At 33.8% G+C, this 144,179-nt stretch overlaps 1 pseudogene; it reads left to right on the plus strand.

The window, feature by feature from the left end:
* The first annotated feature begins 26,029 nt into the window (after window positions 1–26,029).
* On the plus strand, window positions 26,030–118,060 carry LOC149553173 (glucan endo-1,3-beta-D-glucosidase-like; annotated as a pseudogene).
* Window positions 118,061–144,179: the final 26,119 nt, after the last annotated feature.

A 144,179-nucleotide genomic window follows, 5' to 3' on the forward strand; every position in this document is an offset into this window, starting at 1 on the left:
AATCATACTATTTTGAGAATAACACTTACTAGATGAGAGAGAATTGACAATCATCTTCAAAATGATACATGGGCTTTTGGTGGGAGACTTCCACATTTTGGTAAGAAGCCACTACAATATTTGGGGTCAAATTGTGATGGCAATGTAATTTGTGGTGATTTTCATGTTTTTTTCTGCAATTATCCCTAACGTGGTTGCAATACTGATGTTGGCATTGTAATTGTGACACCTGCATGAGTATAAGAAAAAAATATGACATAAATCATTCCCCATTTGTTTTGATTATGGAGAGTTACACACAAAGGAGGGTGGAGAACTCTAAATTAGGGTGGAGAGCTCTAAACATTTTCGTGCTCTTGTGATTAGTGCATTTCATTATTGTGATCTCTACATTTCATTGTCGTACCCTTTCTCTATGATTTCATTGTTGGGATCTCTGCATTTTGTTGTTATGCCCTTGTTCTGCGATTTCATTGGCATGCCTTGTGATATCTACATTTCATTGTCATGCCTTGCTCTATGATTTCTTTGTCATGCCCTTGCTTTGTGATTTTGTTGATGTGCCCTTACTTTGGGATTTTCTTTCCATGTTTTTCCCTTGTGATCTCTATGTCCTTTCTCTACAATTTCATTTTCATGTCATGTCCTTGCTCTTTGATTTCATTATCATGCCTTTCCTTTGCAATTTTTTTCAAGGGTTATATAAATATTCATTTCTTTTCCTTCTAAACATGTATATCTTACATATATTTTTTAAGGTTCATATTACATCTTAGCACAATAGGAAAATTGATCCAACTACATACATATTCTAGAATCCAAATAATAAAACTCACTCAACCCATCCTAAGTGACTTGCCTCAAGATCATATACAAAAATAATGCAAATGAGGAAAAAATGATAGAGTTCACAAGAGATTTTACAAAAACATATCATAGTAGATATTTTTAGAAAGAAACTAGCCATAACCTAGTTAAACGGGTCTAGTTTCTGATTAGCTAGGTTGATTACAAATTTTCCTAGAACTATCATCAGATTAGGTACAATAAAATGAACAATCAGTTGTTCCCTGCTAGCAAGATCAAATATAGTTTTCAAAGGTGATAAAATTTTATATGCAGATCTATCACTTGTATGCTAGGCATGAAGTGCATTCCCCAATTTATAATGAATGGTTTGATATAAAGGCTCCATACACTAACCCAACAATGGAAGCCAATGATGTAACCATGCATGTATTGGCACACTCTCCCTGCGAAGATCCCAAGTATCTACTACTCCTATTATTTTGGGCATCACTATATGATCCATAATGTTATGAAGTACTAAATCTAGTAGTAATTTATCCCATGTCTCTAGAAAACATAGAATAGGTTCAGGGTCCTTAGCTCCTAGGAATTTGTAGCAATTATTCTCATTGTTGTAAGAATAACTTCAGTGAAGAGTGAGTGTAAGGAGTTGAAGAAACAAGTTCTGCTTCTATCTAAATGCCATAATTACAAGGTTCATTCCCTTTCAAAAGCCTCTACCACAATGGCATTACCTCTAAACCATGCAAAGGATGTTGAAGAGGTTTCCAACCTTAAAACACTCTTGTGGAAAAGTACAAAGTTGTGTCACCTTTCAGGTTGACTTGTCAAAATGACTAAATTTGAGTATTTCTATCCAAAAATCAATTTTGTTCAAACATATAAACTAGATAAATTCATTCTAACTAAGTTACATATGGTCTCACACTTTTCCAATTGAAAATGTCTATTAAATGCATGTTTTATACTAGTTTGTATCCAATTACTAAAGAAATAAAATTATTTCAGAAACTATCATTTCAATAACTCATATTATTTTTTTAGATATTTTTTAGTAACATATAAACACTATTTTATAGAGTTCAAAGTCAAGACTATTTCATATAGAGTTTATAATGTTTTAATTAGATATAGTATATTGTAATTAAAAAATTCTACAAACATGTATATTAACACTCAAAAAGATGTCGATTTTGAGAAAGAAAAAAATATTAAATCATATTAAAAAAATTAAAAATTATATGACGTTCTAGAGGAGAGAGTCCTCTTCTAGAATGTTTTTTTTTCTAGTTAGAATAGAGTTTTTTTGGAAAATGTGGTGGGAGATGAAAAATATCAATTTTAGCTAGGCTGAAATTTTAATCATTATAAAAGACAAAATATAGGTACTAAGCCAACTTTTATTTTTGATTGTTCTAGCTATATATGTTATCTATAACATACTCTAATTTTAAATGGAAATAAGTTTATTTCCATATAGTTTTGTGGTAGCAACTCAACCCTTACTTTTAGCATTTTTTAGTAACTAGAAAATCATATATAAAAATTAGGAAAATATATCAATTCTTATTTCAAATTATTATTAAAAATTATAATCCTAAACTTCATTCATTTCTACACATTTCATTAGTTTACTTCACTTTCAAATTCTAAATAATAATACCAATTTTATGTGGTTGAAGGTGAACAGTTATACTTTTGTTTGCCTTTTCCTTTACAAAAGGGTGACACTAGTTTGCACTTTTATCCTCTTATAATCATTTGATACTTGGGATCATTGTAGGGAGACTGTGCCAATACTTGAAACACTCTTATAAGCAAATGTAGATGATATGCATCAAAAGTTGAACAATTTGTAGTCCTCTCGATATTTGGACTATAAATTCTCAAAGACACTTGTAAGTGATTCCAATGTCATAGTACCTACCACAACACTTCATTGGATTCTATCTAGTGGCTCCCATAATATCCTCTATGTTATCATGTTGTTATTTATGCTATGTAGTCTCTTTCTAAAGCATCTCCTTCTCCTTCTCTTTCTTAATTCTCTCATTCTCATTCACTCTCGTGCCTTAAATCTTGATTATCAAACTTCTTAATATCTACCTTTACCATATCTAAAATCAACTTCACATTGTGTTGTAACTTTGGCATAGGTGTTTGATCATCAATAGATTTCATTGCAGCATTCAAGATTGGTCAACACCCTCACTTGTGGACTTCTCATGTCAAGCACTTTCTATACTATTTCAACACCATGTTCTTGCTTTTGAGCTAATAGTTCTTTAGGCACATTTTCTTGTAAAACATTAATTTTGTTGAACAATTGTAAACTCTTAGAGAGTGGATTGTTGTTTTCAAGTATGTATGCATGTATATATGTATGTATATATACATACATAAACACATATCTTTGTGTCTATGTATATATGTATATATAGAGAGAGATCTTGTGGATTGTGGATTATGGAATATAAACCCCCAAAAAAAAAAATGACATTAATCATTTCCCATTTATTTTGATTGATTGTGGAGAGTTGCACATGAAAGAGGTTGCAGAGCTCTGAATGTTGGTGGAGATCAGCGGAGATCAAGGATTTTGTTGTCATTCCCTTGTGATCATTGCATTTTGTTGTCATTTGTGCCCTTGTGATCTTCATGTCATTGCTCTATGATTTTATTCAAGGGGAGAAGAGGTACCTATGTCAATGTTATTTTTTTCCTTCTGAACATGTATCTCTTATTCATATATAATAGCTTTGGTCAGATTAAAGGATAACTAATTATGATGATTGTATGCATATGTGCATGTCTGTATGTATATTAGTTCACTATGTGAACTAATTTACATTCATACATACATGCTTGCATAATACTTGTGCTAAATTACATTTATCATTCATGTCTTGAATTCACACAAGCAATTATCCTTGCATTCAATTAAAACTATTCATACCAATTTAAGTATGCAAAAATCTATACTTATAGATTATATTCTCTTGGTGATTGAGTACAAAATCTATGCATAATATCATACAAGTAATGATAAGATCCATTCTCATTAAGTCATAATAAGATTGGGCAAATGATCCATTTATGTTTTTGATTAGGAAAATAGGTTTTACAAGGTTCCTAAAACCCAAAGTTTTACAGCATAAAACAACTTAAAGCAAAAAAGATAGAAAAAACAAAAGCTGCCTCAAAAGGCCAGAAACAAAAAGGCTCGAAGCCTGAGAAACAAAGGCCAGGAACAAAGCCTAGCGAGTAGACTAGTGCCCCTTCTTTTCCATTGCCTGCAGACTAGTAATGATCCATTTATGTTACTTCATACTTTTTTTATTGAACATTTTTGTTTAACATAATCAATAATACTATAATTATATAGCTACAACAAGTACTCTTGTTTATTTCATTTAATCATATACATTTAAGACTATTATTTTTCTTACAACTAGATTGTATATTTGTAATAGACCATATGGAGGACTACGTAAAATAATAGAGCATATGTAGGTCGGCAAATAATGCCTATATAATTCATGTCTAGATTTGACCACATGCACATTAGAGAACAAGGGCCACATGTAGCTCTAGTCCTTGCCTATGGTGGGATAGAAGGAAGTTGTGTATGGATAGATTTGGGAAATTAAAGATGACAATAATGTCTAGAGGAAGGAAATGATAGAGGGTAATATCTAGAAACAAATGTAGGAAAATCTAATCAATCACTGTTCATATCTTTGAAAAAAAATGCAAATAACTATAGACCTAAATTTTACTAACATAGAATGTGCTCCATGCCCCAAAAAAGTAAAGGACTTTTATAGATTGTATACAATTTCTCACTCAAGGGTGAATAATTTCTCCAGTGGTAGAAGAAACTTCTATAACTAGGGGTTTTTTCATGAAAAGTGTTTGATACACATGAATACCTTTGGCCTCTAATCATTAGATATGAATCCATAAAAGTTGTTTGCAAAAAAAATCACAATAATTTTATTCAAATCATATCTCTGGATTTTATCTTCTAAGTAAGTAGGGATTTTGAGTAAATAGGGATATTATAATTTTGATAGTGAAGATATTAGTTGGTCTTCAAGAATGACACATAAGCTAGAAGTATATCTCTATGGATCCATTATAGTGTCATCTCACTGGTAAAGTATTAGTAATTCCAAATAGTCCACAAGTTTGAATATCTATCATGGTATGAGCTTTCTATATGAGTGTAATTTATTATTAGACAAATCTCTTGAACTGTTATGCAGTTTGATAAAATGTTAATGATGGATTGAGTGTGGTAATTGAAAGGTTAGATTTGGATTACTCAATTGCTCAATTTCTTGAGTTCATCTCTAACATTTTTTTTTCTATTAAGATATTTTATCAAAAATTGCATGTATAATGTAGAGTCTAAGAATAACAATAACTATTTAGACCCCCATTTCATATACAATTACAATTGGCGGGGTGATAGCTCCACTACATCAAAAATAATATAAACTAAGACACACAGTTATACAACCATTTACATCATATAAAAAAGGAAGAGGATTATATGTTTCTTCATTGTTTCCAATATCTATGTTCATTCTAAATATGTACTCTTCTTGTTTTTAGCACATTCTTTGACAACAATTTACCTTTTGACCATTGTTAGGGCCCAAGCTTTAGAATCAATGTAAGTTAATTTTCATGGTAGTAGAATTTCTTGAATTTATCAACATAGTGCTAAGTCAAATTTGAAAAAAAAACACATTTCATTTCTCTGTTGGAGACATAATTCTATTGTATTCCTTAATTTTGGATGTAGTAGTGAGGGTTTTAGCTCAGGCCATGGGAGAGCATTTGAGTTGTGAACATAACATTGGGAACATTTGAGCTAGAAACAACATCTAATCTTCTGTAGGTTTCTCTCCTCTAAAGACCAAATACATGGAGTCATTATTATCATGAGTAGAATCACTGTCCTTAGACAAATTCAATCAAATCTATTCATACCAACCTAAGAATGTACAAATCTATACTTACAGATTATATTATCTCTTGGTGAATGAGTGAAGATCAAATATAGTTTTCCAAAGTGATAAAACTGCATATGTAGATGTATGTATGTATGTATGTATGTATGTATGTATGTATGTGTATATGTATGTATGTATGTATATCTGTACGTATGCATATATATGTATGTATGTATGTGTATATTTATGTATGTATGCATATATGTATTCATGTATATATTTATACATTTATATGTATGTATCAGTGGAGATCTAGGATTTTGTTGTCATGCCTTTGCAATCACTGCATTTCATTGTCATTCCCTTGTGATCTCTACATCTCTTTTTTCTGCCCTTTTGATCTCTATATATGTATCTATGTATGTATTTATATACATATACATACACATATGTAGGTGAATATATACATACATACACATACATATGTGTGTGTCTATGTATGTATGTATGTATAGAAACAGAGATCTCTATATACATACATTCTTACTCACTTACATAGACACAAACATGTGTGTGTATGTATGTATATACACATATACCTAAAGAGAAGCTTCTCTATATATACATACATACACACACATATGTGTGTATGTATGTATATATACACATACATATACATAAAGAGAATATTCTCTAGTCACCTATTGGGGGAAGTATAAAGAGATACATTTTTAGAAGGAAAAGAAAAGAACATTTACATAGGTACCTCTTCTCCCCTTGAAGAAAATTGCAGAGCAAGGGCACAGAGATCACAAGGGCACAATAAAAAAATGCAGAGATCACAAGCGCACAACAATTAAATGTAGTGATCACAAGGGCATGACAACAAAATCCTAGATCTCTACTGATCTCCACCAAGGGCATGACAATGAAATGCAAAGATCATAAGGGAAGAAATGCAGAAATCACAAGGGCATGACAATGAATTGTAGTGATCTCAAGGGCATGGCAATTAAATCTCCACCAACATTTAGATCTCAAAGCTCTCCACCCTCTTTTGTTCACAACTCTCCACTAATTAAAAAAAATTAGGAATTATTTATGTCATGTTTTCCCTTTTCTTGTTTATATGTAAAATCAACTTCACATTTGTTGTAACTCTAGCATAGGTGTCTGATCCTTGATAGCTTTATTTCAACATTTCAACATTAAAGTTTTCAAGTTTCCTCTTCATTATATGTTTGGTTTATCAATGATTTCCTCTAGTTCAATTACACTGCATCTCAACTAGCTGCTCCAATGATGCAATCACCCATCTATCTCCAAATTATGCAAGAACTTGTTTTATAGAATCAAGATAGGTACTAAGACAATCATGTGTGTGTCCTACTTTAGGGAAAAATTGGATGTCATGTTCTTGTGCAAAAATTTCACTCACTTCCTTCAAACTCAAATGTGGTGCACCCATGGAATTATTCATGTGAATCCCACTACCCATGGAATCAGAGGCTTGTTGTTGAGCATATGCTACTACTTCTTGTTGCTACTGAAATGTCTTGAATTGGCACTGATCCATCACCCTAAGATAGCTTACATTCTCTCTAGCCTTGGTTTTTTCCATAGTCATACCATCTACAACTTGATTTATAATTTCAAGGGCTACATTTAGTTGGCTTCTTGATTTCAGGAAATGCAAAAGGACACCATAGCTCAATATGCAATCTCAATTCATATGTGGAACCATACCATGGCTAATAAATCCTTACAAGAAGGCATTGCCTTCACCTCAATAACCTACTTTGGAGACCAAAGGTGGTATGATGGGTATCTATTTGCAATGTCACTCCCCATGTCCCTCAAGTGATCGTGTATTTTTATTTGACCATCTTTATCATCCTCAAAAAGACATCTATTAAAAAGAGTTCCCCAACTAACTATTTCATAAAACTCAATGTCCGATGGGATCCAATTCATAGTACTATAACTTGGGAAATGGGTGGATTTCACAATTACAATGGTCTATCATCACAATTTGGGCCCAAATTTAGTAATGAGCTAACCAATGATGTGAAGCAAGAAATTACACAGTTTTGGTACTCTAGCTCAAGAGTCTCACCCAATACTAAAGATGTGTTGAAGTTGAGAATTGGCATTAAAGACTTCATGCCACATCCTAAACATTATTTTGAGGTAAGTAAAACTATGTTTTTCAAAGAATTTAGAGAGAGTCATCCAAGATTGCATGTATCACAAAGGAATTTTGAATCCTTGATGTAATTTTATTGTGTGCCACTTAAGATTAAAAATACATGTTGTTAAAAATATTATGTGGATTTTTCTATGCACCATTAACTATTATGCTCCATCCATTCTACTTTAAATAGTAATGAAATGTTGGAGAATTGTTGTGCTAGTGGGATTCCAAAATCATAAAGAGACTTGCTCGAACAATTTTTATTTCCTAGAGTTGATTGTTGTTTCTTTTATAGAAATGTTCTCTTAAATAAGAAGTGTTTAGAATGTGGTGTCTTTATATCCAAGTTTGACACATTTTTAAGGAGAATTTTCCCATTGGCATTATTATATCAATTATTGACTTTGTAGATAACTACACATTGCAACCCCAAAATGAGACACAATCTTAGTATTATAACTCCATTTAGATTGTTATTTTTCTCCACATAATATATAGACATACCCCTAATAGTGTAGAAGATAATTGAAAGATTATTAGAGAGTAACATTTTTACACGAGTGATGATAGATCACACTCTCATGAGTTTGTACAACATTGTCTCGAGAATTATTTTGATTTCTTACAAGAGCATGACATTGTTATGGATAGACATATCATTTGGTTATATAATTGCATAGGTTAATTCAAGAATGTTTTCATATTTTATTGGTTGTTTAGGATGCATGTAGAGAGGGGGGTGCCTCAAATTTAAAGTTTTTTTTAGTCTATCAATGAGAAATGGGAACATGATGGAGCAGGGGCATGTGTGAAGAGAGCTCAAGTTAAGGAGAAATTGAAGATTTCCAGAGTGGAGCTTCTTGATGCTTGTAGCATTGTTGATTGGTGTATTTCAACATTATCATGGGTGGGACTCTTGATTTAGTAGTACGCAGGCTCTTTTGCTTGGTTGAGAAAGGGTCCATAGGTGATAGATCGGATTGTGCTACTATTAGAGATTCATAAAAAATGCATTCATTCAAGAGCTTTGATTTTAGTACATGGACCATTTGGACACAACAACTAGCTTTCTTTTGTCCTAGTTGTTTTGATTATGATTGGGATCACTGTGAGTCAAGCGAGTGGGTGGACACATGGGCTTCACATTATCTTACTCAATTTTCTATCATACCCTCTATTTGAAATGATGGCATAGAAAGTTTAGTTGAGCATAATCGTCTATTGTAACTTCTTCAGCCAGGACATGTCTTTGCATTGGTTGCACTACAAGAGAATAATGAGAAATCATGTTATTGGTTAGCACTTTGTGTAAGAGGTAAAAAAAATATTGAACAACCAATTATAGATGATGATGGATTCACATATCCTACTAGTTCAGTTATTGTTGTTGGAACATGGCTATATACATACATATTTAGAAGGAATGATATTCCCACATTCAAAGACTATCACAAGCACAAAAAAATTCTCATATATTCACATCTTATTATAGAAACAAATTTGAAGTAGTTGAAGCATCAGGGAAGACCAAAAGTAAGAGAACTTTTTACTATTACTAATGTTGATCATGAAGCCTTGTTGGAGATCTAAAAGCAAAGAGAGGACCCTACTAGAAAACTTGACTAGGTATATCTACTTCCTATGTTCTTTTTCTCATAATGATTTGGTGAACTAATTATTATCTTGTTTACTACAATTATTACTATTATTTTGATGATAGTGGAATGTATGTACATGATGAAGAGTAGTCATGCATGAAGATAAAAACTAAATAAGGAGCAAAATGAAGAAAAATGTATTCTATTTTAGATACTACTATTTTTGACACTATGATTTTTTACATTACAATTTTTGGTAGTTGTGTATTGATGTAATAATGATGAAACACTTGAGATATTGTAAATATAAACTTGTTGGTTTAATGTAAGAAAAAAGGATGTTTTTACTTAATACTAACACCAAACTTGCATTATGCCCAATGCCAAAAAATTGAGGGAGATAAAAATAATGTTTTTACTTAATACTAACCCTAGTGACACCCTTTTTCCAACTGCAAAGAGACTCCTACATTCATGGTGACCTCATACAGAAGAGTCTCCAAGACTCTCTAAGTGAGTTTGGAGATCAATCTTCTAAGGGTTATAACATAGAGCTTATGGGGGCTGTTGGTGAAAAGTTGAATGTACAAGACGGTGATGTTGAGGTCTACAATAATCTATTTCATTTCAAAGAGATCACATTCTATTTGGATTTGGCACAATGATCTCGCTCGATGCCAAAACTTGTAGTGTGCCTCAATTCATTGGTGCATCATTGCATAACTTTGAAACTACTAATCTTGGCATTGAATCATTAGTGCCATTAGCTTCAGATTGGTAGGTGAACCCTAGTGACACCCTTGTTCTAGCTATGGAGAGCCTCCAACATTCTTAGCCACCCCATACTAAATAGTCTCCAAGATGCTCAAAGTACATTTAGAGATCAATATTTTGAGTGTCATAAGTCAGAGCTCATGGATACTATTGGTGAAGTGTTGAATTCTATAGGATAGTGATGTCAAGATCTACAATAAACTATCTCACTTTGGAGATATCAATTTCCATTTGGATTTGCCATAATGATCTCGGTCAATGCCAAAACTTGTAGTGTGCCTCAATTCATCAATGCATCACTGTGTAACTTTGAAATTTCTAATCTTGGTATTGAATTTCCAGCACAATTAGCTTTAGATGGGAAAGTATACCCTACTAACACCCTTTTTTCATCGATAAAGAGCCTACAATTTATGTGGCTATCCCATATTGAAGAGTCTTCAAGATGCTCTAAGTGCATTTGGAGATCAATCCTCTAAGGGTCATAATTTAGAGCTCATGGGGGCTATCAGTGAAATGTCTAATGATATAGGATGACAATGTTGAGATCTAAAATAACCTATCTCATTTAAATATATTATAATGCATTTGGATTCGGCACAATCATCTCACTTATGCCAAAACTTGTAGTGTTCCTTAGTTCATAAGTGCATCATTGCATAAATTTGAAACCACTAATCTAGACATCAAATCATTAGCACCATTAGCTCTGGATGGGGGCTTGAACCCTAGAGACATGCTTTTTTTGGTTGTGAAGAGCCTACAATATTTGTAGCCACCCCATAGTGAAGAGTGATTTGGAGATCAATTTTTTGAGGGTTGTAACTCGGAGCTCATTGGGGCTATCTATGAAATGTAAAATACTATAGGATGGTAATTTTGAGGTCTAAAATCACTTATCTCATTTTAGAGATATCACATTTTGTTTGGATTTGGCATGACAATCTTGCTCGATGCCAAAACTTGTAGTGTGCCTCAGTTATTTGGTGCATCAGTACATAACTTTGATGCTACTAAACTTGGCATTGAATTGTTAGTGCCATTAGCTCTAGATGGGTGGGTGAATCCTAGTGACACCCTTATTCCACTTGTGAAGAGCCTACAATGTTTGTGGCCACCCATACCAAAGAGTCTCCAAGATGCACTAAGTGCATTTGGAGAATGATATTCCAAGGGTCATAGCTCAGAGCTTGTGGGGGCTATCAATGAAACATTGAATGCTACAAGACAATGATGTCAAATTCTAAAATAACCTATCTCATTTCAAAGAGATCACATTCCATTTGGATTTAGGAAAATGATCTCACTAGATGCCAAAACTTGCAGTCTGCCTCAATTCATTAGTACATCACTGCATAACTTTGAAATCGCTAATCTTGGCATCGAATTAGTAGTGCCATTAGTTTTGGATGGGTAGTTAAATCCTATTGACACCCTTTTCCCAACTAGGGAGAGCCTCCAACATTTGAAACCACCTTGTACTAAAGAGTCTCCTAGATGTGCTAAGTACATTTGGATATTGATCTTCCAAGGGTTGTAGCTCAGAGCTCATGGGGGTTATTAGTGAAACTTAAAATTCTATAGGGTGGTGATGTTGAGGTCTACAATAACCTATCTCATTTCAGAGAGATCACATTTTTTTTGGATTTGGCATAGTGATCTTTCTCAATGCTAAAACTTGCAATGTTCCTTAGGTCATTGGTGCATCACTACATAACTTTGAAACTATTGATCTTGGTATTGAATTGTCAACACCATTAGCTCTAAATGGGTGGGAAAATAATAGTGACACCCTTGTTCTATCCATAGAGATCCTACAACATTCATAGGCACCCCATACAGAAGAGTCTCCAAGAAGCTCTAAGTGCATTTGGAGATTGATCTTTTGAGGGTCTTAACTTGGAGCTTGTGGGGGATATCGATGAAATTTCAAATACTACCAGATGGTGATGTTGAGGTCTAAAATAATCTACCACATTTCAAGGATATCATATTCTATTTGGATTTTTCATAATGATCTCGCTCAATGCCAAAACTTGCAGTGTGTCTCAATTTTTTGGTGCATCACAATGTAAATTTGAAACTATTGATCTTGGCATCAAATCATCAGTGTCATTAGCTCTAGATGTGTGAGTTAATCCTAGTGAAACCCTTATTCTAGCCATAGAGATCTTACAACATTCATGGCCACCTCATACTGAAGAGTCTCCAAGATGCTATAAGTGTGTTTAGAGATCGATCTTTTGAGGGTCATATCTTGGAGCTTGTGGGAAGTATTATTGAAATGTTAAATGCTAAATGATGCTGATGTTGAGGTATAAAATAACCAATCTCATGTTGGAGAGATCACATTCTATTTGAATTCAATACCACAATCTCGCTTGATGCTAAAACTTGAAGTGTTTCTTAGTTTATTGGTGCATCACTGTGTAACTTTGAAACCATTGATATTGGAATTGAATCATCAATTCCATACCTCTAGATGGGTGGGTGAACCTTAGTGACACCCAATTTTTGTTCATGGAGAGCCTACAATGTTCACAGCCACCCTATGCTGAAGAGTCTCCAAGATGCTCTACATGTGTTTGGAGATTGATCTTTCAAGGGTCGTAACTTAGAGCTCATGGGGACTATTGGTGAAAAATTGAATGCTACAAGATGGTGATGTTGAGGTCTATAATAATCTATCTCATTTTGGAGATATCGCATTCCATTTGGATTCATCACAATAATCTCGCTCAATGCCAAAACTTGAAGTGTGCCTCGATTAATTGGTGTGTTACTGTGTAACTTTGAAACCATTGATATTGGCATTGATTCATAAGTTCCATTAGATCTAGATAGGTAGATGAAATCTACTAATACCCTTTTTCTTTTCATAGAGAGGCTACAATGTTCGTGACCACCTAGTCTTGAAGAATCTCCAAGATGCTCTAACTATGTTTGGATATCGATCTTCTGAGGGTCATAACTCAGAGCTCATGGGGGCTATTGGTGTAACATCAAATGATAAAATATGGTGATTTTAAGTTGTAAAATAACCTATCTCATTTTAGAGAGATCACATTTCATTTGGATTTAGCACATCAATCTCACTCGATGCCAAAACTTGTAGTGTGCCTTAGTTCATTGGTGCATCATTGCATAACTTTGAAACCATTGATCTTGGCATCAAATCATTAGCACCATTATATCTATATGGGAATGTGAACCCTAGTAACATCATTTTTCTAACTATGGAGAACCTACAATGTTTGTGGCCACCCCATACCAAAGAGTCTCCTAGGTGCTCTAAGTGCGCTTGGAGATTGATAGTCTAGGGGTCATAACTGAGAGCTTGTAGGGGCTATTGGTGAAATGTTGAATTCTACAAGATAGTGATTTCAAGGTAAATAATAACCTATCTCACTTTGGAGAGATCACATCCATTTAGATTTGGCACAATGATCTTTCTCGATGCCAAAACTTGCAATGTGCCTTAGTTTTGGTGCATGACTGCGTAACTTTGAAACAACTGATTTGGAATCAAATTTTCACCCCCATTAGCTCTATATGGGTGGGTTAAATGTAGTTACAACCTTTTTCTATCCATAAAGAGCCTAAAATTTTCATAACCACCCCATACTAAAGAGTCTCCATGAGGCTCTGAGTGTGTTTGGAGATCAATATTTTGAGTATCGTAACTTGGAGCTCATGGGGGCTCTTGGTGAAACATTGAACATTACACAATGGTGATGTTGAGGTATATGATAAACTATATAATTTTGGAGAGATAAAATTCCATTTGGATTCAACACAAACATCTCACTTCCATGCCAAAACTTGCAGTATGCCTCAATGCATTGGTGCATCATTACATAGCTTTGAAATTGTTGATCTTGGCATTGAAGTGTCAGTGGCATTAGATTTTGGTGGATAGTTGAACCCTAGTGAGCCCCTTGTTTTGGCCATAGAGATCCTAAAACATTTGTGGCCACCCCACATTGATGAGTCTCCAAGATGCTCTACGTGTGTTTGGAGATCGATATTCTAAGGGTTGTAACTTAGAGCTCATGGGTTCTATCAATGAAATGTGAAATGCTACAGGATTCTCATGTTGATGTCTACAATAACCTTGTGACACCTAGTGATACCCCTATTTTGACCACAAATCCCCTATAACATTTACAACTAGTACAAATTAAAATGTCTCGTAAGACCAAAGATGAGCTCCTAAGACCAAATTGACCATGGATTTTGCTAATTGTAGACATCTTAAGGGATTGAAAATATCATTTCAAATTAAGCATATATGATATAAATTCAAATTAAACATTAAATCAAAATTTGATAATAAAGGTTGTTAAAATGTTCTTCACAAATTATTGCACTTGAATCGAATATAAAAAACATGATCAAAATGAATGATATTCCATAAACATGAAAAATACTCTTGATCCATGATAAATTGAACAATACTATACTAAATTAATGTGTATGTCAATGTCCACATAAATGAAACAAATATATATCAAAATACATGTATCCATAGAAAAATTATGCAAATATATATATATATAAGTTCATGTATCCATAGACAAATTACTCAAATATATATCAAAATACATAGATCCATATAAAAAATGTGGTTGATCATGCCAGCAAAATGTGTATAATGTGAATGTTTCTATATAAAATTTGGCATATGCCATCTCAAAATGTCTCATAATGCATCCTATGACAACTATACCATGTTGTGTTGCTCATGAGTCATCAAAATGAAGCCTCTTCACTAAACTATGTGGATCAGATGCCTCCTACATAAATAAAAAAGAAAAACCAAAAGTTAGACTGCTAAATTTATATGATTATATTTATATAAAATTGAATTGGTAAAATTCATAATGATCCCTTTTTAATGAAGATTTATAGTTTTAAAAATTCATTTGAAATACCTCTCTCATCAACCTCCTGTAGTAGTTAGGAGTCCTCTCATATGTCAAGATTTTTGGAACCTTGTTTGTTGTGGCATGTATATGTTCAAGTATGTTTGTCAGATGGATCTATAACTTAAATTATAAAATTATAATTCATATCATACTAAATTTATACCATAAAATGGATAATTCAAACTAAAATTTACCTCTGTTGACTCCTCCTCTAGATATAATGGTTGTGTGAGAAAAGATACAAAACTTTGACATTGAGCCTCTTGTGCAATCGGTGTTTCCTATGAGATACAAAAGCCTTGTTGTTAATATCATGGAAATTATTTTTGAATTTTTTTATGAAAATAAGGAAAATAAAAAATAAATGATACTTATACATATGAATGATGGGGCTCTCACTTCAAATGGAAATTCTAGAGGGTTTGTGATGCCAAATCTACCTAGACTCATCACCAGTAGCCATGCCCTATACAATAAAGAGTGTAATTAAATTTTATTAGCACAAACATTTTACAATAATGCATTGATATTTAATCACTTCAAAAGAACCTAATTACATTTCCCTTGTCAATGGATTGTGCCTCACCGCCCACACTCTACCCCCACTGACAAATGATACTTGCAAGAGAAAAGAAAGATTAGAAACCATATATGTTCCAATATCAAATAGAAAGAAAATGAGAACACAATATAATGTACCATAGATGTTGAAGGACGTGATCAATACAAATCCACAAATCCCTCAAACACCTACATGTAAAGACCTGTCACAGAAGAAAAAGACAAGAGGAGGCAAGGGTTTTGCTCTGAAAAATATGCAAATGTATTCTCAAATAAAGAAAAGATGATAGATAATTACAAAAGATCAATCCTTATAAAAGGAGATCAAAACCCAAAAGGTTAACCTAAAAGGTAAAAGCCAATTAATCATTACTAATTAATTATTAAATAGAGATGCAAAAGGTGCATAAAGGAAAATCTTAAGAAGGGAATAAAGAAAATTTAATAAATGAAATTAAGTTAACACTTTACTCTAACAGTCTGCTTAAAATGAGAAAAAATATAGCTACAAACAATGTAGAAGGAGAAAGGAAACTAAAATATAAAACTGAAAGCAAACTTGGGTCCTAGCAACAAGACTTGATGAGGTACCCAATCACAACTAAATCTCTACGAAATAGAGAAATAGAAAAAACCTAGTGGGAAAAACTCTACTCCAAAAAGAGATAGTAGAAAAAAAAGGAAGGAAGGACTCATCACTAAGACCCCCCAAGGACAACTTCCTTCACCCCAAGCATAGAACATAGCTGAAGAAATTGTGGGCATGCAAAAGGTTTAGTGAAGGTGTTTGCAACCTACTTAGTAGTAGAAATGTACTCAAAGCTCAAGGCACCATCCTAAATGAGATGCCTGATAAAGTGCATGGGAAGCTCAATGTACTTGGTCCACTGATGCTCAATGAGGTTGCATGAAATGTGTATAGCACTTTGATTGTCACACCAAAGAAAGTTGGGATTATCAAGAGAAAATCTAAACTCTATCATCAACTGTCAAAGCAATAAAACCTCTTGACTAGCCAATACAGCTGCCCTATATTCTGTGTTTACAGATGATAATGCATGAGCATGCTACTTCTTAGCAAACCATGTGATAGGACCCGAACCAAGATAGCATACAAAAATAGAAGTAGACTTGCAATCATCAATATCACCACCTCAATTTGAATTTGGAAAACCAATAATGTGAGGATCCCCTGATGTGTAGTGAATGCCATAACATGTTGTACCTCTACTATAACTCAAGATACATTTAGATTCTTTCTAATGACTCTCATGAGGATCATGGGAGAATCAAAAGATAATTCCGACCACAAAAGAACTATCAAGATGTGTGTGTCAGGTACAAAAGGCTACCCACAAGTTGTCTATATAGAGTGGAAAGCTTGTAATTAAGCATGTCAAATCTTTGAAGCATATCAAGAACATACTTCTAGTGGAGTATGGCTATCCCATCTAAAGACTAAACAACCTATAGGCCCAAAAAATAGTACAAAAGTCAAAGATATATCATCTCAAATGACTCTCTCAATGATTGCTAAATACCTTATATCATGGAGAATGAGCTTCTTGTGATGATGAGGTCATCAACATAAAGAAAAAGTATCAATAAGTCAACCCCGTGATACTAAATCTAAACTATACGATTAGAATGACACTGAGTGAACTATGAAGCAAACAAGAAGGAATCCATCTTCTCATACCAAGTCTTACGTGCCTGTTTGAGACCATATATAGACCTCTAAAGCTAACATAACAATGAAGAGTCCTACACAAAATCATAAGGTTGCTCCATATTGATATCCTCATGAAGGTCTCCATGCAAAAAAACACTCTTCAAATCCATCTAAAAAATTGTCCATCCCTATGAAGCTACTAGAGAAAGTACAAGACAAATCAGATTCATCTTGGCAATAGGGGAAAAGGTATTGGAGTAATTAGTACCCTCAACCTATGAAAAACCATTTACAAAAAAATGTGCCTTGTACCTATCAATAGAACCATATTCACCATACTTGGTATGGAACACCCAATGACACTGTACCAACTTTCTTCCTTTTGAAAGAGGACAAAGATCCCATGTGTGGTTATTCATCAAAAAAGTGTACTCCTCATCCATAGCCCTATCCCAATCTAAGTGTCCTATCACCTCTAAAAAACTCTAAGGATCATTTGAAATGGCATAACTCAAAAGGCTACTACATACAGTTTGAGCTTGAGTGTGATGAGCATCTGTAGGATCACCTTCCAAAGGTCTAGCTGCATCAATAGTAACACTAGCCCATTTGAACACTTGCAAAACATCTGGTGGAGGCGATGAAGGGGGATAAATATCAAGATCTTCCTCAAAGGATACATAATCCTGTAGAGGAGTAGAAGAAGTACTGGGTAGTGAGGAAGAAGCTAAAGATGGAGGATCCCTTGGAGGATAATGCTCATCAAACTGAACATCTTATTGAAACAAGACATTTCTAGAATCAGGTTTATATGACATGTAAACCTTCACATCCTTATAGTATCCAACAAAAATGAGTGGTCATCTTTTCTTCTCCATGGCTTTCTGTTGAGCATATGGAATAAATGCCCAAGCCTCACCACCAAAAATGTGGAAAGTAGATACATCAGGCTTCACATGAGTCTAAGCCTCCTTAGGAGTCAAGTGTCACAATCCCTTGTGAGGCATTTGACTCTTAATATAGTTGGCATAATTAATAGCCTTAGCCCAAAATGAAGAACTCATAACTCAAGACTATATCATACAATTGGCCATCTCCCATAATGTCTTATTCTTTCTCTCTGCAACCCCATTCTACAGAGGTGTTTAGGGAATAGAGAACTAATGCTATAAACCATGCTTAATTCACATATTCCCCTTGAATTTCATTGTGTATATGCCTGACAGGAAGACTAGACTACTTCACCACAAATGTCTTAAAGATTCAAAAAGAATAAAAGACATTAGACTTGTACTTCAAAATGTACACCCATGTGCGTATAGAGAAGTCATTGATGAAGGTGGGCACATATTGAGCACCTAAAAATTATGGAGTTGGAAATGACATAAGGTCATTATGTATCAACTCCAATGGTGCCTTAGCACACGTGGATCTACCTACTAGAAAAGGATCTCTGTGATGTTTTCCAAGTGCACAACCTTAACACACACCGTCAGTACAAGAGATCTAAGGTAACCCAATCACTAGCTCTTGTGTACTCATCTACTATAGATATCTATAGTTGGCATGGCCAAAACACTCATGCCAAATCTTGCTCACTATGTCTACATGAGAAATGAGAGAAACACCTACAGAATTAGAGCTCTCAAAGCAATTGAACTGATATAAGTGAGATTGAAGAACAACACTTCCTATAGCAATAACCAAGTCAGGTTCATGGAGGTCTCAAATAACCACATCATGTGGTGAGAACTCAACTATCTTTCTAGAGCTTGAATGAAAAATCTGAAAGATAGAGAAGAGGTTTGTAGAAATGGTCAAAACCAAGAGAATATCCTATAGTGAACCACCTTGTAAAGAGATAGTTCCTAAACCTATGACTAAAAGCTAAAAAGAATCACCAACTACAATCTATGTAGTAACACTAAGAAAGTGAGGTAACCATATTAAGTGGATGTGTCATATGATGGGAAGCTCCAGAATCAAGAATCCAAGAAGTTGTAGAAGACAATGCTTGTGCAGAAAGAGCATGTCCTTTCCCTATAGGTAGAGGTGGAGGCTTCAGAGAAGAAATACTAGAATGTTACATGCCCTCCTCTAATGCCTCAAGATGTTTCCAACACCTAGAAACTGGATGTCCTTCCTTGCCACAAAAAATATAAGGTTCACCTATGTACTTCTTAGTCTTGGAGGAAGACTCACTAGACTTAGAAGTATCACCCTTCTAAGAGGGCTTTTGAGCATTTGATATTTGTTATAAAATATCTTAGCCCACTTTTGTTCTCTTTCTTTATAAATATTCCAAATTAATTTTGCACCTAAGGCTTCATTTTTCCATTGAAGATTCTTAATCCCTAAACCCCCCATATCCTTGGGTTTCAATATATTCTCCCATTTGATGAGTTCCAATTTTTTATCTTCTTCACAAACTTTCCATAGAAAATTCCTAAGTATGCCACTGCCTATTGAATCTTACTTATGCTTTGGTTTCTACTTTAGCTTTCTTGTAGATGTTTGAGATAACAATACCTCCAAACTATGTAAGCTTTGACTACTTTCTAGTCAAGCAATCACAATAGACCTCAAAAGTAGGCATAGAAAATCTATTCCCCAAGCATCTTTGGTGGAATAAAATGTGGAAACAAATATCTAAAAACTCCCTCTAAACTTAAAGAGAATTAGATAGATGCACTCAACATCAGTTTCTGTATTTCTACAACCCTATAACATAGATCTATATTGATTAAACTTCATCAAGAAGTAATAAATAGTCTGAAAGGAATTTGACACAAGTGAGGTAAGCTTTGCCTCTATCTTAATTGTTGTGAACTTATTCATAGTACCAAACAAGCCATGAAGCTTGGTCCAAATTTCTAGAGGACTATTGCACCTATCCAAATGAAATTGTAGACTACCTAATACCTATAATGCAATCAATATAATTGCCTCATCCATTTTATTTGGATGCTTCATAATCTCATACGGCCTCTAAAAAATAGGTTGCATTACATCTAAACACAACCACAACCCTTTTGATTAGAGAAGTCGAGTCATCAAGGTCTTCCAAGTGTGGTAATTGTGAGGGGTCAAAAGTTCTAAAGAAGAAGTGGTCTCGACCATTATTTTACAAAGGGTTTTTCAAGTTTGCTGATATAAAAATATAATAATATAAAATAATATAAAAATGCCCCCCACAATGCAATAAACCAAACCCCAACTTACAAATAGATTGCATAAAGGAGAGAAGAGAAAACAAGCTTCAAATATGAATCACAAATACTTGGTACAAAATATTGGTGAAATGACTAAGAATATAGAAAGTGCTTAAGAAGAGCTTTTTGACACTTTTCTTGGAACACAAAATGAAGCCATAAAAAATAATTTATGCCGCTTGGAAGATGGAAGTTATGATAGAACTCAAGCACCAAAATAGATATCAATCTAGAAAAAAATCCAAAAAATTTCTACTTCATTGTCTCTGTCTCAGAACCAACTTTTTGACATTTTTTTTAGATTGAAAAACTACCCTTGTATGCTGAAGATATCTCAAAAAAATTGACAAGATCCCCCATTGAGCATAAAAAGGGATTTAAAAAAAAAAAAATTTAAAACACATACACCACCCCGAGTAGAGCGGTGGTGGTTGCTCGGTAGTGGGAGAATGGTGCTTTAGAGGAGTGGAGTGGGGAGGAGCTAGGCAGTGGTGCTACTAGTAGAGTGGGGTAGTGGAGCGAAGGCAATAGCTATGTGATGACCTGGGAGAAAAGAAACTAGTGTTAGAAAAAAATAGACAAATAGCTGGTGAGGTGCCAATGTCGGTACAACATTGAAAAAGACCTTTTTGGTGCTAGTAAGGACCTATGGGCCCAAAATATTTTTTAATTTTTTTAAATCACCTTGTCCTATGTGTAGGAGGCCATACAACCTTTTGGGAAAAAAAATTTCCTCCTAAATCAATGTTGTCCAAAATGGAAAAACTTTATATGGAAAGAAGGGTTTTGATGCTTTCTGGATCCAACAGTGACATCTATTTGGCCTCAACCTACTCTAAAAATCAGTGGCCCCCTCTTTTCACAAAAAATACTTGAAAAACTCTACATCTATTCTATCAAACCCTTTTTCTCCTTTTTCTCCATATAATGAACAAGCTACAATAGATTTGGCTTTGATACCATGAAGGATTTGATCAATACAAATCCACAAAGCCCTTAAACACCTAAATGTAAAAAACCTATCAAAAAAGAAAAAGATGGTAGAAAGAAAGGGTTTTTCTCTAAAAATTATGCAAATGTATTCTTAGAAAAATAAAAGATGATAAATAATTACAAAAGATCAATCCTTATAAAAAGGAGATCGAAACCCGAAAGGGTAACCTAAAAATTACAAAGGGTAACCTAAAAGGTAAAAGGTATTTAATAATTACTAATTAATTATTAAATAGAGATGCAAAAGGTGCATAAAGTAAAATCTTAAGAATGGAATAAAGTGAATTTAATAAATGAAATTAAATTGATTCTTTACTTTAACAGATGTCTCAAGGCCAAACGAAATAGCCAAGAGCATGACATCATCAACCTGTCTAAGCTCCTCCTCAATCATAAGCTAAACATGAATGAAGTTCATATAAATGTATATGTCAATATGGGTTAAATTTGCTCTATTATATTAAATATTAACTTTAAATCACATATGTCATAACAAAAAAAATGTAATACACATACTGACATAGAAGGATCTTATGGCTCATCATGCCCCTCCTCTCTCACATCAGGGTGTGTAGTCTCTATAGGCACATCTAGTGTACCATCATCCTCAAATAGAAATTAATACTCAGAAATATCACCTATGGGACCCATACAAATATTCTTGCATGTTGTTCAACTATGGGGCACACAAACATGTGATGATCTCATTGATGATAAACTCGTGCCAACATCATCAACATAGGGAGGCAACACTGACCTAGCCTAGGATATCAATAGGCTACTTGATATGTAGATGTCTCTAATAGTCTAAGAGCTAGCCTTTGCAATTATATAAGGATGTTGTAATGGACAAGGTGGAAGATATCAGTAGTGGGGAAGATACTTTAAGAAACCCCTCCTTTAGAAAAGGCGTAAAAATTTGGCAAAAGGTGTAAAACACCTGACAAAAAAAATTATTTTTTGTGGTGAAAAAAATAGTTTACAAAGAAAAAATAATAATCTCCATTGGAAAATCATTCATAGTCTCTCAAACAATGTGTAAAATTTGGGCGAATTGTGTTATTTTAAAACCACAAAAAATTATACATTGGCAAACAAAAAATAATAATAACAGTAAAATTTTAAGTTTTTGGGTGAATCATTTCATTGTATTCAAGGTAAAAAAAACATATGCGAAGTTGATGGCATCGAAGGTTCGCAAAGGGTTTCATTAGTTTGAAGTTAGCAGTTGCGAAACTACGAGAAAGGCTTTAACAGGTCTATCACAATGTCACTATCAAAGTGAAAGTTAATAGTTTGTATGTTGCACAACTGTGAGGAGGGCAGAGATCGCATCATCGCCAGTTGAAAAGATAAATGAGGAGTTAACTTTATGACTTTGCGAAAAGGAGATTTTGCAGCATCAGCAGTAGCAATTAAATGATGGCGATTTAGTGAAATTTTACGTTACGAAGTCATGAAAAGGGAGATCGCATCATCAGAGGTTTTATTCAGGCAATTAGTCTATTGGTTGCGAGATTATGAAATGTTAATTCGGGCAATTTTTGCATGTTTGCAGTGGTTAAAGGGAAAGGACTTTTGATAGTCACGAAAAGGGAGATCGCATCATCATAGGTTTTATGCAGCAATTAGTCTATTGGTTGCGAGACCGTGAAATGTTAATTCAGGTAGTTTTCACATGTTCACAGCGGTTAAAGGGAAAGTTCTTCTAGTAGTCACGAAATGGGAGATCGCATCATCAGAGGTTTTAGGCAGGTAGTTATTCTGTTGGTTGCAAGACCAAAAAATGTTAAGTTAGGCCATTTTTGCATGTTCAAAGTGATTAAAGGGAAAAGATATGTCATCCTGTGAAGTCGCAAAAAGTTAAGATGAAGTAGTCTTCGCCACTTCGCACCAGTTAGAAGGAAATGGGTTTTCACAACTACGACAATGTGATGTGAAATGTTTAAGTTTTGAAGCTACGATAGAAGGGGAATCTCATTAGAAGAGGATATAAGGCTTATCGCAAGGTTGCAAGGATAAAGCGAATATTTTATTTAATGGTTGTGATAGCTTGAGAAAAGAAAAAGAAGGGTTTTGTAGTTTCACGAAAAGATTTCAAGGTTAAGTTGAACCGATTGTGACAGAGCATAGAAAGAAGGGTTTCGCAATTCATAAGATTGTACAATGACAAATACAATGTATTTTTAAAGCTTGAAACTTTGAAAGTACAAAAGAATAGGTTTTCAAATCTATTATCTGATTCTGGATAGCTAATGAGTTGACATTCTAAGGAAAATAAAATAAAGGAAGTAGTTACTGGTTGATAATAGATATCCATGCACATGCAAGCTTTTAAAATTTAAAGCCATTAAAAGTTAACAATTTAATGTTGTGGCCCATCATAAAGTTACAAAAAACTAGAATTCTCAGATATCTAGAGCTAACAGAGAAAAAAGATTAAAGAATTTGCAGTAAGGTCAGAATGGCAGAAGCAAAATCATCAGTAAAGAAGGGCACTAGAGAGGGCAACAAGTTTTCATTGTCTGCCAAATTAGCAGAAGAATGGTTGAAGATTCTCCCTAAATCTTCCAATGTTCAAAGTGCTAATTTCCACACGTTTAGTGACGCTTACAACTTCTGTAAAGATGCTCAAGTACCATACACCAATGGAACTGAATTGTTTTGGTACTTTTACAAGAATAGGGCGTAGAAGGTTCCCATCTAAAATCCATGGATGACGAACCTAGGAAAGCTGATAATGCCAGAGGTGTACGTGGATGTTGACCTTATCAAGGAACTAGTAAATGCATATAATCCAACCACTCGGTCCTTTCATGGAAAGTATATGAGCATTCTCTATACATTAAGTAAGGATGCTTTTGTTGAAGCATTTGATTTGTAGGGTCCCATGTCAATTCCTATTAACCTGGAAAAATTGGAAGCAGCATTTGAGAAATAGAGAGATTTCTATACAACACATGCAATGTTGCAACATATCCCGAGTGAAAATCAAAACAAGATGAAAGGAGAATTCCCAAAAATGGTTACTGATTTTATACCCTTGTCATATTTGTGTGCATACTTTTAGAAAATAGTTTTTGGTTTGAACAAACTATTGGGAGTAGATGGATCCATGGATGCCTCCCTAGCATTGTAGACTAGTTCTTAAATCATTGAGAAGGATATCATAGTAAACTTAGAGATGGATGGTCTAGTTTTTCTTGGCTCTAAGATCACAGAGGTGGAAGTCCCAGTTAAGACACCTAGATGTTTCAAGGCCAAAGAGGATGATATATGAGCAAAGTAGGCTAGTTTCTAGAAGATTGTGAAGGATATTCCAATAAATTTAGAGATGGATGGATCTCAAGAAAGTGGCCTACTAGGGTGTGATATAGTTTTGAACAAGAAGAATTTAATAGCTTCAAGCCATGAGGATAGGATTTTGAATGATGTTCAGCTATAGGATTTCAGCAATTTTCCTCCTCATTTGTAGCGAATAGGGGAAAAAGTTTTAAATAAGGAAGTGGAGATGGTGTAGGAAAATCAAGAGATAGTGGAGTCTGGGAAGGGTATTCAAAAGTAGCAGGGAATCTTGGAGGCTTCTTCATCTCTTCGGAAGGACCAATTAGTTTCTTGTAATTTGGAAGAGAGATTTGGGACTATAGTCAATTTTTATTCGCATGGTAAAAAGGTAAGGATAGATGAATGGATAGAGGAAAATAGAGGAAGCCATTTAAAGACGAAAAAGAAAAATAGCAGGGATCCTTCCCTAGTTTCACCAACATAAAACAGGAGCCATGGTAAACTAGATGTTGGGGTTAGGCAAAAGGCACTAGGTAGGAAGAATGCAAATCAAGTCCTACAAGAGGAGGCCAGAAGGAATTTGGTGGATGGAAGCCAACAAACCATACTAGAGTGTACTACTGTCTAGAAATGAAGATAATATCTTGGAATATTAGGGTCCTAAATGGGGTCCATAAACAAGAAGTTCATAGGAATATGATAAGAGATCAAAGACCTAATATAATGCTGATTCAAGAGACAAAAATGAAGAAGGAGGCCCTAGCTAAGATCTCCTTCAAAAATAATATGACTAGTGAGGCCACAGACTCTAAGGGGGCATCGGGAGGTTTGCTTACTCTTTTTAATAAAAAATAGTTTAAAGTTACTCCCTTGTATAATGAAGGTAATACTTTATTATGTAAAGTGTTTTATATGAATACCAATGATTCTTGGTTTCTTTTGAATGTCTATGCCCCAAATACTAAAAGGGAAAGGAAGTACTATTGGACTAAGCTTGGGGATTTGGTCCAAAATAGTAATCTTAATAAAGGTATTATTATGGGGGATTTCAACACTCCTCTTACCGATGAGGAAAAATTAGGAGCTTTGGCTCCAAATTTGGAAAGTAAGTTGGATCTCTCTAATTTCATAAATAGCTTGGCTCTTTTGGATATTGATCTTGAAGGTGGAGTCTACACTTGGTCCAATAAAAGAATTGAGAGTGAGTGTATTCAAGTTAGATTGGATAGAGCTCTTATATCTCCAGAATGGTTGAATGCTTTTCTTGTAGACCATCTGTTCTCCCTAGAGTAAGGTCGGACCACTCCCCCATATCTCTTCTGATTGCCTCTCTTGAGCCCAAGAGGAATTATCCTTTTCAATTTGAAAAGATGTGGATTTCTCATCTAGATCTATTGAACAAGAGATCCAATTGGTGGAGTATGGAAGTGGAAGGAACTACTATGTTTAGAGTCATAAAGAAGTTGAGTAATGTGAAGCGGATGATTAAAATTTGGAACAAGACAAATTTTGGCCATATCTTTCAAGAGAAAGAGGAGATTTTAGATGATCTTAGTTCTATTTAGGATTTAATTCAACAGGATTGGTATAATAAATAGTATAGGAACATTGAGATGTCTATTTTATCTAATTTGCATAATATTATTAGTAAAGAAGAGAATTTCTAGTAGCAAAGATCAAGGATTTACTGGCTTAAAGAGGGTGACCAGAACACTAGGTTTTCTCACTTTTCCACTATTAAGCATAGAGCTAATAACATGATTTCATGAATTAAAAAGGGCCAAGATACTTTAACTAGGGAGAATGATATTTTTGCTAAAGCTATTTCTTTTCTCTCTCCTCTTCTTTCCTAGGATCCCATGTTATTAGTGGTGGATTAGAATGAAATTGTATCTTGTTTCCCTTAGATTATCCAACCTCATCATAATAAAATGTTGAGGGAAATTCCTAAAGCTCAGGAGGTGAAACAAGCTTTGTTTTCATTGCCAACTGATAAAGCCCCCAAGCTGGATAGCTTTCCAACCTTCTTTTTTTAGGTTTATTGGGAGGTAGTTATGGAAGATGTCATTAAGGCTATTCAAGAATTTTTTGGGGTTAGAAGCCTTCTTAATGAAATTAATTCTACTTTTCTAGTTTTCATTCCCAAAGTTCTATGGGATGATTCTATGGAGAAATTCAGGCCTATAAGTCTTTGTAATTCTTCCTATAAGATCATTTTGAAGGTGTTAACTATCAAAATTCTTAATATTCTTCCTTTAATCATTTCTCAGTAGCAAACTAGTTTTGTCCCTGGTAGGAAGATTTTGAATTCTATCATGATGGTACATGAATTTATTCATTCCCTTGAAGAAGGTAAAAGGGAAGGTTTCCTACTCAAGCTATAGACCTTTCAAAGGCCTATGACTGGGTGGACTAGACTTTCCTTGATTCTTTCCTCTAGGCTTTTGGATTTGATCAATATGTTCCCAAGCTTATATCTCAACTTATTTCTACTTCTTCACTTGCCATTATGGTCAATGGGTCTCCTTTTGATTTCTTCAAACCTTCGAGAGGTTTGAGATAGGGAGACCCTCTCTCTCCTATTCTATTTATTATCATGGTCAAGTGTATTGGTAGGTTGATTGAGAAGAAAAGATAGGAAGGGAGACCAAGAGGGATTAGGCCCTCTTTTGGGAATGTTTCTTTTTACTCATCAACAGTTCATGGATGACACTATTATGGGAGGGGAATCCTCTGTTAATGAGGCTAAAGTGATGAAAGATCTTTTGAATGTGTATAGTAGAGGTTTAGGCCAGCTATATAACTGGGAGAAGAGTTTAGTTTTCTTTATTAATACTCCTATTTATAGACAAATGAAGATAGCTAGGATTATTGGGTGTGGGATTGGTAAGCTACCTTCTAGCTATCTTGGTCTCCCAATGGGAACTAAGCCTCCTAATTCTTTCTAGAATGGGATTCTTGACATGTCTTTTGGTTAAGTCCACTCTTCAAAATCTCTCAATGTATGCCCTAAGCCTCTATAGGATACCGACCAAATTTACTAACAAAATAGAAAAGATCCAGAGAGATTTTTTGTGGTCTGGTCTTGAGGAATGTAAAAGATATCCTTTAGTGGCATGGGACAATGTTTGTCTCCCTAATAACTATGGTGGTCTTGGCATAAGGAAATTAAAACACCTCAATAAGGGTCTCCTAGCTAAACAGATATCACACATTGTCAACAGTATGGGGGAATGGAGAGATATTTTAGTTGAGAAGTATATTAGAATGCCTTCTCTAAAATTCTTGCTCAATAATGTTGACATACTGAATGGTTCAATCATTTGGAATGGTATACTTAAGGCAAGAGATCTAGCCAAAGCTAAGACTAAGTGGAAAGTGGAAAATGGTGAAGACATTATCTTCTAGCATGATAACTAGTTGATTTAGGGTCTAATTAATAATCTTGTTTATGGGAATTGGTAAAAAAAAATTATCAGGCAATTTGGACCTAAAGTTAAAGACTATAGAATAGACTAGGGATGAAGAGACCTAGCTTGTATCTTGAATGATCTCAAGCTAGTAATGTTGATACTAAACTCATTGATTCTAAATAATAAGAGGGATGAGCTAATATGGGAAGATAATCCTAATGGTTGTTACTCGATTGCTTTAGGATATAATTATCTTTGCAATTTGGAGGAGAAACTTCCTTGGGCCAAGGCCTAGGTGTCTAGCCTTGCTCCAAAGATTAATATATATTTTTGGTTGGCTTTACAAGATGAAATTCTTACTCTAAAAAACTTGAAGAAAATAGGCCACTATATCTGAAATAGATGTATTTTGTGTAAAAAATAAGAGGAGTCGGTTAATCATATGTTTATTCATTGTCCTTATTCTACGGAAGTGTTGGACTTTATTACAAAGAATTTTGGTGTCAGTTGGTGCAAGCTAGGTAATGTGCTAGATTTATTTTGTCAATGAAATAGCATGTATAAAGGCACAAACTTGCAGGACTTAAGCACCTGGTCTTTGCTTCACTTCTATTGGAGACTTTGGAAGGAAAGAAATAATAGAATTTTCAAAGATAGGGAGGAAATTTCTTATGTCTTGGTGGATAAAATTAATAGGAATATGAAGGAAAATTACCAAATTAGAAAGGGGGGTAACATTGAAGATGGGGGTAAGAAAAAGGAGAAGGAAAAGGACAGGAGATCTAAAAGACAGGAGATGAAATGGAAGCTTCCACCTGAGGGATGGCATAAAGAAAACTTTGATGGCACAAAAAAAGGGAATCCTAGACCCTCAGGATGTGGAGGTATTATAAGAAATTATTATGGTGAAGGGATTGATGATTTATCTTACCCATTGGGACATCAGAAAAACCATTATGCCAAAGCCAATGCAACTCTCCACATGGTGAAATTAGCCTTGGACAAGGGAGTTAAAAAACTTTGGCTAGAGGGGGACTCAAATAACATCATTAGATGTATTAAAGGGGCTATTCAACCATCATGGACAATAGAAAATATCATTGAAAAAATATAGTTAACACTTGATAAATTTGACAGCATCCACATTAGACATAAATATCAAGAGGCAAACTTGGTGGTTGATTGTTTTGCCAATGATGCAGTAAAGAAAGACATGGTGATGATTTGGAGGACTAGTGGGAATATTCCAATAGGTGCAAAAATCCTAATTGATTTAGAAAAAATCTAGGGAGGTATAAGGGAAATCCAAAGATAATGATAAAAATGAATGGTACAGGCAGATGATGTTATTAGTGTCAAATCGATACATTTTATGGGTTGATTTTTATATGTACCATTTTAGGGGTATTGAAAGACAAAATGGCAAAAATCAAAGTGGTTTTCATCAAAGTATTCAGAGGGTTGAGAAAGGATTTCAGAGGATAGAGTTTATGAGAATAGTTAGTGTTGAGATTACAGAGATGGTGGGGGAAAGAAGCAAGAAAGAACCAGTAGGTGAGGCAGAAAAATGGAAGCAAAGAACTAAAGTGTGGGAGAAGCTAGAAAAGGAGTAATTGCTAAATATATAACTAAGCTCTATGGATATGACCCTACGATTATTGATCTTTTGGTAAATTTGTGGAAATATTGAAGGGTTAAAGTTGATGGGGTTTCATATCAAGTGAATGTGGACATCATTGCTCATATAACTAAAATTCTAGATGAAGGACTGAAGTTTTATAGAGATAAAAAGGTGTCTGTGAATGCTATGAAAGACTTTGTAAAAAATACAAAAGAAAAGGAGTTGGTCAAGAGTGAAAGATATTACGAGATGGATTTGATAAAGAAATTATGGAGGTATGTTTTGAGGGCTATTATTGAGTATATATCTTTAGACAGGATATTTGATAGGGTTAGGACACATCATTTTGTTCTACTCAATCATTTTTCATTATGTGGTTCAAGTCTCTTTCCCTTTTTATTTATATACTTCCATGCATAAGAATATTTCTATGCATAAGAAAAATCCTACTTTGAATCTGGCCCTAAATGAGGGTTTATTTCTTTTGATTTACAAGCATTTCAAGGCTTAATCTAGAGGCAAAACCCCCACCCAAGAAGTTGCAACATTCGAGGAGATAAGGAGTTCAAACTTCTCATTTGACATAGATGATGTTTAGAGTATAAGTTTAGAGGATAAAGATGCTAACCCTTCATCTGGAAAGAAGGCTAAGGATTTTGAGAAGAAATCACCTTTGTCAACTAAAGCCCCATGTCGGAAAAGTCCCAGGGGGATTGGGTTTAAAATTTCTAGTCAAGGAGATAAGGAGTATAATGAGGAAGGGGATGATATGGATACTAATGAAGAGAATAAGGAGAAGGAGGATGTTAAGAGGGAGGAGACGGTAGCAAAAAGAAAAAGGTCTAAGGAGGAGGATGTGCCCCTAGAGGGGAAAATGGATCTTGGGCTAGAGATTACAGGCATTCTTCTTTCCCCAATTTCTTCTACTTAGGAACATGACAAGGCGAAGATAGAGGGTGAGAGTGAAGAGGTGGTTATAAAGGATAGGCACATTGCCTAGAAAAATTTCAATGTCAGGACATTGAAAATGGGAATCATGAGAGAAATCATGAATCCCCAGATTCTTGAAGGTAAAGAGAAAAAGCTCTAGATGGAGGAACTGATTGATCTGGCCCTTGTCGCTATTACTAATAATTCAAGGGAAGTTGGCATGAATTTGATAAATAATTTTAGAAATAGTATGAATGACAATTTTAGGTCAATTAAATGGCTCTACCATGAACTAGAGGAGGTCAAAGAAAGAGTGGGTCAGTTGGAAAACCAAGGGAAGAAATTAGAACATGGAAATTTGACAAATCAGGGGGATGGCCTCATATTGGTGGAAAAAAGAATTCAAAATCTGGAAAATTACAATCATAATTTGGCAAACCAAATGATTTCAATTTTGAATTCTCTTAATGAAAATATCTCTTCTCTTGCCAAAAAATTGAAAGCCAGGGCCTTCCTAGAGGATAGTGAGGAGAAGGATAGAGTTGGAGATAGAATGGATGAGGAGATATCCTCAACAACTTGGATAAAATGGGTTAGAATAAGCAGGAGCATGTGACTGAGGAGATCCAGAAAGCCTATGAAGTGGCAAAAATGATGTAGGAGTTGGACAGAAAGGTGGAAGAGTAACAAAGGTTTTTCATTTCTTTTTCATTTCATATCTTTTGGACTATCTGGTTACTGTATTTTTTGGTTTTTGGCTTTTCACCTGACTGTTGACCTAGCCTTTTGGTTGGCCGTAGTAATGTGGTTGGGCTTTTGTTGCTTATTATTAGCCTTTTGATATGTTTAGACTGTGGCTGGGCTTTTGATGCTTATTATCAACCTTTTGATATGTATTAACTTTTGATTTTTAAGATCCATGTAAAAACTATTTTTCTTATCAAAAATAGGATTGTCCAACCTATGATTTTACATGGCAAAAAGACACTAGAGTGATTATTGGTAGTGTCAAGAGCCATTCTAGATATTTTCCAAGGGAATAACTTTCTAGAAGATGGAAAAAAAAAGATCAATAAATGACATGTACATTACTTCCTTGTCAATCATTATAATTTTTAACATTATTTTCAATTAAGGAAAACATGTCCTAGGGCTTGATCCTTGACATCTTGAAGAGACTTATAACTAGGTTACCTATATGAGTGTGGATACACGTGTAGGTGCACAAATGCCTAATTTTTAACTATGGATCAACTTCTCATGTTAAAATTGAACTAGATCTAGAAGATATATCTCAATAACCAATAGAAGTAAACATTAAATAGGAATTAGATGTCCATTATGTGAAGCTAAGGGAGAAATTTTAAATCCTCTCTTCCTTCAATTCCCTTGGTAATGACTTTTCTCTTAATTAGGCCTGGTTATGGCCTTCCTTAACTCCATACTCGATATCTTGATGTCTTGGCCTCTCTTAAGGTTAGATAGTATCTTTCATAGCCTTTGGATCTCTCCAAATAAATATGGAAGGAGAGGAATTGAAGGATTTTTCAAGATAGAAAGATGTTGGTTTACCAACTTATTAACAAAAATAGAAATTTCACTTATAGAGTTAACAAATAATAGATTGCTTAATTCTAACATCAAAGTAGCTAGGATATCTTATTGGGATGAAAAAATGTGTGGACGAAGGATTGGGTTAAAAATTCCACTCTTTCTAGGAGAAGGGGTTGATGAAGGTAAATCTTCAAGGGAAGAATGTGTATGGAAAATTCTAAAGAGATGATTCAAGCTAAATTTTCATGGAGCATCAAGAGGAAATCCAAGTAAAGTTGGCATAGGATGTTGCATTCACAATGACAAAGGAGAGTAAATTGCCAATATAGAAAGGTACATTGGAAAAGCCACTAATAATTGGGTAGAGATTTCTTGTAACGCCCCACCAAGGGATCCAAAAGAATTAACCTAAAGTTTCACTAATTTTGGTAGAATTTTTATTTTTTTGAAACATGAAAGTTAAAACATTCACAACATACACAAAGAAGCGGAAGCAATAACAACATTCAACTAAAAATATACGTAAACATACATAACATGGTACATTCCTTAAGGATCCCTTAACGTTGGACCACATTTAAATTAACTAATATTGATTCCATCTAATACCACATCCATATGAAATAATAATGAAAAGCCCAATGTTCTTAAACAATATACTTTGGTTCCAAATGTCCCTCAATAAATTACATTTCAGAATGCTCAATCATCTACTATACATGCCACAGGGTATGAAAGGCTTAAAAGAATATACATGTGTGAAAATAAAATACATTATCCTATTCTAATCCATGATGCATGTGCAATAAAGTAAATGAAACCATATTACATACATGATACATCATCATATAAGATATAAACATCAAAAACACAACACATAATTATCTAAGTGCATTGTTCCTCCCAACCGTATATAGCATCATTAGACCATCGTGGGCCCTAGCCATCCCTCTGTACATAACATCCCAAGTCACTGAAGAGATCATTGGTATTATCATAGTAGGAATATCAATCCTAAAACATACTACATCATATGTAGAAAGAAATCTAACATACTACAACATATGCATAAGAAATCTAATCATGCAAATAAAGCATAGGATAAGTATACAACATCATCTATCATATGCTAATCATCAATATAAGGATATGTTTCCATCATAATAATCCAAGAACAGAATTCCATCAAAGAATGCTTCAGCCATGGTGTCTTAGATGGATCTCAAATGATAAGAGTGAAAAAGCACTACCACCCAACCGTGTGGGTCCTAAATGGCCCACTCCCATCATGTTGAGGAGATAATCTCAAGTCCCAAATAGATAATCAAATCACATAGCACAAGTACTTTCTAAGTCCAAGAATCCTAAAACTATACTAACTCAAAGGTTTCAACAAAAAATGACACCTAATCCTAGAGGCACACAAGAGACGTAGCAACCTAATATGTAAGCAAGAAAGTGTCATCACACGGATCACACTAGAGTTACCTTGGTAGTATTTCTATAGACCATGGCCCCCTAGTGATCCCTATGTGGCCACTAGTATCCTCTCATACTGATGAGGCATACTACAGAATGCAAGGTCACAACCAAGTGTTCTCTCTACTCCCATCCTAGTTTGTACTAGCACTCAAGGCATGGACAAGAACAAACAATTATCTTATTAGGTTCATTTAAGTCAATATTAAGTGTAATGTTTTTACTTATTAAATAACTTACAATGAGATACCCTGGTAGCCACTTAGGGCCCCAACCCCCATTACAAGCCAGTTCCTGACACTACAAGTAGATAACCTACCCTAGGCTCATGGAATCATAAATCACAAAATCACCACAGTCCTATACAAGCGACTGGAAAAATGCCAAAAGATAATCCATAATAAGAACATCAAATCTCCATGAGCAACTAAAAAGCATCCATTGATAATCATGACCACAATAGTTCTCTATTGGAAACTGAAGGTATCAATGATAATCAAATACCCATTGGTCCTCATCGAGCAACCGTATAGTATCTCAAAATAAATCACAATATCCATTGGTTCTCAACAAGCAACCAAAAAGACATCTCAATGCAAATAATATTGATCGAAGACTCCAAAATGGTCAACTCATACATGTCACATCATGACATCATAAAGATCAGATAAACACTTCAGTCCCATCAAGGCGACTGGAAAGTAATCCAAATACAACTGATCGATAACTCATAAATAGTAACATAAATCATAGCTTACACAAGAAGACTGGAAACATTATCAATCAGTAAACCACACACACCATAGAGCATGGCATATCATAACCATGGTTGGGTTTTAAAAAGATCAAGATCAAAAGACATCATCATGACATCACAAATCATAACCCCTGAGACTCTGGTAGACATCCTATAATTGATCAAAAACTAGTCAACCCAAAAACCCAAAACAAATAGCGTAGAGAAATCACAAAATGCAAGCACATGTTTTGTTTTGTAAAAATCACATAGTTGAATTAAGTGTGGGGTTCCTAGTTTCGTCTAAGAGTTAAATGTCAAGGGAAGAAAATTGTATGTTTTCCTAACCCATGTATTTGTTTTGATAGATAAAAGTTTTTCCCCATAACTCATTGAACCAATCTCTCTATACTACTTAGGAAAAAATTATTCTTTTAAAATCATATATTTCATTTTTAAAATAACTCAATTTACAATATTAATTAATTTATTAAAAAAAAATCCCCTTAATGCTTAATTAATCTAATTTTATATTAGTTTTTTAAAATATAACTACAACATTAATTGATCTTAATAAAATATTGTTAACAAATTAGATGATAATTAATAATTAAAAATTATTAATATTTAATAATGTTAAAAATTAATAATAACAAATTCAAAATATTGCCAAACACATATAACATTAATTAAAAAAAAAAAGAACATTCATACACTCCCACGCAGTACCCTATTGCTGCAGGGCCTACAGCTACAGTAGGTACAGAGTAACCCTATCATCGTAGTACTTGCGATGGTAGGTACCTGTGACCCTTAGGTACATGGGGCATGGGTTCATCCCTCCCACTCGATTTTAAATTATTTTTTAAAAAAAAACATTTTTTAATAACGTTTTTCGATTTGTATTATTTTATAAGAAAAATGTTTTCAGAGGTCAACATTTATAATGTATTCCATTTTAAATATCGATAGTATGATAGAATTTTAGAGCTATATATATATATATATATATATTTCAGGCATAATTCGAAAGGTTGTGCACAAAATTATTTGGATGAAGAGATACAGTATATCCTATTTTATCTGTCTATTACCTCTAAAAGGATTAACACACATCATTTAAACCTGGCCCATAAATTCCTTAGATCTACACATGTGGAGGTTTTTCTCATATAGAAAATTAAATATCCATAACAAGACTAAATACAACTGGAAAATTCACGCATAGAATCCTCAGAAAACATGAAGAAGATAGGAAGTGCAAGAAGCAAAAATAACATATGCAAAATCACAAGTGTCTACTTGGACACTGATGCTAATTCGCTTCTCCTCAGAATCTGCAGAGTAAGCTCCTTCCTTCTCCAATGCTCGCAGACCACCCAAAGATGCTCCTCGAGCTTCTAGGAGTGCAGATAAGCATTGAAAACTAAGCACGAGTCTTTTCCAACCTTCTAGATGAGTCACAAGGTTGTAGACGCCATGTGCTTAATTTGTGTGCTAACTCCTACGTTGTAGACACACGTGCATTCAAGAGTTGTGCTTACTCCTAGGTAGACTTATAACTTTTATTTTAATTCTTTTACTCAATTAATTTCCCACTTAATTAATTAAAATAAAAATATCAAAATATCATAACATTATATTATTTTTTCCCAAAATAATTAAATCATTAATTGAATCTTTTAATTTTAGACTTAATTAATAGGAAATTCACCAAAGACCTTCAAGATAAAATATGAAAACCCATCATAGAACAATCCAAAAAAAATTAATCTAAGGGGTTAAAATCACGAATTACATCATCTGACGCATTCAAAAGGTAAAACATCTCAAATACTTGTCCTACCTTTCTAGGAAAATTGGTTTAAGGGTTTAGGATTTGGACTTGAGAATTTATCTCCCCTCTCTTACCATTGAGATAGTGTGATAGGGTACGACCCGGTACCTGCAACTTGCATAAAATCCATGCATGTACATACTATATATATATATATATATATATATATGCATTAAGCTAAACAAGTAATGGCAGGAAGTGGTGCATCATGTAGATCCTGACTAGCAAGTGACTATGACTTGCTTCCTTAACCACATTAGAAATACTATACATAAGGAGAACAAACATGCATACCATACAGATGCAGTATGGGGTAAGTATCCATAAGACAACACACACATATAATAATCCATTTAGCTAAGCATCATCAATAACTGACATTAATGTAATGATCATCATGCATACATGAAATGTAGAGTCCAAACAATCACATCATATATCAACTGAATCTGTAACACAATATCTGATAGTCTCAAAAAAATGCCACTAACCATCACCATAAAAATGACTTAACAGAGTTCGGCAATGATAGCAACAATGTAACTAGAAAAATGTAAACTAGGGCAGGCACTACATTTCTACTTTAGTAGAAGAACTCTCATTATACAAATATTTTGGAATAAATAAGATAGAAATAGAAGGAGGCTTGGCCATAATTATAAATGTTCTTAGGAAAGGAACTAATTCTAACAAGAAGCTAGATGCAAAGCTTTCAACAACCTTGGAACTATGCAAATCCTTCAACAAAATAATAATTAACCACATTTATGAGGAAGGGAATAAGAGACTAGACGAGCTAGAAAATTTGGGGATTGATAAAAAAATTCAATAAATTATTCATCTTCACTTTAGTTTATCTAAAATAGATTTAATATCCTCATAAGTGTTTAAATTATTTTCCCTTTTTTAAGTAGTTGATTCCCTTTGAAAGATCTTAAATCACTTTCTTATGTTTATATTGTGTTTCTTTCTATTTTTAATTTAATATCTGTTGTTTCCTTGATGTCTATCTTTTTAGGATCTTGATTTCTTTAGCAAATTTATGTCTTACTTAGGATTCTCTAACTTCCTAACAAGTAGTATAGAGTTTTGTTGGATGTTTATCTATGTTATTTTAGGTCACACAAACAGAAGGGATAACAAAGGAATTAAGGAATCTCCAATGGTTTTGATGGAAAAGGGTAATACTAATAGACTAACACCCATCTTTGTCATCTCGGTATCCCTTGAGTGGGGTTCTATAACTATTTTTATATTTCTTCAACCTCTTTCTTATCTAAAAATAAAAAATGAAACATTCAATTGGAATTAGGTCTAATTTTTAAAATAACAAACCCTCAATTTTCATTATTTTAAAGTATACCCAATTCCATAGATCACTCATTGAATATTTGGATATAATGAATGGATATTTTGTTCAATTGGAAGTATTTATATATGAAAGCCAATCAATTGATCAATCTTGCTAGAAGTAAGATTAGTTGCACTGGCAAAGCTTACAAATATGTTGTTTCTTCAAGATAATAGACTTATGTTCAAGATGGAGATATTTCTTGGATAGGGATGTTGTGAATATATAGGATAATTAGCTTGAATTAGTAAGGGTAAATGTAACTTAGGAAAGTTGAGGGGATTGTCTAGTACTGAAGGGTGCACACTTACATTCTTTTCCTTGGATATGGATACAACCTCACCCATTGTCTCATAAATAACTAGGTAAGAAAGTTTTTTTTTTTTTTTCTTTTTAACTTTAATAATCCTATTTTTGTACCTAGAGGCTTCTAAATGTGCACTCTGATGCAAGGGGAAGTGCATCCCAAGGCTGTGGATTCCCTATGGAAGAATAAGTAAGGGTAAATGTGACTTAGGAAAGATGAGGGGATTGTCTAGTACTGAAGGTTGTAAACTTACATTCTTTTCCTAGGATATGTATATAACCTAACCCATTATCTCATAAACAATTAGGCAAGTAAGTTGTTTTTTTATCTTTTTAACATCAATAATCCCATTTTTGTACCTAGAGGCTTCTGAATGTGCACTTTGATGCACAAGGGAAGTGCATCCCAAGGCTATGGATTCCCTATGGATGCATTGGAATGCATCCATATGGTATCCTACCTTGGGATACACTTCTTGGATGCATCTAGAGTGCATCGAGCTCCCAACAAATCCACATTAAGGGAGCATATTGGTAACTTAGATATATGTAATATAGTTGATGATGTGACATCATAGTGAAAAGTGTAGATTTTGGAGTCCCTAATAGATTTTATTAAAATTTGAAAGAAAAATGTTAAGTGTTTATGAAATGCTTTGATAAAGAGCTTAACTAGCTTTGTTGTGAGCTTTCTTTCGAAATCCAAATTTTTTTTATCTCATTCCAAAGTTTATTCTATGATTTCCTTTGATTGTATGATGGAAGATCCCTTGAATATGTCTTGAATGTGTCCCTATTCTACTCTATTTTTTCCCCATTTTCTACTCTAATGCGATCCTTTTTTCTTTACATAATTGTTAGTTAAAAGACTAAGACAAGGTAACCTCTATGAATTGATTGGAGATTAACAATTGACTCAGACTTTAAGAAAACCAAATGATTGTTTGACAAAAAATTAAGTAAAATTAGGATGAAAAAAGGTTTCTAAAGGCTCCTTGTAGTCTTCCCTACCATATGGGCTAGTTGTGCACCCTCTTGGCCACTACATCATCAATCAATAAGTTTATGCTTTCCCAATCTTTCTTTAGTTCTATTAGAATTCTTTAAAAAAATTAATAATGCATATTTCATGTCTATCTTGAATTCTATTAATAACCTTTAGACATTAATCACCTGTATGATCTTAATTTATTGTTGAAAGTTTATTTGCTCGATAGATTTAAAACAAACCAAACCAAATTTGAAGGAAACAACAATGTAAAATATGAGGAATTATGAAAATCATAAAGTGTGTCACTAATTCTACTTTTTAAGATGTGTAAGATAAACATAAATACCCAATCGAAGTGTTATAATCAAAGTTCAATGCAATTAGAAAATATTTCAAAATATTTCTTTATAGAGAGAAAAATCATAACAGGTAGAGTTTTATGTTGTAATGTAAATAGAAACATTGTCAATATATTTACTAATTCTTAACCAAAGATATGCATATCATATTATTTTGTACCACATCATAGAATGACAAAAATAAAAAGTGAGCATAAATAATTTAGGATACTCTATGAATTAATCTACAAATCCCTTCTAAATCCTTCCTAATTTGATAAAAAACATTGATTACTACATATGTGTCTTGCCTAATAGAATTGTTCTATATGACTAGTATGTTGTGAGGCATGTGGCCCAATTCATTTGATGTCCAAAACTTGTATGACTAGCTAAAGACATTTGTCATCACATTTGACTCCATGGTTTCAGTTGCATACCCTTTAGGTTTACCAAACAGTGCAATCAAATTAATTATAAGTTAAATATACATCTAAATGAAATTTTTTCATTTATTTTATTGGCAAACATTCACACAATTTCATCCTTAAATTCTCAATCTAGAAATCAAATATAAAGTTGTATAATTACCAAATAAAACACATAAATCTACTATAAGCTGACAAAAGTGAATGGAAAAAATATAGAACCTAACTTGAAAGCCTACCTTTAACTTCACAATTAGATGAAATTTTAATTTTCTAACTAATTTATATGAATCTTGAAAGACAATGTTGTTCCAAAATCATCTTGATCATAAAACATGGAAAGTAAGAAGCAATTAAACCCTACAAACTACAAATGCATTCTCATTGGCCCAAACTAGAAATCTATCTTTTGAGTCTTCATACTGCTACTTCAAGCATTTAGCTCATACACTCTTATCATTTGGATAATGCAAACAATTCCCAACAAAAAACATATCAATCAAGAATGCAACCTCTATCACAAGCATCAAACCCCTAGGAGGAAAATTGAGCCAATAGACTAAACTTGATAGGTGTAGGATTCCAAAGGCATAATGATTTGACAAAAAACCTAAACAATTTAGAGTTGGATATAAACTTATGCCAAAAATTTCAACCCAGAACACACAATTAAATTTTTAATTACATTTAAAACTTAGGTATGTTGATATTACATGTGGTATTACAATTTTTTCAAAGTAATAGAAATAAAAAAAAACAAATCAATATATAAATTTCACCACCAAGTTCCCATTTTAAGAATTATTATAGTATAAATAAGGTCTATTGAGTTTTTTAACACACACACGCGCGCACGCACGCTCATATATATATATATATATATATATATATATATATATATATATATATATATATATATATATATATATATATATATATATATACCCACCGTTAAGAAGTTAGAGAGAAACAAATCCACAAATCAAATGCTAACTTTCACCATACACAAATATGTTTGAAAAAATAGGGGGCAAAATCATTTTAAACAACATTCCTATATATATATATATATATATATATATATATATATATATATATATATATATATATATATATATATATATATATATATATATATATATATATATATATATATATATATATATATATATATATACCCACCATTAAGAAGTTAGAGAGCAACAAATCCACAAATCAAATGCTAACTTTCACCATACACAAAATATGTCTCAAAAAATAGGGGGCAAAATCATTTTAAACAACATTCCTATATATATATATATATATATATATATATATATATATATATATATATATATATATATATATATATATATATATATATATATATATATATATATATATATATATATATATATCCACCATTAAGAAATTAGAGAGCAACAAATCCACAAATCAAATGCTAACTTTCACCATACACAAAATATGTCTCAAAAAATAGGGGGCAAAATCATTTTAAACAACATTCCTATATAGAAAGGTATGAATAACTAATCATTAGAACAAGGGAAGAAAATAAATCCTTGATATCTCTGTGCACTTACTGCTAAGGAATTTAAGGAAGTAGTTGTAACTTTTTTTCCATTTCATTTCTTGTCACTCAATCTAAAAATAATCAAAGATTTCTTCTGAAATCTATCGAGACTATAGTACCAATGGAAAATGGTTTCTTATCCATCAATTTTTTCTTGGACTACTACATACTATAGTGATGTTGAATACAAATACTTCTTGCAAAAGCAATCTAGAGGAAAGAATAAGGATGTAATTAGTTAGGGCCTCTTTGGAAGATATTGTACTCAACTTCTACAGTATAGTGGAATTAATTTTCCCCAAATAGATTCATTTTTTATGGAAAAAAATTAAGACTAAAATGAAAATAAATAAATGTGTGGGTTGTTATCTTCACCATGTGTTCATCACCCAACAATTAGAATAGTGGATCTGGTGGGTGGATCTCCTTTATCTGCTAAAGGATCATAGTATATAGAAGTTCTATATTTTGAGTGAGTGTTGTTACCAAGTCTTCTAGCTTGGTTGATCTAGACACATCTACAAGTTCTTTCACCTTCAAACTAAGAGCAGTAAACCCTACACTCAAATTCTCCACAGTGTTGATTTGTGAAGTCTCAAATAAAAGTTGTCCATGTGCAAAGTGAGAGTTGTGATATCTCTACTCAAATCCTCAAGTATTTTGGTATGTGTGGTTAAGGAAGTATGTAGACTGAGAGATCTAATTTCTCCACTCAAATACTAGAGTAAGTTGGCATGTGATGTTGGGTGATGCGACGCGATCCCCTACCCACAGGTGGTTAATTATGTGGTGTTCCATGTTCGCTAATAGTCATGGCTTTTGGTGCAATGGCAAATGGGACTTACAAGTGGTATCAAAGCTATAGTTTTATTATTGTAACCCTAGATTGAATCCATGGGAATGCATGAGAGGATAAAAGAAAGGGCAAGATATATGAATGATTTATTGTAGATCTGAGGGTTTTGGATTTGCTATTATGATGGGATGTTAAAATATTTGGGCATGTGAAATTGTTGGACAAAAAGATTTTTTGGATGTTTCATTTAAATGAGGGTTTTGGGGGGTAGCATGCAAAAATGACCTCCTGGGTAAAAAAAAAACCTCACCATTGGATTCGGGTTGACATTTCCATAAATTTTGATATATAATATGCCCTAGTTTGGCCATGTTTAGAGGAAATGAAAGAGTTTTTTGGTTTCAGCCCATGATGGCCGTCAAATTTAATCCTGTCGGAATTTTCGTCACTGAAAAAATAAAAAATGAAAAATCGTACTGAAAATGGTAAAAAGACTATCTTAGTAAAATGGCCTTAACTTTCTCTCAGAATATCAGATTTCAGAGTTCTTATAGGTGTTGGAAAGCTAATTCAAAGCACTACAAGATGGTGTAGGTTTGGTTTTATGATTTTGAAATTTTGTTAGGTTTTAAGATCCCTAAAGTCAGATGTTATTTATTTTGAGCACGGATTAGGGCATAACTTGGGCATACGGAGTCAGATTTTGGACTTCGAGTAGTCAACGGAAAGCTCTTGGAGAGCTCTACACATTGATTTAGATTTGGTGTAGGTTTGGCATGATTTATTTAGTGATATATTTATCTGAACAGCTTATAGATATATTTTGACTATGGTAACATTGTGAGTTTATGGCATTGGAGATTTAAGTTTTGATGTCATTGTATACTCAGTTCATATTTCATATTGGTCTCATGATGATATGGTTATCAGTGTTTAGTTTGGATATGCATGATGACTTGTTGGGTCTACAAGTTGTGCAGTATTGTAAGCGGTCTATACTTACAGGTTGCATTTATAGCTTGGTTATGGGTTGTCTTTGCCCATTGATCTTTCATTATTGATGCATATTCAGATTGGTGGCTTGGATTTGGGTTGTCTATGCCCTAAGTCACATGATTTTATGATTTTATTTTTCTTGTAGAAGGGATGAGACGTTGTTACCAGGTACAGTCATGGTGGAGGATTGTGGTTGACTATGCTGACAGGTTGGACATATTGAGAGCCAGATGTTTGGTTCATGGATGTGATCATGGTGTCATGGATTTTGGCATGACATGATTGGTTATACAGGTAAATCCTTGATGTTCATTAGCTTGGATTTCTGATTTGGTTATGGTGGTATATCTTCTTGGTTGAGGATCATGGTTATTTGGTTTCTTTTGAGGAGCTCATGATGTGCACTTTGAGTTCTTTGATGGTTTGATGCCTTGGTTGATTCTCATGGTTAGAGGATGGTTTTTCATCATTATTTCATGGATAGCTTGGATACATGGTTTAGTGGGAGCTTGTGACAGTGATGGGGTGACAGTGCAGGATTAGTTCCTGGTTTGGTTTGGATCTTCAAGTAGGAGATGGATTTTATGATGCCATAGGTGACTTGGTACCATGGTTGAGTGGGAGTTGTTAGCATTGATTTTTTTTTATGAGTGTTTGCAGATGTTGGAGGTTTGTCTTAGATCCTGTTGTTGCAGAAGCATCTTTGACATTTGCATGGTGCACTTGTTATCTTCATGGTGTATGAAGATGATTAGATCTTGAGGACTCATGGAGTTCTTGGTAATCTTCATGGTGTGTGGATATGGTTCTCCATGGTATGTGGAGATGGTTTTCTTCATGGTGTGTGGAGATGGTTGCATCTTGAGGACTCATAGGGTTCTTGGTAAAGGTGTGGTTTATGCTTTTATTTGGCATGTTATCCTTGGTATGAGGATGGTTTCATTATTATGTCATGGTATACTCTTGATACGCATTTAGAGTTGTGACATGTTATAATATGTTCATGTGGAGCATGTTATCTCTTTAGTTGAGATGGTTAGATCATGTTGTCATGTTTATGTTTCTGAGGCCATGGTTGGAACTTTGACATTGATCTTGGTTTAGTTTCTTGGTATTGAGTACACTGATAATAAGCTGGATACTTCATGATATTGCTATGTTGCATTTGGATTTGGCATGGATTGATTGGTTACAGGTGCTCATGGATACTTAGAGATGGTGGTGATGCTGATTTCTCTTGGATTAGAGAAGTATTTGTTGGGACGGTTGATGGTTTCAATAGGAAGTTCGAGGGGTAGTCACCTGATATGGACTTGAGAGGAGATTGTTCTTAGATGAGTCTTGGTTGGAGACTTGGGTATCTTGATGGGCATTCTCATTCCCCACTCTTGGTCTACTCGACAGTTTTCTACTTGAGAGGTATAGCCCATTGTTTCTCTCAGTTGCATTATATTTATGCTTGTCTTTCATGGATATGGATCTTGAGCTATGGTACATGAGTTAGTTCTGGAGGGTTCATTTGAGAGATGGTTTAGCATTGGTTATCTCCATATGCATATGTTGTTATGCTGGTTGAGTTTGGGAGATGGTTTTATATTGGGCATATTCCTTGGATTAGGAATGGTTATTCCTTGGTTTAGGAATGGTTTTATTGAGTTTGATCTTCTTGTGAGAGGCTTACATCCATGATTAGTTATATGGTATGGTTTGGGTGTTGTTGAGGCTTCTTGTTGGGGTTTTATGGAGGAGATCATACTTGCACAGTTTACATCTAGAGGTGTGTGTAGAAGGACATGATACATGTTATGATTTGCATGGTTTCTCCAGTCTTGGTTATCTTCTTGGATGTTCAGTTTTTCCTACATTGGATTTGAGATTGGTTAAAGATTGTGATCACTGGTTTGTGTTCATGTGAGAGATGACATGGTTATTTCTTTCTCTTTCCTCTGTTGGTTGTGGTGAACTTGGGAGAGCATTGGAGACTTGTTATGAGAGTTATTCTTGCAGGATATCAGTTTATGTATTGTGGATGTCCTTGATACTACATGGATTCACTTCTTTGAGATGTGTTGAGTGGATTGGTTATAGATTTGACATTATCTTTTGCAGTGGGAGCTTCTTGGTATATATGTGGCAGGTATTGCTCTTGAGGCTTGTGATTGCAAGTTGTAGATTGGATATGTCGGTGATATAAGATTCACTTGCTATACCTTTGAGGTATGGATAGTTGGATGGGTTTGGCACTTGCTGTGGGTGCTATTTCAGCTATGGATATTTTGACAACTACGGATACATGTGATTACCTTTGGATCAGGTTATTTGTGCTTGGAATTTCAGTTGGTATAGGAGGTGAGATCATTCATGTTGGAGATGCTGGATACTTTGATTTTTTGTTGCAGGTACCAGGATGGAGCACTTGGTTTATTTTGATCCATGATGGTGGATGTGCTGGGAGGGATTGTTCCCTTGTTCATTTATGTGGCTATGGATTGACCCTATGCAATGTATACAACAAGTGGGAGATTGTTGAGATAATGGGTGTTGCACACATTGCATAATATTGTTATTTTATTATTTTACTTTTATTATGTAATGTTGTACCTAGATGGACGTGCAACATGTAAAGATTCCCATGAAATATTCTTAATGAGTTGTATTGTAACATTGTGATAATATTTTATGTAATTATTTAATATTGGGAAAATAATTAAATGCCCAATATTAAATGTGAAGTCAGTGGGTTAGGTAGCACATGTTTTATGTAATACCACTTGGTGGTTTTGTGGGACCTGCTACTATATAAGCAGCCACAAGGGTAGTTGTTGTATAGAGAGTGACAAGGAGAAGACAAAAGGCAAGAGTCGAGTGGGACAAGGCTTGATAGGTTAGCCAAGGGAGCATTTGTGAAGGTTGAAAGCATGGCATGGGATGTGTGGATTCATGCTTGTTCACATAGTTTGCTCAGTTGTGGCTATGGCCATGAAGGCTTCCATGGTTGTATGGCAATGGTATTTTTGCTTAATAATACATGGTGATGGATGCTTTTGGAGGCTGGGTTTTTCCCTCAATGAGGGTTTCCTAGGGTATATCTTGTGTCACATTTTATGGGTATGTTGTCTATTCTCTTGCATGTGGATTTTAATTCCGTGTTTATTTCAGATCTATTATGGGTTATGTGGAAATGGTTATATTCTTTCTTGCCAAGTTTCCTTACATGTGAATTATGGGATAAGAGTTCCATGTGTGGACTTAAAAGAGAAAATTCAAGCTCCATTAAGTTTATAATGTCCTCCTTCACCTTTTTATTCACTGGCCTTGAGATCAAAAATGTGGTCACTGCATAATTTTTTAATGCCCTTATTTTTATCCAAAATATGTTCCCCAAATTTCATAAATCTTTTCAAAATATATGGATTAGTCACACAAAAAATTTCTACACATGGAAACATTGTCATAATAGTATCTATTAATTTCTTACAATTATTATTACTATAAGCATCAAACATATAGAGAGTCCATGCAAAATCTTTGGCAAAGCAGTTCTCTGAAGAGCTCCCCAATCAATTATGCCATTTTTAGAATATTGTTAAACACCAACTCTGTTTAAATTTTCAAAATATTGTTGAACACAAGTGCTCTTGAAACTTTTGAAAAAGATTTAATGAAGCATTCTTGAGGGATATGACTCACTCAATTTTTTATTTCATTCTCAAGTCAAAAAAGTGCAAGCTCGCATCTTTTTCATGTTGGAGCATCTATCACGTCTTTTTTATGTTGCAATTAGGGATCAATTAAATTTTTAGGTGTTTTTCATGTTGCACTACATAAGTTGTAATTAGGGATCCATTAATTACTTTTTTTAACCTCACCCATCATGGCTAAAAAATGGTCATATTTAAAGGCCAGTCAAATATTTTAAATAGGAAAATGAAATTGTCAAAGTCTCTCCATCTCTATATTAATGACATGATTCTACCACCCACAAATTATTAGTCTTGCCTATATATAGGTGAGAAAAATGTTTTAGTACTTTTTAATTAGATTTGATTTTGAAAACACTATAACCATGTTTACCTTTTAGTTTATTAATCTATTTTTTCTCTTTCTTTTACTATATTTTCATTGGTCATTCATATTTTTCCCAGTGGTTTAAAGAGAAATTTCTAGTTTTAGGCAATCAAATTTCATAGACTTCACTACATAATTTTATATTTTATAAATTTTATGTTTTTTATTATAATAATTTAGATGAACATTCTAGAATGACCTCGTTAAAGTTCTTAAATGGACTAATGGGCGATTTATTATTCCTGATCATTTTCATCATTTCTAAATGTCAACTATAAAGTCATGATCTACTAATCTATCCAAATATTTGTGGTGGCAGAGACAAATAAATGAATTTATGAAGGAATATTGTGAAGAGTAAGTTGTGTATTTGACCATGCCGAATTTCAACTCCATTATCTACTTCACCCTTTGTCCTCCTTGAAAATGAAAGTTTTATAATCAAGTAGGTATATCTAAACCCCATTTTGAATTAGATAGAAAACCTCAGGCATTAAAACTTATGTCATCAATTCATATGTGTTGTCTTTTTTCTTGTTATGACACATCGTTAAAGGGTGCAAATCTATCTTTTTCAAATGCCCTTCCCACATTCTACCTTGCCAATCTATATTATTTTTGGGATAATTGTGATTCCAATAGTAAAATGTATTTTTTTAACTTGACATACTATGTTCCTCTATGGCTCAATTTCTTTCGATTTGCATTAAAAATGAAGTTTCACCATCTCTCTCTCTAGCTATTGTTCCAAAGATATTTTGTACATTCATTCATTGTCTTTGGTCAGGTTGATTCTAGATTTTCCATGTTCAGACTGATTTTGTAACACTAAATTCATGTTTCCTACACACACACACATACACACAAAACATATATATATATATATATATATATATATATATGAAAGGAAAATAACTTGTTACATTTAGGCCACAAGTCCATACTTATAATGGAGAAATGTGTTCTCTTTGTGTATCCACTATTTCCATGCCAAACTAGAAAGACTCTTGGAAAGCATCTATTAAGTACCATTTTTCTATTTAAAACAAAAATTGTATGTAAATTGTTCTCTTTTTTATTACACATGATTGTCTTCTATAATATGAAAATATAATTAGATGTTAAACCCATAAAGGGCAATTGTAGAAGAACAAGAAGAAAATATATGTTCAAATAAGGGAAAAAGTAATTGAAACAAAATGTGAGAACAAATATAAATTGCCACATTGAAATTTTTTGTGGGTAAAACTTAGAGGAGATCTAATGACATTTTTTGATTTTGTACCACAGGTTCCAAAGGAATTACAACCTAAATCTACATTGGCACATAATGCATTAAATTTGCAATATGAAAGATGGTTAAAATTGAAGTAAAAATCAAGATAGAAGTTTACTGCAATAATTTAAGAGAAAAATGTAGCATCTACTAAGCCGTTAAATAAAAAGATACATGTAAGAACTAAAATCTCTAAATAATGCGACATCTACAAAATTTCCAAAAAATACATGGAAAAAGGTCAAAAAGTCAAGACAATGATATAATTGCAAAATTGATTTGATTCAAATAAATGTTGGAAACATACATAATGACATTAAGTTGAATAAAAAACTAGGATCATGCAAGATGATTATGTCATCATTACATATAAGCACACAAAATGTTGCTAATCAAAAGTTGATACATTATTGACCACATGTCAGAACCATAATAAATTAAAGATGTAAGAAACCACTTCAAACACATGTCAAAGTCATGTAGACCTGCATGACAAGCATAAGATAACATGAGTACATCAATAAGATGGGAAATATAAATCAACATATAAATCATCAATAAATCATGACATCAAACCTGTGAGTCCATCTGCATGTAATCATGTCTCTAAGCCATCAGAACCTTTTCCATCCTTTATCATGGGATTGAAGAGTGGTCCAAGAACTTTTATCACCCAACCATGGAGTGGCTAGCTCCCCGAGGTTCCTCCTGAAAGAAGAACTCCTCTATCCTAGCATGAGAAGGCTAGCAACTCAGGACAATTAGATTGGAAGGATCTGGTGCAGCCATGAGACTAATCTACTATGCAATCATGTTCCTAAGTAGCATCTAAACATGGATGTGGACGAGGGAGAAAAAACTATAACCATGAATCTTAACCATATGAATTCAAATTTTAAGATTGGCCAAGCAAATAACCAATGTATGTACAAGAACTGGTAGGTAGCAATGAAATAATATCATAGTAAGACTTCCAATTTTATACCCTCCCCTTTTTCCCACATTCAATACCCCTCCAAATTTATTCATAAAATAATAGCACTTAAAGATATGCTAAGAAAAAAATATGATATTAATGTCTGAAATAATAACTTCACCCTTTACCTACACTCATTAATTTATTTTGATAGACAAAAGACATATTTCATATGTTTATAAAATTTATTTCATATTATTCTAATTTACTTTCATCAAAAATTTGGAAATCATAAAAGCCCTTCTTAGCTGATAGTTAACTAATCATTAAGAAGAATGAAATAAAGGGTCGGATCATATGTAACGCCCTGCCAAAGGATCCAAAGAATTAACCTAAAGTTTCACTAAGTTTGGTAACATTTTATTTATTTTTTTTAAACATGAAAGTTAAACTATTCACAATATAGTAGCAAAAGCAATAACAACATCCCCAGGTGAAAGTAAACATAAACATACATATCAGGTTACATTCTTCATGGATCCCTTAACGTTGAATCACATCAAAATTAACTAATACTGATTCTATCTAATTCCATCTAACATCACACATAAAATAATAATGAAAAGTCCAACGTTTTGAAATTACATTCTCGATTGTTCGATCATCCACTGTACATGCCACAGGGTATGAAAGGCTTAAAATAATATACATCTATGAAAATAAAGTACATCATCATAAAAGATATAAACATCCATCGTAACAGATAACCATTTATCACAAAAATAATTAACTAAGTGCACGGTTCCTCCCAACCATAAATAGCATAATTAGACCATCGTGGGCACTAGACATCCCTCTGTGTGTAACATCCCAAGTCACCAAAGGGATCATCGGTATTAACATTGTAGGAATGTCACTCCTAAATCATACTACATCATATGCAGAAAGAAATCTAACATGCAAAGTAAAGCATAAGATAACATCAGCTAACATATGCAAATCATTAATGTAAGGATACATGTCCACCATCATAATCCATAAACAGAATGAAGATAGATGCCAAAAAAATGTATCCACCACGGTGTCTCAAACTGATCTAAAATGCTAAGAGTGAAAAAGCACTATCACTTGACCATGTGGAACCTAAATGGTCCACTCCCACCGCGCTAAGGAGATAATCTCAAGTCCAAAATAGGTTATTAAATCACATAGCACAAATACTTTCTAAGTCCAAGAATCCTAAAATTTTACTAACTCAAAGGTTCCAATCACACCAACATCTAATCCTAGAGGCACAACAAGACATGTAGGAAACCTACTATGCAAGTGAGAAAGTGTCATCGCACGGATCATGCTAGAGTTACCCTGGTAGTCTCCCAAAAGACCCCGACCCCCTAGTGATCCCTATGCGGCCACTAGTATCCTCTCATACAGACGAGGCATACTACGGAATGCAAGGTCAGAACCAAGCATTCTCTCTACTCCCATCCTAGTCTATACTAGCATTCGAGGCATGGGCGAGAACAAAACAATTATCTTTTTAGGTTCATTAAGTTAGTATTAGGTGTGAATGTTTTCACTTATTAAAAATACTTACAATGAGTTACCATGGCAACCTCTTAGGGCCCCAGCCCCCATTGTAAGCCACTTCTCGACACTACAAGTAGATAACCTACCCTAAGCTCATGGAATCATAAATCATAAAATCACCACAGTCATATACAAGCGAAGGGAAAACTACCAAAAGATAATACATAATAAGAACATCAAATCTCCATGAGCAACTAAAAAGCATCCATAGATAATCCTAACCACAACAATTCCCTATTGGCAATTGAAGGTATCACTGATAATCACAACATCCATTGGTTCTCAACAAGCAACCAAAAGTATCTCAAAGAAATAATACTACTCAAAGACTCCAAAAATGGTTGAGTCAAAACATGTAAAAACATGACATCATCAAGAAATAAATCAATTCTTCAATCCCATCATGGCGAATAGAAAGTAATCCAAGGATAACTGATCGATGACTCAAAAATGGTTAAGTCAAGTGTCTTAGATACATATAACTCAGCTTCACTCAAGAATACTGATGAGCAATAACAATCAGCAAATACAAACATCTCATAAAGCATACCATCACATAACCATGGTTGGGTTTTAAAAAGATCGAGATCAAAAGACATCAGCATGACATCAAAATCATAACCCCCAAGCCTCTGGTAGATGTCCTACAACTGGTCAACAATCTAGTCAACCCAAAAACTCAAAACAAGAAGCATAGAGAAAACACAAAATACAAGCACATGTTTGGGTTTGCTAAAGTCACATAGTTGAATTAAGTGTGGAGGTTTCCATTTTTGTTTTTTCAAATTTAGATATTGAGTGGAGAGATTTGTGCATTTTACCTTACCCAAGTATTTGTTTGATAGATAAAAGCATTCTCCCCATAACCCATTAAATCAATATTTTAAAATGTTTCTAAGAGTATATTATATATACAATATTTGAAAAAGACCCCCATCGTGTTCACATAGAAAATTCAATGCAAACAAATACAATTTATCATCCTTCATTTTAAGCATGATTGAATTCGATTTATATTAAAATATTATAAAATGATTAATTTAATTAAAGTAATATTCTATTAATAAAATTTTATTTATAAATATATATTAATTAATATTATACAACATTCAATATCATATAATAATTAATATTTAATAATATACATAACAATTATTAATTATTAATTATTAATATTTATAACATCAAACAAAATTCTTTTTAAACCGATACATAAAAATAAAAGTTTGAAATGCATTATATATTTATAGCGTTTGTTTTAAAAGGCCACCGCCTTTATAGTGGAAGTCGTATGCCCTACCTACTATCGTAGGGATTCTGATGACTTTCATAGTACCTGTGATGTAGGTACAGGTCGCAGGCTGATAGTGATGGACATGGGGTACGGTGGGGAAATGATGCAGGAGCATCCAGAGGTATAAGGGCAATCCTGTGTCACCCAAAAAAATGTACTTAGCCTTAGTTTCTGTTTCATGTCTTTACATTTTTGGATACCCATTTGGCTCAAATAAAGGTTCCAACTCTCATAGTTCACCTATCAGTGCATTTGAAAATACCAAAAAAATAGGAACATGTATTTAGGCCATCATTTCGGTAAACTAGAAGGTGTGAATTGGCCAGATGAATGTAATCATGTTTTAGAGCATTCCAGAAAAAGAATCAGGTCAATAAGCCCCACGGTTTGAAAGTTATTGCAATTTTTTAGATTTTGGAGACCTCCTAAGAATGCTTCAAAGTCAGGTTTGGGGCATTAAATGACCTCAAAAAGGGTCAAAAAATGGGGCATGAGTGCAGCTGGTCCATAGGGCTATAGAGCGCTTCGAGAGATTTCCGAAAATGTAAATGGTTTGTCAATCGGAGCTACGGTTCAAAAGTTATGCCTCCTGGAAGTTCGGTTACCGTTTCTGGATTCTTCTAGATTTGCACCGACTTCTAACGCAGCTTTCAGAACCTTCTATTTCGTCGGTGGATGCCTACTAGCACTTTCTAGAATGTAGTCCTAGTCCTTAACCCTCCGAGGTCTATTTAAGGAGATTTTTGGCATTGTAAAAGGCAGTTCAGAGTGGAGTTTGAGAGGAGGTGCTAAAAGGAGAAATATTCTCCAGATTTATGCTATTGTAAGCCCTTAGGGCATGTTCTGAAGTTTATTTTCTCTATACTATTTGTACTAGCTTATTTTTTCAGTTAATATAATTTCCCTTTTCTGTTGTGTCCATTCTTTTCTTGGGTTGTGTCCCCATCAAGTGGTATCAGATCGGGTTTTCCTGAGTGTGTAGACAGAGCACCGACTGTGAGGCAGTTTGCACCAGGATTGTGTGGTTGTGGGTTCGAGTTAGAAGATGCCTCCACGAAGAGAGCATGGTGGAAGGGCTAGAGCTATTGATCCTAAGGAGGTTAGAGCCCTCTAGAGGCAGGTACAAGCATTGCAAGAGGAGCTTTGTAGAGGAGCAAATGTTGCCGCAGGTGACAATAGTGAGGATGACAATGAAGAGGAAGTAATGGGACCAGAAGAGGAAGTTGACGGGGAAGTTCTGAATCCTGTAGAGGAAAGGCTTTTTAGGGCCATTACTAAGTTTGGGAAAAGACCTACAATTGAAGTGGGTATATTTTCAGGAAATCTAAAACCAGATGAGTTGATCGATTGGATCAATGAACTGGAAGAATACTTTGAGTATGAGGATATAAGGGACCCAGATAGGGTTAAGTTTGCAAAGGCCAAACTGAAAGGCCATGCCAAAATCTGGTGGCAAGAGGTTCAACTGGAAAGACTTAGAAGAGGAAAGGAGAAGATCACCAAATGGGATCGCATGGTGGACAAATTGAAGGAGCGGTTCATTCCTGTGGACTACGAGCTTGATCTATTTAAGAAGATGCATGGGTTAAAGCAAGCAGGAAGATCAGTCCAAGAATATACAGAGGAGTTTTACCAACTCTTGATTAGAGCGGGGCATGCAGAAGCAAATAAGGAGAAGGTTGCTCATTATATCAGTGGTTGCGACCTAGCATCCAGGAGGAATTAAGTCTGGTAAGAATGACTAGCGTTGAAGAGGCATACCAGTTTTCCCTACGAGTTGAAGAGAAGCTGAATAAAAGGTTTGAAGGAAGACAAAGAGGGTGCGGTCAAGGAGGAAGGGGAAGCGGTAGATCATCTGGAGGCCGCAATGAAACCCAAAAGAAAAATGAAGATGTGGGTACTAGTAGAAACCAGAGGAATGAGGGTTTCAACCGCTCCCATGGTCAAGAATTTGGAAATCAAAGAGGAAGACGTAGAGGATGTGGACAAGGAAGAGGAGGCTTCCGTGGTACCTGTTTCCATTGCAATGATGAAGGTCATCGTGCCTTTGAATTCCCTCAACGACAAGGAAGGATAGATAGGAGAGTTGAGGGCCAAGCTAGGGTTGCTCGTGTGGATGAGGATGCACAATCATCACATTTAGAGGATGCAGAAAGAGGAGAGACCTTGGTAAATGAAAGAGTCCTACTAAGTGGTGAGAATGAACCAGGACAACGAAGGAGTTTGTTTCGTACTAGATGCAAGTGTGAGGATAAATTTTGTGACGTGATCATTGATGGTGGTAGCACTGATAACCTGGTATCAGAAGAGATGGTCTCTAAGCTAAAGCTCAAGAGGGAGAAACATCCCCAACCCTATCGGATTTCTTGGGTAAAAGATGATCATAAGGTCCTGGTAAGTGAACAATGTTTAGTAAAATCCAAAATTGGGAGTTACCATGATGAAGTTCTCTGTGATGTTATTTCGATGGATGTTTGCCATCTATTATTGGGTAGACCATGGCAGTTTGATAGACATGCAAACACATACTCTCTGACAAAGGATGGAGTTCGCCACAAATTGAAGCCCATGAAAAAGGAAGGTGAAAAGGTATGTAGCAGTGCTAGGATTTGTCTTGTTGATAGAAGGAAGTTTTTAGATGGCATGAAACATCATCATATGTGCTATGATTTGATTCCTAGGAAAGATAAAGAAGGTAGTAGTGAAATACCATTTGAAGTTTCAGATTTACTAGGGGAATTTGGAGATATTATCTTTGATAATGTTCTAGATGGATTGCCACTAGTAAGGCAAATCAGTCATCAGATAGATCTAATTCCAGGAGCTAGTTTTCCTAACAAGGCTGCTCACAGGATGACTCCTACTGAAAAAGAGGAGCTAAATAGACAGGTTCAGGAGTTGCTGAGGAAGGGCTTGATTCGAGAGAGCCTAAGTCCATGTGCAGTACCTGCAGTACTTGCACCAAAGAAGGATGGAGAGTGGAGGATGTGTATAGATTCTTGAGCTATAAATAGGATAACCATCAAGTATCGATTTCCTTTACCAACGATGGATGATCTTATGGACTTCTTGAGTGGAGCTCAGTACTTCACAAAGATAGATATGAAGAGTGGCTATCATCAGATACGGATTCGAGAAGGAGATGAGTGGAAAACAGCCTTCAAGACCAAGGGGGGTCTTTATGAGTGGTTAGTCATGCCCTTTGGATTGACGAATGCCCCAAGCACCTTCATGTGGCTCATGAATAAGGTACTTAAGAAGTTCTTGGGAAAATTTTGTTATTGTCTATTTGGATGATATTTTAATTTTCAGCAAGACTTTGGAAGAACATTTACTGCATATTCGTAGTGTCCTTGAAAGGCTAAGGGAGGAGAAATTGTTAATTAATCTAAAGAAGTGTGTCTTTGCAAAAAGGGAGTTAGTCTATTTGGGATTTGTTATATCACCTGAAGGTCTCAAAATGGATCCAGAGAAGGTAAAAGCCATCTTGGAATGGCCTAGTCCAAGGTCTGCAAGGGAGGTAAGATCATTTCATGGTCTGGTTAGTTTTTACAGGAAGTTTATTAAGAATTTCAGTGGCATATGTGCACCCCTAACTGATACAATAAGAGGGGATAGAAAAGAGTTCAAATGGACTGCAGCAGCTACGAGAAGTTTTGAATTGCTGAAGAAGAAGGCGACTGAATAGCCTATGTTGGCACTTCTAGATTTTAGAAAAGTATTTCAGGTGGATTGTGATGCTAGTGGTAGCGCTATTGGGGCTGTATTAAGCCAAGAAGGTAAGCCTATTGCATATTTTAGTGAAAAAATGAATGGTGCAAAGAAGAAGTATTTTGTTTATGATCAAGAGTTCTATGCAATAGTTCAGGCCTTAAAGAAATGGAGGCATTATTTATTGCCAAAGGAATTTGTTTTGTATACTGATCATCAAGCATTACAGTACCTAAATAGCCAAAGTAAATTGAATCAGAGGCATATGAAGTGGGTAGAATACTTGCAGAGTTATACATTTGTGTTGAAGCAGAGAAGTGGAAAATCTAACAAGGTTGCAGATGCACTAAGTAGGAGACAGTTGTTGCTTACAACAATGCAGGTTTTAGTTGGGTTTGATGAACTCAAGAATTTGTACCCTGAGGATCCTGATTTTGCTGAAGCATGGAAAGATTGTAAAGAACCTGTTGTTGTAGATAGAACCAAGTGGTTAGACTATTTGATTCAGGATGGCATGTTGTTCAAAGGTAGTCAATTGTGCATTCCAAGGAGTTCCATGAGGGAAAATCTGATTAAGGAGAAACACAGTGGAGGGATGGCAGGACATTTTAGTTGGGATAAGACCATTGCCATTCTTAGAGAACATTATTTTTGGCCTCAAATTACACAGGATGTGAAGAATTTTGTACAAAGTTGCCAAGTTTGTCAAGTTGCCAAGGGGTTTAGTCAAAATACTGGCCTATATCAGCCATTGCCTGTTCCATCAAGGCCATGGGAGGACATAAGTATGGATTTTGTTCTTGGATTGCCAAGGACACAAAGGGGTAATGACTCAGTATTTGTGGTGGTTGATAGGTTCTCCAAAATGGCACATTTCATTCCATGCCACAAAACTCATGATGCTGTCCATATTGCAGACTTGTTTTTCAAAGAGGTGGTAAGACTACATGGTCTTCCAAGGAGTATAGTTTCTGACAGAGATACTAAATTTTTGGGGTATTTCTGGAGGACATTGTGGAAGAAGTTGAGAATAGACTTGAAATTCAGTTCCACGCATCACCCACAGACTGATGGCCAAACAGAAATGGTAAATAGAAGTTTGGGCAATTTGTTGAGATGTTTAGTTGGAGATAAGCCCAAAGGATGGGATTTGATTCTACCATAGGCAGAGTTTTCTTATAATAACTTTGTAAATAGGAGTACTGGAAAATCACCATTTCAAATTGTATATGGGAATAGCCCAAGGACTGCACCAGAATTGAGGAAGATAGAACAAGGGGAGAGGACAAGTGTTGAAGCTGAGGAATTTGCTGAACACATCAAGCGTCTACATGAGGAGGTTCAAGCACACATTATCAAGATGAATCAAGAGTATAAAGCTAGGGTTGATCAAAGGAGAAGACATAAAGAATTTCAAGTAGGGGATCTAGTCATGGTGCACTTACGAAAAGAAAGATTTCCAGTTGGCACTTACAACAAGCTGAAAATGAAGAAATTTGGCCCCTGCAAAGTTTTGAAGAAACATAACTCAAGAAATGCATATAAGGCAGAGCTGCCAAATGGTATTCACATTTCTCCCATTTTCAACATTGCAGATTTAACAGAGTATCATGATGATGGTGTAGATGAGGAGCTGGTTTTAGAGCCATGTCCAACTCTCTCTTCTAAGAAGGAGATAGAAGACATTCTAGATCATCATGTGGGTAGGAGTACCAGAAACAGGCAGTATGAAGAGTATTTGGTCAAATGGAAAGGACGGCCGATCGAGGACTCAACTTGGATTTCAACAGCTGAGGTTTCCCATTTGGGATTTCCTCTACCATCCATAAAGTGACAGGGTCACTTTTCAATCTACCCTGGGTGTCTGATGCAGGAGCATCCAGAGGTATAAGGGCAATCCTGTGTCACCCAAAAAAATGTACTTAGCCTTAGTTTCTGTTTCATGTCTTTACATTTTTGGATACCCATTTGGCTCAAATAAAGGTTCCAACTCTCATAGTTCAACTATCAGTGCATTTGAAAATCCCAAAAAACTAGGAGCATGTATTTGGGCCATCATTTCAATAAACTAGAAGGTCTGAATTGGCCAAATGAATGTAATCATGATTTAGAGCATTCTAGAAAAAGAATCAGGTCAATAGGCCCCACGGTTTGAAAGTTATTGCAGTTTTTCAGGTTTTGGAGACCTCCTAAGAATGCTTCAAAGTCAGGTTTGGGGCATTAAATGACCTCGAAAAGGGTCAAAAAATGGGGGATGAGTGAAGCTGGTCCATAGGGCTATAGAGCGCTTTGAGAGCTTTCTGAACATGTAAACGGTTCATCAATCGGAGCTACGATTCAAAAGTTATGCCTCCCGGAAGTTCGGTTACCGTTTCTGGATTCTTCTAGATTTGCACCGACTTCTAACGCAGCTTTCGGAACCTTCTATTTCATCGGTGGATGCCTACTAGCACTTTCTAGAATGTACTCCTAGTCCTTAACCCTCTGAGGTCTATTTAAGGAGATTTCTGGCATTGTAAAAGGCAGTTCAGAGTGGAGTTTGAGAGGAGGTGCTAAAAGGAGAAATATTCTCCAGATTTATGCTATTGTAAGCCCTTAGGGCATGTTCTAAAGTTTATTTTCTCTATACAATTTGTACAAGCTTATTTTCTCAGTTAATATAATTTCCCTTTTCTGTTGTGTCCATTATGTTCTTGGGTTGTGTCCCCATCAAGTGGTATCAGAGCGGGTTTTCCTGAGTGTGTAGACAGAGCGCCGACTGTGAGGCAATTTGCACCAGGACTGTGTGGTTGTGGGTTCAAGTTAGAAGATGCCTCCAGGAAGAGAGTGCGGTGGAAGGGCCAGAGCTATTGATCCTGAGGAGGTTAGAGCCCTCCAGAGGCAGGTACAAGCATTGCAAGAGGAGCTTCGTAGAGGAGCAAATGTTGCCGCAGGTGACAATAGTGAGGATGACAATGAAGAGGAAGTAATGGGACCAAAAAAGGAAGTTGACGGGGAAGTTCTGAATCCTGTAGAGGAAAGGCTTTTTAGGGCCATTACTAAGTTTGGGAAAAGACCTACAATAGAAGTGGGTATATTTTTAGGAAATCTGAAACCAGATGAGTTGATCGATTGGATCAATGAACTGGAAGAATACTTTGAGTATGAGGATATAAGGGACCCAGATAGGGTTAAGTTTGCAAAGGCCAAACTGAAAGGCCATGCCAAAATCTGGTGGCAAGAGGTTCAACTGGAAAGACTTAGAAGAGGAAAGGAGAAGATCACAAGATGGGATCGCATGGTGGACAAATTGAAGAATCAGTTCATTCCTGTGGACTACGAGCTTGATCTGTTTAAGAAGATGCATGGGTTAAAGCAAGCAGGAAGATCAGTCCAAGAATATATAGAGGAGTTTTACCAACTCTTGATTAGAGCGGGGCATGCAGAAGCAAATAAGGAGAAGGTCGCTCGTTATATCAGTGGGTTGCAACCTAGTATCCAAGAGGAATTAAGTCTGGTAAGAATGACCAGCGTTGAAGAGGCATACCAGTTTTCCCTATGAGTTGAAGAGAAGCTGAATAAAAGGTTTGAAGGAAGACAAAGAGGGTGCGATCAAGGAGGAAGGGGAAGCGATAGATCATCTGGAGACTGCAATGAAACCCAAAAGAAAAATGAAGATGTGGGTACTAGCAGAAACCAGAGGAATGAGGGTTTCAACCGCTCCCATTATCAAGACTTTGGAAATCAAAGAGGAAGAGGTAAACATTTAGGGCACTCAAGACATAACAACCTCTGCAAGGGTAAACATGGAAAATTATTTAAAAGATTTAAAGAATGCTTAGCCAAATCATTCCTAACTGAAGATATGTCTTTGGAACTAAACTTCATATTTATAAATAAGATTGGTATCATCGAAACCTCAAGAACCACTACCAATTTCAAACATGAGATACTTAATTTCCACTTATACAAATGTTGTGAAGAATTTCTTAGTCATAGTTTCACTCATCATAGAACTAGTTTTGAAAAAAATCATAAAACCCTAGACACGATGGTGCCAAATAAAAATTTTGAACCAAAAAGGACATCAATTTGAAAGAAAACTAAGTTTAAAAATTCTAACTTATTCAATGAACACATCTTTATTGCCACCATAAGAAACTCCAAAGTAAATAACATATAGAACAATCTACTCAAGTTGTTAAAATAAAATGATAGAGGAATAAGAAGTGGAACATGGATGTGCCCAAAACATTCGCAGATGCTCCAAAGAGTAATGAAGAATAAAGTTGCCCCACTTTTTCTTTTTCCTGCAATTTCCTATTTAGCTTGTATCTTTTCTTCCTTTTTTTCTCTACCATTCAGAGAAAATCATTTCTATATGGTATCTCTCCCCTTCATTAAGTCCTTGTTCTCTTAAAGAACAAATTCCCCTCATTATTATTGTTCCTTGTTTTCTACTAACCAACATTGGGGAAAGTTAAATGAAAGTCATGGAATTTAATTCATTTTCCAATGATTTTGGGATATGACTCTAGTTAATTTTTTGGAATGATTTAACACTCTTAGTTCTATTTATGCAAATTGAATTCCTCAACTCCTAAACAAAGTTTGAATTGAAGTGTGTTAAAATATCAAGGAAAAGAAGAAGAGTGAGTTTACTTTTTAAATCACAATTTTTAATAAATCAAGTAAACAATTTTGCATAACATGTTCATCACAATAACTTAAAAATTATCACTAATTCATCTAAATTGACAATCAAATAATGTAATGTATGAAAAAATGAAACATATTAAGTGTATGTGTGCTTGCCTACACCAAACAATCCAAACCAACCCTTTTGAGGAGCTAGCCTCCTCTACCTCAACCACTCTTTTTCCTTTAGTACCTACACACTCATAAACTTGATATGACCCATTGAGTCAGTATTGTCATCGTCAAGATAGAAAAATAACATCATTAAATACAACATCTCTTTCAAAATTCATAATTCATTTACATTTAATAACATGAGTTTGAACATTGAATTATTCATATAAATTGAATTTAAACTTGATTAAATATAAATCATTTACATTATCCATCAAAAGATATAAACATGTAAATACAACCAAAACATTAACCATCATGTTGCTAACTCATAAGATCAAACATAAAATGACTGACATGATAATGACTAATAAGTTAACTTCAACCATCTAATTATGTCGACAATAAAGTCTATAGTGTATTTGACCCATGTTGACCCATACCATAGTCAAACATGGTCTAAGTCAAATAGTGTCAAACACATAACAAGTCCTAAAAGATAGCAAGTCAAAATTTGAGTAGTAACATCCCTCCCCATTAGGAAGAGACATCGACCTGATGTCTTTCAAAATCTAAAGATAATATAACATGAAGTAAAATAAAACAACATATAAAGGTACTAATCTATGTAAAAAGTTGTGGAAATAACTTATTCATATCATCAACATCCTTCCATGTAGCATTGTCAATAGAGAACTGGTCCTATTGGACCTTATATTGCAAAACATCTATGTCATGCACTTGGATAATGTACTCATCCATAAGGCAAGTAGGTAGTACTTGCAATAACCTTGGATCCTAAACCTACAAAGCATGCTAGCCATGAATATGAGATACATTTGGATGATATGGCTTCAATAATGAAACATGAAAAACATAATCGATATGGACTAGAGCTGGTAGTAGAGAAAGTTGATAAGCAAGATGATATATGACCTCCAAAACATCAAAAAATCCAACATATATCATTGCAAGATTAGAAGACTTGTCAAAAGAGATTGAACTCTTATGAGGACACACATGTAGAAAAACCTTGTCCCCCACCTAAAACTATCTAAAAGTAGATTTCCTATCCGCATAACTCTTCTATCTATCAACAGCTTTCATTAGGTGAGCACAAATCATAAAAATCTATTCTTCTATCTCTCTTAGCATCCCAAGACCAATCATAATTTTATCCTCCACTCTATCCCAAGTGATCGATGTGTGACATTTATGACCATAAAGTGCCTCGAACGAAGTCATTCTAAGAGATGCATGATAAGAGTTATTATATAAAAAACTCAACCAAAGGAAGGTGTTCCTCCCATTTATAGTAATGATCCATGAAATACATACAAAATGAATCCTCTACAACTTGATTTACCCTCTCTTTTTTACCATCATTTTGTTGATGATAAGTAGTGCTAAGATTTAACTGTGTTCCCAATGACACATTGCAAATTGTCTATAATGTTGATGTCATTCTCATGTCCCTATTAGAAATGATAGTCTTAGGTACACCATGTAACTTGAACACCTATTGCACAAAATTCTTGGCCAAAGCCAATGATCTATCCTTCAAACTCCTAGGCATAAAATTTGTAACCTTGGTCAACTTATTAACCACAACTAATATAACATCATGTCTTCACCTAGTCATTGGTAAACCCTATATAAAATCCATGGAAGTAATGTTCCATTTGTATTTTGGTATATCATTAGGATACAACAATCTTGGTAGATGAATATGCTCAGCCTTAACTCACTAGCATTCTAAACATTGGGCAACAAAAGCAATCAAGGCACAATTGAACCTTGGCCAAAAGTAAAGTGGCCTCATATCCACAACCATCTTAGTCACTCCAGGGTGACCCATATAAGGAGTATTATGCATCTCTTCCATCACAATTTTCCTCAACCCTCCATGGTTGGGAATATACATATGTCTATGATATCTCAGAAGACCCTTTGTGTCAAAATTGTATCTGTCAAAAGGGTGATCAGATGGATTAGTATGCAATGTTGTTTGAACCATCTCATAATGGTCATCACCTACTAGGTTCTGTACAACATTCTTTCTCAGTCATGTTTTGGTAGTAGATATAGGAGAGATATGCCTTCTCCTACTGAGAGCATCAACTACCCTATTCTCTTTTCCCTTTATGTACTCAATACTAAAATCATACTTGCTAAGGAATTCAAGCCAACACCTCTTTATAGAATTCAAATTTAGTTCAATAAAGATATATCTCAAACCCATGTGATCCATTTTCAACTCAAAAGGTTTACCAATCAGATAATTCCTCCACATCTATAAAGCATAAACAATGGAAGCCAACTCAAGATTGTGAGGAGCATAGTTAATCTTGTGTTGCTTTAGCTTATAGGAATAATAAGCTACAACTCTACCTTCGTGCATCAAAAATCCACCTAAGCCATCACTAGAAGCATCAGTAATCATAATCAAATGCCTATTAGGCTCAGGAATATCTAGAATAGGAGTGGAGGTGAGCTTCTATTTGAATAACTAAAAATCCCTCTTATGCTCATCAATCCACACATATCTCTTTCCTTTTTTTTATAGTAAGGTAATAGGTACTGTAATTTTTGAAAACCCCTCTCTGAATTTCCAATAGTAGCCTACCAAACTCACGAGCCTTTGAATTTCACTCACATTCTATGGAACTAACCATTCAAGAATAGCCCTAATCTTGGAAGGATCTACTAAAACTTCATCAATGGTGATGATGTATCCAAGATAGTGAATCTATCTCTAATAAAAAGTGCACTTGGTTAGCTTTGCATACAACTTCCTATCATGAAAATGTTGTAGAACAATATGCAAGTTTTTCGCATACTCCTCCATAGTCTTTGAATAAATTAGAATATCATCAATGAAAATTTTAACAAACTTATCCAAAAAATCTCAAAACACATTGTTCATTAAGTTCATGAATGTTGTCGATGTATTCATAAGACCAAAGGGCAAAACCACAAATTCATAGTGCCCATAACATGTCCTAAAAGTTGTCTTAGCTATATCTGCGTCCTTGATCTAGAGTTGATGGTATCCAAACCATAGGTCAATCTTGGAGAATACCTTGGCTCCCTTCATCTAATCAAAAATCTCATCTATTCATGGAAGCGAGTATCTATTCTTTGTGGTTACTTTGTTCAGCATCCTATAATCGATACGTAGGTGCAAACTGATATTCTTCTTTACAAAAATCACAGGTTCTCCCCACGGTGACACCCTTGGATGTATAAATCCTTTGTCCAACAATTCTTGAAACTATAACTTAAGCTTGTACATCTCAATTGTGGTCATCATGTAGGGTGCCTTATATTGAGGCTTTGAACCTAGCTTGATATCTATAGAGAAATCAAACTCTCTCTTAGGAGGTAGCTCAGGTAAATCCTTAGGAAGACATCCCAAAATTCTTGCAATATTGGGTAATCATCTATGGAAGGTATAGAATCTTCAAGATCCTTCACATGTGCAACATAAAGTTGACATCCTTTCCTCTTAGCCTTCTTTAGCTACATAGCTGAAATATGCCTTAATATTATCGACCTCTTAACCTCATTCACCACTACTAGATTCCTAAGGTCATCTAAGGATTCTACTAGTTAATCCTCATAATTTACTATTGCCTTAGGCTTAGTGATCCAATTAATATCAAGAATAGCATTGTATGACCCAGGTGGAGCTACATACAAATTGACTTGCATGTGAAAAGGTGCAATTTCTAATTCACTGCATGATAGGTCACATTGCTCTACTTGTTACTCTGACTAGTTTCTATACTCAACTAACCAAGGTTTATCCATATAGCCAACTCTAACTAGAAGTTTAGATACTACACTAGGATTCACAAAAGACTCTATAGCACCTGTATCAATCATAATAGAAATTTCACAACCGTAAAGCTTACCTGTCAACTGCAAAGAAGTTGCCTAAAACTCAGCCTGCCTATGGTCCACAACTAAATGAATTTGATATTGTACTTTTGGTCAATTTCTAGATGTAGTTTTCTAAGGACATCTAGCTACATAGTGATCACCCCCACATAGAAAATAACCATCACAAGGCCCTGGTTGTGTTTTTGAGTTATTATTCCTATTCTAGTTCTTGTTATTGTTACCACTATTGTTCTTGTTGTTAGTTCCACCTCTACCCCTATTCTATCCTTGCAAATTCCTTTTATTTATTTTTCCTAATTCCTCTTGGTCATTTCCCTTCATGTTATTCATCTGTTGTTGACCACCTTACTACTTATTACCATGAAATTTTCTCTTGGAAGTTTGGTTATTGAAAGCTTTTACTGAAGCTAAATATTTTAGCCTCTATTGTTATTTCAGAGCCTTTCTAAGTGCATAGTCCATAGACCGTGGCTCATGCATTTCTACCTCATTCTAGATCTCAGGATGCAATCCCATGAAAAAATTGCGAGTCCTACAAAAGTCATCATTTTGATACTAAGGAATGTATTTAACTAGATGGAAAAACCATTCATGGTATAACATGACTGACATCACTCCCTAGATTAGCTTATTTCTAGAACTCGGATGCCTTCTTGTCATAAAATAGCTGAGCTAACCATCACTTATGGAAAAGTTGCAAAAATTCCTCCCATAATATCTCACTATTTTGTAACTTCTTCTCAGCCATAACATTTTCCTACCATGTTTTCGCTTCACCAACTAATTGAAAAGTAGCCCATACTACTCTGGATTTTCCAATGAAATTATGGACTAGTGAAATTACAAACAAGGAAATACTTTTCTATGGTAGCTACAAGCTTTTTCCTCCTCTCCTAAAGTATTACCATTAAAGGTGGGAGGCGTGACCTTCTTGAGGTCCTTCCTTGAACTAATTCAGCCATCCTACAATCATCTTCTTCCTTTTATTGCACCTCATTCCTTTGATCTTCCTCTAGTTTCCTCTAAGCCTCAAGAAATTCTCCCTCCTCTCTTTTCTTCTTTTCTTCTTCCTACTAATGCATAGCTTCCCTATGCGCATCCTCATCCTATCATCCTCTCATGGAATTTTCTATGTCATCCATGTTTTGTCCCTACTAAATGAGGAGCACCACAATTTGATCTAGCCTTTGGTTTTTAAGCTCATCCTATGGACCGTTTTTGCCTCCAGCCCTATTTCCTCTACATGGTAACAGATTACTCCTTTACCAAGAGTAGACCACACAACATTAGCATCTGTAAGACCTTAGGTCCTAGTGTTAAACATAGTTCTGATACCACATGTAAGAACCCAAATATCTAAACAATGCCACATACACAAAATTTCCAAAACATACACAAAAAAGGTTGAAAAGTCAAGACAATGATATATTTGCAAAATTGATTCCATTCAAATAAATGTTGGAAACATACATAATGACATAAAGTAGAATCAAAAACTAGGATCATACAAGACCATTATGTCATCATTACATATAAGCAAACAAAATATTGCTAATCAAAAGTTGATACATTGTCGACCACATGTTGGAACCATAATAAACCAAAGACATAAGAAAACACTCAAAATAGGTGTCAAAGTCATGATGACTTCCATGTCAAACATAAGATAACATGAGTACATCAATAGGATGGAAAATATAAATCAACATATAAACCATCAATAAATCATGTCATCAGACTTGTGAGTCCATCTGCATGTAGTCTTGTCTCCAAACCATTAAAATACTATCCATATACTATCGTGGACAAAAGAGTGGCCCAGACACTTTTACCACCACACAATGGATTGGTTATCTCCTTGAACTCCTCGACCCTATCACAAGAAGGCTAGCAACTTAGGACAATTGGATTGAAAGGATCTAGTGTAGCCATGTAACTAATCTACTATGCAACCATGTGTCTGTGTAGCATCTAAACATGGATGTGGATGAGGGAAAAAAAACCGTGCATCTCTATCATTTGCATTCAACTTTTAAGCTTTGCCAAGAAAATAACTTGTTAGAAAATAAAGCTTAGCATATTTTTGTTTTTTATCCATGGTTTTTTGGATAAAGCTTCTTTTCTTAGTGTGTAAGCTAAGTAAGGAATTCTTCTAATTTTTTTAGTTTTAATCCAATTTTTCCTCTACTTTATGCTCTAAGAAGGCCTATGTTATTGTAATTCTTTCATTGTAATTAATGAGAAGTTTCATCTTTCATCTTTTATTCTAAATTTCTTCTTTCTACATCTACATTTTTTTTTTTATCATTCTAGCTAGATTATTTGTTTGTTGAGCTAAAATTTTATATAACTAGTATATGTAAAAGAACTAGTAGGTTGCAGTGAAAGGATATCATATTAAGACTTCCAATTTTCTACCCTCCCCTTTTTCCACATTCAACACCCCTCCAAATTTATTCATAAAATAATAGAACTCAAAGATATGCTAAGAAATCAATATGTTATTAATGTCTAAAATAATAACTTCACCCTTTACCTACACTCACTAATTCATTTGGATAGAAAAAAGACATATTTCATATGTTTACAGAATTTATTTCATATTATTCTATAAAAAAAAAATTCCAAAATTCGAAATCATTAAAAGCTCTTCTTAGCTAAGAGTTGATGACTCATTACCAAAAATTAAATAAGGAGTCATGTCATAACTTATAAGATAAATGTGACTCTTGTAATAATTTTTCTAACTTGATAATCTGATATATACTAAACTTCAATCATCTCTACTCTATATTCAAGAACAACAATAGTGAAATATTAACTTAAACAAAATCCTATACGAATCCAACTTCCAAATTTAAGCTACGAGTGTCAGATATTGACCAATATTGCTTAATGGAGAGCATATTATCATTATATTTTCCTAGTCAAAACTAATCCATAAGCCATGACTAGCCAAACCACTATAGTCCATTATGGTTTCAAACTTGATTCCTATTGTTGTCTATTATTGCACCATATATACTCATTGAAATTTTGGTATTTAAAAAATAATAATAATGCAGTGAAATCTCTTGTATCCTTAGTTGCAGTGAAAAGTTTTAAAATATATAAGACACAATTATTCAATAGAGCATGACCTACATGTGCTTTTCTCAATTTATTTTGGGTACAACAACCACAAAAGTGTTCTTTCTCATAAATGCTCTTAGCCATTTCTGGAAATGGCTAAAGTCTTTTTTCACAGATATTGAAAAAAATATTGAATTATTTCCCATTTGATGATTTATTTATTTTGAGTGAGTTTGGTGTATCATAGACCTGGTCTATTGAAAGATTCATGATAATACACAAAAATAAATCTAAACAAGATCGTATATTAGTTGAGAGAAAACTACTTTTCTTTAAAACAATTTATATAAAATTTATGATTTGATAATTCCAACCTAAGTTGGAGTATAGTTGAGATGTTACTAATATGTTAAGACCAAAAATTGTGGTTTCTATTAAATCTAGAATAAAATATTATATCAAATAAGAAACACTACCAATGCAAATACAACACAGTCAAATACATAAATTTTGAACTAAAGAACCCATTGAAAAATAAAAATAGCTTTCCTATTTGCCACAGTTTGGTCTAGTTAGAGTAAAACTAATGGTTCTTTTACTTCTATCAATGATATATTTAAACTATTAGGGCACTCAAGACATAAAAACTGCTACTAAGGTAAACAAGGAGAATTGTATAAAAAATTTAAAGAATGTTGAGCCAAATCATTCCTACTTTGAGACATGTCTTTGGAACTAAAATTCGCATTTATAAATAAGACTAGTATCATCAAAACTTCAAGAACCTCTACCAATTTCAAACATGAGATACTCAATTTCCACTTGTGTAGATTTCATGAAGAATTTCTTAGTCACGGTTTCACTCATCGCAAAATTGGTTATGAAAAAATCATAAAACCCCAAACATGATAGTGTCAAATGAAAATTTTGAACCAGAAAGGACATCAATTTGAATGAAAAATAGGTTCAAAACTTCTAATTTATTCAACCAACACATCTTTATAGCCTCCATAAGAAACTCCAAAGTAAACATCATATGGAACAATCTACTCAAGTTGTTAAAATAAATTGACAAAGGAATAAGAAGGGGAACCTAGATGTGCCCAAAACATTCATAGATGCTCCTAAGAGTAATGATGAACAAAGTTTCCCCATTTTTTCTTTTTCCCCCAGCTTCCTGTTCAACTTCATATCTCTTCTTCATTTTTCCCCTCTACCATTAATAGAAAATCATCTCTATATGGTATATCTCCCCTTTTTTAAGTCCCTATTCTCTTAAAGAACAAATTCCCTTCATTATTATTGTTCCTTCTTTTATGGAAATCGACATTATTGAAAGTTGAATGAAATTCATGGACTTTAACTCATTTTCCACAGATTTTGGGATATGACTCTAGTTAAGTTTGTGGAATGATTTAATACTCTTAGTTCTATTTAATACAAATTGAATTCCCAAGTCATAATTGGAGTTCAAATTAAAGAATGTTAAAATATCAAGGAAAAGAAGAAGAGTGATTTTACTTTTTAAATCATGATTTTTAATAAATCAAGTAAACAAGATTGCATAACATGTTCATAACACTAACTTAAAAATTATCATGAATTCATCTAAATTGATGATCAAAGAATGTAATGTATAAAAAAATTAAACATATTGTGTGTGTGTGTGTGTGTGTGTGTGTGTGTGTGTGTGTGTGTGTGTGTGTGTGTGTGTGTGTGTGTGTGTGTGTGTGTGTGTGTGTGTGTGTGTGTGTGTGTGTGTGTGTGTGTGTGTGTGTGTGTGTGTGTGTGCGTCTACACAAAATAATCCAAACCAACCCTTCCAAGGACCTAGCCTCCTCTACCTCGACCACTCTTCCACCTTCAATACCTACACACTCATAAACTTGACATCACCCATTGAGTCAGTATTGTCATCATCGGGATAGAAAAATAACACAATTAAATATGATATCTCTTTCAAAATTCATGATTTCATTAACATTTAATAACATGAATTTGAACATTCATCATTCATATAAATCAAATTCAAACTTGATTAAATATAAATCATGTACATAATCCACCAAAAGATATAAACATGTAAATACAACCAAAACATTAACCATCATGTTGCTAACTTATAAGATCAAACATAAAATGACTAACATAATAATGACTAATTAGTTAACTTCACCCATTTAATTATATCAACAAAAAATTCTATAGTGTATTCAACTCAAATCAAGCCATAACATAGTCTAACATAGTCTAAGTCAAATAGTGTCAAACACATAACAAATCCTAAAAGATAGCAAGTCAAAATTTGAGTCATGACATTCTTCTCTACTAGGAATAGACATCGACTCAATGTCCATCAAAATCAAAATAGCATCATAACATGAAGTAGACTACAACAACATATAAAGGTACTAGTCTATGTAAAAAGATGTGGAAAGGACTGATGCATATCATCAATATCCTCCCATGTAGCATTGGCAATAGAGAACTAGTCCTATTGGACCATACACTGTAAAACATCTTTTTCACACACTCAGATAATGTGTTCATCCATGAGGTCGGTAGGTGGGACTTGCACCACCCCCAGATCCTAAACCTATAAAGCATGCCAATCAAGAATATGAGATGCATCATGATGATATGGCTTCAACAAAAAAACATGAAAAATATTATGGATATAGGCCAGAGCTGGTAGTAGAGCAATTTGATAAGCCACAAGATTTATGACCTCCAAAACATCAAATGGTCTAGCATATCTCGATGTAAGATTAACAGACTTTCCAAAAGAGATTGAACTCTAATGTGGATGCACACACAGAAAAACCTTGGCCTGCACTTGAAACTATCTAGAATTACATTTCCTATCTGCGTAACTCTTTTTTCTATCAAAGGCTTCCTTTAGGTGAGTACAAATCACAATAATTTGTTCTTCCATCTCTCTTAGCATATCAGGACCAATCACAATTTGATCCTCCACTCTATCCCAACTGATAGGTGTGCGACATTTATACCCATAAAGTGCCTCAAAATGAGCCATTCCAAGAGATGCATGATAAGAGTTATTATACTTGAACTCAACCAAATGAAGGTATTCCTCCCATTTATACTAATGATCCATGTAATACATACATAGTAAATCCTCTACAACTTGATTTACCCACTTTGTCTGACCATCAGTCTGTGGATGATAAGAAGTGTTGAAATTTAATTGTGTCCCCAATGAAGCATTCAAGGTTGTCCAGAACCTTGATGTCATTTTCATGTCCCTATTAGAAATGATAGTCTTACGTACACCATGTAACCTAAACACCTCTTGCACAAACTTCTTGGCCAAATCCAATGATCCATCCTTCAAACTCCCAGGCATAAAATGTGCAACCTTGGTTAACTTATCGATCACAACTAATATAACATCATATCTCTACCTAGTCATAGGTAAACCCAATATAAAATCCATGGATATAACTTGTCATTTGTATTCTAATATATCATGAGGATACAAAAATCTTGTTAGATGAATATTCTTAGCCTTAACTCATTGGTATTCTAAACATTGGGCAAAAAAAGAGATCATTTCACACTTCAGCCCTAGCCAAAAGTAAAGTGGCCTCATATCTGCTACCATCTAAGTCACTCCAGGGTGACCCAAATAAGGAGTACTATACATTTCCTCCATCACAATTTTCTTCAACCTTACACAGTTAGGAATATGTATACATCCCTGATATCTCAGAAGACCCTATGTGTTAAAAGTACATAGTCTAAGTCAAATAATGTAAAACATATAACAAATCTTAAAAGATAGCAAGTCAAAATTTGATTCATGACAATACATTATGTAGATGAATCAATAATCAAAAATCAATTAAAAATCTAAAATAAATAGTTGAATAACCCAAACCAAGCTTAAATTCAAAATTCTAGTAGTTGTAAATGGAAAATAGTTGGATGATGTTAAGCCTCTGCATTGTCACTCAAATTGGACCACATGCCCAACCATCTACAATTTTATTGTGCTCTTATATCTCAATTTTAAAGAAATCTTCTTTAGAGAAGATAAACCATCTCAAGTGACCTTTAAAAAGGCTCTTGCATTACCATTATTTTCCCCACCCATACATTATCTTTGATACTTATTCTCTCACTTCTCCTTGAATAAGTTTTATAACTCCTTCAATAGGGAATGCTCTATTATTGAATATTCTACAATTTATCTTCTTCTAGAGATATGAAATAATCATACCATCATATTTATACCAAAGTCAATCATGTATTGATTTTTAATGAAATTGAGTAGATCTTTGGAAAATATCTAGTAAATTACTTTGAAACACATCACATGACCTAAGATGTGTCAATACTTAATGACAAGTTTCCTACACAAAGAGGAAGTATTAAATGAGCCACAATTCTTTTGTATTCATATATAGAGGATACGAAAAAGGTAAAAACAATGACTATTAATTTAGACTAACCTTTATAAAGTTTTGTAGGAGCAAATATGTGACTATGTTCAACACCTTAGAACCCATACAAGACCCAAATAGATTCTACAAGAGAGAATGGGAAGACAACTTGTATAATAAGAATGTATATATTTAATATGAAATATACAATGAGATACATTTCTTATAAAGTTATTGTGTTATGTAACTTATCAACAAATACCAAGTCACATATTAAATGTGTGATGAAAATTTTAAATTCCTAGATAGCTGAAAGTAAGACATATAAATTAAATGCAAGAAGATAATGACATTGAGTTTTTGACATAAATGAGGGTTTGAAACATTATATGAAAGATAATTTTACTTAAACAAACATTGAATAAGATTCATAGGGTTTCTTAAATGTGATATCCTCTTGCTTATGAATAGATGGAATATTTTGACACGAAGATATAAATTTCTAGAAAACTAAAAGTAAGACATTCATAGGAGAAATTGATAATAATAACCAAAAAATACATCTATGATATACAAATATGTTGTATTATTGGTTATTATTTTAAAAGAATACAAGTGGCAAAACCTTCAAGTATGAAGCATAAACATCAAAATCTTCTATAATTTTTTCAAAGTTTCTCCTTTGCAAAAAGTCCCCCCATTTACATTGTGAAATCCTTATATTGATAGGTTTACCCTATAACTAACCTATAAAAAGTTGATACCTACATTTTCCTTTTCGGATTATAAACTAAAATAAATGAACTTATTTTTGTACAATTTGAATAATACTATGAACTTCACAAATTTCACACAAAAATAATCAACCTCCTAACTTTTACCAAAAGTGAAAAGGTCACTATTTACAAAAAGTAACATAAAACTCATGTATATTTGGATAAGAAAACTAAATAATTGATACAAATTCCATGAAGTGGAAACTATCCATCTCTCAATCTACTTCATTTCAACCTATGATCTCCCCATTATTTAGTTGAAGGGCTTGTGTCATTCAATTGATATAGATTGATCATCTTGATGTCTTTAATAAGAATGAAAATATTAAAGCACCTTTGTAGAAAATGTATTTTCTTAGAGAAGGTTGGTCTCCAAGTATTTATTCAATCACTTTTTACTTTATTCCTTTTCTCCCACCATCATCAATATCTGTTCACTTATCTCACCATTCTTCATTATAAACTTTGCATGATGCAATTCCAAACGTCTTCTTTTCCTTTCATTATGGGTCTTTTGCATCTCTCAAACATGTATTCAACTCATGCATAACCTTCTTTTTTATCTTGTCATTTTTCTCCCTTAATTATGTATTTCCTATATTTCATCTAAATTTATACTCAAATCAAGAACTTTCTTCTTGAGTTGAGCATTTTTCTAACTTAATTAGCCCTTCTTATTAGCTTCCAAACATGGGGACCCACTTTTGTTATAATAAATTATCTGCAATATTTTTAATAGAGTTCATTCTTGGGAACTTAGATTCCTTTTCTATGAATCCCTTTTTATAACTTTTTTCATCTTATTTATCTTGTTATGCAATATCTAGTAGGATTGGTGTAACACAAAATGGGTACATGGGTGCATCCTCTCACATTGTTACTTGGTTAACACTCAAGTGACATTACTCTTTTGATATTCTCTAGAACATAAAGGACTCAAATTTTAAGTGTAAATTGTAATGTCCTATGTGGAGATCCTTGGAACAAGGATAAATATAAGCCAAGATAAAAAATTTAAAACAAGTATGGATGCACATGACACTCAACATACTAGGATCACAAGGATCACAATGAAACACTAACCAATCATCCAAACACTAATAGATCTCCAAATGCCACTACTGAATTGAGAAACTCAACTAGAAAACAAAACATAAAGACCAACAGAACATAAAATCCCCGATCTATCAAATCATGGTTATTCAAGTAGTCCCAAAGGGTACTTAAATCACCTAAAAGCATTCTCTAGAAAATAGTGGAGATACCCCATGTTTTCCACATGAGAAAACACAAATGATAGTTTCACCTGAGGAAGCACACCAAGCTATGCAAGAAACCACCCTCTTGTGTGAAGGAATGTCTGGCCCAGCCACAAAACCCATAGAACTAGTGTAAAGGATCACGTGAGGAAGTCCAAGGAACCACATGAAGAAATGCAAAGAGCCACATGAAGAAATAGAGAAAGTCACATGGAGAAACACAGAGAACCTCATGAATAAACACAGAGAACCACACGAAGAAACAAAAAGAGCCACGTAAAACTTCACACTCTCACATGAGAAACCATAACAATAAGAAAGGAAACTAAAGATGAAAGGAAGCTAAAACTATTCCTCCACACTAAGGAGTATCAGATCCACAAATCAAGGCTTAGGCACTTAAGCACACAATAACTAAAAGACAAAAACTTAATCTAACCATCTAAACATAGAAGTAAAGGAAAATAATTGAAAGAAACATCGTAATGAGCTAAAACAATGAAACTAACTATGCAGTTCCTCCCAACAATAATAGCATCATGAGACCTCAAAGGTCCTAGCCATCCCCCATGCGTAACATCCCAAACTACCAACTAGATAATTGGAGTAGTCTTATGAGGACGTCACTACTGAAGCATAACAACATCATAAGAAAAGGAAATCTAACATGCTAATCCAATAAGCAAAAGATTCTCAAACTAAGAAAATCACATCATCTAGTCATATGCTAAACATCATAATAAGGGAATGTGTCAAATATACTAACATCATCTAAACATGATACCCAAGAATTCCAATGAAAGCATAAATCACAAGAAAGCATACTCTAGAACCTAAAGTACTAAGTGAAAACATCCAGCAATGGTCATATTAGGACAATAGACCATCTTTGTACATCGATCCCCAGCAGTGGTATAGGTAGCTACACTTCCCAACCACGTGAAACCCATAGGTCCACTCTCGTTGTGCTAATGGAGATAATGATCCAACCACAAGCACACACAAAGAAAATATCCATGGCTAACACTCATGTCAGACACTCAATGGGTTACTATATAGGGGTTGACATCATGGAGAGTCTCTTGGCATCAAATAACCCAAGCTTGGATCATGTGGACTCAACTTCCCAATGGAAGGCTCACACATTGTGTCCTCAAACTTAATTGAGTGCTTACACATTTTATTATCTTAAGTTTTATTACCACCTAGTATTTTATTTAGTTATCACTCAATTAAAGCTTTTGCACACAAACACACTAGGCATGGACACTATGTTGTGGAGATAGAAGCCCCATCCATATGCTACCCTACCCTACCTATGGTCATCCAATGATGAGTTCCCGTAGGCATTCATATTACCAACCCAACTCAACTATATTACCATTGGGAGATCAGACCTCAAAAATCACTTGACAAATACACGTATACGTGCTCATGTGTGGCACACCACCATCACGAAGATCATAACACAAGGACTAAATGAGAACACAAGAAAAATATCACTCAACTAAAAACAAGCCTAGGAGGATGGATGCACCATGCATCCCAATGAAACATAAAAGTGCAACAAGTGATCTAACTAGCATCCTAATAGATGATCTAGGTCCACAACCAACATCATGCCAAGAAAACCAGAGGAAACAAGGCAGCATACAAATTGAGGTAAAAACCCCAAAACTATAAAACTTTGAAAATAAAACCCATTTGGTCTTAGGACATAATAGTCACAAAAATCTAATAAAAATTAGGTTCAAATTCTATATGCGGTAAAAGCACAAACTTGTGTCACCCTTTTGTAAAGGAAAAGGCTAACAAAAGTATAACTGTTCACCTTCAATGACATAAAATTGGTATTATTATTTTGAATTTGGAAATGAAGTAAACCAATGAAATGTGTAGAAATGGATGAAGTTTAGGATTATAATTTTTAATAATTATTTGGAATAAGAATTGATATATTTTCCTAATTTTTATAGATAATTTTTTAGGTGCTGAAAAACACTGAAAATTAGGGGTCTAGTTCTGACCACAAAACTATATGGAAATAAACTTATTTCCTTTTGATATTAGACTATATTATAGATAACATATATATCTATAAAAATCAAAAATAAAAATTTGCTTTAGACCTATATTTTGTCTTTTATAAGGATTGAAATCTCAACTCACCTCAAATTGATAGTTTTCATCTCTCACCACATTTTTCAAAACAAATCTATTCTAACTAGGAGCAAAATTATAAATTCTAGAAGAGGACTTTCTCCTCTAGAACATTATATAATTTTTTGATTTTTTTGATATGATCTAATATTTTTTCTTTCTCAAAACAGACATCTTTTTTAATATTAAAATATGTGCTTGTAGAATTTTTTAATTACAATATACTATATCTAACTAAAACACTATAAACTCTATATGAGAATATTCTTGACTTTGTGCTCTATAAAATTTTGTTTACATATTATTTTAAAAATATCATAAAAAATAGTAAGAGTTATTGAAACACCACTTTTTTGAAATAATTTTATTTATTTAGTAATTGGATACAAACTAGTATAAAACATGCATTTAATTGACATTTCCAATTGGAAAAGTGTGAGACCATATATAACTTAGCTAGAATAAATTTATCTAGATCATATGTTTTAAATAAATAGATTTTTAGATCGAAATACTCAAATTTAATCATTCTGATAAGTCAACCTAAAAGGTGACACAAATTTGTACTTTTACCCATGCAAAAATGGCTAGCATAATGGTGCAAAATCTAAAACCTCCCTCCCAAAAATTGGGAAAATGTTCATACTCAACCAACTAGGAAGAACCAGCAACCAAAAATAGCGGGGAACACTAGTCCTTAGCCTCCTAAACAAACAACTACTAGAAATAGAAGTAGAAATTGAGTTGAAACATGAAAATAGGAGAGCCATACCTAAAAGCACAAGGGATTGAAATAGGAAACAACACAATAAAATAAATAACCTACAAAAACTGCCAAAATCATGGCATAGTAAGGTCTCCCTAAGTTGGATCCAATGATACTGACCTCGTGAAGATCCCATGCCCGCAGCTCTCACAATGAACAAAAATGTAATCCTCCAAAAGTGGATTTTGGGAAAAGCTCTCAAATTCTTAATTTCCAAAAGTTAGAAGTAAGGAAATAATTTCCTCTTTCAATACTTATTCACTTTTTGAGTGAATAATTGATTAGGGTAAATAACCAACCAACCTAGTTAGACCTTGAATTGACCCAAACAAAAATAGGCTATTCCAAGTAGTTGGAATTCATTGATGGCAACGCTACCAAAAATCAAAAATCAAATAAAGTAAAGCTCGACAACTCAAAAATCTTAGAAATTTCCTTAACATCTTCATGGCAATGTGAAACTCTAAATGCATAGACACATTTATTGGTCTCGACACATAATGCAGAGGACTCTAGATTTATAAAATCACTAGAAGGTTTAATTTATCATTAATAAGATACATCAACCATACATGGATGACAATGGTAAATATGAATAGTTGAATCACCAACTCCATGTGCCACTATCAAGGATATAAATCCTACACACTGAAACACATGATCAAGAGCAATTGCATAACATGACATAGCTGAAGCAATAAATGCATCAAATACTTAATTTAATCATTTATTCAATTATACAGAAGTAAACCATTTACATTACTCATGTTCACATAAAGCATAAAGAAGCAAGAATAAAGTAAATAACCATCGCATTAAATCCGTCACATAACATGATCAGAGATATGTCCAAATACCGGATCACTAGATATCATCATAAAACATAATGTCATCTCAAAAGAGCATCAACATGCAAATATGATCAACTGCACAACATAGTAGTATACCACCTATGATACTAAAATCAAAGTATAGCATCTAACCCTTAGGTCATCTCAAATGTAAACATAACATGAGTAACAAGTAGCTCTTGAATCAAAATATAACAAGGTATAGATTGCAAACACAAGAGGCACTACATAAATTTGAATGACTTTTGGTCACATTGAATTGGCTTTGACCTACATAGTTCAAAAATTTCTACAATAGAGTTTGTCATTTCTATGGAAAATTCCAAGCATGAAATTAATTAGGAAAATCTTTTTGCCTAGAAGATGGAACTAATAGTGTCCTTTTTGTAGTTTGTAGGTGTGTAAGGTATTCTTGAATGGTGAACTCTTGGTGAAGTTCCAAAGTTGGTGTGATGGCACTCATCTTGGACCTTTATAATAGAATGCACTGGTAGTGGTCATTGCTCAAATCTATGCTCTCACAATAACTAAAATAGGGAAATTTTCCAAACCTTAATTTTAAGGAAGAACTCTTCTATTTCTAATAACTAAAAGTAGTAAAGCCTCGATATGTTTCTCCAAATAAGTAAACTTACCCAACCCATTCTTTTTGTAAGAATTTGCCTAAGGGAAAAATTCACCCAGGAACTAAGAACTCAAACACAAGCACATAGTAGACCAAAGAGAGAGAGAGAGAGAGAGAGAGAGAGAGAGAGAGAGAGAGAGTATGATCAGAATGACAATGTATTCAATATGCCATAATTCCTATAATGTAAAAGTACACTAGGAGTGCCTGTATTTAAAGGCCTCTGAAATACATCTAGAATGCCTCGTAATCAACTACATGATATGTCATACAACCAAGCACATATCTACTAGATATGGGTTATCCTCCATTAAGCACAAAAGTAAGTGTGGTGATGAGAGGATAAGCCTACAAGGGTGTGACACGCAAATCAGTGTTGTAGACACCATGTGGTAAAATAGAGTTGTGTACTCTTGTGTTGTCAACATGACAACTCAAAAAGGTGTGCAAACTCCTAAGTGTCTCACAAATAAAAATAATAAAATAATGTATTAACCTAAGTAAACTTAAGTAAGTGTAATAAGTAAATACTTATTTACACCAACACCCCCACTTAAGTGCAACTTAGGGGAATGCCCTTAAGCTTACAAACTAGGATGAAGATGCATAATGGGTCCTAGCTACTAGGCCATGTTAGGTACCCATGTACATAATGAAAATGCAAATCTCCCATAAAGTAGGGAAAGAGGGAAAACCTCATGGGAAAAACCCTCCCCCAAAAAGAGAGATAAGTAAGGATGCATCAATGGATGGAGTAATCAAGAACTCCCCATTATGAAATACATCCAATATATACATAAGAGAATGAAAGAAGGAAGAGAGACAGAATAGTCCCCCCCCCTCCCCTGCAAAAGAAGAATCCCAAAAAGTGAAAGCCACTCCATTGAAGAAGTTGGTCCAAGAATGCAAAACGATGTTCCTCCCCTTAGGAAGAAACAATGCCAAAGGTACAGTCCTAAAAATGTGTACTAGCCCTAAAATGTGTGCTGATGGTACACATGCCAAGTTTTGTACTAATGACATGGCACTGGAATCGATTTCCACATGGAAAATGTGGTAGTACTGAGTGGTCTGCTTACTGTCCATGTGGCAAATCCTCCAAGTTGGGTCTATTGTCGTGCGTGGATGACTATAGGGTGTGCCATGTGTTTGATACTAGGTGGGAGGTGCTCACACTCAGTGGGAAAATATCCTGTGTGCTAGAACTTTGCAGATCACCTCGGATAACATAGAATGATGCCAGGAACTGCAAACATAGGTGTCGAAACGTTCAAACTTGCAGCCAAAATTCTCCAGCATGGGTAGTCAGAGACTAGAGGTTGGAAATCTCACTAAAAAACGTAGCAATGGTAGGAAGCTATAGTTGCTGCCAAAATAAAGATCGCACCCAAAAAAATGCCAGGATCTGAAGTAGCAATGATCACCAGAATATGCTCTACAATGCTTGTTGTCGGGGAACCAGGCGCCATTGCCAAAAAAATGTGGATGTGGAGGCCAGATCTGCAGGTGTGCATGTAGGAATTCTATGAAGTACATTGTCTGAAAAAAAGCCAAAAATTCCAACGCCGTCAAATTTAACTAGGACTGGCACCAAGATTCTTAAAAGATGCCACCAAATATCCCTTGCAATATGCCACAGGGGTTTAATATGATAAATCCCACATTGTTGCGAGTTGAGTATGTAGACTCTTTAAATATAGGAAGTCGTGCCTTAGAAAATGAAAAGCTCATGCAGGTGGTTGAGGTTGGCCGATTGGTGGATGGTCCCACCAAATTTGATATGTCCGCTTGTTAAGAGGGCACTCGCCAAATTTTGCAGTGCGATGCCCCGATTTTGATTTGATGAAATTGAATATTCCTGTGACCAAATAAAATAATCTTCCTAAAAAAGGCAGATCTGGGGTGTCACTGCCCAGGTCTACTAAAAAAAAATTCTCTGAATTTTTGCTAATATCTTGATGGAAAATAAAATAGCAGAGAAAAATTAAATTGCAGATCTGAACAATTAATTGAATTTGCGAAAAATGATCATACCCATACTGCAAATCGGGCCTCCAAGTTCTAATTTGCAAAAAAAAATTGCCTCACGATTGACTTTAGGCCAAGGTAGTCAAGTTTATAGTCAATTTTCACTGGTTCAGTGTTTTGGATGCAATGGTGAGGTCAGATTTGGCTCTAGATGCTCCCAATTTCTACAATACTCTAGATTCAGGCTGAGGTGATGAAGCAAGCATGGTCTCAAATGGCTATGTGATGAGAAAATCTCCAAGTATCTCTAATACCATGTAAGAATTTTTCTTAGGGTAATATTCACCTAAGAACTAAGAAATCAAACATAAGCACACAGTAGACCAAAGAGAGAGAGAGAGTATGATCAGAATGATAATGTATTCAATATGCCATAATTCCTGCAATGTAAAAGTACACTAGGAGTGCCTGTATATAAAGGCCTCTAAGATACATCTAGAATACCTCATAATCAGCTACATGATATGTCATACAACCAAGCACACGTCCACCAGATATGGTTTATCCTCCATTAAGCACAGAAGTAAGTGTGGTGATGAGAGGATAAGCCTACAAGGGTGTGACATGCAAATCAGTGTTGTAGACACCATATGGTAAAATAGAGTTGCGTACTCCTGTGTTGTCAACATGAAAACTTAAAAAGGTGCGCAAACTCCTAAGTGTCTCACAAATAAAAATAATAAAATAATGCATTAACCTAAGTAAACTTAAGTAAGTGTAATAAGTAAATACTTATTTATAGCAACACTTTTCCCTTACCCTACAAGAGAAGTTAAATGTAGAAAGAGAAATATTTCAACTGCTTGGAAAATGTTTAGATACCATTGTAGATAGTCAGAACATTGAGCATATCTTGATCACCCAATCTCTTCCTATTACTTAGGTAACTTCTAGAACCTCAATATTAGCCTCACAATATTCAAAGTACCTTCCAATATCTCTCTTGTGGGAAAAGTTTCAATTACATCCAACCTATCATAACTCAATGACATTTTTTTAGACCTTCCATGGAGTGAAAAGAACTTTAAAGTAGTAATATTTATGTTTCAAAAGATAAAGAAAGGTATTGATGGATGATGGTATTGATATATTGATTTTGCAACATAGAAATGAGGTAGGCACCCATAAAGGCAAGCTAACAACATCAATGAAAGTTGAAGAAATCACATGTTAAAATATATCCTTAACAAAAATTAGTTAGTAATAATTGCAAATGCCAGAGACTATAAGGAAGATAGATATTTGGTGGAGGAAATAAAACAGGGGACTCAAATTATATATAAGAGAGTTCCCTATAATAATTTTTTTGTGCAATGGGAAGCCATTTTTAGTTCTCTCTTTTGAAATCTATGCCTCATCAAACAAAAATATCTTCTTACAAAGAAATACACAATTTATAGGGCTCCAATTGTATAAAAACTATAGAGCTAAATAAACTTGGATGAGAATGAACAAAATTTAAAAATTAGGGATTTCCTTGATATCTATGATTAATGTGGAAAATCTTAAGATAGTATAAGGAAAATAATATCGTCCTTGCATTTAAAATAAATATATACAAAATACAAAATTAAATGATTTGATATAAGATATTTCATCAATAAAAAATATCAAATACAAATGAAAGTATTTAACTTATAATGTCGGTTATGAGAAGGTATCAATATGTTGAAAGATAAAATTTCCTACCTAGTTTTTAAAAATGTTCATCACCTTCCCACATTAGAGCTCAACTAGTTCAAGACATATCTCAACAACCAATACAAGTAGACATTAAACTAGAATCAGATATAACTTTTAAAATAAAAAACTCTCATATTTGAAAAAGCTTTTAAAGAATTTATCTATTGAATTTTTTTTAGAATAAAAAAAGTGTGAGAGTGAGTAAAATACCTTTAATATTTATTTGTACTTTTTTTTTTGTGATTATAACAGTTTTTGACCATACTTTAGGTGTAGGGAATTTGACCTCACTTTATATGTTTATGACTCACTCGTAAACTCCCTTTTGATTTTTGTCTAGAGGATGTTCTTCCTTAAACTATTCACAATTTACTTTTAAAGAAGCATTCAATTTTGCAATTAATGAAATTGAAAAACACATCATAATTTTCAAAGGTCAACGTACAATGCTGACAATAAATATATGGAAAAAAGAAGGTCTTCTGAATGGTGCTCTTGGTGAAATAATTGAGACTGTTTAAGGCTTTGCTGCTAACCACCCAATGTTCCAATATATATTACAATAAGAATTGAAAATTATAGTGGGCCACCATGAGATAAAGACAACCCCAAAGCTATGTCAGTCATTCCCATGTCATGGCTAGGCAACAAACAACAAATATTGTTAGCCATGGCACGAGCCATGACCATACATAAGTCCCAAGGGCTAACACTGTAGAAAGAAACCATTGACATTGGAAAGATAGAGAGACATGGGTTGACATTTATGACCATGTCAAGAATGAAATTACTACACTACATTTTCACACAACCAATGTTTTCTTTTGAAAGATAATCAAAGATGTAGGACAATGCATACACAATGTTCAGGAAAAGAAAAGAGCCTCGATACACAAATCAATGATTGTAAATTTAGAACACATATCTTCGCTACATACTCAATGGTGTGAAGTATGGTTGATCATACCATAGATTCAGATCCAGAGTGTAGATATTGAAATGAGCAAAGAAAAAATGAACACAAAAACTTAGAAGATAAAACACAACTAAAGCTCAAAAATCTATCGTCGTTCAAAAAATCTTACCTACGCCCACACTTTAGGAGGGAATAACTATTAATCAATAACTAATATATCACATGGGTTGCACATAGCCATTATAAAGAGATTTATGGAAATGAAGAGTCAAGCAAGAATGAACAATCATGATCATTGGCTTCATATCCCAACATAGAGGAGTTGTCCCCTACATGTGCTTGATAATATGCAATATATACTTTGAAGATAAAATTGAAAGATCTTGACTCCTACTTGTAATTATTTTCAAGTGATTTAGTAGATACCCAAAGTATAAAAGATGCCTATGAATATAATTTAGTCAATATTACTATTTCTTAATATCATTATGAATTTGAAATAATATTAATGATAATATTATAAAATAAATTTCAAAAGTAAAAATATTCAATAGAAAAACTTAGCACTGGCTAAATGGCCGAATATTTGCACCCTGTCATAGCCAATGCAGTCAGTTTTGTCACTCCAACTTCCATCTCCTTTTTAATTGTCAATAAAAGTACCTTTTTGATAGTCTAAGGTTGTGGCAGATTTTATTAGTTTTAATTAAATGAGATGGGTGTAATGTTTCTTTTTTATGAATATAAAATTTTATTATCTAAATGCCAAGATGGCCTTCTCAGTCGTTGTACAAACACTTACCATTTATATAATGTGTTCACTTAAGTTGGGATGTGTTTTAAAAATTGGAAAGTTAGAAAATTTCTCTGAATGTGTAAATACAACAAGAGACACAATGCATCAAATTTCTTGCCAATTAAGTGGGAATGGAAGATCTGAAGATATGAAGATAGAAGTAGAGAAGAAAATAAAATGTGATTAGAAGATAGAAGTATATATGATCACACTAGAATGAAGATGGGAGAAAATGGAAAAAAGAGAGAGGAAGAAGATGAAGAAGATGAAGAGGAAGTAGACATACTTTTAACTATGCCATATCCTAGGGAAAGATAGTCCCCTTACCAATAGCTAATGTTGTTACAAATAAACTTAAAAATGAATAAGAAATAGAAAACTATGATGTTAATTTTATGATAAATATCTATAAGATTAGTTTAAATTTATATGTATTTCTTGAAATAATTTTTGAAAGATTATATTTTTTTAAGAATTATTTTATATATTAATTATATACATTTACTAGTATATTAATTTGAATGGAATATGTTAAAAAAAAAAAATTATTTGTATATGAGTCAAATAATTATTTTGATATCTTTTGTAAATATAATCATCTCTTCTTATCATAATAATTATCATTAAATAATTAAAAATTAAAAATTAATATATATTGAACATTATTTATTAACGTTTATTAAATTTGTTTTGTAAAATGATTGAGGAAAAATGACTTTTTTGTATTTAATTAATATTATTTCAATTAAAGTAAATTATTTCTTATTTTTAAATCATATATATATCTTTATTTTTCAGTAAATTGGTACTTTAAAATAATAATAGTCATCAAAATAATTCTTTGAGCTATTAAAATAAAATATTATTGAATAACAAATTTGTATTTCATATATGATTAAAAGTAAATTAGTTATATAATTTTATTATTATAATGTATATTTTTAAATGACACAAAAAGAAATATTAAAATGATAAAAATACTATTAATTATCATCAATTTTATAATAAATTTAAAACAAAAATTATTGGTTCAAAATAGTGTTATGTCAAAACTCCATTATAAGATTAGAATATGTATATTTCCACTTTTTTTAGTAATGATGGAGACTTGAGCAATTAATATAAGAGTAAAAATATTGTACAAGATTTTAATTAATGCAGTCATCAATAATTTTGTACTATTTATCTAATTGAAAAATGATTTTTTCTATGAGGACTCACCCTAACCTATCATAGCATAGATGTTTTATTTGTATTTTGATACTCGAGACTTGATATTTTGACATTTATTTGAGATTTTGATGGACTATGGCTTATAATATCTACTTGATTGTGGTATTGATCTTTGAGGCTTTCACCTATGATATGTGTTAGGACATAATGTTTTGTTGGATGATTTAACAATTATAGGTTCTACATTTCATCATTTTGTTAAAAAAATTGGATTATGATGTGGTTAAGAATACCATTTTGATCATGTGATTTAAGTATTAATGTGGATATGTAGATTCTAACATTATAATATTTTTAATGCTTTATATGAAATGAGTAGGAAAGAAAAGTTAATTATGATAATTGAGGGTGTTATTGTGAATAACTTAATGTGAAATTTTCATGCACCTATATACATCTATTTTATATGATTTTTCATTGGGCTACTGATGTTCTAGTTAATTGTGCAGGAAGTTAAACCATGGGAAAATTAACTAGGGAAACAAGGTCCAACTTATGTGGACACAGTTTAGCCAAGGCAAATCTTTGGAAGATTCAAAGCTTCGTTGTGATGTGTTTATTTTGTAAATGTAAGTTTGCATGGGTGTGATAAATTTAATTTCATAAATACATTAGAGACATGTCATGGTGATGTGTAATGTGTTTTAATGTGTCACTTGATACTTGTAATTTTTTATGTGTTGATGACATGTCACCTAGGGTTTTAATCATGGTTATACTTAATCTTAAACTAATTGTCTTTCAAAGATTAAGTAAACCCATTTGAGAAAGGATAGGATGGGTCACCATTAAGGGAAATTAGATTTCAAAGTTGACAAGGATTTTAGAGGGTCAATAAGTGGTCCCAAGGTGACATTTTTGTTAAAATAAGTCATCCATGTATGTTAGCATAACATGTTAACGGCCTAAATTTGACTATTTTAGTGCTTAGCTAGCCTAGGGGGGCCTTAACCAATGCATTCTCCCACCAATTAGAAATATATGATTTCTTTTATGAGTGTATCCCCATCTTTCCACTTAGTCAAAAGTAGCAAAATTGGTAGGGACAAAGTTGTCAGAGAAAGTGGCTTGATGTTTTTGCCAAAATGAGTTAGTGGAAGAACCTTTTTAGTGGACTTGAACAAATTAGTGGGGTTTTCACCCACTTTCTATATTTAGAGACAATTAGGGTTTTGAAGGGAGAAGGCTAAGGAAAGGAGCTCTTAAACAACTATCATTTTGCTATTTTCTTGGATTCAAGGTTGGTTCCCATGCCATTGTTTGTATTGAAGTTGTGTAATGGTGTTGAATCTATGTTCATGTAGAAATGTAAGTATGCATTGTGTGTTGTGTTGTAAGTTTTGTGATGCATTATTGGTTGCATTAATGTAAGTATTCATTGTGTGTTGTGTTGTAAGTGTTGTGATGCATTATTGTTTGCATTGGGTTCCTTTATTTTTCCTTGTTTTCTTATTTTTGACATGAGTGTTGTTCATGGGTGTGAGGAATTCACTCACCCTTTGGGAAGGGAAGAGAAGTCCATGGTGAAGGGCTTAGTTGGGCTTGAAAATGTAGTTGAGAACCTTGGAGTATGGGCTCCATTATATGCCATGATCATTTGTATCTTACCTTGGGGGTGATAAGAGAAGTATGGTGGAGAGAGGAAGTTATCGAGTATGGGCTCCAAGAAAGCTATGCTTAATGGGCATATGCACCGAGTTGTGATGCCAAAAAGATGACAAGTTTTTTTTTTTTTTTTCTAATTCTCAATAATGCGTACGCGCTATTCTGATGCCAAAAAAGGTATATGATGGGCTGCAGACCTGCAGTCCATCATTTTCATCTTATTTTTTGGCTCTCCAACAGCGCGTACGTGGGTTTGACATCAAAATTTCACCACCATTTTCCAAAATGCCTCCTCACCAAAGAAATCCAAGACAACGAGCACACCCACGACGATGAGGTAAGTGATATAAACTTAACTTTGCATTGTTTAATATGTTTTCCATACTATTTTATTGGTTTTTGATTTTTTTTTAGGGTTTTTACAAATTTCATTTAGATTTGTTTATTTATTTGGATTTCAATTGATTTTTTATTAGGAAATGTCCATAATCAATCGAAAAATTCACAAAACCCTCAAGAACCTCAAAATCAAAACCCTCCTCAAGAAGAACAACAAATTCCACAAGCCAAACCAATTGCAAGACCTCCGCTAGGCACACAAGAAAATATAATAAATGAAATAGAGAGAGGCAAAATTGAATTAGAAAGACTCATTGCTTGGTTGAAAGAATTCGGACAAACCAATACAATGAGGGCTCAATTGGCATCATCCCTCGCATCCATTAACACTCAGATAGCCTTAGTTAGTGGTCAGTTAGATATTTGGTGGGCTAAGAGGGATGAACAAAAAGATTTTATGCAGATAAATTGTCATATGAAGATGTTAAAAAAAAAAGAAATACCAAAAGGTAGTATATGTGCATTATTTAGAAAACCCAGTGAGCACAATATTGTTAGAGAGGGTACTAAATGATTCCCCATCCATTGGTACATACACGATGCTATTAGAAATAATTTTTGGGATAGATGGTGGATGGTTTTTTATGCCCCTCCTTGCAACAATCACGAGGTCCCCATGTATTTTTTGAAAAAATTATATTGTGAGTTTGTCCTTGGGGAGATCCCCAATTATTTTCATATGTTAGACTCATAGGGTAGAGGTGGGGGGTCATCATTTGAGAGGCTAGGAGCATGTCGTGACCCTAATGTAGTTAGGGCACCTGTGGTCCATCCACAACACGAGCATGTGATTATTCCTTCAGTTGTGAAGGAACATGTAGAGGCCAACACTCTAGGGACCATTGATGCTTTGACGCAAACCCTCATCCATTCCACAAGCCCATTAGTTGAGGGGGAACCTTCTATGCATCGTGGTCACATGTGCACTTCATGTTGATCCCTATGCACATTTGGCACTCATGTCGGAGATGGTGCGGATGATGGCCTTGTCACCGATTAGTTCCTGAATGAGACATTTGGCATTGAAAAATGGTTAAATTACTAATTTGATCAAATTTCATATGTATAGTGAATGATTAATTAATTAGCATTTATTGACATTGTTCAAAATTTAGGGTCAAAGTGTTGTTGGGCCTAGCAGCGATCCTCCAGGCCCATTTTTTGTCCCTTCGACGAGTCCTGAGGTATGTATCAATTTAATCATTTTAATTAATACATATATTTATTATGTAATCATATTAAGGATTGACAACAAAAATTATGCATGTGCATCAGTTCTCCACAGGACCCTCAACCTTTACCACAGACACAGAGCAGAGACATCATATGAGCTTCACATAGGTACAGTTGTTTCATGTTAATTTAATTAGTTTGATTATGTTTATTCCATGTTTCATGTTAGATATAATGTGTATTGTATGATATGTAGCTCATGATGTCAGACACACCTCCTCATCTGCGACAGTCTGTTGATAGTGGAGTGGCCGCAGCTGTGGCTAGCTCACAGCCACTGATAGAGGTATGAAAGAATTTTCTTTGTTTTAGTTGTTGTTTATAATAGTTAATCTCAAAATTTCTAATTTTATTTATAAATGATTATATTTATTGAATTTTTGTAGGGTCTTGTCATGCCTGATCATCCACGAGCATTTGAGGTGGACTTATAGAGTGACTATTTATTGGCGGTAAGAAAATAATTGATTTTGTGTGTACATATATTTGATTTCAACGTATAAAAAATATTGATTCATATCTACTTGTTTTGTATTAGTTGGACCTGGAGAAGAGCCTCAACAAGAGGTCAAGTGAGCGTGTTAGGAGGGCCCCGTCATCTCCACTGTCTCCCTCCACACGACGGTAGAGGACGTCGAGAGACTTGTTTCCTTCCCCTCGTGGGAAGGAAAAGATGTAGTTGAGATATTTGATACATATATAAATAGAAACTTGTTTCCTTCCTCATGTATATATATAGGCATCAGAAAGACATATTCGATACACATTTGATGTACATATGACATTTTATATTTGATGATGACATTTATTTGATGTATGACATTATTGGTTAATATATGATATGTTTGTTCATATACAACATTATTGGTTATCATAATATATTATGTGTTTGTTAATGTATATGACATTATTGGTTATCATTTTATATTATATGTTTGTTCATGTGTGACGTTAAATTAGATATGTTCATGTATGACATTAAATTAGATATGTGCATGTATGAAATTAAATTCAATTGCTAGAGAGTTGCCATTATGTCTACCAACTAGTAGATGTTCTTTTTTGCTTTATTAGCATTTCTCAAAAATTGCAAAGAAGTTGTTTTTGGTGAATAGTTGTAAACAATTGTGATCATCGAATTCATGTACTCATGGCTTTGGCTACGAACACTCATAACTTTGGCTATAAGCATCCATGGCTTTGGCTATGTGCACTAATGCCTTTGGCTGTGATCATTTATGGCTTTGGTTGTAGGCACAATATAGCCTTGGTTGTAGGTTGTATTTCTTGTTGCATGTCGAAGTTACCTTCAATAATATCATTAGTCTAAGATCATTACAATTAAAATACTATGACATAATGCCTTGGAAATAATAGTCTTTAACCCATTACTTTATTTGTTAAAACATCATGTAGTATCTACTATAGTGCTTCTACTCAAATATGTTTTCAAAAATACTTAGTATGGCAAAGAAATGTCTATGGAAAGCTTGTCAAATAGGATATTGAAGAACTAAATGTGGACAGTCATTAGTACCCATCAATAAGAAAATGAACATCTTTCTCAAGCAAGCCATATGACATTAGCTTAATTTATAAATTTCCTTTGTAAATAACTAGAAGATGCTATGAATCTTAATACAGAGTTAATCACGAACTCATTATTCCATCCAAGAAGCATTTATCACCCTAAGCCAATTAACCGACAGGATAAAAATTAATTCAATTTCAACAAAATTTTGAGTATAACGAGCATCTTAGGGATTCTTACAAGAATTAACACGATGTTCACAAGAGCACTACAAGTTCTTGTAATGCTATTTCACATATTTTAATCATATTCAGTTTTGAATGGCCATTTGTGTTACAAGCATAAATGTTCTTTAAGGTCTTTTAATTCTAGACATGAATTTTATTCTGAAGCTTTTTTATGACAACCCACTCAATGCATATATTATTGTTCCACATTATGCTGATTTGACTTTCATTGGTTGATTTGGGTCTAGACATGACGTTATTCACTACCTTTTTATATATTATTTTTTTGTAGTGAGGTTCTAGCCTGAATGAATGTATTAATCATCGAAGTTGTGAACCTTGGTCGAGATCCTTACATATATATTTTCAAATTGGACCTCAAATAGTTTTCTCAATCACCCCCTATACACAGATACTAAAATTGTAGTTAATTACAAAATTAATACTAAATTAACACAAGTTTAATTGAGAAGTATTATGTACCTCAATAGGCTAGATTATTATTGACTGGGAAGCTTTATCTTAGAGTAGTTGGTTTCCTAAATCTTTAGCACAATGACACTCTTATGGAATGTGGAATTAGGTCTGCTAGCTAAGGAACGTTCTTTAAAAGGTAGAGGAAACTCAAGATTCACATGTTTCCAATCAATATAAATGCTTAAATCGCTTCTCTAATTTTTTCTATTTATGATCTTCTTAAAACTTAACTTTCTAAATGCATTGATGGGGAAATAAAGATATTCTAAGAACTAAAGGCTAATCATGTTTAATACTTACAATTCTTTGTTTTTATCTAATAATTTAAAAAAGATTGTACAAGTGTTTTCAAAGAGAAACACTTGTCACTAACATCATAAGAAGGAATATCCAAGGAGACTTACCACTGATCCCCCACCACCAAATTCAAGAGAAAACAAAAATCCACTACTAAAGAGATAGTAACAATGATCATCCCTAGTCTCTCCCTTATCACAAAATGATTACCATCAAAATTTGCATTTCCAATTGTGTCATGTGCATTGAAGCGATAGTAACATTTTCACTCTCTTACCTGATGTCTCCCATTTTTGAAACTCCTTGGGAAGGGCAAGGCCATCTTCTTAGTACTTCAAAATACAACGAGTTCCATTTTTTCCCATATTGATAATCGTTGACTTAAAGTATAGTCGAAGTATTGACAGCCCATAGGAACTCAACCTTTGAACATCCCATCTGTAAATGACCTCATAAAGAAAGTTCAATAAACCTGCATGAAATAGTGAAACAAAAGTTGCATACTTGTGAAGATGATCAGACTGCAGGTGATCAATATGTCTCAAATCTATATTCAGTTCTTTTACTATGCATATAAATGGTTTGTTATATAAAAGACTTATATCCACCAGATAAATAATCATTTTCTTACTATGATATCCTTATCCTTGGCTGATCTCTGGTAGACCATTTCTTAACCATCCTCCTTCGATCTATAGGTTGCTGTATTAATCTGGTTCATCTTGTCTCTACTCAAATTAATAAGAATTGGCAATCTCAAGGATTGCCAAAAGAGGAATGGGTCCAAGTGGAAGATAGGATTTAGAAGTGAGTTTAATTAAAACATAATAAATAGTGTATTACAACAAGGAGAATGGTATGTTCTTCGCAATCTACTCCCTTATAAATTATATCAATGTTCCACATTAAACCTGATAGGGAACATCACAACACATAACTAGCAACATAGAACATACCTCCTAGCCACCTCAAGAACATAAAATTTCAAAAACCAAAGTGCACAAGTTTAAATTCAAAGCCTCAAAGTTCAAGAGCACAACAAATAAAAATAAATAAATAAATATGAACAAAACCCACATTTGATGGAATCACAGAAAATCTGGTGGCTACATAGTTACAAGCTGATTCAAGCTAATCCTTCATCACCATTAAGGTTGAAAATAACATACCCAATTGAAAACCAATTTACATATACAAAGTGACTAACATTACTCACAAAGAGGGAGTAGAAGCTACACACTACCTTGTGTCCAAGGTGTGCTAAAGAACATAACCAAACTCTTGGAGATCATATAATCCTAAGTTTACATAATCTGGTAGTAACACATTTCATTAACTTATGAAACATTTACCAAGTTCCATGATTTTTCTTTCCAAAAATGACTTGCTAGATACGCTTTCCAACAATATAATTAAGATCCTTCCATCACACGCTGCAAGTTTCAGCATCACTCGAGATGGCATTCTAGAATGAAAATAGAATGTGATCTCCAAAAATTGATAGAGGTTATTGTAGGTCTCTGCAACATGGTCCTATAGGAATTGGAATCTCATCCATATCTCGCATGAGCTCTAAGATATGCCCCATCAAAGATTGCAGCCCTATGGCATTTAGTGACCCTTAGGGACATTCTGATTTAGCGTGCCTGAGAACGTTCAAGTACTGAAGGGTACAAGATGAGGTTGGGGATAGGGTTTACCCAGCCACCTGGAGCTAATGGAGCAGACAATTTGATCCCATGATGAAAGATGAGAGAGATTTGGCAGTTGGCAACTTTGTACTGGCCAACACTGCAAGTTTTAGCATCACCCGAGATGGTGTCGTAAAATGAAAATAGTGTGTGATCTCAAAAAGTGAGAGAGTTTATTGTAGGTCTCCACAACATGGTTTTGTAGGAGCTAGAATCGCATCCATACTTCACACGAGCTCCAAGATACGCCCTGTCAAAGATTGCAGCCCTATGGCATTTAGTGACCCTTAGAGACATTCTGGTTCAGCATGCCTAAGAACATTTGAGCACTGAAGGGGACAAGATGAGGTTGGGGATAGGGTTTACCCGGCCACTCGGAGCTAATGGAGTAGACAGTTTGATTCAATGACAAAAGATGAGAGAGATTTAGCAGTTGGCAACTTTGTACTGGCCAACACTGCAAGTTTCAGCATCACCCAAGATGGCATTGTAGAATGAAAATGGAATGTGATGTCCAAAAAGAGAGAGAAATTATTGTAGGTCTCTACAACATGATCTTGTAGGAATTGGAATCTCATCCATATCTCACATGAGCTCCGAGATATGCCCCGTCAAAGATTGCAGCCCTGTGGCATTTAGTGACCCTTAGGGACATTCTTGTTCAGCATGCCTGAGAACGTTTGAGCACTGAAGGGGATAAGAAGAGGTTGGGGATAGGGTTTACCCAGCCACCCAAAGCTAATGGAGCAGACAGTTTGATCCCACAATGAAAGATGAGAGAGATTTGGCAGTTGGCAACTTTGTACTGGCCAACAATGCAAGTTTTAGCATCACTCGAGATGGTTTCGTAAAATGAAAAGTGTGTGATCTCAAAAAAGGGAGAGAGGTTATTGTAGGTCTCTGCAACATGGTTCTGTAGGAGCTAGAATCACATCCATACTTCACACGAGCTCCAAGATGCGCCCTGTCAAAGATTGCAGCCCTATGGCATTTAGTGACCCTTAGGGACATTCCGGTTCAATGTGCCTAAGAATGTTCGAGCACTAAAGGGGACAAGATGAGGTTGGGGATAGGGTTTACCCAGCCACCTAGAGGTAATGGAGTAGATAGTTTGATCCCACGATGAAAGATGAGAGAGATTTGGTAGTTGGCAACTTTGTACTGGCCAACACTGCAAGTTTCAGCATCACCCGAGATGGTGTTGTAGAATGAGAATGGAATGCGATCTCCAAAAAGTGAGCGAGGTTATTGTAGGTCTTTGGAACACAGTCCTATAGGAACTAGAACCTCATCCATATCTCGCACAAGCTCTGAGATATGCACCGTCAAAGATATTTGAATTCACAGTGTTTAATGAGAATATAGTTGAGGCTTGCTTTACTTTTCTATGTTAAGTTTGGCTTTCAATTTTGGAGGAATGAATCAACCTTGATGATAGAGGTAAATGTTGAATAATATTTATTTAATCACATTGTTTGAAAAAACTTTAATGACCTTTAAATACAATTGAAAGAAATGGAATTGATCTCCCTTACTCATGTAGATGAATAAAATTGGAATTTAAAAAAGAGAGGGACATCCACCATAAAACCATGCAATCATGCACTTCTTGATGGGAGTATCATAAGTTCATTGTTAGATGGATATGCCAAATGTGGAAGAATTAAAAGGAAAATATGTTGATTGATTGAATATAAAACCAAACATGTGGAATATTTAAAAATATATCATGGGGCTGTTAATAAAATCAAACTAATAGAATCAAATTCTACAAACATGGGTATTCAAACTATGAAAAAAAAACATCATTATTGAGGTTTTAGCATGTTGGACAAGATAGGGTCTTATTGAAGCTAACAAGAAGCATCATTATATATAGTGTTTTATAGGCATAAAATTAAAGTGGCATAAAACCATTCACATGCAAAAACATCTAGAACATGTGCTAAAATCATACGTTCAAACCATTCATGTAGCCATAGTCACAAATTTCAATAAAGAATTCAACCAACATAAAGGTGCTAAACTTTGTAAGCTATGGATAACTATTGATCTTTAAATATAAAAACATTTGTATGGGTCTAAGGTAATATGCATTATGAAATTTCTTGATTTTCCAAAATATTATATCTAAAAATTCACAATCATCAAATCTTAGCATCCAATCAACTAATCCAGTAATACAAGCATCAAACCAATGTGATAACAAAAAATCAAAGTTGATTCCATAAGGTCAAACAATATCATATAATTCATTTATCAATAATTTGAAACATCATAAGCATATGTCTAATAATGTCATACATGAAATATATGTAAAAAATGACATACATAGAAAAAATTATACAAAACATATGCCCAATAATGCCATATAGGTGTAAAATGTACATCATTAGATATATACTCTTTCCAACTAGGGGAACAAAATAAATCCCTAATTGTCTTTAATTGCCAACAAATGCGAGATGGTGTATATAACGAGGTCTTCCTAAGATGCTCACTAGTCCATTAGTCTAGAATCTTCTGTAACTCGACATGTTACAATCAAAATTATATGTGAATAAATAACTATTTTATATAAAAAATATATATATTTACACATAAAACTTAATATTTTCTTAAAGATAGCTGATAATTCCTCTGTATATACACCTTAGCGATACACTGATGGTCAGGAGTAATAAGACCCTACAAAAACTATCAAAGTTATCACTCGATTGTGCCTATGAATTTTATATTGAATTTCAATACTAATGAAATTTTAATGTAAAATCTTTCATACCTTAGTCATTGGCTTAGAACTAGTGAGTGCAATAAGGACTCGTTGATCAATACAATGATGAAGATGTAAAGGAATCTCTGATGTCAATAGCTGAAAATGATAATACATGAGACTCAAATGCAGTTATGAAGAATAAACATTTTCTTTTCTCTCCATATCAAATAAAATATTTTGGTACCTCTGTGAATGTAGTATGACATCCTTCACTTTATAGTGTTGATCCCAAAGCTACAACACTTATTATTTATTACACATGTATGTAAATCTGTTAAGCATCAAATTCAACACCTTTGTGTGCAAAATAATGTACTATATGTTAGAGTAATAAATTCATTTTTTTATTAATTAAATTATATTGATATAATTACTAAGTTACTTATTATATTGATATAGTTTACTTATAATTCCTTTCGATTTACAACTAATTGAAATGATTTCCCCAATTTTCCATCTTGTCACTAGGAAATTGGATTTGTTGTCTCTTTCTCTTAAAGAACCGGATCTACTAGTTCCTTTGGTCTAGAAGCCTTCCATTGAGATTGGGGTTTTGAAAGGTTCAAGGGTTGATGAACTTTTTATAGAATATCTTGAAGAAGGAGAGGTCATGTATAATGGTTTTGAGGAAGGCTAGAGTTCCATCCAGATGGTGTTGCAAAATGGCCAAGTAGAGGAGGAGGTAGAAGAATAAATAGAATAAATGCATGAGAAGGAGGGTCATGAGGGCAATGGAAAATTTGGGGAGGGAAGCAATTAGGAGAATGGGTCAAATATGCTTCTCAACTAGAAGGAGAGTATTGCATTGGACACTGATACTAGTCAGCCTCGTAGCAAGATCACCAATGTTGGTGATGACCTTATTAAGGAGATCACTACCAATCAGAATTTTACCTATAAGCCTACAAGACTTCATCCCTTGGTAGTGGTAATGGTGGTAATTATGTTTGAATGTGTTTGAAATAGAAAAAGAAATGAAGGGTGTTTTGCATGACACTATTCACTCATCATAGGTTGTATGGATTCAGACCCACAACCAAGCTTTTATACCATTATACAAATTACAAATTATAAGACTATGCCTTTCATGATAGTCACATTTTCATATTGGCAAATGAAGAATGACTTTTGGAACAAACATAATAAATACTTCCAAATACAAATGAAGCCAATGTATTGTATTATAAGCTTGAATGGTAAAGACCAAGCCCAAACATTTATTAAGGTGTAGCATTTATAATTGTTAGGTTCATGTGAAGAAGTCATCGTTCATATTCTCATTGTTGTGTAATTTGATGATAAGAAGAATACAATGATATAGAGGTTGATAGTGACTTAAAACTTTACAAAATGTAATCAATGAGAATTTTACATTGAGGGGTGAGTAATAATCAATGTTTCATTCTCATTGTTTGAAAAACTCTTATATAAAGAGGGAGTAGACAGATGATATGGTTTAGTCTTCTTTAAGAATCTTAGTCATATTGGTTCAGAAGGATTCATGATACAACTACTATACTTAGCGTGACCAATTGATACTAAAAACCTTAGTATTGATGCTAAAAACCTTAGTATTGACATAATTTAACCTCTACAATTCCAGGCATAAGATGATTAGCATACAATGGTACTTGAACAAAGAACACTAATAACTATTGAGGATGTGAATTGATAATAACCATTTCGTAAATGATTTTGGCATCTCACCCTTTATCACTTATGCGTCAACTTTATTAGCCCTCTTCTTTGGTGACCTACAAATGAAGAATTAGCACAGTAAAAAAACTAAGATAAGATTAAAAAAAAGGGTCCTATTAAAGAATCTAATATAAATTCAAATAATGTATCTAGATTCTAAAAAAATCAAAACTAAATCTCATCACTTACACATCATAACAATACAGTCCACCTTAGTCATGTGATAGTCTTGGGGAAGAGGTTGTAACATTGTATTTGGATCCAATTGATCACTTTTTCTCTCTCTCCCAATTCAATCTAATGAGCCAACTAGATCTGCTCGACATTTTAATGTCTCGAGTATTGCCTCATGGTCTGACTCGCGAACTTTCCAAAGAATCTTATTATGTGGCTTTCCACCATATTTTATCAAGTGGACATTTGATGCGACAACAAGGTTTGAATAATGAAGAATCTTCCTCTCTGTTTGCCAATCCTCAAATAACCACAAGTTAGGATTCTTCATAGGATATCATCTAAGCCATGTGCATGTTACAACCACCACACCGACATGGTACTCTAAACCTTCACCATCTATAACCGAGTGATCCAATTTTTGTTTGGCTTCAACACAAAGACACAAATAATAATTTTTCCCTTCTTCATTGTCTTCAGGTGCAATAATAGCAAAAACATGGCCTGCAGTGATAAATGTACAAAATGCGGTCATTAATTCAAAAAATACTTGGGTAAAAGTTATAAAGTTACATATTGAAATTACAAAGATATATATATATATATATTACTAGGTTGTACTAGATCTGACAAGCAGTCAAAGTCAATAGATGAATCCATATCTACCATTTCTTGTACTTGTGGGAGATGATAGGTGTCAATTGGGTCCAAAACCCATATATCCCATTTGTCCACCCATTCATTTGACTTACAGTCATCCCCATTTTCCTCTGCACATGATGGACAATAGCATGCCATTTTTCGTGTGTGGATACTCCATGAACCTGCATCAGAGCTTCTAAAAGAGTGTAACTCACTAGATCCTATTAGTGTGCAACAATCTTGATATGGTGCAATGTTAATATTATCTATCAACCAAAAAAATCTACAAACTGTAGACTCACCTTCCTTACTTGGACCCATTGTAGCGTCACACCATTGGACAATGGATTTTGCATCTATCAATATTGCTCCATCTTTGTACTTTAGTTCTTCATGAGCCAAGGCTCTTTTAATGCATGTGCCTGCACCATCATGCTCTCCCTTGCCATGACCAGCCTCTGTGAAATTCCACATATATTGAATTCTACACAACCTGTGCATCCTGCTCAACAAATAGAACATCTGTGCATTCTTGAATTGAGATGCACAATTGTCTGACCAAATAATGTGTTTTTGATTTCAAAAATAGGTTTTACAGGGATCCTAAAACCCAAAGTTTTACAGCATTAAACAACTTAAAGCATAAAAAGTCAAAAAAAACATAAACAGCCAGAAGGCCAAAATCAAAAAGGCCCGAAGCCAGGAAAACAAAGGCTAGGAAACGAGCCTGGTGGGAAGACTAGTGTCCCTTCTTCTCCATTTCCTGTAGGATTTTTGTAGCGTCGCTTTCCTTTTGGATGACCTCCTCCTCCTGGGTCACAGGGGGGAAATGCAACTGATCCCCCTGGCTTTCCTGGATTCCAGACTCTTTCTGAGGATCCTCCTGGCTAGTTCTGTTCTCTATGCTCTGCTCCACATTCCCCAAAAGACCAGTATTGGTCAAATAGTCCCCCAAATTGACAATGTTTTCATTCAATGTGTGGAGGGTATCCACAATTTGTTTAGTCACAACCTGGTGGACAGAGTCCAGCCTTTGGACCTTCTGCTCAAGCCGGGTGATTCTATCCTCCTGATTGTCATTGGGTTCCTTGCTTCTGTCTTTTTCCTGGCTTCCCACCTAGTCTTTACTGCCTCTGGCCTCATGATCCTTGACTTCCCTCCTATTGTTGGTTTGGTTGGACCTATCCTTCAGAGTCTCAATTTCTTGAAAAAGCCACTTGATGGAAGGGAAATTGTCAATTAGGCTATTCTTCGCATTGTTAAGGAAGTTGAAACCTATTTCAAGGGCATTGTCAGAGAGAACCAAAAGAGTCGGGTCAAGGAGCTCGTCATAGTGGGTGCTACTGTCGAGATCCCCCAACACCTGGATTTTAGCAAGTTCTCTAACAATGCCCATACTAACACTATCCATATTGAAATTTCACCAAGCTCTTATCCTATTTTTCCTGATGGCCTCCCCTCCCTTTTCAACCATAATTTCTATCATCTCTTCTGGGGGCAAAATGGGGATCTCCAAGGGGGAGGTGGGCGCAGCGGGGCTGGGGGGAAAATTAGCGTTATCGCTGAGATGATCATGGGTAGAGGTTTGGTCCAATTTTCTTTTTTGGGGGTTATCCTAGGTTACCAAGGGGGTCACCTCCTTCTTGTCATTATCTTTTTCCTTATCGTCTTCCAACTCACTTTCCTTCTCTGCCACCGAATCTACTTCCTCTAACTCCTCACTAGACTCCTTAGGAAGAGGGGTAGGGGGGTTATGTTGATGATATGATATGCCCCTGTTAGCCAAATCTCCATAAAATAGTTGAAAACAACCATGTACAAACTCCGTAGAATGTGATTGATCATCGCTGATGTAAAACTGGTACTCCCTCAAAATCTTCTTGTCATCCTCTTTACTTGTAGGTGAATGCATGAATGTTATGTGAACAAATATGGAAACCTGTTGAGATGTATAATACTTTTCTTGCACCTCATTTTGTGGTTGTAGTGTGTAGTTCTCTGCAAAATCTATAACCAAAACAATGGTATCCAATGGAAACGTATCCTTGCACAACTTGAATTGCAAATCCAACCATCGAGCTCTATGGGTATGCCTTGCATACTCGTAAATAATCTTTTCACAAAAAAATCTTCATGAACTCATACACTGGAATCTTTTCAATAACTAGATCACATCTTTTACCATGTTTCCCATCTTTTAGAGCATATGTCACTATCTTGAATTTTCCATAATCTACTATTTCATTTCCAATTGCATGTGTACTATCCATATGTTGACAAGTTGATAAAGGTTGCAAAGAACCACAAAATAAGCACGTACCATCCAAGCATGATGTCTTGTAAAATTGTTGGCCGTCCCCTATTTCACATAAAATGTTGGATATGAATTCCCTTGAAGATCTTGGTGGCTCTTTTATGTCACAATCCTACAAAACAAACTGAGAATGCAAAACTACGCATATGTGCCTAAAAACATCAAAATGGTTAGAAAATTCAATATGTATCCTACAACAACAAGTTGTGCATGTGTGATTTATTTTCACATAAAAAGGTTTACCTATCTCCAAAAATATTTGACTTATTTGAATTTGAGGATACATACCAATAAATTTTGCAAAAAATTGTGTTTGAGTTGAGTCCAAAAAATGTTTCGCATGTGGCTCACGATTTCGGCTACCGATCCTCCTTCTTACAAAATATCTTTTATTAGGAGAAACACGTGTGTTATTTTTCCAAAAATCTTCGATCAATGATTTCAAGGATTCACTAATTTCTTTATCCTTTTGTGGTAGTCTACTGCTAAATGTCCATAACTCATTTTTTGTTGGATCTTCTAATCTCTCACACCTTAGCATGGCTCTCCTTAAGGTACCTCTACCAATTTTTAATGTTTTGCTTTTCTTTCTCATGAGTCAAGCTTTCTTCATTTGGCTACTTACTATTATTGATGTGAGTACTCGTCTTATGATATTACTATCTTTGGTGCGTGATTTAGAACCCACTTTGTCATAAGCACTCATTAGATTCTTTACAATATTTCTTTCATTTGAATCATCTATCATTCTTAGCCCAAGAATCTTCATGATAGGAATAAATTTTAAATTCCTCATCATTTCAACAAATAATTGGCATTGACTTGTAATATTTAATTCTTCAAAAAATAATATCCACATATGATTAACTTTTTTTTGACAAGTACACTTGCTAATCTTGTCAAGCATTGATTTCAAAATGTTAGTATCAATATCAATCAAATATTTTGGTTTTCTAAAATGAATTCTAGAAGGTGTTCTAATCTCTTCAATTCTCTCAACATTTTGAACATCAATATAAGGTTGAGTGTATTGCGTACCTTGAACCGAAGACAATGTGCCTTGGCAATAAGATGTAAAAGATGGAATATCACCTACTTGATGTGTTGATGTTGTGCTTTCAACATGATATGATGGAGTGTGTATATTGTCGGATCTATAAATTAGTGTCTCAACATGAGAGGATGATATGACTTCAACATTGGAAGCTGGTGTAGCAGATGATATGACTCCAACATTCGAAGATGATGTAGCGGATGATATGACTCCAACATTGGAGGATAGTGTAGCTTCACAATTCAATTGTCTTCTTGAGCGTAACAATCTCATTTGTTCTCTTTGTCTTTCTAATTCTTCCTCCTTGTTTCTTTGTACTGGTGGTTCTTGATCCTCTTCGAAAGTCAATTCTTCATCATAGCTTTGCATTTTTCTTTGTTCACGTAGTAATTTCATTTTATCTCTTTTAATCGTCAAATCTCTCTCCCTATTTGCATTTGTTTGAATCTTTAGTTTCTTCATTGGCATGATGATGATTTCTACATGTCAAATTATTCAAACATCCGAATTACTTAAAATGTGTAAATTACAAATTATTCAATTACATATAAAAATTATAATTATTTGAACAAATACACAATATATATCAAATGACTTGTCCAATTTTTAACCATTTCGAAATAACATTTCATTCAAACATACAATTTTCAATGAATTCACTATATATTACATAACATATCAAATTATAATCAAATTTGTATCTATATCTTGAAAAACAATATTTAAAATGGATTGCACTAACCTTTCATATTAAAGGAATATTCAGAAATTCTTCAAATCATGTATCCAATGATTGAATTTGGTGTTTGCTAGCTTCCAAAAGTGTTGAAATAGTGTTTTCTATGTTGAAACCCATGTTTTTTGCCGGAATAACAGAGAGCATAATAGACCAAAACTTAAAAATGGATGAAATGGGCCCCAAGGTTGGTTTTTTACCATTTTTTGGTGATTTGAGATAGTGCGTATGCACTATCTCAAAACACATCACTCCCCATCCTCCCTACTCTCTAGCCTCCCTACTCTCTCTCCCATCCCCTCCCTCTCTCTCTTCCTACTCTCTCTCATCCTTTACTCTCTCTCATGCTCCCTCTCCCACCACCTACTCTCTCTACCTCTCTCGCCCACTCTCCTCTCCCATCCCCAGCTCTTTAGATCTCTCACACACACTCTTATTCCCCCTATCTCTCTCCCTCTCCCTCTCCTACCACCTAATTTCTCTCCCCAATCCCCTACTCTCTCTCTTCTCTCCCATCACCTACTTTGTCTCTCTTACACACATTCCCATTCCCCCTCTCTCTCCCTCTCCCACCGCCTACTTTCTCTCCCCCATCGTCGTACTCTCTCTAGCACCACCTACTCTCTCTCACACTCACACTACTACTACCTACTATCTCTCTCTCTTAAGTTCTCTCTCTCCCATCTTGTACAAGCTCTCTCTACCTTTCCCACTCTCTCTCCCACCACCTACTTTCTCTCCCCCATCCACTACTCTCTCTCGTCTCCCATCCCCTACTCTCTCACACTCTCACACTCTCCCCCATCCCCTACTCTCTCTCTCCTCTCCCATCCCCTACTCTCTCACACTCTCACTCTCTCCCATCCCCTACTCTATCTCTCTTACACATAAACCCCCATCCCCCCTCTCTCTTTCCCTTTCCCACCGCCTACTTTCTCTCCCCCATCGTTGTACTCTCTCTCTCTCTGCCACCCCCTACTCTCACACTCTCTCCCATCACCTGCTCTGTCTCTCTTACACACACACTCCCATCCCCCCTCTCTCTTTTCCTCTCCCACTGCCTACTTTCTCTTCCCCATCGTTGTACTCTCTCTCTGCCACCCCCTACTTTCACACTTACACACTCTCTCCCATCCCCTACTCTCTCACTTTCATAGATACACACACTCTTATCCCCCCACTCTTCTTCTTCTCTCCCATCCCCTACTCTCTACATTTGTTACACACACTCCCATCCCCCCTATTTCTCTCCCTCTCCCTCTCCCTCTCCTACCTCCTACTATCTATCTCTCTCAAGTTCTCTTTCTTCCTCTCTACTCTCTCTCTCTCTCTCTCTCTCTCTCTCTCTCTCTCTCTCTCTCTCTCTCTCTCTCTCTCTCTCTCTCCCATCCCTTACTCTCACTCTCTCTCCCATCCCCTACTACTTTCTCTCAAACTCTCACACTCTCTCCCATCCTTTACTCTATCTCTCTTATAAATAAATACACATTCCCATTCCCCCCCTCTCACTCTCTCTTGCAGTCCTTGTCCCACTGCCTACTCTCTCCCATCCCCTACTCTATCTCTCTTAAATTCTTTCATTCCACCTCTCTCTCCCTCCCACTCCCTCTCCCACTGCCTACTATCTCTCTCTCTCTCTCTCTCTCTCTCCCATCCCTCTACCATTTCCTACTCTCTCTATCTCTCTCTCCCCTCTCTCATTCTTGACTCTCTCTCTTTTACACACATACACCCATCCCCCCTCTCTCCTCTTCCATCCCCTACTTTTTCTCTCACTTGCTCTCCCTCTCCCACTGCCTACTCTCTCTCACTCTCACTCTCTCCCTCTCCACTCTCTCTCTCTCTCTGCTACCCTCTAGTCTCTCTTAAATTTTCACACTCTCTCCTATCCCCTACTCTCTCTCTCTCTCTCTCTCTCTCTCTCTCTCTCTCTCTCTCTCTCTTTCTCTCTCTCTCTCTCTCTCTCTCTCTCTCTCTCTCTCACACACACACACACACACACACACACACACACACACATTTCTATTCCCCCCTCTCTCCCCCTCTTCCACTCCCTCTCCCACTCCCTCTCCCATCGCCTACTCTCTCTTCCATCCCCTACTCTCTCTTGAGCTACTTTGTCTTTCCCCTCTCCCATTCCATACTCACTCTCTTTCACACACATGCACTCTCATCCTCCTCTCTCTTAAGTTCTTCCTCTCCCACTCTGTCTCCCATCGCATACTCTCTCTCTCCCCCATCCCCTACTCTTAATCTCTCTCTCCCAACTTGTACTCTCTCTCACACTTCCTTTCAAAACACATCACTCCCCATCCTCCCTACTCTCTCTCCCATCCCCTTCCTCTCTCTCTTCCTACTCTCTCCCATCCTTTACTCTCTCTCACTCTCCTTCTCCCACCACCTACTCTCTCTACCTCCCTCACCCCCTCTCCTCTACCATCCCCGGCTCTTTAGATCTCTCACACACACTCTTATCCCCCCTATCTCTCTCCCTCTCGCTCTCCTACACCTAATTTCTCTCCCCCATCCCCTACTCTCTCTTCTCTCCCATCCCCTACTTTGTCTCTCTTACACACATTCCCATTCCCCCTCTCTCTCCCTCTCCCACTGCCTACTTTCTCTCCCCCATCGTCATACTCTCTCTACCACCCCCTACTCTCTCTCACACTCACACTACTACTACCTACTATCTCTCTCTCTCAAGTTCTCTCTCCCTCTCTACTCTCTCTCTCCTATATTGTACAAGCTCTCTCTGCCTCTCCTGCTCTCTCTCCCACCACCTACTTTCTCTCCCCCATCCCTTGCTCTCTCTCTTGTCTCCCATCCCATACTCTCTCACACTCTCACACTCTCCCCCATCCCCTACTCTCTCTCTCCTCTCCCATCCCCTACTCTCTCACACTCTCACTCTCTCCCATCCCCTACTCTATCTCTCTTACACATACACCCCCATCCCCCCTCTCTCTTTCCCTCTCCCATCGCCTACTTTCTCTCCCCCATTGTCGTACTCTCTCTCTCTGCCACCCCCTACTCTCACACTCTCTCCCATCCCCTGCTCTATCTCTCTTACGCACACACTCCCATCCCCCCTCTCTCTTTTCCTCTCCCACTGCCTACTTTCTCTCCCCCATCATTATACTCTCTCTTTTCCATCCCCTACTTTCACAATTTCATGCTCTCTCCCATCCCCTACTCTCTCACTTTCATAGATACACACACTCTTATCCCCCCACTCTTCTTCTTCTCTCCCATCCCCTACTCTCTACATCTATCACACACACTCCCATCCCCCCTATTTCTCTCCCTCTCCCTCTCCCTCTCCCACTCCCTCTCCTACCGCCTACTATCTATCTCTCTCAAGTTCTCTTTGTTCTCTCTCTCTCTCTCTCTCTCTCTCTCTCTCTCTCTCTCTCTCTCTCTCTCTCTCTCTCTCTCTCTCTCTCTCTCTCTCTCACACACACACACACACACATTTTTATTCCCCCCTCTCTCCCCCTCTCCCACTCCCTCTCCCATTGCCTACTCTCTCTTCCATCCCCTACTCTCTCTTGAGCTACTTTTTCTTCCCCCTCTCCCATTCCATACTCTCTCTCTTTCGCACACATGCACTCCCATCCTCCTCTCTCTCAAGTTCTTCCTCTCCCACTCCGTCTCCCATCACCTACTTTCTCTCTCCCCTATCCCCTACTCTTAATCTCTCTCTCCCAACCTGTACTCTCTCTCACACTTCATCTCTCTCCTATCCCCTACTTTAAATCTCTTTCCCCCATCCCGCACTCTCTCTTTTCCACCCGTACTCTCTCTCTCTCTCTCTCATTATATACTCTCTTTGCCACCCCTACTCTTTCTCACTTTCTCTCTCCCATCATGTACTCTCTCGCCTCTCCTATCCCCTGCTTTCTCTCTATCTCTTCCATGCACACACATAGCCATTCCCCTATCCCCCCCACGTAGTTCTCTTTTGCAACTTAGATCTTAATAATGCATGCGCACTATAGCATGCATGTGCTATTTAGAAATGAGGTTTAAATAGTGTGTGTGCGCTATAGGGCGCACGAGCTATTTAAACCTTAATTAAACCCAAGCCTAAGGCTTGGTTTTGCCTTGGAGATCCAACCCAAAGGTTTGGATTTGATGAATAGGCCTAAGACATGTTTTCCAACAAACATACAAAAAATGATTATTTTTTCTTCTATGCTCCCCTTCAAGATTTCTCATGATTGGGTATCGATAAGATCAGGTTACATAGCATTATAGGTCTCTGTGTTAGCTATCTAATTTTTAATTTGAACTATTTCAAGCCTTTCATCTATAATTTCTTTTGAATGTATGTTCATTTTTTCTCAAAAACCACCAAATACTAATTGGGCTATAGATTTTAGCTCATTCATCGAATTTTGTAATAACTTAATTTTTTAGAAACTAGACTCCGTTCTACACACTTTGAAAAAAAAATGTTTTGATTTTAGATTAGTTTTCAATTATTTCTAGGGGGAGCACACAGATATTTCACATTTTTGGGATGTGTCTAGTTAAAAAATTCATTAAAAAAAAATACACATTATAAAATTACCCAAAAAATCTGGGATAAACTACATAGTGTTAAGTAACTTTTGACTAGAGACATTAAAGAATTTCAAAAAAAAAGTTAAAATTTTAGGGGGGCCACACTTTGTACTGTGTTATGTTTTTTTGGAATAAATAGTACCACTTTTTGTGGCCCACTTTTTTGAGGACCTAAAACTAAACCATTTTGGAAAAAAATTAGTAGTTTAGAAACTAGATTCAAAGGATTACAACTTTTGTTTTTGCCATATCTAAAAATTTTGAGCATAACTATCTTCAAATTCTTGTTGAAGTTTAAAATTTGCAGATTTCAAGAAAAAGGTGTCCACTTATACCCCCCTTTTGGCACCACAACTTTGTGCACTTACCCTAATGGTAGTGTGTTTGGAAATTTCTTGTGAATAAGAGGATGATTGTGAAAGCCCTAAAAGGGCATGGAAATTTCTTATTGTGAAAGCCTCAAAAGTGCATCGAAATTGTTTATTGTAGATGGTGTTTGATATGTCAAGTCTCCTCTTTTAAAAGCTCACCTTCACCCTATGGTTATGAATCCAGTGGTGAATCAATATGTAAAACCCTAGGAGGGATTGTATATATGTTGTGATGTTTTGTTGCATTCATTAGTAGATGCTTGAGTGCAACCCTTTTAAACCTTGCCCGGTGGGTGGCTTCATAGAAGCCTAGGATGGGAGATGAGCCTCCATGGTTCTTGATTTTATCTTCTTTTTGCGGGATTTTGCTAATGGGATCTATAAATAAATTAGGGTTTCTCCATTGCATTGTTGAAGAAGGAAGAGATATGTTACTGTGTGATATTGTTGAAGGAATCAACCTTACCCATGTTATTTTGTAATGTGTTGTGACTAAAAAATCTCCATTATTTTTCTATATAATGTGAGAAGGATTTACACCCTATTGTCTATTAATGTGAATGTGTAAATTAAGATTTGATGCTATGCATATAGTTGGCATTGTAAGAGAAAGATTGTATCATTTTCATAGTTGTATAGGAAGGAAAGAAAAAGTTTCATGTAAAGGAATAACCATTGTGATGAAGTCCATGTAGAAGTTATGTAAATGGGATATTTCTTCTCATGTAGACTTGTGAAATCAACAATAGAAATATTTCATAGTTTTCTTGTGTGGGAGAGATTTTTTGAAATAACTAATTCAATTAAAAATGTAAATGATTGCATTGTAAGATTATAAGTTATGTATTTGATACAATGGCAAGAAAATTGTTGTGTTGTAGTAGACATATGTGTGTATGAGATATATTTCACTATGTTTCAAGTTAATGAGAAATTTCATATAGATTTTATGTGTCATTGGGAAATGTATAGTTGGTCTTGTGCAATTGCATCTTGTGTACTATACTTTTAATTCTTGTAAATATAAATGATTCTATAGATTAGATAGAGATACCAAAGAATAACATCAAATTTACAATTTAAAAGAATAGGGAAGTCAAATCATACCACCACCAAACTCATAATCATGGTCTCCTAAAATGAGAAGGGAGAAAAATGCATAAAACCCATAAAGAGAGCATGCCTTTATGCACATTTTCTCTTTGGATTTTGTATGGGAAGTGGGAAAATATCCCTCCCCTATTATAGACCAATAAAATAATCCTAAGGAATATTCCCTTGGATCTTTGACTCCTCAAATCAAAATAATATACACTAGTAAACAATGAACTTGAAAAGTAAATATGAAAAGTAAATTAAAAAAATGATATCACTATAAGGGTCATGTGATAGCAAGGGCATGTCTTGCCTCACTTTCAGAAAATGATACATCTATTTCGTGTGCTCCAAAAGGAAATATATTTTAAACAAAGAGAACTTTGACATAGACCAAGAAGAGAACTTTCACAAGTGCTATAATTATGTTGCCAAACCTAACACGAGTCAGACCTCATGCTTGAGTGCCCTCCCATGCTTTGCACCTTAATAGTGTATTTTGCCACATATTGTCAGAAAATGTACATTAGTTAATGTTCTACTAGTAAAATCATAATTAAGGGGGGTTTTCAACGTTAGTACTAAATTTTTATTATACATTGGTATTTGATTCCCTTGAGAAATTTTTTGCCCAGTGTTCTAAATATTCAATTTTAAATTGTTTTTAAAAGAATAAAAACTTTTCAAATTTGTGAAATTTATGGCACATGTTTGTGTTACTTTATGTTTAATATAAGAGATTATATGACTTGCCAATTCATTTTATTAGTTTAATAAAGCTACTATTTTATTATCATAATTATTTTGAAAATAAAATTTTTTTTTTTTCTTTTTGAAAACATATGATTAAAATAATATTTGTTGATTTGTTTTATTATAAATTTTTTGAAATTCAAAAGATTATAATGAATTAGTTATTATTTTTTCTTATTTTGATAAAATTAGATATTATAATATTTATTTCCTCTTCACAAAAAGATCTCAATAAAAAAAAGAAACATGATGAAATAAAATACTTAGATTATTATTATTAATATTTAAATTTTTAACATATTTTATTCAATATACTATTTTATTTTTAAATGCTTTATTTTGAATTTTTTATTTATTAGATTATAAAAATTAAATATAAATTTATTTTCTAATATCAAATTTTTTATTTATGTAATATAATTAAAGATTTTTAAGATATTATATCAAATTTCAATATTATTATTATACATCTATTACAAAAATATATATAGATAGATAAATAATAATAATTTTTGAAAATAATAATTTTTTAAATTGTATATTTAGCAATTTAAGATATAACATTTATTGAATCTATAATATATTTATCACTAATTGAATAAAATCAATCATAATTTATTAAAAAAATTATTTTATAGTCTTTAAAAAATATTTTCCATTATTTAATTAAATCATAAATAACATGACTAATGAATATTATTAAAAATTAGTTTACAAAAACAATATTTTACTATACACTAGTTTACCCTCTACTACTTTATTATTTCAAATAGAATAATTTTTTTTTTTTTTTTTTGATGAGTAAATGGTTGAAGATTTGAACCCAAGACCTCCCACATGAGAGGCTCGCAAGTTACTATTATGTTGTAGGCTTTTGTCTATTTCAAATAGAATAAATTACTTACATGACTCTCTACTACTTTATTATTTCAAATAGAATAAATTACTGACATAAAATTAGGGTACAAAGTTAGTTTAAAATACCATTATTTATGTCAAACTTGCATTTGCCCCTCGAATGAACTGGATGGGGGGGGGAGGGTGCGGCTATCCTCCATCCAAACTATGCTTGACCAATTTTCAAAAGATAAAAAACATAATGATTTTTTTTGAAAATTTCAACATTTGATCTTCATGATCTACATAGTTTGTAGTCAAAAATTGGAAAAAAATCATTGTGAATCTAGGGAAAAAAATTGACTTTGATTTGTTTTTAGTACATTTTGGATGGAAATTAGCCTGTCCCCTAGCTAGGCAGTCATTTTCGAAGGGAATCTTGTATGGGGACACGTGAGTTAAGTAAGATTTAAGGGGCTTGTAATGAGAGATGTTAGAAATGTTTAGTGTGTTTTACAATTAGCAATAGTTTAGTAGTTAGTAAGTAGGGAGTTGTTGGTTATTAGGCTAGTCTTTAGTTAATTTAAATATATTTTAAAAAAGTTAGTTAGTTAGTTAGTGATAGGCTTTAGTTATTAGTAGGAAGGTGAGTGTATATTATTAAATAGTTATTATTAGAATTAGTATTAAGTTGGGCAAGTGAGGTTAGTTTAGGATTTAATTGATTGAAAGATATCCATAGAGTTAAGTAATGTTTTTTAGTATTAATATTATTTATTTTTCAAATATATATTCAAATTCAACTAATGTAAATTGTAGTTTTGATAAGTCAGTTAAGATATCCTTCTAAAGAGGGTAGTAGTTATGTAATGCCTACCCCTACTTTACTTTTCTGATTCATTTTGACCAAATTGTTTCAAGCCTATTCTATGATTATGTTTTATGATTAGTGGTGTTGGGTTACTAGAATTGATTTATTGTATTTCATATTTAGTTAATATGTTTGTTGATTACTTTAGTACTATTTATTCTAGTTGTTTCATGATTATTTTAATGATGATATATATGCTCATGTAGTGAGTTTCAGTTATTGAATGATGTTAGTTAGATGAAGGATATTTATGTAGTTTCTATGGATACTTACCCCATACTTGCATGTGTATGGTATGTGTGTATGTTTTCTTTATGTTTGACATTTTTGATGTGGTCGAGGAAGGGAGTTATAGTCAACTGCTAGTTGGGATCTACATAATGGACCACTTTCTACCATTGTCTGTTTAGTTTAGAATATATGTGTTTGTACATGTGTGAATTTTATGCAGATTGCAAGTATTGGGTATCAACTTTGCTGAATTAGCAAGATGAGCATACCCTATCGTAGTATTTCAATAGTATAAGAGGGGAGACAACTCTTGACTCTGAATCCTATCCTTAATCCAATTGTCCTAGAAAATAGGACAAGTATCTGAGTTAGTTTCACCTTTTCAAATTTGTCAAGTGATGTGAATTCGTGATTTTTACCCTAGAGTTTGTTTTGGTATTCTATGCTTTATGATAGATTTTTTATATTTTGTATTGTGGGTGTGTGATGAATTTCTATTATAATTAAATCAAATTGAAAGATAATTTAATGGAAATTTAATAAAGAAAATTCAATATATAATTATATTTAATTAATTGAAAAATTAGTTAAATAAAAGATTTAATTTTAAAGATTTAATTAAAATTCTAAATTAGGCATATTTATATTTATTTAATCTAATAATTATTATTTAGCAATTTTATTATAATAATAAACTGTAAATAATACTATTAGTTGAATTAATAAATATATTATTAAAATGTCTCATAATCAATAAGAGATAGGAAGTAATTATTTAATCAAGTTTATTTTAATTAAATTGCATAAAGCGTATGCATGAAATTAAAATATAATAAATTAAATAAAGAGAGAATGCTAATTATTTAAATAAAGATATTTTGTAATTAAATATCTAAAAGTATGCATGAAAATGTAAAAAAGATAATAAAATAATAAAAGAAATGAATTGATCAACAAGTTCCCTCGAGTGATTGCACAATCAGAGCCCCAAATTTAGGGGAGAACTCTTTATCAGAGATCTAGAGCTCATTATGCAATTACACAAGTTTTGGAGGAGCGATTTCGAAGAAGGAAGTTTTCAAGGAAAGGGGATTGTTTTGCATGCTTTGTGCAATTATCGTTTTAGCATCAAATCAAGGTAGGATCTCATGGATTATTTTTATAGTGGTTTTTTGTCTTTTGAATTCTTGTCTTCTCTGTGTCTGTTGTGTTTCTATTTTCATAATTCTTCTGGGTTGAAACCCTTGTTTGCATATTTATTGTTCTTCATTTTCAGAAACTTTTATAAGCAATTTGATGATTGAAAACCTTGTGTGTAGATTTCATTGTTCATTTTTTTTCAAGAAACATCTATATACAAATTTGAAATTAGAAAACCCGCATGTTAAGATTTATTGTTCTCTGTTCTTGAAAACATCTGTGAAAGAGTTAAATTGAAACTCTTATTGTTAAATTGAGGTTTCATATATTGATTTGTTAAATCGGATTTTGAGTTTTAAAAAGAAAATAATTTTTTTATAGAACTCGACTGGTTGGTTCGGCTTTCTATATTAGATCTATATTAGAAAATTTATAAATATGTATGTATGTATGTATGTATGTATGTATGTGTATGTATATGTATGTGTATGTATGTGTGTGTGTATGTATGTATGTATATATGTATGTATGTATATACATATACATATATATATATACATACATACATACATATATATATATATATATATATATATATATATATATATATATATATATATATATATATATATATATATGTGTGTGTGTGTGTACACACACACACACACACACACACACACATATATATATATATATACATGTGTGTGTGTGTGTGTGTGTGTGTGTGTGTGTGTAGATAAATATAATAACATAACTACTATGTAATTATGTTATTAAATATATTAAAAAGTTGTTTGTGAGAGGCTTTTGTTATGGTGTAAGTTTCATAAAAAAATGTATATAAAAAAAATTAATAAATGTTTGGGTGGGCAGGGCCACCCACCCCCCCTTTTTCTTCCTCCCACATTTCATTTGGCTGACAACAATTACTGTTGTGGCAGGTACTACTAATGCAACAATACTCTACTACAATAGTTGCTATAAAGGCAAGACGACGAACCATAATTTTAAAAACAAAAAAAATATTATAGTTTTTTTTAGTTAAAATTTATTAAAATTTTATATTTTAATATAGTTTGAAATTTTTATTAATTGAATTAATTAATGTAGTTTTAGTTATTATTAATTAATTAATTAATATTATATATTATTCATAAATTTAAACTATTTTTTATTATATTATTTAATAATCATGGTTATTAATAAATTGTATTAGTTTATTAATAATTTGATAATTATTATTTTAATAAATTTAATAATTATTATTTAAATTTCTTTATAATATTTAATAAAAACATTAGTTTATTATGTTCATTATTGCAAGTTTCTAGATAATGGAATTTGGATTGTTCATTATCAACGAGATATATTTGGATTATTATTTTTTAAATATATTAGTGATTTAATTAAATAATCATTTACATGTTAAAGGTGAAATTTTTCAAGTTTAATAAGACTAGGACTTTAAATGAAAACATGAACCCTCATTGAAATTGAAAACTGTATAATAGTCATACTTGGAAAAGAAAACTAAAACCCTAGTTGTTGTTGAATCTTTGTGTTGCAAATGAAAATGAAAAATTGAAAACCTATAGTGAACATTGACATTATGTGAATTATGAAAGTTATCTTGTATGTACATTATGTGATGTGTGATTTACTTGTGTTGGGTGTCAGGTTGACTTAGTACTTTAACCAAATTAAGATGTTTACTAGAGGCTTAAGAGTTCTATTTTGTGATGTTATGATAATTTTTTGATCACGATCTTTTATACTCAACCATGGAAATGTGTCTTGTATTCTCTATGATGTATTTTGATCTATTTATTGTTATTGCTTTCCAATGTTCTTGTGTGAGACTGAGGTGAAAGGTGTAACCTATCTGATATAACCTCTGATTTTTTAATTAGTTGTATTTGGATTTCTTTCCAGTCACTTGTATAGGATTGAGATGTTTGTATGATTATTTTTGGTGATGTCATGTTGTGACATGCAATTGGTTTGTGTACTTGATTTTGGGATCAGTCTTGTTAGGATGATCGTATTGGTGGAAGTCGTGATTATGATCAGTGATTTTTAGTACTTATTAGTTTCTTATTTAAGAACTAATGTATGGTATGTGGTCTTTTGTGATCTTTTTTCTTTACCAAGCTTAGGGTGGGTTATTTGTTTGTCATGTTGGGAAGTGGCTTGCAATGGAGGTTGAGGCCCTAAAGAGGCTGATGGGTAACCCATTGTAGGTTATTTAATAAGTGAAAACATTTCATCAAATGGGTTTAAAATGAATTAACAAGATAGTGGTGCTACAGAAAGTCACTAGGGGGTCAGAGGATTAAAAGACTAGCTGGGTAACCTTAGAGCTAACTCATTAGTATGCCTTGTCAATATGAAAGGATACTAGTGTTGCATAGGGTCACTAGGGGGTCAGAGGATTAAAAGACTAGTCTGGTAACCTTAGAGCTAACTTATTAGTATGTGTTGTCAGTACAAAAGGATACTAGTGCCACATAGGGTCACTAGGGGGCTAGAGGATTAAAAGACTAGCTAGGTAACCTTAGAGTTGGCTCATGCGATGACACTTGCCCACATGTATAATAGATTTCTTATGTGTCTGTGTTGCCTTTGGGATTAGTTGATACTTGTGTCTTGGTACCTTTTGAGATAGTTTTCTTTTAGGTGTCTCCTTGACCTAGATGTTGGATTTGACTTTTGAGTTTTTATCCTGTTTGGGACTTGAGTTTATCTCCTTAGTGAGGTGGGAGTGGACCTTTTTGGGTTACCACAAGGTTGGGTGGTAGTATTTTTTCTTATACCATTGAGATCTGATTGTCATATGTTGTTGCTAGATGTGTTTGTGCAGATGTCCTTTCTATCTGGTCTTGTGTTGCTATGAGGGACGGTTATACCTTTTGTATTGTATTTGATTTCATGAATCTTATGAGATGTTGTTGTAATCTATTTTTATGTTATATATTCTTTTAGCCTTTCATACCCTGTGGCCTATACAGTGGATAATGGTGCATTATGATTATTGTCAAGTGGCATTCGAGATGACTATATATTATTTAAATGGATTCTTACTTATAGATTATTGTTTTATGTGGATTTATTATATATTGGATTTAGTGTTAATTATTTAATTAAATGTGATTTATCATCATGTGACCCTTAAGAGTTGTAACCTATTTATGTGTCATTGATGTATGAGTGTATGTTAATTGCTTCCGCTCTTCTATAACTATGGTTGTATCTTTATATTTAAAAAAATATAATGTTTGGCAAACTTAGTAAAACTTTAGGTTAACTTCTTTTGGGTTCCTTGGCAGGGCATTACAACTTATATGAATTATTCTTAAAATAATTTATTTTAAAATTTATTTGTGAAGGATAATTTAAGGTAGTTATTAAATATTGATTTTACTTTATTACACCTGTGGTTTCAAAAATAGTTTAATTCAAACATTTCATGGTAAGAAAGACTTTTGGTAAGTTCACAAGTAATAGAGAATAGTTAAGCATTTCAAGTTTAACCAAATAAGGCATCACCCTCAGTATGAAGAGGATATTAAAGAGCAATAAAATTAGTTTGTTCTTGTCACATCAACATACCCATTACAAAACATATCATAGCATATCATTCAAATCACCTTAATTGAAAGGTTAGTAAACCTTCAACCCTCCTATTTAGGTCTAACCACCAAGCTATTCTACATTCCACATATGGGCAACCTAGTTATGAATTGGTTATATCAATTCATGTTTACCTTAAGGGCCTATTTGGTTGTAGGCATAGGAATTGAGTATTAGAATTGAAAATGAGAATGGGATTAGGAATGAGGAATGAGAATGGAAAATATGTATTCCATTCATGTTTGGTTCACTTGGAATTTGTTTGAGAATATGTCAATCCCTTCTTTGGTTGTACAAAATCGAAATTGGAATGAGGTTAAGTTAATATTTTACTTTCCTCAAATTTTATTTGTATTAGTTTAATATTTTTTAATTTTTTTCAAATAATGTATAATTATTAAATTGTTTTATTCATTGAAGTTAATGAGGAATTTAAAAAAATTTAACTTTTCTTTAAATAAATAGATAACATCACCCATATATTGGTCATTTATATACTAAATCATTAAAAAAAGTATCAACAGCCATAATTAAGTTGAAAATAACAAAATGGATATATCATTTGTTTAATTTGTCTAGCATCAGGTATACAAAGTCATAATACTATTTACATCTCCAATATTTGTCTTTTAACCATATTTATGCATTTGGTCCCAAACCACCATAAACTAATACTGTGATTATAGTAATTAGAACACAAATAATACATCGAACTAAAACATGATTTCAACTTTTTTCCATGGAAGCAATCTCCTTGGCAGTAGTATCTTGAATGTTGCACAATTTGCAACCATTTCTTTCATCCTCTGTATAGTTAGATGCAGTTGACATAGATGGGTCATCCTTGACCCACTGAAAGAAATTGCAACCATTATCCCCTTGCATTCCAAAACTAAATAAGTGCTCACCAAAATAGCTTAGTACATAAAAAATAAACATTAAAAAAAATAGAAACAACCTTTCAACTATTTGGACACAAAAATATTTACGCCTAGGATTACGATCTGTGTGTGAGGTCCTCATCACTACTATGCCAGCATCACAATCACACAATGGTAAAGTATTCGAAACCATTAACCCTATACAAATAATGAAAAATATAATGAGAGAAAATAAATAGCTAACAAATTATAAGCAAAATATTCCTACTAATTAATGTAAATGTAACTCTAAAAGCATGTTAAAAGCATGCAACAGAAAATAACTAATTATAATTCTTTCTTCATATGCAAAAATAAAATGCCTAAACAATTGAGAAGACAATAGGAAAATATTATAAGTGACAACCCAAAATGCAATCCAATAACCCATCATGGTCTTCTAACATTTGAAGAAAATACAACTGGTGATATGCAACAAGTAGATGTGATTTTACAATGAAATATATTGTCATTGTTGATGTTGTGTAAGTAGCATAGATATCGTAAGTATTTCTATCTAAAATACCAAAAAATAATAAATATGAATATTGTGGAACTTATTTAATGCCACTTATTTTATGTCATAATAAACTCCAAGCAATGTATCATAGCAAAGACAATCTGAATTGTTGGATCATTGGGAGTATATAATGACCATCACTACCATTCTAGGTACTTTTGTTATGCAATTGCAGTGCTTGTGAAGCTCAATCCCAATTGGACTAGGAGGTACAAACCCTAGGTGTATTCCATTGTGAAGGATTCCATGTCCATGAATCTTGAAGAAGGCATAGTGTGCCCTCAGCTGAGAAGTTTTGATCTATGGAATCTACATTCATTGGTGGGTGGGATCACATAATTCACAGATCAGAGAAACTAGGAGAGCATCAATGAGGCTTTGAATACATACTATTCTATTACATTGTTAGGTTAGTTTTACGAAGACACTGATTTGATTGGCATTGGTTCTACCTTGACTACATTAGAGATGAGGTTTGCCAAGGCATGGTGGTATGTTCCTTTGAGTAGCACTATTTATGAGTCTAAATTTGTGGAAGAGAATCATATTTTGAGTATCTTTTGGGAAAATAAGAGGGACAACAGGTTGTGGTTTGCTCCTATTGAATGGAGAGAATGGAAATTAGGTATTCAATTGCTTCTAGTTATACCCATTATTGAACTTTTGTTCCCTGACACTAGGTTAAGGAATTGGTAGAATGGACTATTCCTACATTGAGTAGAGAGTGTGTTGGAGAGGGGTGGAAGGGATTTTTAGATGTATTAGAGAGTTTGTATGACAAAAATAGTGCATACAATTGTATATAGCAATGTATATGTAACAAAAATATGAGTTATTCTATACATAACAATAGTGCATACAACAACACATCACAATTATGGGAATACAAAAACCTATTGTAAGTAATCCATAAAACATAATTAAAGCATTATTTAGCAGTAAATTACTGCCACTGAAGTTGAAGCAAACAAAGAAAACATTTTAAAGATTGAGAATATGGATGTTCACAAGTTTGAACTACTTGAAAATCTATCATTATATCCATAAACATATAAAAAACTAATGCAAGTAATGTTTAAAATATAAGCTATTGGGATTACAGGTATGGCTTCAAAAAGATAGTAAGTTTACAAATAGTCTCAAAAATATTTTAAGTTCATAAAGATTGTAATATATCAGAGAGCTCCTCCAAACTTATAACTAACATATGCTTCCCTCTCCTCTTTAGTCATCTCTACAAACGTCCAGGCTTTTGTATGTTTAGATGTAAAAAATTCATACACCACAATCATGTTCTCCCTAGTAATTTTGGGCATGACCTTAAAGGAAACATATGCACTTGATATATCATGCTTGACTTCCTTTTTATCAACATTTATATTGTGAGCCTTAGTCATGCCCTGATCTATGTTTTAGATGCTCTCACATATGACATCCAAACAAGTAGCCATGCTTGGCTTCTTCCTCTTTTGCCTCCTTTATGTTGGCATAGCGGGATTTGGCCTTATGGATGTAGTAGAATTGTTTTATTGAAGGAGCTCTTCATCAAATTCAGTAGTATTGAAGGCTCCATCCATAGGCATATTAAAATCCCCATCATCGTCAAGATCGACAACCTCTTCAAATAGTTGCCCATCTTTGGTCTCAATAGTTGTTGATGTTGCATTTCCTTCGGCTATGTTATTCCCAAAAATGATTGCTAACTCATTGAGTAGAAGAATGACTACCTCTTGTACACTTCATCATTTTTGAAGCAAGTTGTCTACATCATGGAAAAATTAAGGAATTAGATGTCTTTCATTACAATTTATTGAGAGATAATTTACTACCATCAAAATATTGTCTAGAGAAAATTACCTTTAGCAATTCATCTCATACACTATCCTTGGAATCCACACATTGAGTCATCTCATTCCAAGCAAAATCTCTCATGTTTCGCAACTCTTTCATAATTCTAAAAAAAAATTTCCACATCTTTAACTTGTTTTTAAAGTTATCCTTTCGAAGATTCATATGCATATCTTCATTGAATTTCTTTTGTATTATTTTCCAAGCTTCTTCTTTAAAGCCATGTCACCTTTTCTTCCTAATTGAATCTGCTCAAAAAGAAAATTGAGAAATTTTCATTCCAGCTCTCTTGCCCACACCACTTTGGCATTTTTATCTGAAGTAGAAACCATAATCACATGTACTCCCTCATCCATTCTTGTTAATAGATTGGTGAATGACATTTGCAGCTATCAATGGGTAGCTATAGAACTTCCAAAAACCAATCAGCATCTAACATAACTCTTTTACCAACAATCATATCAAATATAATGGTTGACATAACAAAATAATTATGCAATACTACTCTATGATATGTCAATAGCATAAAAGGGTATCTAGTGAAAACACAACCACCATGCTACACTTGCAAGTTAGCTTAAGAGAAGAAAATTCAGTAAACAAGCTAATTACAGTAGCAACTCCAGTAACAAAGAATAATAAGGATACTTCTAGTATATTGAGGCTCATTTCCAAATGTTCAAAACCATATAAAACAAACAAAATTCACAAGGATCCTAGTGATCTATCAAAGGTAATATCACTGTGACATTTTCAGTAAAACAAGTGAATATCTTCAAATTTGAAGGAAAAAACTTCTAAAATTTTTGGCCATCACACTAACAATACTAAAGTTCTACTTTGCATATGCCATTATAGTTTTACATTTTTCACAAACTTAAATTCATGTTGTCTTAAATAAAATAAAAATTGTATCCAATTTTAAGATTGCCATCCCCAAACTGATGAGCTAGATGTAAATACCATGGAGACAAAGGCAAAAACTATTTCAGCAGTGACAATTAAGTATTTGACCAATTACAAAAAAGTTTTAGTCACAATTTTAAAAAGCATGTAGAGACCTACTTTAATCTTAATTTGACTTTGATGAATATAAAATTTAAATCCCAGACACAACTTTACAATATGAATATGATTTTGCACATTGAAATGCAAATTACAATATGACATAAATCAGAAAAGGATATTGAATATATTCTGAGGCTAACTAAAAAATAAGAAGTATCAAAAAACATTAAGAAATATGAAAAAAAAAAACTTGAAGCAACATATCAGAAGAAAAAGGAGTCATAACAAACTATTTTCAAGATTCCAACAAACATGTCATAACATACTAGTTTATAACAGACTAGTTTCAAGATTCTAGCAAATGTATCATAACAAACTAGTTTCAAGATTCCAATAGCATTAAATGATACAAAGCAATCATGAATAGGTTATGATCCATGACCAATATACTAAAAAGTGCAAATAAATGTTAATGTTATGCAATATGTAACTAAGTTCGAGAGTTGTAGTCTTCCCACATCCTTCGGGCTATTTCATCTCAAAATTTCCCCCAATCATCTCTATCTCTCTGATTCATTCCATAAGTCTCAAAAATTAGCATATTTATCCTAGCACAATCATCATCCTCTTCAATATCCACTTCAAATGGAAGACCATCCTCTATGGTAATGAAGTTGTGTAGTATGTCTCATGCCAAAACAATCTTTGTTTGGGTAAATATACTATAGGATGTTGCATGCTTCAGGATAGGAAAATGTTTCTTAAATATAACAAATATCCACTCAATAACATTCCTAAGAGAGGAGTTTTAGTGGTTAAATAACTCTTGAGGAGTGTTGATTAGGTTTTCTCTACAAAACTCTTGTAGGTGGTAGCATGTATGCTGATAAGGGGCAAGAAATCTTAGCACATTTGGATACCCAACATCAACTAAATAGAATTTTCCTACACAAATGGAAATAAAGATATAGTCAAAATACAACATAAAATTTTTGAATTAATATAATGACAATATAATCATATCAAATATGAATTAATATACTAGGAGGAACGAAAAGTGGATCTGCTCTAGATAGAGCTGAAGCAAGCACCCAACTATCTGCTGTAGACCCTTCCCGACCAACAAGAATGTATTGAAACTTGTAGTCAAACAAATAGATATCAAAGACATTTTGTGACAAATTTCCTTTTCTATCATGATATTTTTCTTGAATATCCATGTCGACAATAACTGGCATACGAGTTCCATCAATTGCACCAATACAATCCTATAACAAGCAATATTAATTTCCAATATAAATTAATAATCATAACTCTCTAGTAATGAAATACATGCCACTAGGATATTTACCTTGAAATACAGATCAAAATGGTCCTTCCTAACTATTTCTAGAGGTGTAGTTGCAAGAGTTGGTAAAAGATAATCGCTATGAAGCACTAAGATAGCCTTTAGGACCTTCTGGAAGTGTTGACTCGCTGTCTCTCCTAAGTGACCAAAGTTATGGCCAATCTTTTAATTCCTTTGAATGTGGCCAAGGGTGTGGAGGAACATCACTATTTGTTCTTCCAATGTTATGTTTGTCGTATCTTGAATGCTCCCTTTTTACCTTAGAATATTGGCCAACTAAAAGAAGGATACTCTACTCATGCATATATGGTCATGACAGTCTATGTTATTAGAATGGATAATATGCTTATAAAAAGAATAGGCAGCTCTTCTTTGCTTATGCTATGTCTTCTAGCCTCTTGTGAAGATGTTAATATGTATAGTTTGAGTGTGGCAAGCAAAACAACAAGTATTCACATGATCTTGATCTTCCTAACTATGGCTCCATGAACCTCAATATCATCAATATGATCCATCGAATGACCTACAACCACATAATGGAGTTACTATTGGAGTCTTTATTTTTTCAATCTCCATGAATAGCATTTTTATTTATGAGTGATTACTAACAACATGGAAACTCACATGGAAACAACATGGAAATGAGTCATATTTATTGCCATTAAATATTCCAAAAAATAGTTGCAGCAAACTCACAAAGATGACACTCGCACAATACAAAAAAATAAATCACACATTTGCACTAATGTATTCAAATGCACAAAGAACATATAATTACATAGTAACACATGATGTTAGGGCATAGAACTATTACGGTATCAAACAACTTGGAATTGGGAAAATGTATGCAATTAAGAAATTGAAATTATTCAAAATTTCTATTTTAAAAACTTAGACATGCCAAAAAAATTGAATTTTCCCATACACTAAGTTGTATTAGCATGTTGATCTATTCTAATTTGTTGTGTGTGATTTGACTAGAGATAGGGAAAGCAGATAAAACTCTAGTAGCATTGGCAATAGTAGAGCATCTGGCAATGAAGATGTCAATTGAGAATTCAACATATTTGACCCACAAACGTACATCTCTATAAAATTTGAAACTACAAAATGTAGAATTCAACATCTATTGTCAATAATGGAAGCTCCTAAGTGAGCCATCATGTTTATGAATATGGGATCTATCATTATCAATTGTATTAATTTTGTAATAGGTTAGGTTCAAGTTGTTACGGCTAGAAGACCTCCCATGAAAATACCAAGTTTAATTCTCTATAGAAAATACTCATACCCATAGATGATCTACATTTTTTTATAGAAAAAAAGTAGTAAGGAAAAGTGAAAGAAAGAGGTTCAAACTTCCATGTTAGATAACAAAACAAACTAATATTAGTGGATAAATATTTTAGAAGAAAAAAAAATTGGAAAGTGATAGTCAAAAGTTCATATGTTCAAATGATCAAATAGTAAAATAAGCTCATATCTATCCACCATATTCAATCTTTCATATGTAAAAGAAACAACACAAAGTAATAATTCATACTCCTATATAAGATTTTAAAAAATCTCATACCCTTAGATGATATATATAAGAAAGTATAGTAATGAAAAGTGAGAGCAAGTATTTCATACTTCCATACTATATAACAAAAAAAAGTAATGGTTGTTGATAAATTATAATATTTTAATAAAGAAAAAAATAACAATCCAAAGTGAAAGTAAGAGATTAATACTTCCATATCAGATAACAGGTCAAACTCATACGCATCAATAATAAACAATATTTTATAGAAAGAAACAAAAATGTTATACTATCTAACATGAAATTATGAAACTCATTCTTCCATTTATAAATAATAAATGGAATGGTTGTGATGAATGTTACAAACTTATCAACTTTATTTTGTCATTTGTTGTTTGAAGAGTTTTGTTGTGATCTCATTGATCTATTTATCAATGCATGAATACTATCAATCATGTCACATGAAGAATGGTAGCAATAGCATTATTGGTATTTGTGAAGTGTTCTATTGTCTTGCAGTCCTAAAGAAGTGCATGCAACTTTTCCCTTTTTAACTCCAAACAGTAATGGTTTCATGGTATATATGTCATCCTAGATGTTATTAATTTGGTTTATTTGAGTGTGCTTCCAACATGTGTGTATTCAAGATATTTAATCTAGGGAAAATAGATTCATGGTTATATAGCGATCAGTGGAATTTAGACAGATGCTTTGATGTGGAATGCATTGATAACCTTGTATGCTAAGTGTGGGAGTTTAGATGAAGCATGTCATGTGTTTGATAGAATGATTGATATGTGCACACATGGAAAATTGCATCTACATAGGAAAAATTAAAACTATTGGGCCAACCATTCATTCTTGACATGGCAGTAGTTTTTTACATTTTTCGATCCATGTGGCACTTCACATGGACCACCAAAGGTAGCCCAATCCTCAATGAGCCCCTCTCCTTTATAGATGGCCATCCATTTTTCCTTTGGATACTACATATGCATCAAGGTATATATTTTTTTCTTTGTGAGCTACACTTACAAAAGAACACTAAGTCATTTAAATAGACCATGGAAAGATGTGAACTAAAATCTTAACCATATAAGCTATCTCTATAGACATGAAAATAACAATTCCTAGTTGTACATTACAAGGCACAAATGATAGAATACCCTTGCATTTTTCAAACCCCTCAAGACCTGGAAAACTTGCATATATTTGAGCAAAAGAAGACTTTCAGCTTGCCGGGTGAAGAAGAAAAGATATGGTAAAGAAAAAAAAATACCAAAAGTGCATCAAAATTTTTAGTTTATTTCCAACCCTAGTTTTCTATCAAAAGTAAAAGAGACAATACTGTTTGTAGTACAAGGAAAAACTACTGTCACAAATGCAGCAACAATGGATACATTTGTGACATGATATTTTCATCGCTCGTGAGGTAAAAATGACCACAAGATCTAAGAAAACAATTGAAAGTTTCAAGCATTAAGTAGAGGCCAAAATGAAGTCAATGAGATGGGGGAAGTCATATTAAAAGAGTATAGGAGGATAAGCAATTGAAGTGGGTTGGTCAAAAAATTTAAATTGGTAGATATGTGAGTTATGAACACAAAATTGGCATCGAAAAAATTCCTTCTCACAATAGTTGTGAAAACAATTTCAAGGAACAAATTTAGCTACAATGAAACCATATGCCAATTTCTACTATAGTTGAGCTCATACATTAATTTACACAAGAAAAAACCCTGTACCATGTAAAAGGAAAAACTACAGAGCCAAGCATCTAAAGAAGAAATGTATTTCTCTTTTAATTATGCATTTAAATTGGCAGTTGGGCTCCTTGTCCACTTAAATTACTTAAGATAATTTTATACGCTGCTCAAAGTCAAATTAGTCCTCAAATTTTGGAGTTGTAACATGCAAGTACAAATAAGTTTACCAAAGGATCTTGTACAAGTAGGTTTATGGAGCAATGCAAGCTTGTGTAGCATCATGTCAACTCTCAAATTGAACAAAATCTAGGTGAAGTCATGGTATGATTTCAACTAAACATCATAAAACAAGCTCAATAACCAAAGCTATTAGAGCCTAATGGTAGATGTAGGTAGAAGAAAGAATGTTACTAAATGTAGGGAAAATAAATAGTCATGTGCTCAATGCATTGAGCCACGGGCAATCTAACTAATTGTGAGGGATTGATTTCATACACATGGTAGATGCATCCATTGGTTAAGCCTCAATTCTAACCAATCCATACAACTATTAGAAAAAATTAATTAATCCCTATCCAAAGAAATTGTTCTTTGATATGTTTCCTATAAATTTTTTGGTAGTTAAGGTTCTTGCGTACTAAAATGGAAGATTTTTTTAGTTTGTATTCTAAGTACTTTGTCAAGTGAGAGTAGTCCATTTGTATTTTGTTTTGTAGTTCAATACATATATAGATAGTAATATACTAGAAGAGTCTTTTTTAGTTGAGTGTTCTTCTAGCATGTTCATATTTGGGATATTTAATGCAGGGCAAAGAGATTCATTGTTATATAACAATCAGTGGAATTCAGATCAATGCATTGATAACATTGTATGCTAAGTGTGGGAGTTTAGATGAAGCATGTCATGTGTTTGAAAAAATGATTGATATGGATGTAGTCTCATGAAATTAATTGATTGTAGGCTATGCTCAAAATGGTTGTTTTGAAGAAGCTATGAAACTTTTTAATGAAATGGAGATCTCGGGAGAAAAACCAAATGCTAGCATTTGGAATGGAATAATTTCAGGATGTGCATTAAAAGGAAAATGCAGTGAAGTCTTGAGAGTATTAGGGAAAAGAGATTAATAAATGAAAAATCCAACTCAATCACCATTATCAATGCTCTACCAGCGTTCACTAATATAAGAACTTTGCAACATGGAAACAAGATCCATTGTCACATAACCAAAAGTGACTTGGGGCCAAATGTCTTTGTTGGAACTCCCCTCATAGATATGTATGCAAAATCATAGATAAAACTATTATTGATGAGAGAAAACCCTCTAAAATCACACCTCTTAACATTTCACCTTCACCTAGACCTTCAAAATAGAGCACAACAAAACCAAAATGGTGGAAAGGGGGAAACCACTATGAGGCTTAATCTCAATTTTTCTTTGAATATGAGCCCTTAAAATAAGAACATTTAAAGGCACAAACATTAATATTGCAAAGATAATAGCGAGAAAGATAAGGTAAATAGTCACATCACAACCCCAAAAATCTCTAACCTTAGATTCTGAGGGTGCCTCACAAAGAATGAAACCTTTGAAAATAGGAGAACATGACCTCTGAAACCTTGTAGCAATGAGAGATTTCACTAGTAGCACCTTCAAACCTGTAATATAGAGGAGCTACTTATCGATAGTCATGAAACAATAGCAGAGTTGCACCTTCAACCATAAACCCTTACACCTTCAACCATAAACCCCAAAATAGACAGAGCTTTCACTGGTAAACTCTAAAACAAGCAGATCCTTCACAAAGAGCAGAATGAGTGGGAGTTCAATGGTAAACCCCAAAAAATATTGATGCCTACCATAGACCTAATGAAATTGTGAAATATGATTGAGTGAGATTGAGTATAGGAAGGGGCATTCCAATTACAAGTACTTTTGGGATTAGACAAAAGCTCATTTTGGGCTATTATGGGAATCACTAATCCTATTCTGCATTCCAATTTGGCTAACCAAACAAAGTATATAATTTGTATTCTAATTTCCAATCCTTATTCTTGTGGTATTCCAACAACCAAATTGGCCCTAAGTTCCATGGAATAGGTAATACAAATATGACATTAATCATACTTGGGATTGTAAACCTAGTCTCACTATATCATTAAGTGCTACCAACAAATAAGGGATTGATGATAGAAAGAGATGGAATTAGACCTATAAATGTCAAGATTTTAGGAGTTGTTGAAATCCAACTCCACAGCTCGCCAAGATCACCTGCATGCAAATAACCTATTGAAGGGAAACCAAGAAGGAAAAGGTGGAGCTTGGAAAAATCCTAAATGGACTTGAGAGAGAACATATTGCAAAACAAAGAAAATGTATTTATAATGAAAATGGAATAAGAAAATACAATGAGAGAGCCTAAATATAAAGGCCTCATGGAAGCTTATAGAACAAGCTGGAAAGTGGAAGAACATAAGGTTGACAACTAAGCATCCACAAAAAGGTGGAATATGCTAGAAAGGAACAAACTCCTGTGTTGTCAACAACTCATCTCTACAACTATTAACTACATGCATTTACCTAAGTAAGCTTAAGTAATAGAATAAATAATTAATTATTTACTCTAACACCCCCCCCTTAAGTGCAACTTAGGGGAATGCCTTAAGCTCACAAAACTAAGACAAAATGTAGAATGGGTCTCGACAATGAGGCCATGTTAGGTACCCATGTACAATGTAAAGAAATGCAACCTCTAAAAATGGGGAAAGAGAGAAAACCACGTGGGAAAAACCCTCCCCCAAAAAGAGGTAAGCTAGTGAAGGACTGAAGAAGCCTCCAACTAGAGAAATGTCCCATAAAATAGGAACAAAAAGTGATCATGAAGAGCATCACTGAAGCATAAAGAAGTTACAAAATCTACCATCAAAAAAGAAACTACTGATTTGAAGAACCTCCATGGAAGAAGAAGGCACAAACCGAGCATGTCTATATGGTAGATGATCCATCTCACTGAAATGCATAGGTAGCCAGCCACTGCAATCGCCTTGTATATAAGATCAACCACTGAATACATAGCTCACACTATCAAACCATCAAACCATGAATGCATTAGAACAACAACATAACCCCCTCTTAATGCAGATGGGGTGAGATGATAGGCAACTAAGAAGGTGGGCCAAAATCCTCTGCAAATAGAACCAAGAATGATGAGAGAGGGGAAGAGGTACAAACACCTATAAAGACATAGTCACATCAACTTTGCATGTGGCTAATGTCATGGAAGGGGCACAAAAATGGCAACAACTATCCCCCCATGGTGCTTTATAAAAAGAGTGCAAGTACAACTGTCTCAAAACAACATTCATGAACCTGAAATGCAAGAGTGGTACTTTATCTTAGTGCATATGCATAAAAGTGCTTAGAAATGATGTCTACAATGATTAGAATAGGAAAAAAGCTGATACAAAAGATAGTACATCCCAAAATAAAAGATTCCATGCTAGGAAAATGATCCTCGGACCTGAAATACCCAAGATATCCACCATGGAGCAAAAATGCTAAAAACATGATAGAAAGAGCATGGGCGAGAATCTAAAGGAAATAATAGCATTTCTAAAAAGATGACAAAACTAGCTTTCCAAAAATATAACATTTTCAAAACACTAACATGGGACGCAAAAGATATGCATGCCGAAGTCAAAGACAGAACTTTGGACTTCAACTAAAAAACAAGCAACTAAACTACATTAAACCCTAAAAATACCTACACCAATGTCTCCATCTCAAAACTAGCTTTCTGGTGCTTCTTTCAGATCAGAAAAATACCTTTGTATGCTCAAGTTATGGCCAAAAAATTCCAAGTAGGTCAAAATGACCCTAGAGAGCCTGGCAGGGGTGCTAATGCAGGGTGACATCATGCTACCATTAGCATTTTACAAAAAAAATTTGATGGCCTGGGGGCCATTGCAACAAAAAAAGATGTCACATGGCACATACTGACGTGGTAGGGGTGACGTGGCAGGGTCCACATGGCACCCATGCCACATGTCACCATTGCATTGGTGCTTAGTCTACAAAATGTACAGAGTAGCACTGACTATGTCCATGTAGGTGGAGTGGAGTGATGGTCGTGAAGTGGTGGGGCACTAGAGGTTACTTCGAACGCTGGCAGCTCCACTAGAAGGAGTGAAGGGCAAGTGGTGGCCAAGCCACAATAGATCTGCGGCCACATAGCCAGCTATGGCAGCTCCCAGGTTGTGCACCAATGGCCTCGCGGTGGTGTGGTGGTGGCTGCCCGGCTGCAGCTAAATTTGTATTTTTTTTTAAAAAAATTGAACTGTTCATCCGTATGGCCTACCATAGGCCCTACAAGCAAAAAAAATTTGCCTCTCGGAGCTTTGTCTCCAAAATCAATAAATTTTATATGAATCCTAACTGTAAATGACCTTCCGGATCCAATGGCAGCATCCGTTTGGGCCCAAAGTGCTCTAAAAAAATGCTCTTTCCCTAGATTGAAGAAAAATGCACAAACAAACTAGGGTTTGTGTCTCTGAATCGTGGCTTCTAAAAACCTTCAACAAAGCAACAGTAGGGAGGCTCTGATACCATGTAGGAGTTGATGAAATCCAACTCCACAACTTGCCAAGATCACCTGCATACAAGTAACCTATCAAAGGGAAACCAAGAAGGAAGAGGTGGAGCTTGGAAAAACCCTAAAAAGACTTGAGAGAGAATATATTGCAAAACAAAGAAAATGTATTTACAATGGAAATGGAATAAGAAAATACAACGAGGGAGCCTAAATATAAAGGCCTCATGGAAGCTTGTAGAACAAGTTGGAAAGTGGTAGAAGATAAAGTTGACAACTAAGCATCCATAAAAAGGTGGAATATGCTAGAAGGGAACAAACTCTCATGTTATCAACAACTCATCACTACAGCTATTAAATGAATGCATTAACCTAAGTAAACTTAAGTAACTAGAATAAATAAATAATTATTAATTATTTACTCTAATAGAGACCCCTACACTTAATGAATAGTACAATTGCCTTAGAGACCCTTTATAAATGCATCTTGGACCTTTAACCTAATTAAATCATGTTTAATGTTATTGTTCAGGTAACCTATGTTTACCTTTCAAAAACAAATTGTAGTTGTGTTTTGCCTTGTAATTCTGGGCTTGACATTTTCTCCCTTACATTTTTGTGTGTTGCCAATAACAACATAGATAAATGGAAGTTTAAAAAAAAAAAACTTTTTCTAAAACTTTTAATTCTTGATTATGATTGGTAGAAATAATCAACGAATATATTCTTAATGAAAACTAATAAATATTCTTATTCTTTACATTTGTATCATAATGTGATAAATTAGAAATTAGAAATCTTTATTATTAATTTTTTTGATTACATTATTGATTTGACATTTAATGTAATTATCAATATATAAAGTAATTTGTAATTAGTATATTAATTTTTACTTTGATTAGAAAATTAGTCAATTGAATTTTTTAAATTTTTTTAATATGTTTCTTTTAGATACTCATTTTAATATTTTTCTTTCTAGTTCTAAATTGAAATAGAATTTAGGTACAATTTTTTTAATTATATATAGATAAATAGAAAATTAATTAAACTCAAGCATTCATATATGAACATAAAAATTTATTAAATATTAAATGTAAAATTTATTGGTTTTTTCGCTCTTCAACTGCATTTTCTTTGTTTCCTCCTACCTTCTTCGGCATTGTATTTATTTTCTCTTCTCTGACTCCTAGCGGGTGCTTGCACTAATGTCCCCCCAACCTTAACCATGGTTTCCAATCTAGCTATGATGGTTTTGACACCAGAAGGTGAGTTGGTGGCTAGCTTTGGTAGACAAGTGGACCTTACCGATAATGCAAGCAACTTAGGTAATATCCTTCATAACTCTCCCTATCTTCAGCATTCGACAATAGTAAAGGTAAGTGAAATCATACCCCCTGCAACTAATGGTAGTAATGGCAATCTGCCTTCTTTCATCTCTAGTTGTACACCCATGTCATTTTTGGTAGCTATTTCAAACACAACAATAGTGGATGCATGTGCTAGGTTTGACATTGGAGATATGTCCCTTGTGTCTAATAAGTGCCCTATGGAGGCTTTGAACCCTCTCCCCATTTCATTGAACTTTGAGATGTTGGCTGAGATTTCTAAAGAGAAAAATAGACTTAGGAATATTGCTATATTTTTCTTTGTTGTTGATGTGAACAAATATCCTTCTTGGAAATTTATGGACGACTAGTTTCATAACTATTGGAATCTTAAGTTAGGATTTCATATTTCATTTTTTCACCAAATACAAAAGGTTTGTTTGTGATTTTATTAATTAACAGTGAATCCCAGGCTAAAGTGCTAAATAAACCATTCTAGGTCATTGGCTCCACCTCCTTCTATGCACTGGCCTAATCTTAGAGGTGGTGCATGAAGAAGTCCTTGCACTTACTACACCTAGATGGATCTTGGTCAAGAAAATCTTGCCATTTCTGTGGAAATTTCTACCCTAGCTTCTTGAGCCTATTAGGAAGTTCATGTGCATCGATGATACTACTCATCTAGTCCCCCACATTGATGCTAGGGTTTTGATCTCCTATAACACCCCACTCAGGAACCCAAGAGAAATAAACCTAACATGTTACAATGTTTACTTAACTATTTTTTTTTAATAGGGTTTGAACAACATCAAGATAACATTAATGCAGAAGCAATATGAACATACACATCAAATACACATTAGCAATTATAGATATAGTTTCAATTCCTCAAGGGTCCCTTTACGTTGAGTCACATTTAATAATTTTAAATTAATTAGTTTAAGTTTCAATTACAATGCCACATGATCATAAAGAAATAACAGATACATAATCGCATAAGCAAAGTATAAGTATAACTAATACTATGAAAGTACATCCAATTAATAACATCCATTGCACATGTCACAGGGTATGTACAAATAGATACAATACATCAGAATACATGATAGCATTATTACATCAACTGAAAAGAAGTCTTTGAGATAAGAAATAAGAATGATAAAGGTACATCTTCTACAACGAACATCCAACAACTGGCAAAGTGAGGGGGACCCAAATGGTAAGAAGACACTACCTCCCGATTGTGTGGTTACCTAATCAGGCTTCCACTCCCACCATGCAAGGAAGATAACGAACGATCCTCATACGGCTAAACAAACATAAAACATTTATAGGCAAGGAATTCCTAAAAGCCAAAACTACCTCAAAGGTAACACATGCTACTCAAGAAGATAAGTTATCCAAAAAGAAAGAACACTCAATCAAATACCAACACCACATAACCAAACATCATACATGAACCAAGTATAAATTGAATACCAAGATCATAAGACAAAGTCAATGAAAGTATCCACCTCAAGTCAAGAACCACATGTCAAAAGTACATCATCCATGAATCACCAATCATCAATGAAAGTAAATAACCACAATAAACACATCCAACAATAAGTACACCACCAGAGGTACACAAAATCTATAGAGGAGACTCAAGCTACATACTAGGGAGTGTCATCACATGGATGCTTGAGTTACCCTGGACTGGTCTCTCAATAGACCCTAGACCCTCAAGCATTGAGTTACCCTAGACTGGTTACTCTGAACCCCAGACTCTCAACGTGACACATGTGGAACTAGAAAGCCCCCTCAAGAAGATGAGGCAATCATCCCATTCCCATCCTTAGTCTATACAAGCACTCAAGGCATAGGTGGGTCAAATATCTCTAACTTATCTTTTTAGTGTGTTCCCCCCCCCCCCCCCAAAGAATTTTAATTACTAGATTAACACTTATTACATAACTTACAATAGGTTACCCTGGCACTGACCACTTTAGGTCCTGGACCCCTACTGCAAGCCACTCCCAAAGACATATACCTAGACAACCTCTCCTAAGAATATAAAACACAGTTGTGTCCCATAACACAACACCCATAATGGTCAAGCTCATATCTTTAACAGGCAACCCAAAAATAAGATGGTTCTCCCACCCAAGTACACATAAATGCTCCACAAAGTAAACCTCATCTATATATGTATATGTATATGTATATGTATATGTATGTATGTATGTATGTATGTATGTATGTATGTATATATGTGTATATATATATATATATATATATATATATATATATATATATATATATATATATATATATATATATATATATATATATATATATATATATATATATATATATATATATATATATATATATATATATATATATATATATATATATATATATATATATATATATAAAATTTTTAATTTGAATCACAAGACACATCATGACATCCAGCCACGTACATGGTATAAAAGAAATCTCACAAAACCTCTGGTATGCATCCTAGACTGGTCAACATCTAATCAACCTTCAAAAATGAACATCACATAGAAGGCAAAGTGTAAGTTCATATTTTGGCTTGTTTTAAATCGCATGGTTGGGTTAAAGATAAAGATTTCAGTTTTGGGTCCAATGTATATAACAAGTAATTAGTTTGATAGTTCACCCTTTTCAATTAACCCATTTCTTTTTTTTGTTTTTAAATAATTCACAAAGTTACCCATAATTGATTTAGGTCAATTTTCCCAAAATAATCGAGAAGTAATAATTTATTTAGATTAAAAAACATAATACTCGCTAAACTACAAAGAAATAATCTATACCTTTATTAAAATTTAGTATTAAATAAACTTACTTGAACATGTTTTATTATTAATTAATTCTAATTAAATTATATTTAATTAAATTAATTAATATATAAAAGATTCATGTCAATCCTAAATTTATGATTATAAATTACTTTAATAATAATTTAATTAAGACTTAAATTAAATATTATCATGATTTAAATCAATTAATTAAATTAATAATATTAATTTATTTAAACATAATTTAAATTATAATAACTCATTAACATTTAATATATTAAAACTGATTATTACATATTAAATAACATTTTAATATTTATTAAATAATATACATTTATGTATTAATATATATTATTAAATACAACCCATTATTATAATTTTATAATATTAAAATTTACTTTACATATAAAAAAGGAAAACCAAAGTTCCAAGCGATTTCGAATCACTGGAGGGCTTTGAATGCCACCAGCCATAAATACTAAGTTGTGCGGCCCCCTTCACATCCCCCCATCATAGGTACGGCCCACTCAGCGTCAGAATTTGTGCAGGCCGCCAACGGTGCATGGTAAGATGGGGTAAGTTTGTTTATTTATTTATTTTTACAAAAAAAAAATGCTTTCCCCAATATATTTTAAAAACAATTCATTTAAGAATTATAGAATATGCCCTAAGACAATTCATTTCAAAATTATAGAATATGCCCGCCTTCTTAAGAATCAGGTACCCGAGTTTTTACAAATCGAGTACCCAATTTTTTAAAAATCGGGTACCCGATTTGTAAAAGTTTTATATAAGTGCTTTTTTGGCATTTTTAAGGTCATTTTCATGACCTCAAAAATGGGAGCCCAATTAGAGACACATACGAGAGCCCGTTTTTCAACCCTACCAACTACCCCCTTGCTGCTAGTTTTCGATACATAGGTATTTTAATATGTTTTATACTATTTTACTTTATTTTTTTCAATTTTCAATTTAATATGTATGTTAATTTATTGTTTTTTCACTTTTAATATGTACATAAATTTGTAAATTTACATTGTTAATGAACTTAAATGTTTAAATTTTTGTATTTGTTAATTAAAATATAGTTTCGTAAATGTTTATTTAAAAAATTATTATTTTAGATGTTTTGAAATGTATTTAATTAATGTATTTATTACAATGTTGAATGATTAGATTAGATGTAAATTTATCGTTTAAACATGTAATTTTACAAATAAATATAACCTCGACCTAAATTCATTGTTTAAACTATAATCTCGACCTAACCATATAAATAAAACCCTAAACATATATAAAATACTTAACCACATAACAGCCGGCCAAGGGATCCAAACAAAAAACTTATAGTATTTAAAATGATTTTACTTAAATTGTATTGTACAAGTTGTTTCATGGATCAAAAATGGATGATGTAAACTATTTTATAAATGTATATTCTTTCAGCCTTTCATACCCTATGACATGTATAGTGGATGATTGTGCATTCCGAATTAATTTGCCAAGTGGCATTCAGAACAAATGTATATAAATTATTTAAATGGATTGAACTGAAGTAGTTAATATGAACTTTCATGTGGATGTGTTATTTATTTTACTTTTAGTAGTTTATAATTATTTAAAAATGAAATGTAAATGTGCTCATTAAGGAATGCAATCTCTTATGTTTTTTATAAATGTAAATTATTGTATGTATGTTATTGCTTGCTTAGTAAAACTTTTGATTAGTTCTTCGGATCCCTTGGCTGGGTGTCACTTAGGATTAGTTCTATAATGTCAATTTGTATTGAATTTAACTCTAATCATAACCCTTACTATCATCTTAACCTAAGTAATCTTAATTTACTAAAACTACACTAGGTAATATATAAATAATTAAATAACTTTCCTATCTTACCTTGAGTACTAATTTTATAAATGTCAAACCCTAAGATTGAAAGGTAACCCTGGCCCTTAACTAATTAATATTATACTTATAAACCAAATTGAATTAAACCATGATCATAAACCTAATTATATATCCCAACTTAAGAGTAGAAACCTTGAATTTAACCTTAAAAATCCTCTCCCCAACCATTAACCAAATTGAACCATTACCCTAGAAGATTGAACCAAGTTAAACGTTGACCTTAAGACTAAACCAAATCACCCTAAACTAGAACTCAATAATATATTGAACACTTTAAAACAAAATTCAAACCTAAATTTTTTGAATTAATGTTGGTTTTTAATCTAAAAGCTCTAACTATAAATCTATATCTAAAACCAAATTTAGCACTTTAAAACTTAATTCAATTTATTAACTCTTGTCCTAATTGAAACCTAAGCATGTGAACCTAATCAAATAGTACAAACCAAATTGAACCCTAATCCTAAAACTAATTAAACATTGATATCAAGGTCTCAAAATGATACATCATAAAAAAATTAGAAGAGACTTGAACGAATCAGGCATCTAATTAAGTAACCCTCCCTGACCATCAAGAGGTGGAGGTGTCCACATCAGTGCGAGTAGGAGCCCAGACTAGACCCTTGGATGGGTAGCCTAAATGTTTATTACCTTTGTAGAATGGAAGGCCACATAAAAAAATATTGCCTTATTCTATAAAAAGAAATACCCACCCCCTAGTGATATATATATATAGTAAGATCTTTTTCCTAATTTTACTATGAATTTTTTTTGGTTAGAAGACGATGATAGTTCAAAATGATTTAGAAGATAGGGATAAAATGAGAACCATCATTCCTAGAATGAAGATGCATTATTCCAAGTGATAAACCCATTTCTATCATAAATCAACTCCTCCATCCAAAAAATTAGTAATGAGAAATCTCTACGTCAAGTAATCAATGGAGGGCTCATAAAATTGATCAAGTGATCAACAAAGGGCTCATAAAATCCCTAGGTCAAGTAATCAATTGATCCCCAAGAGGAGATAAGAATCTCATTAAAAATTAGAGACAGGACACTCCTAAATGCGTATCATACAAAATAATTATTACCAAGGTCTTAGCCTCTAGACTAGAAGATATCCTACCCAAGATCATTAACCCTACACAAAAGTGTTTTTCTAAGGATATTTATGCATATTGGAGAACTTGATAACCTATTGGAAGACTTTGGATTGAGAAACATTTCTAGGATAGAGTGTAGGCATGCTCAAGTAATTGATTATGAAAATGTCTACAAAAGGGTGGAATGGAGTTTCACTATGATGATGTTGCAAGCCCTCCATCCAATATTAAATGTCAAATGGTGTCCTCTCTTATGATTGGTGTCAAGGTTTTAGTAAAGAAATTAATGGGGTTAGATCATAATTTTTAGGACTCTCTAGATCAATTATGAAAGGGTGTCCTCTTGCATCCTCTTTATTTTTTATTGTTGAACATTGACTCATTACATTATCTCCTTAGAGATAACCAGTTGTCTCTAAAAGTCAGAGGATCTACTCTCCAAATAATTAATAAGTATCTAATGTACACAGTTTGTTGATAATATATTTGTATTCTTTTTAAGCTAGAAGAGTGCAACAGGAGTCATTTAATGATCAAATTGGACCTCTTTTCTCTGTATCGGGTAGTAAGATTTATGTCTCTACATCTATCTTATTGGGGCTAAATATTGAGTCCCCTACCTTGTGTAGTAAATATGGTATTGGATGGAGATTTCATAATTAAGTGGTTAGGTACCTAGGGATTCCGTCTGTAGTAAACCCTAACATATAAATGACATGTGCCTTTATATCAACAAGAAAATCTTTGGAAAACTCAACAACTGGAACTCTAATTATCTCACTTTGGTTGGTAGAATTCAAGTATGTTAAAATATTCTCTCCTTGAATATTGGGTGTAAGTTTGTCTTCTTCTTGCTCATTTTATTTAAATCAATTTGGTCTTCTATATAAATCTATTAGGACCATTTTGTGGATAGCCAAGGGATTACTTTGGCAATAAAATGGATAGCCAAAGCTTCATAAGGTAATCAATTATGGATTATGATTAGAATTAGGATTATTATATGGTTAGGGATAGGGTTTGCATGTAAATTAGTTCATTACCTGACATGATCTACACTTATAGTTTGCAAGAATGTTTTCAACTTGGTGCCATACTCTATTTTTGAGATCTTCTGAAATTGCTTTTGTAAGAGATGTTTATCTCAATACCTCTATATATACATAATATGATGGTGCTTCCCCATACATATATACTCAATATACTTTACACATTATATGAAACTTCTTATATTTTCACCTTTACATCTTTTCCCCCTTTCTAATGTAAATGCCAAAGGTGAATTTTACATGGTTATTCCAAAATGTGACAAGAAGTCTGAACATACCTTTAGAATTAGTGCCATTGTCTTGTCCCAGTTTTCTTGTAACATCTTGTTTGTGTGCAATGTAATCTAAACTTCTACTAATAATTCTATCATCTGATCAACAATGGAGAAATTTTTAGCATGTGCTCTATGACATGAGTATTTTCGACACCTTTCTAGAGAATATTTTTTATTAGCCAACTACTTTTTGTAGAACTTCATATGACCAGGTTTACAACAATAATGCATGAGTTAAGTTTTAGATTTTGATTCTTTGAAGAATCATGAAGTTTTTCGTATCCTTTCTATATAGTAGAATTGTCCCCTCATTCCCAAAAGCCCCAAAATTCCCCTCATCCCTAGGTGACTTAGTTAATGGGGATGCCTATTTTAAGTGTTGAGATTTGTACTTGTGTCACACAAGATTTTTCCCTTTGTTCTTCTCCCTATTCTATTATGTTTGTAAAATGGTCATATGATTGCATAGAAGGTTGACTCCTTTGAATGCTCTATGAGAAGAGCATTTTTGACACCTTTCCAAGAACAATTTTTGATCAGCCAACGGCTTTTTGTAGAATTTCATATGACCTACTTTACAATAATAATGTCACATGATAGATTTTAGATTCTTTGAAGAATTTTGAAGTTTGTTCTATCCTTTCTATATAGCATAATTGTCTTTGCCTTTGTCCTTGGTATTTAATGTTTTTTCATGTTGGATGTGTCATTGTTGATAGAAAACTACTTATGTTAAAAAGTGGATAATAGTTAGGATTCAAACTACAATCATAAATATTTTTTAATCAATTCATAATTCTATCTCTAAGCTTTCATTAGATAATTGTAACCTTAACTCTCGTCTTAGGACCATAATAAATATCCGATACAGGTAAATATAATTGTAACTAAAACCATAATCCTAGGTAAGTTCCCTAACATTAAAGGATCACAATCATTATAATAATCTTAAGCTTAGCCATCATGAAAATTGTTAACATAAAAAAATTGTAAACCATAACCTTGTCATAATCTTAACTTTGTTTCATCCTGAGACATGAACATGTATAATCCATAATGACTTCATAATTAAAAATTTAGTATTTAATGTTTGATTTGACTTAAGTGTTTAACTTTATTTATTTAATTGATATGATTTTAATAAAGATATGCACATTTATATCTAGATCTAGTTGATAAATTTTAGATTTAAATTTTATTAAATAGTGATTTTGTCATACATGTATTATGTTGTGATGTATTTTTGATGTGTTTTATGTTTTATGTTGTTTAAATATATATGCAGATTATATTTGATGGACTCACCGCCACCCCCTCCCCCTCCCATACCCCCACCTCTTCCACCTCCATCTCCACCTCCACCTCCACCTCCACCTCCACCCCCACCCCCACCTCCACCACCCACCGCGGATGAGCTCCGCGAGACCATGAGGTGTAACCTCAACGACCTCATGAGTGATATAGAGGCTATCTGACATGAGAGGCAACCCCCCCCCACCTACTACATCTTGCAGATAGCATGCAAGGCGTGGTTGACTCCATTCATCATTTTGATTTAGACATCGATTCATTTAGATCATGGAGGGAAAGCATGTGTACCTTCTACTCTGATGGCTTATCATACAGAGAGGTTTATAACCTACATATAGGTAAAGGAAATTTTCAACATTATTCTATAAACCCTAAGATAGGTGAACCAATTAGTGAGAAGAAGCCTCGCATTTCCATTAGGTGGTGTACACATCCACGCATAGCATCACATTTTTGGGAGCGGTGGTGGATGGTATTTGACCATCCACCACATGCTAATCATGAGGTGCCCATGTACTTCATTAAGAATTTATGGGCTGAATTTGAGTTGGGTTTGAAACCCAACTATTTTGATATGAAAGCATTTCAGGGGTTTGGTAGAGGGATGCCTCAGGATAGGCCTGGAACAAAGCTAAGTGAGAGAACGAGAAATTGCAGGCGAGCTGAGCCCCTTGTACCTCTTCCTACGCCTGTTGTGTCTGCTCCTCACCATCATCATGCAATTTCATCTGCTTTTACCCATTTGAGTGCCCTTTCAAGCAATTTAGTATAGCAGTGGACACAGGCGATACATGCTCCTCCACTTGGACATGTTTGTACTAGCTGTGGAGGCATATGCACAAACCCCCAGAGTGATCCTGGTGCAGCACATGATGGCCATTATGCTGAGGGTGCATATTTTGATGATGATGTATACGCTGCCCATGGTGATGGTAGTGATGAGATAGACGTGTCATCATTTGTTGACCTCATGCAGTAGGGAGAGCCTGGAGAGAGTCAAGAGCAGTAGGTAAAATTTTAATTTCAATATAAATATAAAGTGCACATAATTATTTATTTTCTACATATATGTGTAATTGTATTAACTATATTAATTTGTACTTTTCAAATAACAGAGGATGGATGACATTGTTCCTCCTAGGAGGCAATATAGTCTTTTTTCGAGACCTGTAGATGTTGGCGTCCCTTATATGATATGCACTTTGAATTACACTGTAAAAATGTACATTCAAATTCAAATTTAATAGCATGTGCTCATATGTTCTTTTTATTTGATTTTTTAGGGATTGTCTACATCTACACATACTGATGTTAGTACAAGTCTTACTCCAGTTACCACTGAGGCACAGCCTCAAATACATGCTGTATGAACTTTTGACTGAAGACAAATAATTTGTATTATTTTTATGTATGTACATTATTATTAACTTATAATCTGAACAATTTTGACTCATATGTATATATATTTTATGTGTTTTGATTTTATGAACAGGAGCATGGATATCATACTCATCCATACAGGCCTCGATATAGTCTATTTTCGACTCCATCTTATGATTATCGTGCTAGCATACCTGTAGACACATTTGTGACATTGTCTACCACTTAGGTATGATATATACATTATATATACATTTTTAATTTATAGTGTATAAAAAATGTAGTGTACAAATTATGTACTTTGTAATTATATTCATGTATATTTAATTTTGACTAAATGTTTATGTATCCATAATTTTAGGACTACGTCACCATGAGTGTTGCTGAGAGCACAGGACTTAGCCAGATGGAGGTACCTACATCGTCATTTGAGGTCAATATTGTATTTATGTACATAATGCATAGTTCATTATGCTCTAAAATCAAATTAAAAAAAATTATGTATTGTAAATTACAGGACCTCACCACTGCTGCATTTGGTAGTTTTGACAGTGCGCCTCCTCCCATTACTGAGGGACACCCATCTCATGTGGTATAATTTATTTTATTATGTAGTGAATATTTAATTTATTTGAAAGCTATATTTTGAGACCCATTTCAATTAAGCAAGTACACGATGAGACGTGCCTCCTATTACACAAGGTGATACATCTACCTCACAGGGTGTCCGACATGACGAGATGACTCATATTACACATGATGATCCATCTGAGTCCTCTTCATGTGGAACAAAGAGGACATTTGATCAGATAGATTAGGTCTTGTTGGCACCTATAGATTGTGTTTTTATGATGTATGTACACTTTGTGTTAGGATAGTTAAAATTGTATGTTAGACATTGTATTTTTTCACTTCATAGATCATGTTATGATGTATGTTAGACCATGTACTATTTTTTTATGATTTCTTATCATGCTTGCATATGTAGTACATATATTACTATGTTTCACCATGTTTTAAGTATATTCAAACCATTTTCTTTATTCTGACATATTTTATTCATGAACATATGACACATTTTGTAAGTATATATGCAAGATGAACAATAATTTTAACTATCTATAGAGCATTATTGGATAAATATCACATCAAATTTATGCATTGAGATAATTCATACAAATAAAATTGACCTACTCAATTAAAAAATTTATTGATAACGTACCTAACAATGTATCATAAGTGATCTTAATGTGTTGTTTGGTAATGTAAGACTCATTATGACCTAATAAGACCTATTATGTGGTAGTAAACATATGAATACCTATCATAACATATAACAGACATAATGACTTATTAGGACTCCCATGTCCCCTTAAGACACACATGTATGGATAACGTACCTAACAATGTACATCATAAGTGATCTTAATGTGTTGTTTGGTAATGAAAGATATAATCAATACAATGAATGCAATGAGTAATGATCTTTAAATTATCATGTGCAAGCGACTTGTTTTTAATATTACAATCAATAGTAATTTGAAACTTCAAACAAACATTAATTTAAACATGCTTGAATGTAAAAGTAATAGAACAAAATAGGAGGTCATTACTTAAATTGACAATTAATTTATAATAATTTATCAAGTGCACATACCTTTAACTTTCAAATAGAAGTAAACTCTCATTTTTGAATTAGTTTGTACAATATATTTCACAATATATGTAAGACAATGTCAATGATATATTTATAGTTCACTAAACTCATTTGAAACATAAAATTGGTTGAACGCATCTCTTCAAATGAGGTCCTGTAAAATAAAAATGTAAAACAAAAACACACATGTTAATAAACACATAAATTAATATTCAATGTATCTAAACTATGTAAATATATATATGTAATTTGTATGTACTTACTATGTGAAATTGCAAAAGATGTTGATGTTCGATCCACTTTAACATTTAAATTTGCATAAATTGTAATTGAGACCTGAATAAGAGGTATATAAGTTCTCTAAATTGGTATCGACAACACAAACATACATGTAATTAAATTATACAAGTACATATATATAAATAATACAATAATGAAAAACTTACATGTGTTTGATTTAAATGTAGTCATCCCACTGTACCATCTGCATCCTCTCTCTTTTGCAATGCATCTATGATTGTCTCGTGCTCGTCCATTGAAATTGTCCATAATACCTTATTGGCAGGTCTCCCTTTGTATCTTTCTAATTTGATATTTGTTGCCACAACCAAATGAGAATAGTGTAAAATCTTCTTTTCGGTTTGGTATTCTTCAAATGTTGGCAAACCATTTCTTCTTGTTAGGTATCTACGTAGCCAAGTGCTAGCTACAACAATAGACCCGATTGGATACTCAAAACCATCATCATCTACTTGATGACATGTCATTTTTTTCTTAGGTTCCACACATCTAGCTAGCCAATACTCAATCTGTTCATCATTATCACTAGGTGCTATAACGGCATAAACATGTCCTACAAGATAATATAAAGTATAGAAACACTTTAATCACTTGTGTACATATAAAAATTATATAAATTGAAGCATGAGATCGCAAAAAAATCTAATTAAATTGTACATACCAGGTTCTATGAGGTTTGAAATACGATCATAGTCTTCTGATGCAAAAGTAGCATTCTGGCCTTCATTTACTATATCATCTTCAAAATGCGTGTCAATAGGTGCTAATGATCTTTTTTGCCAATCTTCAACCCATTCTATATTCTCACATTCTTCCCATTCACCTACAAGAAAAAATTGACAAAAACAAGCAAGCTCCCTAATCCATATAGTCCAAGTGTTAGAATCTGAACTCCTAAATGAATGCCATTTAGCTGAACCACTAATTGTATCATAATCATATCTTGAAGGGATATTATTTTCTTCAACTAGGTAGAAGAAATGTTTGATTGTAGAGTTTTGACTTGATCTCGTGTATAAATATTTGTTACACCATTCGAAAATCTCATGTGCATTTTTGAATTTAGCTCTTTCGTCAAATTTTAATTGCTCTTTACTAAGGGCTCTCTTCACACATGCACCAGCACCATCATGTTCTCCTTTACCATGTCCAGCCTCAAAAAAACTCGACACATGTTGGATGCTAGTTTGCTTATGTGTCCTACTCAACCAATAGAACATTCTAGCATTATTGAATTGTCTTGTACAATTATCTGACCATATCCAATGTTGTGTCATTTGAATTTGTCTCTCTTTTAAATTATCATAAAAGACCTTGAAACAATATTGGACAAACTCAAATGAATGGAGTTTATTATCACTTAAATAAAAATGGTACTCTCTCAATATTTTTCGATCCTCCTCTATACTATCAGGTGCATGCCTATAAACTATATGAACATAAATTGTTACTTGCACTGAATTGTAATATTGTGGTTGTACCTCTTCTTGCGGTGCAAGCGTGTAGTTCTCTGCAAAGTCAACAACTAAAAGTATAGTACCAATTGGAAATGTATTCTTACATATGCAAAATTGTCCATCAAGCCATCTAGAATATTGAGAGTATTTAACATATTTTGGTATGATCACACTCTTAAACTCATCCATAAATGCATGACAACTAACTTTATCTGTAACTAGATCACACCTTCTTCCAAACTTCCCATCCTTCAATGGATATTCAATAGTTTTGAATCTTTTTACCTCAACTAATTGTTGTCCAAAAGTAGTCAAAGCATTTTC

This window comes from Cupressus sempervirens, chromosome 6 (assembly GCF_028749045.1).
Source record: "Cupressus sempervirens isolate cs-2001-9-10 chromosome 6, ASM2874904v1, whole genome shotgun sequence".
NCBI classification, from domain to species: domain Eukaryota; kingdom Viridiplantae; phylum Streptophyta; class Pinopsida; order Cupressales; family Cupressaceae; genus Cupressus; species Cupressus sempervirens.